Raw genomic sequence first — 144,179 nt, 5'->3', positions numbered from 1 at the left:
GATATGGTCCGATCACTTCTCATACACTCAGAATTACCCACATCCTTTTGGGGTTACGCATTAGAGACTGCGATCTATGTGCTGAATCGGGTTCCAACCAAATCGGTTCTGAACACTCCATATGAACGTTGGATTGGAAAGAAACCAAGTGTCAGACACTTGAAGATTTTCGGTTGTCCAGCACACGTTAAAAGAATGAGTGCAGACAAGTTGGAATCCAAGACCAGTCGTTGCCTATTTGTAGGCTACCCAAAAGGCTCTGTAGGTTATCTTTTCTATGACCCAAGTGAGCATAAAGTGTTCTACAGTCAAAATGCCCAGTTCTTGGAGACCGATTATATCCTGGACACCCATCGTCAAGAAATTGTTCTTGATGAGGAGAGCTCAGGAGCAGTGGGAGATGTCCCACAAGTTCCAGGTAGTGACCAACCTAGAAGATCCACTCGGGTATCCAGGCCACCAGTCCGTTATGGTTATGACCAGGATAGTTACCTGGTGGAAACCTTGACTAGTGAGGAGGATTCTGTGACTTACGTGGAAGCTATGTTGGACATAGATTCCCAAAAGTGGGTGGAGGCCATGAGAGTAGAGATGGACTCAATGGAGACCAATGGAGTCTAGACTCTAATAGATCCACCCTTCGAGGTAAAAGCAATTGGTTGCAAATGGATTTACAAGAGGAAGAAGGGTCCCGATGGTAGGGTTGAGACCTTCAAAGCTCATCTGGTGGCGAAAGGGTACACTCAGAAAGAGGGCATCGATTATGAGGAAACCTTTTCGCCTGTGGCCATGCTTAAATCCATTAGGAACCTGCTAGCTGTAGCAGCATACCATGATTATGAGATTTGGCAAATGGATGTCAATACTGCATTCCTGAATGGAGATATTACTGAAGATATCTATATGTTGCAGCCGCAAGGCTTCATAGCTGCGGGTCAGGAAAATACGGTATGTAAACTTAATAGATCCATTTATTGACTTAAGCAAGCTTCTAGAAGTTGGAACATTCATTTTGACTCTGCCGTCAAATCGTTTGACTTCGAGCAGAATCCGCATGAACCCTGTGTTTATAGGAAGTACAGTGGAGATAAGGTTACCTTCTTGGTTCTGTATGTAGATGACATTCTACTCATTGGGAATGATGTAGGAATGTTGACTACGGTAAAATTATGGCTTTCACAACAATTCTCCATGAAAGATCTTGGAGAGGCCTCCTATATACTGGGTCTTCGACTCTATAGAGATAGATCGAAGCGGATAATAGGATTATCCCAATCTGCCTACATTGACAAAATAGTCAAAAGATACAGCATGGAAAACTCCAAGAAATGAAATGTTCCTTTCAGGCACGAAGTCACTCTCTCCAAGAAGATGTCTCCCGAGACTTTTGAGGAGATTGATGGCATGAAGGACATTCCCTATGCCTCTGCCGTAGGGAGCATCATGTATGCCATGCTGTGCACTCGTCCTGACATTGTTCAGGCAGTGAGTGTAGTAAGCAGATTTCTGGCCAACCCAGGGCAGGGGCATTGGACTGCTGTGAAAAACATACTTAAGTACCTTCGAAGGACAAAAGAGTTTTGTCTAGTACTCGGTGGTAGTTCACTATAGATCCAAGGGTATACAAATGCCGATTTCCAGTCGGATCCAGATGATAGAAAGTCTACATCTGGGTATGTTTTCACAATAGGATCGTGTGCTGTTTGTTACAAAAGCAGCAAACAGGGGTCCACTGCAGACTCCACGACGGAGGCCGAGTACATTTTCGCAAGTGTGGCTGCCAAGGAAGCCGTGTGGATGAAGAAGTTCATTCACGAGTTGGGAGTAGTTCCATCCAGCACATCTCCCATCCCATTGTTGTGTGACAACAATGGAGCTATTGCTCAGGCTAAGGAGCCACGAGCCCACTCGAAGTCGAAACACATCGAGAGTTGTACCATGTACTGAGGGAGATTGTTGGTAGAGGGGATGTCCTGATTCAGAAGGTAGCATCAGCGGAAAATTTAGCAGACCCATTGACAAAGCCACTATCATAGAAAGTGTTTGAGAAACACGTGGAAAGCATGGGACTCCGGATAGTACCTGATTGGACCTAAGTGCAAGTGGGAGCTGTTAGACAGTTTTGTATGCCCTTAACTTCAATCAAATTGATGTACTTTATGAGTTTATTGTAAATGAATAAAAGTGCATATTTGATTCATGTTCCCTTGGTATGTTTCTGTGTAATACCCTTAAACTGGACACTTAATGAAACTCGTGTTAGTTTAGAATGTTCATAGCCAGTGGGGAGACCTTTGCTGACAAGGCTGACTCTGTGGTGCCACCAAGTCGGTTTGGGTGGCTTGTCTCAGCTACCGGGGTGAGACCCTAGGCACATACAATGTGGGATTAATTGAATATTTGAATTGGACCAGATTTCCAGTATTGCCCTAGACCTTGGAGATTGATGGGCAAAACTAGAAAGTTACACCCGACCCCTAGACTCGATTATGATACTGCACTAGGTGTCGGATTGGGCTATCTTTGATATACCAATCAGTGAGATCCTTAGTGGGGGTCAAAACCTGGGTATGTTGGGACAGTCTCAGAATTCATCTGAGTGGGTGATCATAGTGACAGGATCAGCCCCTTTGTTGGACAAAGGTAATGATCGGGGATGCACTCTCACTGATGGAAACCAAGACCGCCGGCAGCCGATTTCAATTGTTGAGATTTGTTTTGCAAAATATATTTTATATGAGATATAAAAAGTATATATATTATGGTTTTGAAATGTTTGCAAAAGGTTTGAATTCCCGGGATCCATACTTGAGAGAGTGCAACACTGTTCCTTGCAGCCGAGGGAGAGGTCTTCTTTTGTCGGGTAGTGTATGATCATTATGGGCTGAGAGGTTAAGTGTAAGGCCATTAAGGATAATACCTGATGGGCTAATCTTGCATCTGCCCACAGTCCCTGGGTGTTACAAGGTGGCTTGGCCTGGGGACCACTTAGGGTAAGTGTTGGGCCCATAGAGCCCATCTGATGGGTTACAGGGGGTGCACTATCCATAACACTGTATTCGGCCAGGCCTTGTAACAAAGGCTGGGCTGAACCCATGTGGCTGATGTGTAGATCAATGTTTGGGTCCCACGCCATACAAGGAAGCCCAACTCGGCAGCAGTTTTGAAGGTTTAATGAATACATAACCCTAAATGGGCCTTAAGCCCATTTTGAACTGGGCTAATTTGATTAATCTTTAAGGGGCAAATTCTGAGATAAAATCAACTGATAGGATTGGGCCCACACCCTATCCACTCAGAGAGTCCAAGATCTAAATGAGATTTAGATTTGGAAACTTCCTAATTAGATTAGGAACTGGCTGATCCAATCTACAGATAAGATAAGGTTTATCCCTTATCTTAAAGGGACTTCTAATCCAGATATGATTTGGGTTAGCAGCTCCTAATGGGATTAGGAGCTGATCCCTTTAAGTCTATAAAAGGAAGAGGGGGCGGCAGCCTTTAAATACACAATCACCAGCAACAGTCTTGTCTTCAGAGCTGAGATCATAGAGGAGAGAATTCTGCACCTTGCAAATTCTCTCTAGCCGCCTCCTTCCTGCAACCGCCGCCTATAGCAGTTCGATCTCCATTGCTTGGGATAAATCAAGATCAGATCTTGATTCCAATCTTTTGGAGAAAAGATTGGTAGGAGTTGTATTCACTAGCCGCCCAGGTGATTCTTGGGAAGAATCAAGTTCTTAGGAAGGACACTGCTGATTCTGCTCCACCCTGCATTGCGCCATCTTCAGTGGGAGCAGATTTTGGTTTCTACCTTGGGCGTGAACACCTCCGTTGAGGGATATTATTTCTCTGTATCAGGAATTATCTCTCTCTCCTCCTTTTGGTTCAGATCAGGTTCAGTTCATGGTTCAAGAATGATCATTGAAAATATGATTTTCTAAATAGGGAATTCGATTCCGAGTTGAAGGGAAAGAAAAATTTTTGAAATTTGCCCCCCCTTTATTCTGCAATCTTGGGCGTCCATATGATGGTTTCCTATCCCTACAGAAAATACGCATCAAGGTACATATAAAAAACTCCAAGGAACAAGTTTGTAATATAAGAGCATGCAGGCTCCAAAGAACATCTATCAAACTTCTATAGGTTGCTTTTCTTTTTAGCTAGCATTAAGTTTCTGTGTTTTGTAGACTGCTGATTGTTCTTCTTGCCGATTGGCTTTGTCTTAGGTTGCTGTTATAGTTTCAGTAGTGTCAAGTTTTCATGAATTGATAGATTACTTTTCTGACTGCTATCGTGTATATTAGATTTCAGATCTATCCACATTAGTTTTCAGCCGGCTGATTGTTCTTTTTCTTGAGGTTTTCTTTTTAGGTAGCATTCAGATTTCTTTGTTCTTAGGATTCAGATTTGTATAGAGTAACCTCCATTACTGATATCATTAGTTTCTTTCCTATTGTTGTTCTAGTCTTGGTTGCTGTTCTAGCCTTGGTAGTGTAACTGATTTTTTTTTTTTTTTGTTCTGTTTAGTTGACAAAAATCTTATACCTTCATTACTGATATTCAGATCTGTGTACAATGATCTTCTTTGCTGACATCAGAATTTTTCTTACTTCTTGTTGATTGTCTCTATCTTAGGTTGCTGTTCTAGTTTCAGTAGTGTAGCTGATTTTTAGTTTTGTATATTTTATAAAAATCATATAGTTCAGATCAGTGTGCATTGACCTTCATTGCTGAAATAAAAAATCAGAAATCTTTAGGCTGTTGTTCTTGTTTCGGCAGTGTGCAGTCTTCTTGATTTGATAGGGTACTTCTCTGATTTCAATCTAGTATATTAGATTTCAGATCTGTCTATATTAGCTTTCAGCTTACTGATTATTCTTTTTCTTGAGGTTTTTCTTTTAAGGTAGATTGTTGTTCCCCTTGTTTTGTAGATTGCTGCTATATTAGTGTTTAACAATCTCTATTTCTTAGGATTACTGATTGTTTGTTGGATTGCTTTCTTAGATTAGTGTACTTTAGTTTCTTTAGTACTTTGACAGAGGAGATGGCAGCAACCAACTATCAATGGAATTCCGAAAGAGCACAAGTTATGAGGCAGCAAGGTCTTCACAATGTGGACACATATACAACTATATCTGCACAAATAGGTGCAATCAACAAGAAAATAAATGAGATGCAGATGGCAGCCATGCATGTGCAATCCATGACTTGTGATTGGTGTGGAGTAGGCCATATCATCACTGCATGCCAAGTTGGTAATCAGTTTATGCAGCCTCCAGAATAGGTAGACTTTGTTGGCCACTTTCCAAGGTAGCAATACAGTCAGTACCCTTGTGCCTTTAACCCCGAATGGGGAGGATACGCGAATTAGTCATGGCCAAATCAGCATGTTCCGAAGCCCTTCCCTCAAAACTTCTATCAGCCGAAAAAGAAATCTAATCTAGAGGAGCTGATGACCAAGTTCATAGCTAGTGCTGAAACAAGATTTCAGATCCAAGAAGCAGCAATAAAGAATTTAGAGAAGCAAGTCGGGCAGTTGGCACAAATGATTTCAGCAAGAATATCGGGCACTCTACCAGGTAATATTGAATTGAATCCAAGAGGTGGTGAGGAGCTGCCAGAGGTGGAGAAGAAGGCAAGGGCTGAAAACAAGGTTAACATGTTGGCCGACACCTTTGAGCATGGCATACAAGAGGGAGGAGCTGCAAGGGAGGAGAATGAAGAGATGCAAGGCATGGCAGCATACCTGAATGCCAATCCACATTTTCAAGGGAAAGAGTGTCTCAAGTTGGATGGTTTGGATACCCCGCCAATACCAATAAGCAATCCTTCAACCCAAGAGCCACCCTCCCTTGAGTTGAAGCAACCCCCTCCACATCTAGAGTATGCTTTCTTAGAGGCTCCATCGGCACTACCAATAATCATATAAGCAGATTTGAGCCCTTTGCAAAGAGAAAAACTATTGAGGGTGTCTCGGGAACACATGACAGCTTTAGCTCGGAAGGTGTCATTGATGATGAGGTCGGTGGATGTTTTTAGGCCAGTGGTCAGCACCTCACTAGAAGGTCGAGCTTTAGACCAAAAACAAGCGCTTGTTGGGAGGTAACCCAATTCAGATTTTTAGTCATAAACTTTCTTGTTTTTGTTTTCTGCTTTTCTTATTCATATCAGTTGAGTTTAGTTAGTATTTATGTAGGATGTTAATTAAACAAGTTTCTGATCTCTCTCTCTAGTTTTATGTGATTCTTAGCAGCTAGAGGATTCCCATCACAAGAGCTATTGCAGGATTCAGAAGGAACTTCAGGGAAGTCCTCTAACCCCCTCTCATTGATTGATAATGCTCTTCATGCAATTACCTTCATTGCTGGATTTATTGTTGCTCCCTAACACTAGGAACATTGAGGACAATGTTCATCATAAGTGTGGGGGAGTTAGGCTAGAGCTATGCATCTCAATCAACCCAACACTTATATACATGCATTGACAGGCCAAAAAAACTAAAAATCCCCTTAAGATCATTGTTGTTTATTAGGTGAATTCAAAGAGGGAATACAATGAATTGAGAGAGACCATTGTATGTGTTTGCATTTAATTTTGTGAATGATCCAACTTAGCACAATGCATGAAGTTAAGGGAGCTGAATATAACTTTCCTCGTGACCAGCCCTAACTATCTTCATGTGTATGAGGCACTTGATTGAACTATTAATGGCCATTCGAGCTAGTTCACATCTGAACGGTTAATGCATGAGGTTTAACAACTGCAAAAGAAAAAGGACAAAGTCCAATTGACTCCGCTATTCCGAGCTGAATAGTAAAACTAGCAACTTGGAATATGAGTATTGTTATCTACCTCAAGCCTGTGACTAGTGTGAGATGGAGCATAAAATGCACTTACACCAAAAGAAAAAAAAAAGAGTGTGAGATGGAGCATAAAATGCACTTACACCAAAAGAGAAAAAAAGAGTGTGAGATGGAGCATAAAATGCACTCAACCAAAAGAAAAAAAGAAAAAGAAGAAAGAAGAAAATACCCCGTGCGAGATGGAGCATAAAATGCACTCACACCAAAAGATTGGGGAAAGAAAAGAAAAGAAATTCAGTAACGGCTGAGGTTCAAAAGGACAAAATGCGGTTGAACACTCAATGAGGTGTAGTTACAGATTTGAGATCTAGCTCAAAGTGATGGTTAATTTTGGCAGTCAATGAGCTGATCCACATACTGAATGGGAGTGAAAATTGGAATTTGAAGAATCTCATATTCTCCCCTTCCTTGGCTCTTATGTATGTGATAAGAATGGTAGTTCTGAGGAATGGAGCAGAATACTTACACAAGTTTCTCGACCACTCAATGCATTCTCCTCCCAAAAAATTCATCCGGTAAATGGTGAAAATAAGAGGGGATGATCAGTTTATGGCTGATGTCTTTGTTTGAGGACAAGCAAAAGCTTAAGTGTAGGGGTATTTGATGTGTGCACAATTTACACATAATTTATGAGGTTTTATACATGGTTTTTATGCTGGTTTGTGTGAATTTTTACCCCAATTTAGATTAATTTCAGAAAATCATCAAGCAAAAAGCCAAGAAAAAAGAGCTAAATTGGAGGTAATTCAGCCTAGCTAGAACAAAAGCCTAGCTGAGGGGTCATTCGGCCCATGAAGCCCATGCTACACTCTTTGGGAGAGCCCAAAGAAAGAGCCCAGCTGCAGCCTTCCAAAGGAGCCTATTCAGCCAAGCAAGGAGGAGGCCCATTTGTAGCTCAAAAGCAGCCCAAATTGCAACCCAAGAGAAGCTAGGGGCAGCAACTTCTAGAAAGTTCAAGAGAAGCTAGAGGTAGCAAATTCTAGAAGGTTCAAGAGAAGCTAAGGGTGGTAGCTTCTAGAATTCTTGGAGAGTTGAAGAAAAAATTATTTAATGAGGTTTCTTGGAGGAAAAAAAGGTTCAAACACCTTGAGACTTTAGCTCTTTGTGGAGAAAAATCTTGAGTTTGAATTCTTGGAGGGAGAAGAGAGAGATAGGCACAAGAGAGGAGAAGAAAGGAAATTCAAGAAACTTCAAGAGAAGAAGAAGCTGAATTCAAAAGGAGAAGAAGCCATTGGAGATCTAGGTTGTTTCTTCCTTTATTTCTGCACATTTGGTAATCGAATTCAGCTAGGAATTATGTGTAATTTCTCCATTAATTTTTCTTTCTTACTGTAATTGAAGCATGATTTATGTAATTATTTTTTGAGGTTCATTCAAATAGATTAGATGCAATTTTGATGTTTTTTTTATTAGAGATTTAATTGTAGAACTACTAGCCGAATTGATTTTGATCTTTGTAATGTTTGAATTGCTTGAGAAAGAATTCAAGCACTCTTAATTCTGTTTGGCTGAACTGTTCTTCATTCTTGGAAGTTCTAGAGTGCTTGAGAAAGACTCTAGAATTTCGGATCTGCTAATCAAGAACTGAATTGAGTGTGAGTTTAGAGATAAGTTGCACAATTCGGTTGGTGTTGATTGAGCTGAAATGATGCCCTCGAATTGCTAGATCTTAAATCATGCATGAGAATTAGATCCTTGATAGAGATATAAGGACCATCACTCATGCATAGATTGAACATGCGCTTGAGAGAGGCTGTTCATTGCCTTGGGGTTTCACCAAACCAAGGCTGAATCCAATTCTAATCGAATGGCCTAGAGAACTGATTGTTGAATCATTTTTGTGCTTAATTAGCTTGTCTTCTCAACTTGCATGCAAGGTGTTTGATCCAATTTCTTAGAGATAGGTTGTTAGATAGGATTTCAATTTTGAAGTAGACATACAATTCGACTAATCAGATAAGAGTAGGCTGATATACTACTAGTAGTTGCTACATAAGTCTTCATGGAAAACGATACTCTTTTCATCACTTTATTACTTGCGCGGCTAGTGCAATTGCTAGTGTAGCAAATACACATCAAGGTACATAAAAAAAAACTCCAAGAAACAAGTTTGTAATATAAGAGCATGCAGGCTCTAAAGAACATCTAACAAGAGTGCGCAGGCTCCAAAGAACATCTAACATGAGCACGTAGGCTCCCGAAAACATCAATTGAAGAAGAACATCTAACAAGAACTCGAACTACCTTGGCCGACTAATTCATCATCACCACCCTACAACTTGTCATCAAGATCATATGCCTCCTTTGCCTCTTCTTTTCCATCCTCCCCCTCTTCCTCATCATGAGTCCAAGGCTCCTTGACGACCTGCACTGCTAGCTCATTCCACACATCTTTAATAGATGGACTGCCAAAGTCAAGTTCAGGGTGTAGGGTTTTGAGGTAGTAGTAACAAAGTTTGAAACCTCTCTTCATAGTGGGAACAATGTTAACAACTTGGTGGGTGTCGAATCCAACCAAAGATAAATAGTCTTGCTCCAATTAAATAATTTGTAGGTGGTGATGAGCAAGGTCGTCTCCACAAGGATTGGGTGGATTTATTTCCAAGTAATCGAAGTAGGGGGGTCGTGCAGATAAGGACAATAAGATGAAATAAGGAAAATAATAGGAAATAACAGAAAGAAAGAGATCAAATCGATGGTATATAGCTTCCGGTTGAAGGGACAAGTTCAACTTTGATTCTTATCATTGATCCTTGATGAAAAGATAGATTCATATGTTTATGAATAAATTGGTTATAGTCATTAACAAGCTCTAACAGCCAGCCTCTACTCATATTATTCGACAACCAAAACAAGCTCTTTGATTGCTTCTCTTATTAATAGACAGTCTCAAATAAGCTCTTAGGATTTAATCTATTAATAGCATTAAGAGGGGAGATACCCATTTCTGGTCAGCGATCTCACAAGCTCAGACCGTTTAAACCAGATCATACATTTTCCTAACATGGATCGAAAACTTTTTTGCAATCAATTTCTGTTAGTTGCCACCATGATTGAACCTACCAATCATATACGAAACTAGAGGTTCAATCGGCCATAGATTATTTTCTTTGAATGAGCAAGGGGCCCTTCTTGCTTAATCAATAAAAATAATCCTCATAGTTAATTGTAGAAAACATATGAATACCCATAAATAATGAACTGAAATAAAAATCAATTAGATCTCATAATGTTTAACGAATCAAAGCTTCCCTAACCCTTCAACCAGAAAAAACTTACAGACACTCCATGATGAAATCGCAGCTTCCAGATGAGAAGGGGTTGAACTCTACTTCTTCCTCCTTGGTTGCTAATGTCTCTCTCTCAAGGCTTAAGATTTTCTTGGAGGATTTGATGCCCTGGGTGCTAGTCCGCCCCCCCTTTATATTGATTTGGGGAGAGGGCTGTTCTCCAATTCCCTTTAGGAGATTATCCTCAAAACTAGAAAGTCGTAGTCTAATCTGAACTTATCCTATCCTAATTCAATCTCTTATCTTTCTAGGATTACAATTTGAAAATTTAAATATGATAAAACTCTCTTTCTTGAGATTACATTCAACTTCTATTCTAATGGTACTCTTGGTTCTTGAATTCGAGCTGGGCTTCTTTAACAATTCGGGCTGCTTCAAGGCTCTTTTGCGAAATGGGCCTTGCTGTGAAATTGCTCCGACTTTGGGCCCAAATTCATCTTTGATGCGGACCAATTCTGTCAAAACCCAAAACATAAAAGTTATGGGTCTTTTCCTTATCTTTCCAGTTCGTTGTCCAAATTGGAGTCCGGAATTGAGAGTTATGCTCAGATCACTACTCAGTGCCGAAACTATGCAAAATCATCCGATTAGCCTTGTTTTCTTCCAATAACTTTCTTGCTTGCCCTAAATCAAAATACAAGAGTAATGAGTCTAATTAGGTACCAATTAAGTCTAAAATACTGAACATTGAGGGATAAAGATATGACAAATTTTATTCTCATCACAACCTACTCCTGGGCGTATTTAGGCGATTGAGAGAAACACTCGAAAGTGGCAATCTTGGCCCAATGGATGTCTTCAGTATACTTAGTCTGCCATTCCTCCAACTGGCGATCTAGAGTGGCGATTGTCCCCTTGGCTTCCTCCAATTCACGTTGCATCTTAGCACTTAACTGGATAAAACGCTGGCGATCTTCCTCAGTGTCGAGCTGAATTCCCTGCATCTAAGTCTGCAAGGCTTCCATATTTGCCTGCATTTCACGCTTCTCTCTCTGAGCTGAGGTGACTCGATCCAGCAGCACCTGACCCATAATGCTCGCCTTCCAGAGAAGAAAAGAATAGTGAGTACAAAGACAATAGGACAAGAGAACTAAAGCATCAGAAAGCAAAAAAGACGAACCTGGAGGATGCACTGAGTCATCTTGGTGCGGACCTTAGAAGGGTCCATACCACTATAGTACTACACATCCTCAAGAAGGAGCATACCTCTCCCGATTTGAAGAGCTACCAAGGGACCGGTAAGGCGATCGAGTATAGAGACATTGACATTAGGAACAAATGAGGGGAATGTCTGAGGTGTAGGGACCGGTGGGACGCTCCTCTTGGCTGACTTGGAATGAGGAGGCGGCTAGATCCATGGGAACCTGTTCAGCGTTCATGGGGTTGCCATCTCCATCGGGATTGATGATGCCCAGATCAAAGGTCGCTGACCTCACCTCGACATTGGCCGAGGTAGCCTCCATTGACGAGTGATCAACCCTCGCCATATCTGAATAAGACGAGAAACGTTATCCGAGACAAAATTAAAATCTACAGCAAAATGCAAAGGACATGTTGGCTGACCTACCTATGTGGCTCAGGCTGGCCCAGATAAGCATATACTTGACTAAGAAGTTATCTACTTGAAATTGTTGATGCACAAGGCATTAAAATTCAAGTTGCAGATCCTCATCGAACTTGACATTGACCATCCAGAAATCCCTTTGCCATACGATATCCATGTTCCAACTGGCCCTATAAGAAAGGAAGAAGTATCTATTCTTCCGATCTTTGATCTTAGAGGGAAAGTCGAGCAGCAGCTTGTAACCGCGGCAGAAGGGCATGTAAAAACAATAAGGCACACGGGGTACCTTCTTCATAGTACACAACTCAGAGAAAATGTCTATATCTAAAGGGAAATTTAGGTGATGACACCGGGAGATCAAGCCTACAAGTGCCCGAACTGCGTTGGGGTGGAGCTAACCTAGAGAAACACTATAAAACGAGAGCATCATGGGAATAAAAGAGTGCAAGGGAAAACAGAGGCCAGAAACCAATGCCTCAAAGACATAGACATTGTCTTGGCCATGACTCTAGGGAAAATGATCTAGTTTGGGATGAATACAGTCGAACTTGCTAGGTGTCTTGTATGCTCACCGCTCAACTCAGAATGATTAAACGGGGTTTCTACCTCTTGGGTGTCCACCTCCTCCACCTCTGGCTGAGACGTTGAGGTCTTGGCCTGAGAGCCCTCCTGATCTTGTGACGAGCCTTCCTCTCTTACTCGTTGAAAATTCAAAGACCTACCCTCTGAAGGATCCAAAGACATTGCCACAAGAGAAATGGACTCACCAGTTGTTGGGGGACAGAAAGTTGACATCGGCGACAAACAAGCTTTGACAGGCGAATGAATGGCAATACTTCAACAGAACTCTCTTCCAACTGGTTACCCTCTCCCTTAGTGAAAGCTTAAGAACAGTGCGAGTGGGACCCTGGTGGGTAGACTATTTGAATTTTCAATTTTGTGTGCCCATCTAGCATGCCCCTTTCAAAATTTTGAAATTCAAATTTTGCCACTGTCCTACCTATCCTCGAGCCGGATAAAGTGGGTAAGCCGAGCAACTTACGAGCCAGCCGGACAAATTGCCACATTGAGAGCTACTCCATTAACCGAGCTGATGTCAACTCAGGAGTGGAGGGCAATTGATGAGGGGTAATTTGGTCCTTCAAATTACATCATGACACATGGCTTCCAAGTGGCACCTTGGCTCTGAGTAAGTAGATCACCTCGGCAGGTCAGCTAGTAGCACCTTGCCAGGGCCAACCTCAAGTACCTTGGCCTGGGTGACCTAAAGGTCTTCGAGCAAGGAGCGACCTATCTTAGGAACCGGTTGAGCCAAGAAGGTACTATTGCCAGACTGAGTTCTCTGGAATATTAATGAGTTGACTGTTAGGTCAGAATACTCACATCACGCACATTAGAATCAACTGGATGGACCTTAGCTCTCCATGAATCTTCTAAGCTTCTCAAAGAACTCTTCGCTGATTTAAGCATCGGAGTGCCCATTCCGGATAAAAATAACCCGGGCACTCTAACTCTCTCTCTTGCAGAACTACATATCTCAACCAGGCATAACTCGGCCAAACTTAGCTCGGCCATTGACAAAGGAAACTTCCAATTCGACGTCCAAATCACCTACCAAATGAGAGCTGCCAGACCTCGCACCATTATGTTCCTCTTGTTTGTTGTCAAGTTTGCAATCGAGAAAACCATACTGTTCTCATATGTTGCAGGTGTTTTGTCTGTCACAATGAACAATCAATCCTTTACTTCTTCTGCATATCATGCTAGTAGTGATGTAGGTCTAGACCCCAACTGGTATCCTAAAACTGGGGCCACGACCCATCCAAAATGGTTCAGGTTTGGGTATTACCCACATTGGTTCTTTTACTATTAGTTTTGGTTCTTCTACATTTTCTCTAAATAACATTTTGAGAGTTCCTGTTATAGCTAAAAATCTACTCTCTGTTTCTCAGTTTCACCACTCGAGTTCCTATTGCAACATTACATAATGTTTCACCATTTGAGAAGTTGTTCGGTATTGATCCTAAATATACTATTTTACTCACTTTTGGATGTGTGTTTTCCTCATTTATGGCCCTACAACCATCGCAATTGGATTTTTATATCACAGAAGGACATATATATAAATATATATCCCATGATGTGGTTTTTTATTAAAAATTATTTCTTCTTCTCGTTCGAGAGATAGTTCCACCTCTTAAGACTTCACGTTGCCATTACCTGTTCAACAAGACTGACTGTTACTAAGGTCATTGGGCCCCGTTTGCACTCCACTTGTATTGGTGTGCTCAGTTCAAATATGCAACTGTCTCCTACCTTTCACATGCTTTGTCACCTAACTTGGACACCACATCACTAGCATTAGAGCCCACTTTAGGTGGGCTTGGCACTATAGCTATAATACCCAATGAGTTTAGCTAGCTCTAAATCTTCTCCCTTCCCCCTCCTTGGCAATGTGAACTTTTAGACATTTATCCACATGGGTCTGCTGTATTCTCATTCAGCCTCTTCAACATCTAATGTACAACCAATGACCACTAGATCAAAAGATGGCTCTCACAAACCGAAGGCCTATTTGTCTAATAAGTATCCATTACCAAGCACATATCTTACAATTTTGAATGAATTAAAGGAACCCACATGTGACTTGGTCCCTTGTACCTCATCAGCCTAGTATATATAGATGTGGTGGGATGCCATTTGGATTTATAAGATCAAGGAAAAGGTTGATGACACAACCAAACGGTTAAAAGTGCGACTAGTTTCTCGTGGCTTTACGTAGCAACCCGACATTGATTATGACGATACATTTAGTCCTGTCATCAAGCATTCCACCATCAGGTGTGTTATCTCCTTGGCAGTTCATTGCTTATGATGATATATTCATTTACTTGATGTCCATAACATCCTTTTACATGGTTGGCTTGGTGAGGAAGTTTTCATTGGAACAACCATAAGGATTTATTGATCCTAATAATTACCTATTGCATGTTTGAAAACTATAATGGATTCAAACAATCCCTACGGGCTTGGTACATGCGGACGGTTGCATATATCTTCACAAACTTAGTTTTGTGTCGTCTAACTTGGACAATTCTGTCTTATACTTCATGAGGATCAGTTGCTTCTACTTGTTTTGATTTAATTTGATAATATTTTGGTCACAGACAATAAATCCAATGCAATTAACAAGTTACTTGTAGATCTAGCTTCTAAATTCGATATGCGTGATTTGGGGTCTCTTCATTAATTTTTAGGCTTAGAAGCCCATCAATCACCTGATGGTATTTATTTAAGTTAATGAAAATATATTATTAACATGTAATAGAGTTGGTTGTCGAAGGGTATTTTGGTCTTTTTTGCTTTATTTTAATTGATTAGTGTTATGCCCCTTTATGTCTCTCTTTAAGTGATATGACCCATACTTAATTAGGGTTATATCTGTCTAGAAACATATAAATACAACCTGGTCGATTCGAGAGATTGATTGAATTCTCTCTAGATTGAACCAAGGGTTTTTCTCCTAATGCTTCCTTTCTCTTCTTTTTTCTTTCATGTTTCTTGTGTTCCCTTTTTCTCTCATTATTGGAGTGAAACCAGTGTAGAACCAATAACCTGGTATCAAAGCATTGATTGTTAGTCCAAATATCAACTCAAAATTTTTCATCACCTCTTACCCTACTGTTTTGAAGAGAGCTCATCGATTCTTTAGAGAATCAAAAAGATACCAGAAAGGAATGATTGTTTCTCTGCTTGGGAGGTTTCCAGGCCTCTGGTTAGTGCTAAAATGGGTGTTTCAGGTGGTTTCTAGAAACCCTCTAATCAATGAGTCGAAGAGGGACTACTAACGAATCTAAGTTTTTCACTTGGATGGACTTGGCATTAAACATCGCCAAGTACTCTCACATTCTCATCCTCCCACTGTTGCAATTACACGAGTTTATGGAGCAAAGCGGCAACATGGGGTAGCATTGCCAACTAGCCACTTAAGGGTGGAGACGTATGCCTTGGACATCAGCATGTTCGAAGCTCCAAATGACAACATAAAGGCCTTAAACCCTTTAAGGTGGTATACAAGGTCACCAATGCTAGGGGTGTCGATGGACCGGTTTTTGGTTGCTCTGTTTGGATTGGATGGACCAATAAGACATATTGAATTTGGACAGACTGGATGGACCAATATGATACATTGGATTGGACCTGGTCCATCCATAATGAATTTATATTGGATTGAGCCAATATCTGGTCCATTGATAGAAGATAAGAACATAGTTGTCAATGGACCAGGTTTGAGTTGAAACCAATCTAAATTAATAGGAATTTGAATAGATTGAACAGCCTCTGGACCAGTCCAAAATGGTCTAAAATATTCATTGGACTGGATTGGACCAGGTCCATTTGTAATGGACTCACATTGGACTGGACCGGATTGGACCAAATCCAGTCCAATTGACACCCCTAACCAATACTTTTCAAATGGTGATGGCTTGAAACCACATGGGGGTAACTTGTCCATGATCTCTTGGGTAAAAGTAGGCTCTTTACTGATCAAGCTCTTCTAATTGGTGCTTGGTGATCTATGTGGCTTCTCTCAAGCTTGTCCTAGTGTTCATGCATATCCCAAATTTAACTACCAAGGTCACCTCCCCACTTGCTCAATTTTGGGGATGGATTGCTCTTGTCCCTAACTAAGCCGGACTATACATGAGAATAGTTTATGCTGGTTTGGTGGGCCTAGGTGCTCTTTGACAAGGATGTAAACTCCTGAGTGTTGGGGGTTCTAGGGATAAGCATTCTAGCTAGGCTCAGCTTCGAGGAGCATTCTTGGAGTGCCGAGGTGATGGCTATTGCTCATCCAGGTTTTGCCCTTGGATCAGGGGTTCACCTTTTCATTCCTTGCGGTCTTGGGAAGGAGGGTTTGTTGGTTCCAAGGGCATGCATATTGGCTGTAGGAAGAGATTGGAGTGCTAGGCCCTATATGGTGCCAACACTCGGAATGCGGCGACGAGGTCCTCAACCTATATGACATGATTGATCGACAGAAATACTCCAATACTCCAATGGAGAGAGTCATATCACTCATGTGTGGCTGGCTAATGGCGGGGCTCGCAAAATGGTGACATATGCCCTGAGTAAGAACCTGTTGGTGGTTGTCTAAGCAATCAAAATGGCTAGTGTCCTTTGAAGGCATTGTCATCGGAATTGGTAAAGTAGTGCTGAAACCGAGCTAGAGAGTTCAGAAAGTTGGAGAGCAAGAGATATAGATAATAGGAGAGTTAGAAAGTGAGAGAGTGTCAAGAAGAAGAAAGCCCCTTGGGTGGCATGCCCTTAAATACAACTTGGGGAGTGCTGTTGTGCGAATCACTTGAAGCCACATCATCCATGTAAGAGGCAAAATGAGGGGTGTGAGATGTTGGGCTCCGTCTCAGCCAAGCTCACCACGTGTCAACCCTTCACATCACCATTCTCCATATCAGCCAAGGTCAGGGCTCGTGGTGGTCTTCAACTCGGCTTGCTACAAAATTTGTTTTGTTTTGTTTTTTTTTTATTTAAAAAAATCACCATTTTAAATCTTTGATGCTTCCAAAAATATGTATTATTATTTCGGAAAAGTGAGGACAGGTCTGATGCAAATTTATGAATTCTACTGCAGAATTATAAGCATTCAAAATGTCAAATACCCCCACTCTATGCATCAATGTTCACGTAAATTGACATTAATTCCGAGCTGATACCTACCCCAACTATACTTTAGATTTAAAAATTCTAATCCTGGACTGAACCGTCATTCTCTCTTGTTTTTTTTTTTCTTTTCTTTTTAAACAAAGCCAACTTATTTTTACTTGTCAAAATGAAAACACAATTCAAAAACATATATATGCTTTTGTTTTTTTCGTTTTTTCTGTTAACGTGTGACAATTTTAAAAATAAATGAAAACAAAAACGTTCCCCCAAAAATTGGAACGTTCACCTCATGTTGGTTGGTCCATATTTTAATTTAAAAATAGTGATGCTCGAACTAATCTTCTTCTATGCTTCTATATTTGACCTAATATTGAAACCCTTTTCCATTCTCGCTTTCATATTTGGTTTCTCTAATTGGTCCCCTTGTGGATCTGCTGCTAAGTCACCCAAGAGGCCACCATATGGCTATAGAAATTAAAGCTTCTATCGTTAGGAATATTTTAATCAGCATTAATATTCTGCGTATGGATCTTTCACCAAAGTTCCATTTGTGTGCAGTGCAACTAGTGTAAAGTATAGGAGTGAATCTTGGGATTGCCAGACTGTTATATGCTAATAGTAGTTTATGAGTTTGATTTCTTTTATATAATATTATAAGAAGTTTGATCACTTTTGATATAGAAATTTTGCATACAGAGAGTATCAATACTTTGAACCAAGTGTGGTGATGAACTTACAATTTATCTATAATTTTTGAGGACTTAGCATGGATTTTTATGCCGGTTTTATTAATTTTTGCCTTAATTTAGCTTAATGCTAAGAATAAGTTCAGGGATAATTAATCCAAGAAAAGGAAAGAAAAAGGCAAGAAAAGAAGGTTCAAAAAGACCAATTTCAGTCCAGCCCGGTCGTGGAAGCAAGAGAGAGCACTTCGGCCCAAGAAGAGCAAGTGAATTTCTTGAGAAAACCCAAGAAAAGAAAGCCTAGCTATGAGTAGAATTCGGCCCAGCAAGGAAGGCCCATTCTCAGCCCAAAAGAGCAGCTCAATGTATAGCTATCATGTGCTAAGAGAGAGCCTAAGTGCAGCCTAAATAGCAGCCCTTAGGAGGCTTTCAAGAGAGCTCTAGAAAGTTTAAGAAAGGGGTGTAATACACCCCATTCTAGAGGCTTCAAGAAGGGGCAAGAGCCCCCTTGAAAAACTATATAAGGAGGCCTCTAGGAGGGGGGAGAGGTGTTCAATTGCTTGAGAGGAAGGCTCTCCCACTCTTAGAGGTTCGGCCACCTTGAGAGAAGAGAAGAGAAGAAGACTAGGCGCAAGGAAGAAGAAGAAGAAGGGCTGAAGGAAGTTCAAGACAAGCAAGCTAGAAGAGAAGGTGAGTTCGAATTGAGGGTTTGTGATTCAAAGATCTTTTGTAATAAATCAATTGTAGTTTCATTCTCTTTTGATTCGAATTCAGTTTCTTTGTTATATTTTCTTTCTTCTTTCTCATTTTTTCCATTCTTCCTTGATGTATTTCAGCTTGTAAAATTTCAGTTCAGCAATCTAATTCTTTTTGATTCATTCAAATGGTCATGAATTGTACTTGAAGTTTCTTGAATAAGGGTGTTATTGTAGATTAATTCGGCCAACTAACCTTCAAAACTCAGATCTGAATTCTCAGATTTGAGATTGCAAGATCTGAATTGCTTGAAAGAGAATTCAGATCTGCAATTTTCAGATTGGCCGAATTAATCTACAGCTTGGAATTCCTAGAGTGCTTGAGAGAGACTCTAGGAATTCAGATCTACTATTCAAGAACTGAATTGAGTGCAAGGTTAGAGATAACTTGCACAATTCAGTTGGTGATCAATTCAGATTTGAATTGATGCCTTAGAAGTGTTTGAAGAAATGCATGCATAGGGATTAGATTCTTGCTAGAGATAGAAGAACCGTCACTCATGCATAGGATGAACATGCGCTTGAGAGAGGCTGTTCATGACCTTGGGGTTTCACCAAACCAAGGATCAATCATGATTTATTCGAATGATCCAAATTGATAGATTGCTGAATTCTGAGATTGACATTTACTGCTTACTCTTCTAACTTGATTTGAAGGCAATTGGGCCAATCATTTAGATAGATTTTAATTTAGGATTTTTTAGCTTTCATTAAAGTTTTGATTTATTTGTTGATCAGATAAGAAGTGCTCAATTTAGTATTGGTAATTGTTTCCTAAATCCTCGTGGGAACGATACTTCACTCACTACTTTATTACTTGAACGGCTAGTGCACTTGCTAGTGTCACAATGAGCTACACATCATGTGGAAATGGGCTAAGTGTGAATCTTGGTTTATTTTTGTTTCAAATTTGATTTTTTGTAGTTTTATGAATACAATAGGAAGTAAATTGATGTGGTCCTTATTTTATATGAAAAAGAAGGGATGGTGGCAAAGTGGTGCAAATTTTGCATCAGTTTTTTAGATGTAAATTTGGCATTGCCAATTAATGCAAATAAGATAAAAAAATGCAATTTTTTTATAACATAGAAGTGCAAATTATATAATTACAAACAAATGGACACAAAGCTGAACCATATTCAAAATTTGTACCCACTTCATATTATATATATTGTATGTATGTATGTATGTATGTATATATAGTAAGACGATCCACGTCACCATGCCTCTCCTTGCTCCAAACCCCGTTACTAATTTCCTGTTTTTCTTTGAATTTTTTATTTTTTAATTCCACATAATTACCCATTAAACCAATAACAAAATAACATAGGCTTAACTATTTCTAACAACCATAAAGAAAGAGGGATTTGTTTTTCCAACGTTTAGCCAAGTGGCACCACTTTCCCTCACTTTCTCCTAAATTGTCTTTAATTCCTATTTATCCTCTCCCTCACTTTTTATCAACTTCTATCTAAAGAAAGTGTCAATTAAAAAATTTCAGAATTATTTAAATATTATAAAAAAATTATATACTAACACTAAAATATTTATTCAAAACACAAAAATAAATTATAATCGATTTAATAATATTCAAATTATTAATAATTCTACATTTTTACAAAATATATCATGAAATTATGTAATAACAATATAAATTACAATCTTACGAATTATTCAATTTACATTTTATTCAAATAATAAAAATTTAACATTAAAAAAATAAAAACATTATTTAAATATTTCAATAACTAAATACCTTAAACAACAAAACATTAAAAATAGATAAATAATTATATAACAAAATATTTAATATTACGTAATAACTTTAAAATAAATAAAATTCAAATAATGAAAAATTTTAAAAATTTTATATATTATTTAAATATTTAAATTATGAAATATTTAACATGACTAAATTTACAATAGTTAAACTAACGAAATCATGTAATAAATTTAAACTTTTCTTAAAAGTTGAAAAATAATTATAGTAGATTTCATAATATTCATATTAATAATAATTTAATATTTTACAAAGTTAATAACAAGTTATGTACTAATAATACTAATTATAATTTTATAGATTATTAAATTCAATAAATAATTAATACTTTAAAATTTTAAATAACAATATTATTTAAATAACTAAATAATATTATAAATTACTAATTTCACTTATATCAATTAGTAATAATTTTATGATAATATTATATATTAATTATATATTTATATGTAATAAAATTAATATATTAAATAACAATATTATTTAAATAACTAAATAATATTATAAATTACTAATTTCACTTATATCAATTAGTAATAATTTTATGATAATATTATATATTAATTATATATTTATATGTAATAAAATTAATACTTATTGTATTTTCATTAACTATTTATTGGATTTTTTGATAAATATATTTTCAATAATTATTGGAGATTAAACAACTGTTATTTAAATTTTGAAATTTAATTTATTGAATTTTGTTATAAATTTATTTTTAGTAATTATATATATTTATAATTTATTAATTAATATTTGTTAGAGATTAAACTATCATTTGAGATTATACTGTTTATTGACTAACTTAATATGTTTTCACTGTTTAGTGTATTTTTGTAATTATTATATTTTCATTATAAATTTATTTTCAATAGTTGTGTATTTTTTCTATACATTTCCAATCATTATTGGAGAAACTATTAATTTATCTAAAATTAAGAGTGTTCAAGGATTGGTTCAGTTCGATTGTAGGTTATTTTGCCTACTAAATCAACTTGGTCAAGTCGGGAGTTTATGACCCAAAACTGACTAACCATTAGTGAAAACCCATCAACTCGAGTTGTACCAGTTTGGGTCTATTTTTGGTTTGAATTTAAATTTAATAATTGCAATGGTATTATTAAAAAATAAATTAAAAAATAATTAAAGCCAACTGAAAATACTATAAAATTGACCAACTTGGGTAGAGTTCTATCAAATTGGTTATTAAAAGTTAAAATATAAAACAATTATATACTCTTACGTATTTTTGTTGTTTAGCTTTTGCTTTTGGTCCCCGCTAGGATATATATCTAAAATACAATAGTCTATAAGTTTTCTCCTTTTCTTGAATTTTTTTATTTTTTATTCCAAGTAATTTTTGAAACAATCTCCTCCCCCATAAAAAAAATTACTTAACTTCTCTATCTCTCTCCCACTCTCTCTCTCTCCCCCACATGTTCCCAATAGCCTAAATAATAACATTTCCTAAAAATTCTCCTAAACTACCTCCCCCACTATCCCCCACTTTCTCCTAAATTATCTATATTCCTATTTATTTCCTAAATTATCTCTAATTTCTATTTATTGTCTCCCCCACTTTTCATCTATATTTATATAAAGAAAGTTTTAATTAAAAACTTTAAAATTGATTTAAATATTCTATTGAAATTATATAATAACTTTAACATATCTATTAAAAACACAAAAAATAATTATAATAGATTTAATAATATTCATATTATTAATAATTTTATATTTTTAGTAATTCATCACGAAATTATGTACTAACAATATAAATTATGATTTTCCAGATTATTCAATTTAAATGTTATTCAAATAATAATAATTTAATATTTAAAAATAAAATATTATATAAATATTTCAATAACTAAATATCTTAAATAACAAAAATTTTAATATTATGTAATAACTTTAAAATAATAAAATTCAAATAACAAAAAATTTAAATATTTTGTATATTATTTAAATATTTAAATAACTATATATTTTAACTAATGGAATATTTAACATAACTAGATTTTAAATAGTTAAAATAATGAAATTATGTAATAAATTTAAAAATTTGTAAAACTAGAAAAATAATTATAAAATAATATTCAAAATAATAATTTAATGTTTTATAAAAATAATTACGAAATTATGTAATAATGGTATAACTTATTATTTTATGGTCTATTAAATTCAACAAATATTTAATATTTTAAAATTTAAATAATAATATTATTTAAATAAATAAATAATATTGTAAATAACTAATTTCACTTATATCAAATTAATATTGTAAATAATATTGTAAATAATAATTTTAAAATTTTAAACTATATTTATTATATATTTATATATACTAAAATTAATATTTATTGTATTTTAAGTAATTATTTCTTGTTTTTTGTGATAAATATATTTTCAATATTTATTGGAGATTAAACTACTGTTATTTAACTTTTTAAGTTGAATTTATTGTACTTATTGTATTCTTGTTGTAATTTATAGATTAATATTTATTTGAGATTAAACTATTATTTGAGATTACACTATTTATTCACTAATTTAATATATTTTTTAGTAGTTATTGTATTTTTGTAATTATTGTATTTTCATTATCAATATATTTTCAATAATTGTGTAATTTCGCTATAAATTTTCAGAAACTATTGGAGATTAAATTCACTATAAATTTAGTTGAAAATAAGAGCGTTCATGGTTTGGTTCGGCTCAATTGTAGGTTGTTTGGCCAATCAAATCGACTTTGCCAGGTTGGGGAGTTGGTCACCTGAAGCCAATTGACTATTAGTGAAAACTAGCCAATTCAGGTTGTATCAGTTTGGGTTGATTAGTTGATTCAAAAGATTTAAACTTAAAAACTTAAATTTAAATTTAAAAATTATAGTCGCTTTATTAAAAAAACTAAATATATTGTATAAAAAGTGAAACTAATCCAACGTGGTCAGGTTGGGAAATTATTGAATGAAAGCCAACTAGAAATACTAGAAAACTGGCCAACTCGGGTCAAGTTGGTCGGGTTGGTCAGTTTCATCAATTTGATGAACAACCCTAGCTAAAATTAATTTTTGTTATTCTTGTATTGTAAAAAATTTATTAAAAGTAGTATATAAAATATAAGGGGAAATCTATGATACAAGAAAGATATGTTTTAGGAAGAGTTTTGACCAATCAAAATCCACCCATGAATTTTGATAAAAAATTTAAAATATCATATCTATATCTTTCCCATATCATAGTCGAACCCAAAATATAAATAATTATTAATTATTGAAAATTTAAAATTATAAAAATAATTGTATACTCTTATGTATTTCTATTGTTTAGCTTTCACTTAACAAATCTTGTGCATCACATGGGTCCCCACTAATTTGCATTGTAAAACGAGCCTAATGAATTAAACAATCTGTACGATGACAATAGGGACTAAGAAATGTAGGCCATCTAAAGAGAAGTTTGGATTGCTAAATGGTTCTCCCAAGCACATCAAACCCGAAGGATTTTCTATCTGATAGAGATAGATGATCACTAAGATTTCATCATATCCTTGTTTAATGGCAAAATATCAAATTAAATTTAAATTTGCCTGGACAAGCATATTACTTTCCGGGGCCATTCAGTTATAATGTATCCAAACTAAATATTTAGTTATAAAGTAGATTATTTTATCATATTGTATTAAGATTTTGAATTTTTGACTTCATAAAATCCTCTAACAACATTTACGACATTTACGAAAGGCATTTTTCTAAATATTTGTCAACTATCACCCGTTCTTTCTCCTAAGAATTCAAATTATCAATTCATGCAATGAGGCATGATAAAAGACTATATATAGAGCTGCCAAAGGATCTAATCGGGCTCGGGGGAAACAATTATTAATTGGTTATTAATGTAGCATGAATTGGTCTCTCTTTGCTGGAAGAAAACTCAGATGTCGGTTTGTTACGTGGCCTGGTCGAACTACAAGACAAGTAGATCAGTGGTTTTGAGATACTTTATCCGGTGTGGGCATTTCGATGCTTAAGTTAGCGTAGGAGGTTTTTGAGAGAGCCGATAGCTTAGAATGCTAATAGGAGAGCTAAATCGCGTGTACCTTTTTGAGGCTGGAGGTGATGCCCTTATATAGGCGATCTTTCATGGGTCTTATGAAACGTGTCCGAGATCACCGGCCCGTGTACCCTAGAGTCCATTCAGCACCCGAAGGTGGGCTTCGTGTAAGCTGATAAGGCTTATCCAAGTTTGTCCGATTCGAGCGAGAAAGCGATAAGATCTGTTGGCATGCAACGTGATCCCAAAGAGATTAGAGATAGCTGGCACACTTCTAGAAAAAGACTACGTGGCACCTCGGCAGGTTAGTGTGTGTGACGAGCTGCTCGGGCCTTGATGTTAGCTAAGTGACTTGAGGTGTCCAAGGTGACTTGGACTGTTGAGGTGTCTGAGGATGTTGAGATGTCACGAAGTCAATGGGTCACTCCACATGTCATCATATTGCAGGTCGGGCCAAATTATCCCTCATCTATTGCCCCCCACTCTCGAGCTTGAAGCAATCAACTTGGGGTGGAAGTTTCCAACGAGCTGGATGAATTTGGCCTGGTCTCTGGTTCAGTCGAGGTCCAACCAATGAGTCAAACATGAATGATCCAACTGGCTCGACCTTAAGGGGCGAGGCCGCGTCTCGGGTACACACAGACACCATGCAAACTATAAATTCCGTGGATGTCAAAAACGTGCTCAATGAAATTCAGCCTCGGAATGCAAATAGTTGCACCCCTGGGAGCCATCGTATCTTGTTCGATCTAGACCATCCGTGGTCGATTAAGGCAGTTATAAATAGGGACCTTAGAGACCCATTCATTTGATCCCATTTCAAGCTCTCATGCATTTGGAGGTCGTAGAGTGTGTTGTCGTCAGTGTCTCCGGTGTCATTAGGTCAGCCTTTCTCTCTTCTTGATAATTCGTCTTCCTTGCTCGTTTCATTTCTCTTTGCTTTTCCTTCCAATATGTTAGGTAGAAAGTCTAGTGGGGAAAGGGTTCAAACCAGTCAGGTTGGGGAGGGCACCAAGGTCCAGGACTGATCTAGATCCCATAAAAGGGCCTCATCATCTCATTAGGCTCATAGGCCTACATTGTCGGACCACTTTGGTCCCACCTAGCTGACTGTTGACGATGTCTACAGTCTGGTAGCTCGGTACAGAATTCCAAACCCCTTTGGTTATTCCCATCCATTTGTAGCGTTTCCTTGGGAGAATGAGGAGGGCAAGGTCATATTTTTTGAAGAGGTCCTGAAGGCCGGTCACCACTTCCCGCTTCACCCCTTCATTCTCGAGGTCCTAAACTTTTATGATATCACCCTTAGTCAATTGCATCCGAACTCTTTTCGTACCCTAGTCAGTACAATTTCGCTTTTCTTCCACCTCGACATTTCCGTTGACATTAAGACCTTCACCACCCTCTGCCAAATCAAACAAAACCCTGCCAACACCTCGGGCAAGTATAGCTACTACTTGTCTTATTGGCCTGGATACAAACTTCTTAATGGGTTTCCCGCTAAAGTCTCAACTTGGAAAAGAAAATATTTCTTTTGTTAGATAGTGCATGCCCTTAGCTCCAATCATATTGATGTACATTATGACATTTATTGTAAATGAATAAAGTAAATATTTGATTCATGTTCTTGTGGTGTGGTTTTGTGTAATACCCTTAAATTGGACACTTATGAGAGTCATGTTAGTTTAGAATGTTCACAGCCATTGGATAATTCTAGGGAGATTTATCCTACTAAGGCAGACACTGGTGTGTTGCCAAATGTTGAGGTGGCCTGTCTCAGCCGCCAAGGTGAGACTCGAGGCACATGCAGTGTAGGTTTACTTGAAACCCTAAACCGGACCAGATTTTCAGTATTAACCTGGACCTTGGAGATTGATGTGCAAAACTGGAAAGTTACACCTAACCCCTAAAATCGATTATGATACTACACTAGGTGTCGGATTGGGCTGTCTTTGATGTACCAATCAGTGAGATGCTTAGCGGAGGTCAAAACCTGGGTATGTTGGGACAGTGTGAGAATTCATCCGAGCGGGTGATCATAGTGACAGGATCAGCCCCTTTTTCGGACAAAGGTAATGATCGGGGATGCACTCTCACTGATGGAAACCAAGATTGCCGGCAGCTGATTTTAATCCTTGAAATTTGTTTTGCAAAATATATTTTATATGAGATATAAAAGTATATATATTATGGTTTTGAAATGATTTGCAAAAGGTTTTAATTCCTAAGATCCATACTTGAGAGAGTGCAACACTGTTCCTTGCAGCCGAGGGAGAGGTTCTCTCTTGTCGGGCAGTGTATGATCATTATGGGCTGAGAGGTTAAGTGTAAAACCATTAAGGATAATACCTGATGGGATAATTTTGCATCTGCCCACAGTCCCTGGGTGTTACAAGGTGGCTTGGCCCAGGGACCACTTAGGGTAAGTGTTGGGCCCATACAGCCCATCTGATGGGTTTCAGGGGGTGCACTGTCCATAACAGTGTATTCGGCCAGACCTTGTAACAAAGGCTGGGCTGAACCCATGTGGCTGATGTGTAGATCAATGTTTGGGTCCCACGCCATACAAGGAAGCCCAACTGGGCAGCAGTTTGGAAGGCTAAATGAATACATAACCCTAAATGGGCCTTAAGTCCATTTCGAACTGGGCTAATTTGATTAGTCTTTAAGGGGCGAATTCTAAGATAAGATCAGCTGATAGGATTGGGCCCACACCCTATCCACTCAGAGAGTTCAAGATCTAAATGAGATTTAGATCTGAAAACTTCCTAATTAGATTAGGAGATGGCTGATCTGATCTACAGATAAGATAAGGATTATCCCTTATCTTAAAGGGACTTCTAATCCAGATATGATCTGGGTTAGCAACTCCTAATGGGATTAGGAGCTGATCCCTTTAAGTCTATAAAAGGAAGAGGGGGGGGGGCAGCCTTTAGACACACACAATAGATAACCAACAGTCTTGTCTTCAGAGCTGAGATCACAGAAGAGAGAATTCTGCACCCTGCAAATACTCTGTAGCCGCCTCCTTCTTGTAGCCGCCGCCTACAACAGTTCGATCTCCATTGCTAGGGAGAAATCAAGATTGGATCTTGTTTCCAGTCTTTTGGAGAAAATATTGGTGGGAGCTGTCTTCACAAGCCGTCCAGGTGATTCTTGAGAAGGATCAAGTTCTTTTGGAAGAACACTACTGATTCTACTCCACCCTTCACTGCGCTATCTTCAATGGGAGTAGATTTTGGATCCTACCTTGGGTGTGAACACCTCCATTGAGAGATATTGTTTCTCTGGATCAGGTATTATCTCTCCCTACTCCTTTTGGTTCAGATCTGGTTCAATTTATGGTTCAAGAATGATCCTTGAAAATAAGGTTTTCTAAATAGGGAATTCGATTCCCAGTTGAATGGAAAGAAAAAAAATTTGAAATTCGCCCCCTTTATTCCACAATCTTTGGGTGTCCATATGATGGATTTCCTATCCCTTCAGTAGTATCAGAGCCAGGTTCAAATCTTGAACCATTCTGTTTCAGATCTGAACCTGCGCAAATAGGGAGAAGGCATTCTACCCAATTTGTGCAGATATGGGTTTTGGGAAATTTGTTCCCAAAATAGATGGGCAAATAATCTGAAATTAATTTTAAATAAATTTGATTATTATTTAGAATAGTTCTTTATAATTTTCTTGATTTATGGGTTGTTCGTACAAGTGGAGATCGAATTCTTGGTTTGCGTAGGGAGAACTACAAGAGCTGAAGAACCGATTAGAAAGGATGAGCCTATAGCTATGCTTGTTGAAGCTAGCAAGATGGGCAAGAGAAAGAGGAAGGCAAAGAAGCCTCAGAAGAAAGCCACTAAGGGCAAGAAATAGAAGAAAGACAAAGCATTGGATGCCTGTCACTTCTGCAAAAAGACCGGCCACTGGAAAAGGAAATGTCCTGCCTACCTGGAATCCAAGAAAGGTAATTTCAAAACTTGTGTTATAGAAACCAATTTATTGGTAGCTTCTGCATCCTGGTGTATTGACTCCAGGGCTTCAACTCATGCGTGTAACTCACTGCAGGGGTTCAAGGTAAGCATAAGGCTGAGTGAAGTAGAAGTCACTCTCTACTTGGGGACTACTGCAACTGTTGCAGCCACGACAATAGGAACCTTGGAGTTAATTTTTAGAGAAGGAAAAGTTGTACTGAAAAATTGTCTTTATGTACAAAACTTAAGAAGAAATTTGATTTTTGTTTCAAAACTGTGTGTAGATGGCTATTCTGTCTTCTTTAGTAATACGATTACTATTAAAATAAATAACAGATTCATCGCATACGGGGAACTGGAGAATGATCTCTATGTTCTACATCCTTCTCTAGAAACTAACATAACCGAAACTATGTCGGATGAAATCCCCAAGAAGAGAGCCCGTGATACAGTTAATCCCACGTGTCTGTGGCATTACCAACTTGGCCACATCGGTGTTGACCGAATCACAAGGTTGGTAAAGGATGGTCCTTTGGATTTCTAACTGTAGAAGATCTTCCCACCTGTGAGCCTTGCCTACAAGACAATATGACGAAATGACCATTTAACGTTAAGCCTGAAAGATGTATAGGCACACTTGATCTTATACAAACTGATGTATGTGGTCCCCTGAGTGTTAGGACACGGAATCAACACGTGTATTTCATCACCTTCACATATGATTTCTCACGATATGGTTACGTGTACCTAAGGAGACACAAGTCTGAATCCTTTGAAAAGTTCAAAGAGTTTAGACAAGAAGTCAAGAAACAGTTGGGGAGAGAAATTAAAGCCCTTCGATCTGATCGAGGTGGCGAGTATATCTCTGACGAATTCAGGGACTACTTAAAGGACTATGGGATAGTATCACAATTAGCTCCTCCTGCGACACCACAACTTAACGGTGTTTCAGAGAGGAGGAATAGGACCTTATTGGATATGGTCTGGTCACTTCTGATACACTCAGAGTTACCCACATCCTTATGGGGTTACGCATTAGAGACTGCGATTTACGTGCTGAATCGGGTTCCAACCAAATCAGTTCCGAACACTCTTTATGAACTTTGGACCGGAAAGAAATCAAGTGTCAGACACTTGAAGATTTGGGGTTGTCCAGCACACATTAAAAGAACGAGTGCAGACAAGTTGGAATCTAAGACCAGCCGTTGCCTATTTGTAGGATACCCAAAAGGCTTTGTAGGTTACCTTTTCTATGACCCAAGTGAGCAGAAAGTGTTCTGCAGTCGAAATGCCCAATTCTTGGAGACCAATTACATCCCAGACACCCATCATCAAGAAATTGTTCCTGATGAGGAGAGCTCAGGAGCAGTGGGAGATGTCCCACAAGTTCCAGGTAGTGACCAACCTAGAATATCCACTCGGTATCCAGGCCACCAGTCCGTTATGGTTATGACCAGGATAGTTACCTGGTGGAAGCCTTGACTAGTGAGGAGGATCCCGTGACTTACGCGGATGCTATGTTGGACATAGATTCCCAGAAGTGGGTGGAGGCCATGAGAGCAGAGATGGACTCAATGGAGACCAATGGAGTCTGGACTCTAGTAGATCCGCCCTCCGAGGTAAAAGCAATCGGTTGCAAATGGATTTACAGGAGGAAGAAGGGCCCCGATGGTAGGGTTGAGACATTCAAAGCTCGTTTGGTGGCAAAAGGGTACATTCAGAAAGAGGGCATCGATTATGAGGAAACCTTTTCGCGTGTGGCCATGCTTAAAACTATTAGGATCCTGCTAGCTGTTGCAGCATACCATGATTACAAGATTTGGCAAATGGATGTCAAAACTCCATGAAAGATCTTGGAGAAGCCTCCTATATACTGGGTCTTCGACTCTATAAAGAAAAATCGAAGCGAATAATAGGATTATCCCAATCTGCCTACATTGACACAACAGTCATAAGATATAGCATGGAAAACTCCAAGAAAGGAAATGTTCCTTTCAGGCACGGAGTCACTCTCTCCAAGAAGATGTCTCCCAAGACTTCTGAGGAGATTGATGGCATGAAAGATGTTCCCTATGCCTCTGTCATAGGGAGCATCATGTATGCCATGCTGTGCACTCATCCTGACATTGCTCAGACAGTGAGTGTAGTAAACAGATTTCAGACCAACCTAGGGCAGGAGCACTAGACTGCTGTGAAAAACATACTTTACCTTCGAAGGACAAAAGAGTTTTGTCTAGTATTCGATGGTAGCTCACTACAGATCCAAGGGTATACAGATGCCGATTTCCAACTCCGACTAGTACCTGATTGGACCTAAGTGCAAGTGGGAGTTGTTAGACAGTTTTGTATGCCCTTAGCTTCAATCAAAATGATGTACTTTATGAGTTTATTGTAAATGAATAAAAGTGCAAATTTGATTCATGTTCCCTTGGTATGTTTCTATGTAATACCCTTAAACTGGACACTTAATGAGACTCGTGTTAGTTTATAATGTTCATAGCCAGTGGGTCGGTCTAGGGAGACCTATCCTGACGAGGCTGACACTGTGGTGCTACCAAGTTGGTTGGAGTGGCTTGTCTCTGCTGCCGGGGTGAGACCCTAGGCACATACAGTGTGGGATTAATTGAATCTTTGAACTGGACCAGATTTCCAGTATTGCCCGAGACCTTGGAGATTGATGGGCAAAACTGGAAAGTTACACCCGACCCCTAGACTCGATTATGATACTACACTAGGTGTCGGATTGGGCTGTCTTTGATGTACCAATCAGTGAGATCCTTAGCGGGGGTCAAAACCTGGGTATGTTGGGACAGTCTCAGAATTCATCTGAGTGGGTGATCATAGTGACAGGATCAGCCCCTTTGTCGGACAAAGGTAATTATCAGAGGTGCATTCTCACTGATGGAAACCAAGACTGTCGGCAGCTGATTTCAATCGTTGAAATTTGTTTTGCAAAATATATTTTGTATGAGATATAAAAGTATATATATTATGGTTTTGAAATGATTTGCAAAAGGTTTTAATATCCGGGATCCTTACTTGAGAGAGTGCAACACTGTTCCTTGCAGCCAAGGGAGAGGGCCTCTCTTGTCGGGCAGTGTATGACCATTATGGGCTAAGAGGTTAATTGTAAGACAATTGAGAATAATACTTGATGGGCTAATCTTGCATCTGCCCACAGTCCCTGGGTGTTGCAAGGTGGCTTAGCCCAGGCACCACTTAGGTTAAGTGTTGGGCCCATAGAGCCCATCTAATGGGTTTCAGGGGGTGCACTGTCCATAGCAGTGTATTCGGGCAGGCCTTGTAACAAAGGCAGGGCTGAACCCATGTGGTTGATGTGTAGATCAATGTTTGGGTCCCACGCCATACAAGGAATCCCAGCTGGGCAGCAGTTTGGAAGGCTAAATGAATAAATAACCCTAAATGGGCCTTAAGCCCATTTCGAACTGGGCTAATTTGATTAGTCTTTAAGGGGCGAATTCTGAGATAAGATCAGTTGATAGGATTGGGCCCACACCCTATCTACTCGGAGAGTCCAAGATCTAAATGAGATTTATATCTGGAAATTCCTAATTAGATTAGGAGATGGCTGATCTAATCTGCAGATAAGATAAGGATTATCCCTTATCTTAAAGGGACTTCTAATCCAGATATGATTTGGGTTAGCAACTCCTAATGGATTTAGGAGCTGATCCCTTTAAGTCTATAAAAGGAAGAGGGGGCAGCAGCCTTTAGACACACACAACAGAAAACCAACAGTCTTGTTTTCAGAGCTGAGATCACAGAAGAGAGAATTCTGCACCCTGCAAATACTCTATAGCCGACTCCTTCTTGCAGTCGCCGCCTACAACAGTTCGATCTCCATTGCTTGAGAGAAATCAAGATTGGATCTTGTTTCCAGTCTTTTGGAGAAAAGATTGGTATGAATTGTATTCACAAGCCGTCGAGGTGATTCTTGAGAAGGATTCAGTTCTTTTGGAAGAACACTACTGATTCTGTTCCACCCTTCACTACGCCATCTTTAGTGGGAGCAGATTTTGGATCCTACCTTGGGCGTGAACAGCTCCATTGAGAGATATTGTTTCTCTGTATCAGGTATTATCTCTCCCAATTCCTTTTGGTTCAGATTTGGTTCAGTTTATGGTTCAAGAATGATCATTGAAAATAAGATTTTCTAAATAGGGAATTCGATTCCCAGTTGAAGGGAAAGAAAAAAAATTTGAAATTCGCTCCCTTTTTTCCGCAATCTTTGGGCGTCCATATGATGGATTTCCTATCCCTTCAGGTTCATCCATCCATATGATGGATCTCTCATCCCTTCAGTGGTATCAGAGCCATGGTTCAAGTCTTGAACCGAATTAACTAGATCTGAACCTGCGCAAATGGGCAGAAGCCGTTCTACCCAATTTCTGCAAATTAGGGTTTTTTTCTGGAAAATTGTTTCTCAGATAGAGGGCGAATGATTTGAAATTAAATTTTATAAATCTGAATTTTATTTAGAATTTTTCTTTATAATTTTCTTGATTTATGGGTTGTTCGTACAAGTGGAGATCGAAATCTTTTTCTGGCTCGTGACAACCTGTGATATGTAGTTTCTTAATTTATTTATTACATTTGGTCTGTAAAATATATTTTTTTATTTTTTAGATTGAATGTATAAGATTTGATCTGATGTAATATTAATAAAAATTTTAGGGTTTCTATTTTATTATTCTTGGATCAAAGATGACGGCGCAAGAAGGAGATTTCACAGATGGGAATATCGCTATCTGCGATTTGCAGTTTGTGAAACTACATACTGTGATCTAACCTCTGTTTTGTAGGATGTGATGTGGGAACAACCCTCTTTGAGTGATTCTTGCTTTTCTTTGATCATTATTTAATTTCAGATCATTTTCTTGGATTAAATCTTTAATTAAAGATCAAACCCTAGACCCATTTGAACCAGATTGGTCAAAACTGGTTGGACCGAATCTAGGGTTCGATCAAGGCTGATGTCAGCCCTAATATCCCACTGATGGGCCTAAGGATTGATAATTAATTAAGAGTTTAATTTGGCCCAACCTGTAAGGCCCAATTTTAAATTGTTAGAACTGCTAAAAGCCCACTTTTGGAGGAAAAGCTATATGGGACGAACTGCTTAACCCTAATTCGGCCCATATACCTAGATAATGTGATGTATGGATGTGAGATATCCTTGCATGTGATGTATGGATGTGTGATGTGCAACATTCATGGGCCATAAGTACTTGGCCCATGCAGATACAATTGTGGCTCTTGCGCACACCATGGCTGAATGCACATCATTTCCATGGTGTCCCTAAAGATCATTGGATGATCTTCCTCAGTGGTGGGCCCCACAGCTCCTGAAGAGGATACGTGTGGAACCCTAGTTGATTAGGTCCCACCAAAATCTGGCTTTATGAAAGTCAGTGGGAGCCACTCTGGTTTGACCTAAACTGAACTAGGGCATAATTCTTGTTCCCTCCAGCAATATGAGTGCATGTGATAGGAAGGTTCATATGATGAACTCTCTAAAGGCCTTCCATCATTAGCAATGAAGATGGGTCCTTTAGTAATGAGGAAATGTATCAGAAAATGGGCTATCCATTTTCTGTTGGATTTGTCTGAGTGTTTCATAAGATGATAGGGGCGTCATAGACCGATGTGGGAGGGGCTTCACTAGAAAATGGAAACTTTCTCACGGTACCTTGGCATTCACGAATATGATGGATAAGCACTCACTGGACAGAAATGTTTAACCTAAAATGGCTATGAACCTTGTCTGACAGAGGCCAAAGGGAAAGTTCATATGATGAGTGGATATGATCCTTTACAGAAAGGTGGTGGGCTTTTGCAGCTGAAACAGTTGGCTCCTTGCACCCTATGTGGTTTCCCACATTTCCAGAGGCAAGTCGTCGTCTCCGTCACTAAGATAGGAGGGAAATCTCAGAGATGAACAAATAGGAAATGAACATATATTAAAAGACATATCTATGTAATGAACATGAATCAAATTAGGTTGTGGACTGATATTTGCTCTTTTATCAGAAAATGACAAACAGACAATTTGCAAAGCTTCTTGACAACAACAAGCTTAAGGGCCCAAACTATGCCAACTGGTATCGTAACCTCATATTGGTCTTGACCTCTGAGAAGTTGGATAAGGTGGCCAAGAATCCTGCCCTGGATCATCCGAGAGATAGGGCTTCTAAGGCTTGGAGAAGGGAATACCAAGAATGGGAGGAGAAAAACTCCCTTGCCCGCTGCTATATCATTGCCTCGTTGGACAATCCAATATAGAGGCAGTTCGATCAGATCAAACTTGCCAAAGACATATTGGACAGTCTCAAGACAATGTACGAAGAGCAGAACCATTCTACTCAACAGAAGGTCATGAAGCAGTTCATGACCGCGCAGATGTCCAAGGGCCAACAAGTTCACGACCATTGTCTTCGGATGATGGGTTATATTAATGACCTGGAGGCTCTTGGATCTGGGCTGAATCTGGTAACCCAGATAGACGTCATTCTCAACTCTTTGCCTCTGTCCTTCAATCCATTCATCATGAATAAGCTGAATGTCAACTTGCAGGAACTCAGCAATATGTTATAGAGGGCCGAAGAATTGATTAAGAAGGATGAACCCATTGCCATGCTTGTTGAAGTAGGAAAATCAAGCAAGAAGAGGAGGGCAAAAAGAAATCCCCAGAAGAAGGCCACCAAACCCAAATTCATCGCATACGAGGAACTGGAGAACGGTCTCTATGTTCTACATCCTTCTCTAGAAACTAACATAGCCGAAACTACGTCGGTTGATATCCCCAAGAAAAGAGCCCATGATACAGTTAATCCCACATGCTTGTGGCATTACCGACTTGACCATATCAGTATTGATCGTATCACAAGGTTGGTAAAGGATGGTCCTTTGGATTTTCTAACTGTAGAAGATCTTCCCACTTGTGAGCATTGTTTTCAGGGTAAGATGATTGTTCTTACCCTGAGTGTTAGGACTCGTAAACAGCACGTGTATTTCAATACATTTACTGATGATTGTTCTTGGTATGATTACATGTACCTAATGAGACATAAGTCTGAATCCTTTGAAAATTTCAAAGAGTTCAGACAAGAGGTCGAGAAACAGTTAGGGAGAGAAATTAAGGCCCTTCGATCAGATCGAGGAGGCGAATATCTCTCTGACGAATTCAAGGACTACTTGAAGGTCAACGGGATAGTATCACAGTTAGCTCCTCCTGCTATACCACAACTTAACAATGTTTCAGAGAGGAGGAATAGGACCTTATTTGATATGGTCTGGTCACTTCTCATACACTCAGAGTCATCCACATACTTTTTGGGTTACGCATTAGAGACTGCGATATACGTGCCGAATCGGGTTCCAACCAAATTGGTTCCGAGTACTCCATACGAACTTTGGATCGGAAAGAAACCAAGTGTCAAACACTTGAAGATTTGGGGTTGTCCTACGCACGTTAAAAGAACGAGTGCGGACAAGTAGGAATCCAAGACCAGTCGTTGCCTATTCATAGACTACCAAAAGGCTCTATGAGTTACCTATTCTATGACCCAAGTGAACAGAAGGTATTTTGCAGCCGAAATGCATCGTTTTTTGAGAATGATTATATCCTGGGCACCAATCGTCTAGAGATAGTTCTTGATGAGGAAAGCTCAGGACCAGTGGGAGGTGTCCCACAAGTTCTAGGTATTGACCAACCTAGAAGATCTACTCGGGTATCCAGGCCACCAGTTCGTTTTGGCTATGAACAGGATAGTTACTTGGTGGAAGCCTTGACTAGTGAGGAGGATCCCGTGACTTATGCGGAAGCTATGTTAGACATAGATTCCTTGAAGTGGGTAGATGCCATGAGAGTCAAAATGGACTCAATGGAGACTAATGAAGGCTGGACTATAGTAGATCTGCCCCCCGGGGTAAAAGCAATTGGTTGCAAATGGATCTATAAGAGGAAGAAGGGCCCCAATGGTAAGGTTGAAACCTACAAGGTTCGTCTGGTGGCGAAAGGGTATACTCAGAAAGAGGGCATCAATTATGAGGAAACCATTTCACCCGTGGCCATGCTTAAATCCATTCGGATCCTGCTAGCTATAGCATCATACCATGACTATGAGATTTGAAAAATGGATGTCAAAACTGCGTTCCTGAATGGAGATCTTACTAAAGATATGAATATGCAGCAACCGTAAGGTTTCATAGCTGCGAGTCAGAAACATATGGTATGCAAATTAAATAGATCCATATATGGACTTAAGCAAGATTCTATGAGTTGGAACATCTGGTTTGACTCTACTGTCAAAAAGTTTGACTTTGAGCAAAATCCGGATGAGCCCTGTGTTTACATGAAGTCCAGTGGGAATAAGGTTACGTTCTTGGTTTTGTATGTAGACAAAATTCTAGTCATTGGGAATGATGTAGAAATGTTGACTACCGTGAAAGTATGGCTTTCACAACAATTATCCATGAAAGATCTTGGAGAAGCCTCCTATATACTGGGTTTTCGACTCTATAGAGATAGATCGAAGCGGATAATAGGATTACCCCAATCTGCTTACATTGACAAAATAGTCAAGAGATACAACATGAACTCCAAGAAAGGAAATGTTCCTTTTAGGCACGGAGTCACTCTCTCCAAGAAGATGTCTCCCAAGACTTCTGAGGAGATTGAAGGCATGAAGGACGTTCCCTATGCCTCAGCCGTAGGGAGCATCATGTATGCCATGCTGTGCACTCGTCCTGACATTGCTCAGGTAGTGAGTGTGGTAAGTAGATTTCAGGCCAACCCAGGGTAGGAGCACTGGACTTTTGTGAAAAATATACTAAGTACCTTCAAAGGACAAAAGAGTTTTGTTTGGTATTCGATGTTAGCTCACTACAAATCTAGGGGTATACCGATGCCGATTTCCAATCGGATCCGGATGATAGAAAGTCTACATCTGGGTATATCTTCATGATAGAATCATGTGTTGTTTCTTGAAAGTCAGCAAACAAGGGTACTTAGTAGCGAAAATAACAATCCACAACCCAAGCCGAACACATTGCCGTAAGTGAGGCTGCCTAATGAATGAAGGTGTTCATTCTTGGATTTGGAATTCAGCACATCACCTATTCCACTGTTGTGTGAATGTGGCAGACCCATTGACTAAGCCACTGACACAGAAAATGTTTATGAAACACATGGAAAGTTTGGGACTCCGATTTGTACCAAATTGGACCTAAGTGCATGTGGGAACTGTTAGATAGTGTATGCCCTAAGCTCCAATCAGATTGATGTACATTATGACATTTATTGTAAATGAATAAAGTACATATTTGATTCATGTTCTTGTGGTGTGTTTCTGTATAATACCCTTAAACTGGACATTTATAAGACTCATGTTAGTTTAGAATGTTCACAGCCATTGGATAAGTATGGGGAGATTTATCCTGCCAAGGCTAACACTGGTGTGCTGCCAAATGTTGGGGTGGCCTGTCTCAGCCACCAGGGTGAGACCCAAGGCACATGCAGTGTAGGTTTATTTGAAACTCTGAATGGGACCAGATTTCCAGTATTGCCCTGGACCTTGGAGATTGATGGGCAAAACTGGAAAGTTACACTTGACCCCTAAACTCGATTATGATACTGCACTAGGTGTCAGATTGGGCTGTCTTTGATTTGCCAATCAGTGAGATCCTTAGTGGGGGTGAAAACCTGTGTATGTTGGGACAATCTGAGAATTCATCTGAGTGGGTGATCATAGTGACAGAATCAGCCCCTTTGTCGGATAAATGTAATGATCGGGGATGCACTCTCTCTGATGGAAACCATGACTGTTGGCAGCCGATTTCAATCGTTGAAATTCATTTTGCAAAATATATTTTATATACGGATATAAATATATATATGTTATGGTTTCAAAATGTTTGCAAAAGGTTTTAATTCCTGGGGTCCATGTGAGTAGAGAGTGCAACATTGTTCCTTGCAGCCGAGGGAGAGGTCCTCTCTTGTCGGGCAGTGTTTGATCATTATGGGCTGAGAGGTTAAGTGTAAGACCATTGAGGGTATAAAAGGAGATAATTTGCAGATAAGATAAGGGTTTATCCTTCTCACTTATAGGGAATTCAGATCCAGATAAAATTTGGATCAGCAACTCCTAATGGGATTATGAGCTAATCCCTTTAAGGTTATAAAAGGAGGAGGGGGCGGCAGCCTCTAACACATTCTCACCTACAGAGAAAAGATTATAGAAGAGAGAAAACAACATCTAGTAAGACTGCACTGATTTCTCCTTGCCACCGCCGCCATTGCGAGTGCATCTCCACGACCGTAGGAGTGATCAAGAATGGTTCTTGATATCAATCCATTGTGAAAAGGCTGATTGGAAGTCATGCTCATGTGCCATTCAGCTGATTCTTGTGAAGGATCTGGTTCTTTAAAAAAACACTATTGATTCTGCTCCATCCTACACTGTGCCATCTTCAGTGGGAGCAGTCTTTGGTTCATTCATTCGGTATGAACACCTCCATTGGGAGATATTGTTTCTCCGTATCAAGTATATCCCCCTCCTGCTTCTGGTTTCAGATCTAGTTTGGTTTATGGTTCAAGATTGAACTTTGAAAATGCAGATTTTCTAAAACAGAGAATGTGATTTCCAGATGAGGGGAGAGGAAATTTTTGAAATTTTGGCCAATCTACCTACAGGGTTTGGCCATCCATATGATGGATCTCTCATCCCTTCATCTTTGTCACCCTAGATGCTAGGTGGCCTTTCTTGACACACTAGAGAAAAGGAATCAAAGTTGTCAGGGAAGAGTTGAGTGAGAAAATGCAAGCTAGGATGCAAGACCTGGTAGAATGTGATCTAAAGTTGGACGATTTTTTAGCCGAGGAGAAGCTAATTCAAGCTAGGATGAGTCCTCTACGTAGGTTGTCATCTTGGGTTTGGGTATTCAATTTCTTTGCTTCATGTTGACTTGTCTAACTCTTGGGCTACTTGTGTAGGGGACATGTCGGGCATCATGACTTCAGGGTTCCTCATGGACATGAGGAAGAAGAAGAAGAGGAGGGTGTCTCACAGGGACACACCTCAGGTGTCCATTTCCGTGCCAGTTGCACCGTTCGCATCCGAAGAGGTTCCAGTTATCAACCTGGTCAAGGAGGACTAGGCGGAGAGGCCATCGTAGTAGCCCGAGGTGGCCCAACCATCTGAGGCTTGTCCTTTGCAACCCGGGGCTAGTTCTGCAGAGGAGGCAAACTTTCATGGACTTTCGGACCACCCTCATCAAGAGCAAGGAGGCCATCTTTCCCGAGGAGGAGGGAACCATGTCCGAGATGCGGTCTAATGAGCTCGGTGCCAAAGCCATGGGTTGCCTTATGTTGGTAAACTTCTAAATTCTTTAATGCGTTGCTCTCGTACTACTTCTTTACACTTAGCTTATTTCTTCTTCTTTGTAAGCAAACTCTGTAGTCCATTCTCTTGTCAAGCAATACGAGCAGCATCTGATTAGAGATGAAAATGTCGAGGCAGCATCACAAGAATATCAGTCCCGAGTGGAGTGAGTTGTCAGTTTCATTGAGAAGTTGAAGAAAAATCTGACAATTGAGCATAACCACATCGGGAAACTAGAGCTCCGGTGCCCGAGGCTTGAGAAGGATCTTTGAGAAAAGGAGGCTCGCTTTGCTAAACACGAGGTACAACTTCTTGGTGAGATCCAGGCCACCAAGATTCAAGATGTAGAGGAGTTCAAGGTCTCATTGGGCTGGTTACAAGAGAAACAAGAGTTCTGCACTTCTACCTTTTGCCAGAGCTTCAAACTTTGTTGAATGCTGGCGAAGTCGGTATACTCAAGCTCGACCCCACGCCTATCAAGTCTCCATCTACACTAAGGAAATTGTCCGACCAAGTCGATCTGGAGATGAATTCTGAGGAGGAGGAAGATGAGGCCGATGAGGGTGCTGAGGAGGAAGCCGCTGAGGAGGATGCTACCGCTACTATTAGAGATGGGGAGAGCCCCGGGATGTCTGAAACTTTGCCTCTTTTCTTGGACCTCCTTGTATATATATGTACTGTGTCGAGCCTTCAATCTCGGTCTAAAGAACTTTTCCTTCTTTTTTGATGATAACAATGTAATTTTTGTCGAGCTTCAATGAATGGAAGTTTATTTTCTACATACCTCGTATTCATCTCTTCTTAATACTTTGTTAAAACTTGAAACTTCAAAAAATAATCTAAGTATAGGTTTATCTCGAGGTGCCTAGATCCTGAAGTGGCTAGACATAGTATGGGATTAACCCGAGGTATCTATGTGCCGAGGCGACTAGGCATAGTATGGAATATAACCCGAACCGCCTATGTGCCTACTGCACATAATATGAGATGTTTTTGAATTGCATATATGCCGAATCGCAAGGGTAGAGCCAGGGGGACCTAGGGGAGCCATGGCCCCCCCATGGGCCCATCCATACTTATTCCCCCCTCCTCCATTCCACTTTAGATTTTGCCCCCCCCCCCCATCCCCCCCCCCAAAAAAAAAATTCTGGCTCCACATCTGCCGAAGTGACTAGGCTTTATCGAAATGCCAAGGTCATTACCGGGTTGGCATAGGGGGGCTTTAGGCTTAAGGTGACTTGGCATCCCCTTTGAAGTGTAATTTGGCTGATTTGTGCTCTACGCGGGGTGGCTCGACCAGGTCGCCGAAGCGGGTGGTCTTCCATACATAGTGAGAATTTTGATCATCTGATTAATGCCATGGAAATTTGACTCCCGATCTCATAGGTAGTACTTACTTGAGTTCTCCACATTCCAAGCACGGGGTACTTGCCTCCCTTCCAACGTCTTTAGCTTGTACGTCCCTTCGGCGATCACCCGCCGTACTCTGTAGGGACATTCCCAGTTTGAACCCAGCTTACCTACATAGGGCTCGGGTACCATAACCTTTTGAAGTACAAGGTTGCCAACTTAGAGGTGCCGTCTCTTGACTCAGGCTGTAGTACCGAGCTACTCATTGTTGGTAGGCCGTAGTCCAGATATAGAACAGGTCACGCACTTCTTCCACTAAGTCGAGGTTGGTTCGCAAGGCATACACCTCTAGCCGCAAGGTCGGTACTTCGATCTCGGCAGGGACCTCCGTATCATACATCAAGTTGAATGGGGTCTCTCCGGTCGCTGTTTTGATTGTAGTTTGATAGGCCCAAAGGACATTGGGAAGCTTTTTTACCCACAAACCCTTAGCTTGGGAGAACTGAGCTTTGTGTCCATAGAGGATCACCCTATTCGTTACCTCAGCTTTTTTACCCACAAACCCTTAGCTTAATATCCTTGAACTGCTTCCCGTTATCGGATATCAACACCTTCGGGAGTCCAAATTTGCACATTATGTTCCTCTAGAAAAATTTTTGTGCATTCCGCATTGTGGTTGTCACTAGTGGCTCAGCCTCCACCCACTTCGTAAAGTAGTCAACTCCATGACCAAGAACCTTCTTTGCCTGATTGCTGGTGGGAAAGGACTGAGGATGTCTATCCCCCACTAGGCGAAAGACCATGGGCTGGTGGGGTATGTTGGCATGCCTCTGGCAGTTGTTACATTTTCAGACGAGCTCGAGTGCATTCGCCTTCATTGTAGGTTAGTAGTAACCTTGCCTTAGCTCTTTTTGGGCGAATGCCCTACCTCCCCGGTGTCCTCCACAGAGACCTCCGTAGATCTCATGTAGCACCTATCTCGCCTTTGAAGGTCGCAAGCAACACAAGTAGGGGAGAGTAAATGATCTCCTATACAGTTGCTCACTAATAATGATGTAGTAAGCTGACTGGAGCTCCACCCTCTAAGCAGGATTGCAATCCGCTGGTACGGTCTTATGGAGCAGATAATCAATGAGTGGATCCATCTAGCTCGGTTCTACTACTAACACGAGAGTGATCTCTTCTGCCACTTTCTTGATGCTAGGTCTTAACAGGTCTTCAACGTAGACTGTCCTCCTTGTGACGTCGGTTATGCTAGACAGCTTCAAAAGTGCATCGGCCTCTGCATTCTCTATCCTTGGTATTTGCTAGATATACCAGGAGTGGAAGTCAGGCAGGAACTCTCTCGCTTTGGCCAAGTAGGCCGACATGGCGGGCTCCCAACTCTAGTATTGCCAACTCACCTAGTTTACAACCAACTGAAAGTCACTGCATGCCATGACATGCTTAGTGTCGACCTCCTTCGCTAAAGTCAGCCCAACAATCAACACCTTGTACTCTACTTCGTTATTCGACACCTCAAATCCGAACCAAAGAGCATACTCCAACTTCACCTCACTTGGCCCATAAAGTATCAGCCCACCTCCGCTTCCACGCTAGTTAGATGAGCCATCAACATGGAGGATCCAGGGCTCTTCATCCTAGGATGGGATGGGCGCCGCATTGGTTGATTCCTTTGACATATTAACAGGCTCAGCCACCCTAGGGTTCGACGCATTAAACATACACTCGGCCACAAAACTTTCCATGACCTGCACCTTGACTATTGGGCATGGCTCGAACTGGATGTCATACTCGCTCAACTCGATTGCCCACTTCGTTGACCTTCCTAAGACTGCAGGCTTTTGAAGAACATGCCTCAGAGGTCGATCAGTCAGGACTACAATGGTATGGGCTTGGAAGTATGGATGTACTTTCCGAGTTGCCAAGACTAAGGCGAAGGCCAACTTCTCTATATTGGGGTACCTGGTCTTAGCTGCATGCAACACCTTACTTATATAATAGACGGGTCATTGCACCCTATCTACTTCTCTTATTAGTACGGAGCTCACTACCTCGTCACTCGCAGAGAGGTAAAGTTTCATCTCGTCTCAGGGTTTAGGTCTGATTAACATAGGTGGTGAACTTAGGCACCTTTTAAGCTCATCGAACTCGAGTTGGCACTCCTTAGTCCACTTGAAGTCTTTGTTCTTTTTAATTGCCTTAAAAAATGGTAAACACCGCCCAACCGACTTAGACATAAATTGGTTCATGGCAGCAATCTGGCCTATTAATATTTGCACCTCTTTGGTTAACTTAGGTGGTCTCATGTCTAGGATTGCTTGGATTTTGTCTAGGTTGGTTCGATGCCACATCAGTGCACTGTGTAGCCAAGGAATTTGCCCGACGTGACCCCGAAGACACACTTGTTTGGGTTGAGTTTCATGTTAAATTTCCTTAAAACTTGAAAAACAACATTTAAATTATCCATAAGAGATTTTGAAAACTGGGTCTTCACGACCATGTCATCAACATAACATTCAATTTTATTGTCAATTATTGGAGCAAAAATGTTGTTTACAAGCCGCAGGAAAGTTGCTCTAGCATTTTTCAATCCAAAGGGCATAACTTTATAGTAGTATAGCCCTAGCTCGGTTATAAAAGTCATTTTCTCCTGGTCATCTAAGTCCATTTGGATTCGGTTGTAGCCAGAGTATGAGTCCTTGATGCTTAGCAACTCGTGCCCCGAGGTTACGTCTACAAGGCGGTCTATTTTGTGGAGCGAGAAACTATCCTTTGGGCAGTTTCTATTGAGGTTAGTGTAGTCAATGCACATGCGCCACTTGCCACTGACCTTTTTCACGAGCACTGGGTTGGTCACCCAGCTCAGGTATTGGACCTTTCAAACGAAGTCTACTACTAGGAGCTTCTCGATCTCCTCATCTACTCCCCTCCACCTTTCTGGGGTGAGGTTCCTTTTCCTTTGTCTGATTAGCCTAACTAAGAGGTCCACATTAAGTTTGTGAGTAATCACAGATGGATCTATGCCAGGCATCTCTACTGCCGACCATGAAAAGAATCTAAATTCTTAAGTAAAAAGCTTACTAGTTGTGACCGAAATGGTTTTGCTTGGTGAGATCTGATTTAGAATGTCTTCTTGGGCTCAGTATCGGACCCGGGACCAGGACGATGTCCTCCATGGGTCGAGCTTGCTCATCTCTGTTCTTGGGGGGTGCCTCTAGCTCGATGTCATCTGCCAGCTTCCTTTTGCCCATTAGTGCCATGACATATCACTTCCATGACTAGTTGCCCCGTACAACCCCCACTCTATATCTAGTTGGGAACTTCATCGAGAGGTAGTAGGTTGACACTATCGCGTAGAGTGCATGCAAAATGGGCCACCTTAAAATTGCGTTGTAGGGGGATAGGGTGGCAACCACCAAGAAGGTGTGCTCGAACTGGACTGTGTTGGGCTCTAATCCTGCTGCAACTGATACCTTGATCTGGCCTAGGGGCTTCACCACATCTCTGTTGAAGCCGATAAGTGGAACATTTGCTAGTTGCAAATCTTTCTGCTGCAGCTGCATCTTCTCGAAGGCCTCCACAAAAAGGTTGTTAGCCGAGCTCATTCGATGAGATACTGGATCCCACAAGCATCATCTTTGGTGAAGTAGATGACCTCCTCCACACGAGGGCACTTTGGTGGGTTCTTGTCCTCATGCTATAGCTCTCGAATTGAATTCTTCCCCATTGCCATGCTACAACCTGCCACTATTGATCCATTGGTGATCATGTTGATCACCCCGAGAATCGACCTCTCTGATGGTGGTGGATCCCGAGGTGGCTGAACACGATTTTGATGCCTGCTCGACTCTAGTGCTTCCCTGAGCTGGCCGCCAAGTTGACTTCTTTTGTGAATTGCTTTAGGTAGCTGTGACGGATCAACTCCTAGATCTCGTTCTTCAAATTTCTGCAACTCTCGGTGTTGTGGCCAATGTCATGGTGAAGGTGACAATATTTGTTAAGGTTACGGTTGGCGAGGTTGCCTCTCATCCTAGGCGGTCATATCACATACTCGGCCGTCTTGATTTGCATCAGAATCTCACCCCTTTTTGCATTTAGGGCGGTGTAGTTACGACTTTGGACTGGTGGAGTTCTGGATTGTCAGCCTAATCTGGAACTCCAATGTGGGGACCTGCTCCTTTGTGGCGATATGTTTCGCCTACTATAGGGGGACTAGCTTCTCTTTGGCGACTTAATCTTTCACCGCTACTTACTCCTCCCCACCTCTTCTTCTACTCGCTTCCTCTTCCTAGGAAAATTTAACCGGGATCCCAGTGCCTCCTCCGCCTTAGTAAACTTGTTAGCTTGGGTGAGGAACTCCTCCATATAGGTTGGAGGGTTTAACTTGACCTCCTAGCGCAAATTGGGGTGGCAGATGCCATTCACCATTACAGTGAGTTGCAATGCCGGGTCGAGATTAGGAATTTGGAGATGCTCTAGGTTAAACCTCTTTATGTAATCGTGAAGTGTCTCTTTCAGCTGCTGGATGATGTTTAACAAGCAAGTCGCAACTACTGAGGTTGTTGTTGTTGTGGCTACTGCATCATGATTGTGAACCTCTCCTCCCATGTTTGCATTTGTAAATTCATGTCGCGGATGTACTACACCAGCTAGTGAAACTGGTGAACATCGATCCCCATGGGAACCATAGAGGGCTCTACTAGAGGGAGAGGCACGTTCACTTGTGGCAGTAGGAAGGCCGGGTTTGACAATGCTAGGATGCTAGGTAGAGCTAGGGGCACTATAAATTGCCCAATGGTCATAGATGGGACTTCAGGGTTTACCGCAGGCCTGGTTGTTGCTTGAGTAAGCCATTGATCAATAAAAGTGAGAAAGCTAGGTGATGAGAACGAACTAGGCTTTTTGTTGCATTCCCACAGAGGACGCCAACTTATGTAGCATGATCTGGTCGCTCCCTGCTGGAAGGCAGCTCAGACGTCGGTTTGTTACATGGCCAGGTTGAACTGCAAGACAAGTAGATCAGAGGTCTTGGGGTACTTTACCTGGTGTGGGCACTCCAATGCTTAAGTTAGTGTAGGAGGTTTCTGAGTGTTGATAGCTTAGAATGGTAGTAAGAGAGCTAAATTGTGCATACCTTCTGAGGTTGGAGGAGATGCCCTTATATAGGCGAGTTGTCGTGGGCCTCACGAAATGTTTCCGAGATCACTGGCCCATGTAACTCGGAGCCCATTCTGCACCCAAAGGTGGGCTCCATGTAAGCTGATAAGGCTTATCCAAGTCCGTCCAATTCGAGTGGGACATGATCCGGAAGAGATCAGAGACAGCTGTCTCACTTCTAGAAAAAGGCTACGTGGCACCTCGATAAGTCAGTGTGTGTGATGAGCTGCTTGGGCCTCGGTCCTACCTAAGTGACCCGAGGTGACTTGGACTGCTAAGGTATCCGAGGATGCTGAGATGTCACGAGGTCAACGGGTCACTCCATGTGTCATCATATTACAAGTCAGGCCAAATTATCCCTCATCAGTTATACAAGATTAGACCCAAAGCAGAACTAATTATTAATAATTGGGATAATTGGGTCTGATCCAATTAACCCAATTATACTTGACATCTATAGTTATCTATGAAAATAATAATTTAAACTTCGTTTTTGGTAATACATTCTTAACAAAAATAAGTAAAATAGTAAACTATCTAAGGGTTTGATTATGATACCGGGAAGACACGATACTAGAAAAGCTTAAAGTGAATCAATCGGTTCACAAAAGAGGTGATCATTTAGGTGGTATTCATCAAAAATTCACGGGGGTGCTTTGATTGGTCAAAGCTAAGCTTTCATTAACATGCCTTTCTAGTGTCATAGATTTTTTCAAATGTTTATATGTTGAACTAAAATTATCTTATATACTATGAAATCTATCATTTAAAAAATAAATTATAACAAAAATTACAACAAAAGACCAAAAAACTTCTATATATTGCTAGGGGTGCAATTTGGGTGGGCTTGAGTTGAAGATTTGTTAGAATTTAAATGGGCCGGCCAGAATGCCCGGGCTGGAAGGTTGACATAATCCATGTGTAAAGGTTGCCCCAAACAAATAACTACTGCATGGATGTATACCCTTGCTAGGACCAAATGGTATTGGGGGAAGTTCTTATCCATGTTATTTTATCTGGCAGGTAAATAAGAAAATGACTGTATTAGTCATAAAAAGCTATTATTAAAGGGGTAATTTTGTTCCATTCAATGTTGATAATTTTTTTTGAGGTGAGAAAGTTATTTATTCACCTAGAAGATGGGTATCACTTACAGTATCAAGAAAAATAAATTTCCCATAAACCCCACATAAATCTAAAAAAACATAAATATTTTGGTCAATAGTAACTAAAATCCCATTGACCAATTTTTCCCTATCAAAATCCAAAAAAGGGTCGAGCCCTAAGCTGAATGAAATTTTTTCTATTTATAATTGGATCAAATATCTCCCTATACTTAGAAATTATAATATTATATCTATCGGTGAAGTTGATTTGAATATTATGCTTATATTAAATTTTCATAGGATAAAGTTTAAAATAAGTGATTTTAAATTAATTTTGTTCATAAAATATAATATCAAATTAATTTGTATAATCTTAGACGGCCTGCAAAACCAATGAGAAAGGATCAAAGCTAATAAATTCTATCCTACCTATATCACCACATAATTTAAGAACAGAAAAGAAAATGTCTCATAACTTGGGAACAAATAAGTACTTTTTATGATCAACATTCATTTATCAACCATGGACAAGTGTTCACTAAAATCCCTCTTCCATAACATGGAAATCCACCCTCTTCACCATTAAACCATCATTTCCTCCACCACCATGTGCACCACCAAATCAATTTGTTGACTTTACATCAAAGAATCTAAACCAAAGAAACATGAACTTAGTTCTTCTAAGGAATTAACAAAATAAAGATCACCAGAAGAACTAATTAACGAGAGGACATATAAACATCATAAGAGAAAAGCAATAAAAAAATGTCGAGTTTCTCAATGGTCAAAATAGCATGAAAACCTGTATATATATTCCTCATACTTTACAGAATTTTGTCATCAATTCTCTTCGTCGGCGATCTGTTGCATTGAATGAGTCTGCATATCTTGTAGAGTCGGTCATTGATGTGTCTTAATCGTCGTCCCATTTCTGTATGGTTTCCATGTGAAAATTAATGTCGCCTTCATCATCATCATCATCATCATCATCAGGGGAAGAAGAGGGCTTCCACTGCTCTACAAGAGGACACAGAACATTAACTGCATGTCCCATATCTGGCCTCTGAAATGGCTCACGAGCTGTGCAATGACCTGCAAGGTCTGCCACCTTGCAGATGCTAGCAAAGGTCTCATCATCAGGATCAAGGGTGGAATCAATAGCACTTCTGATGTCCTTGTTGATCAGGATTCTACGGAACCAGGAGACCAGATGACAGCTCTCTGCTGGCATGGTTTCATCTAACGCTTTTCTCCCAGTGATTATTTCCATTAAGACCACACCAAATGCATAAACATCAACTTTTGTGGTCACCCGTCCGGTAGCTGCAAGAAAACAAAAACAAAGAGAACAAGAGTTCAACACGTATAGAACTAACTCCCTGTATTCATTTGTATATACTGTTGAGGATTTAGAAACTTAATTGGGAGAAGAAGTTTTGACACAATCATAACACCTTAGAAAAATTTCCACCCCCCAGAAAATTTGGAAGCCAGTGTTTTATTTAGAACTAGCTTGCTTCATAAAATTCACTAAGAGCAAAGAGAATGCCGAAAATTAAAAGAATATTTTAGATCATATAAATATGTCTTTTGATATCACTGGCCTAATTAAGATGATAGCTTTCCAAAGAGCACGTAAATAAGTCTTTCGATCGATAACAAAGCAAAACCAAACCTTAGATACTAATTCGAATCAAAATGATGCAACAAACTTGTACTGTTTTCAGATGACAGCTCTATGAAGACAAAACCGAAAGTGCAAACATGGACAAGGTATTGAAAATTCTCATCTACTGAGGTTGGTTTTTATAGATGGAGAAAAGACTCATCACTGGGTTATACATCATGCCCAAGACTAGATATTTCTTTTCCAAGAAAGAAGGTGATCAACAATCTATGCTATGGACTGATGAATAGAATTTGATGCCTTACCAGCATACTCAGGTGCAAGATATCCAAATGTTCCAGCCAACCTTGTCTCGATAGAAAAATTCCCATCAGGGGCATTCTTTACCAAACCAAAATCAGCAACCTTAGCCCTCATGTCATCCCCAAGAAGAATGTTTGTAGGTTTCAAATCCCTGTGAATGAAACTTTGCTGTGCCAAGGTGTGTAGATACTCCACACCCCTGGCCATATCTAATGCTATTGCGACCCTCTGTTTCCATGTCAGAGGAGGGTATCCTCTCGTTTTCCATTCAAACAAATGTTCCCCCAATGTCCCCTGAGGCATATACTCGTAGACCAAAAGCCTCTCATTGCCATTGATACAGTGACCCAAAAGCGCGACCAAACTCCTGTGCCTAAGCTTTGAAAGAACTGCAATTTCTGATTGAAACTCATTCATCCCCTTTGTACCCATTAATGATGATTCCATCCTCTTAACAGCAACCTGCGTTCCATCCTTCATTTCGCCTTTGTAAACAATCCCAAATCCTCCTCTACCCAATTCTTTTTCCTCACTGAAATTGTTAGTAATCTGTCTAAGGACCTCGATTGGAATAACGACACTCCCACCTTCAAAGAACCGGATATCACTGGAGGCATCTTCATTACTGTAATGTTCGCTTCCACCTCCAAATCCACTCGTAGCAAACATCCCACTTTTCCCTTCCTCGTTCGCATTTGCATGACTGCTTTCGACCGGCTCAATTTTCTGTGATCTTTTATTGACGTAATATTTGTAATAGACAAAAAACGCAATAGCTAAGAAAACCAAACTAACAATAACTATACCAGCAATTAGACCAGGCGAAGTACCCCTATGGGCTCCAAGCAAAGGATTCCCCGACATTTTCAGCAAAACACCTGCCGGAAAAACTGGGATCTTTCCGGTGAGATTGTTGTTGGTGACATCAAGAGTCTGAAGCTTAGGCAAAGTTGTCAATGATTCCGGAATTGGGCCCGTGAGATTATTGTCGTTCAGGAACAACATCCTCAATGAAGTAAGGTTGCTAATGGCAGGCGAAATCGTCCCCGATAATTGCTGCTTCCCCAGGCTGATCACAGTAACATTTTTCTGTGAATCGCAAGTAATAAAGGCCCAACCATGACAGGCGTTATTACCAACCCAAGCTTCCGCCAAGCTCATGGGGTAGCCGAAGCCGCCGGCCATAGCGAGCAATACCGTTACCTGAGGATCACAAGGACCGGGCGTTTTGCTACAGAAACGATTGCCCGAGCCAAGAATAACCTCCACATTGGACTTGAACTGGGGCAATGGACCCTGAAACATATTGCTCGATAATGACACGTGAAGCAAGCTGGGCAACGACATCAATGTCTCGGGCACGACTCCAGTGAACCGATTGTCACGGAGCTGAAGATCGAAGAGTGCCGTGCACTTGGAAAGATCTGGGATCGGACCCGTGAACTTGTTTGTTTGGAGCCACACCTGGGAGATCTGCGTCATTGTTCCGAGAACCTCAATAGTCCCAGCTAACCCAGATGCCTGATGGTCCAGCCACAGGTTCTGGATCTTAGTACCGCCTAAAGAAGGAGGCAGAGGACCCGTCAGGCTATTGTAAGATAGCCTGAGAGACAGCAAATTCGGAAACGAGCCAAAAATGTCTGGTATCATACCCATTATGTTGGCCCTGCTCGCGTAAAACGTGACCAAGGTCGTGGATTGCGCCAGATCAACAGGTATAGACCATGGTGCGAGATCAGTGTTGTTGCTGATGCTCAGCAACTGCAAACTCGTGAGCCCCGTGAGAAATGTGTCCGGAACGGAGGTGAATTTATTAGAATTAAGATTAATTTCTATGAGATTTGTGAGGTTGGCTAGAGAAGGCAAATCACCGGAGATTGCGTTGTTTTGGAGATAGAGGAGTCTGAGTTGGGTGAGTTGATTAAGATCTGGAGGGAGAGAACCGCCGAGAGATTTCTTGGGAAGGTTGATGCCGGTGACTCGATTGGTGTTGTCGCAGGTAATGCCAGTCCATATGCAGGGGTCGTTGCCTGACCAGTCTGGAGGGTGCCCAGAAAGCGAGGCGGCCAGCTTTCCCATGATCGCAGCATCGTCGGAGATGGCTATAGAAACGAGATTGAAGACGGAGAAGAGAAAAAAGAGAAGATGCGAAATGAATTTCCTCCGTCCTCTCATTTGGGAGAGTTGGGAGAGAGAAAGAATGAGACAGGACGGTGAGAAAGGAGAAAAGAAGGTGGTCGTTGGGTGTCTTGGCTTGATTTGGGTTTGGGGATGTCGTAAGGGGATGCGATGGGGACGGACGAGGTTTCTTGCTCCAGAAACGCGAGGTTCCGGCTGCTACCAAAATGGAGTTTACGTCTTCCTTTCCATATTTTCCATGCAATCAGATGAGACGCTTATAGGTAGGTTATCAGTTATCAGTTATCAAGATTCAAGGGGATGACCGTTTTTTATTTTGCTTTGCTGAAACCCCCTAAGTTTGCTAAATTTTCTGATCACATAGTTGCAAGTAGACGTTTTCTAATCCAAAATACCCATATATTTATTTATTAGAGTATCATTTTTACATAAAAAATAAATATAAATGTTATGAGCAATAAAAAAAGAATTTAAAATTGTAACAGGACAAATTTAGAAAAATAAATTAATTTTAGAAAAAAGATCGAAAGTATTTAATTGGACTATATAGGAAAATTTTTCAAAAATAAACATTTCGGTCTGAAGCTACTGTATGCATACATTGGACATTTTCATCCAACGGGGGGCTTTACTTCTAACTGTGTTTGAAAGTTCAAGAGAAACGATTGCAATTTGCAATTACCAACTTTTCATCAATAATCAAAATTTTATGGGAGATTTTAGTAATTTGTTCTTTTTTTAAAGGAGAATAACCAATCTTATGTATATAAAATATTTTTCATTGAAAAATAAGGTTCGATTGTCCGGTTCAAATGAACGGCCTGTTCTAATAACAAAATTATAAGCACAAAATTATGGAATCGTTCTGACCACTGGTTTTTTGGTCGATGGTTCGATCATCCGATTCTAACGGGCGGTCAGTTCTAACAACAAAAATTATAGGCAAAAAATTAAGTGTGTGGGGTCCATTAAGCAGTATCATACGTGTCATGTCATTTGGGAGTATGACTCATATGACCCAAAAACGGAACCGTTATGGCCACCAGTTTTTGGGCCGACAGTTCGCCCGTCCATTTCGAACTGATGGTGCGTTCTGATAACAAAAAATTATAAGCAAAAAATTATGGAACCACTCTGGCCATTGTTTTTTGGGTCAACGTTTCGACCATCCAGTTTGAACGGACAACCGTTCTGACAACAAAAATTACATGCGAAAAATTGAATATGTGAGGTCCATTAAGCAGTATCATACATGTTATGTCATTCGAGCGTGTGACTCATACGACCCAAAAACGGAACCGTTCTGGCCACCGATTTTCAGGTCGATGGTTCGATCGTCCGGTTTGAACGGATGACCTATTTTGACAATGAAAAATTAAAAAAAATAAAAAAATGACCAAAAACCATTGAACGGGTCAACAAGTTGATTATTGGACCACTCAGGTCAATGGGTCATTGACCAATTCAACGGTTTTTGGCCAGGGACTGAGATTGGGGTAAAACGGAACTGATTACTTGGACGGTTTCCAATTAAAAAAATAAAAAAAACAGACGGTCTGTTCTGACAACAAAAATTACAAGAAAAAAATTGAGTGTGTGAGGTTCATTAAACAGTATCATACGTGTTATGTCATTCGAGCATGTGACTCATACAACCCGAAAACGGAACCATTCTGGCCACTGTTTTTTGGGTTGACGGTTTGACCATCCAATTCGTATGGATGACCCGTTTTGACAACAAAAATTAAAAAATAAAAGAACGACCAAAACTATTGAACGGGTCAATGATTTGACCACCTAGGTCAATGGGTCATTGACCGATTCAACGGTTTTTGGCCAAGGACTGGGATTGGGGTAAAATGGTGCCGATTGCCTAGAGGGTTCCCAGGTCAAAATGTTCATTCGTCTGGGTCAATGACTATTCAAAAACCATGGTTTTATGCTTTTTGGATTTTCACTATTCAAAGGTTTCTTCTACTGTGGCCTTTATTCGAGTGTGTGCGTTATGTTCCTTTTTTCTCATTTTTCTGCTTTTATTTTATTTTATTTATTTTTATTTTTTTGTGTTTGGTCTTCTTCTTCAAGATCCTCCAAAACGGTCTAGGGTTTACCACCATTTTATTTATTCCCCTTTGTTTTTTCTTTGGGTTTTCTTGTGGAATGTTTTTTTTTTTAATTTTCTTACAAGACGATATGCTTTGTATCTTTCTTTGATTGCATGTATGTTTAGCTTCGTCTCAAAGCAGAACTTTGGACTCGATTTTCTAAATTTTTTTTCCTTGGTTTTTCCAGTTTGGTGGATTTACCACCAATTTTTTCTATATTTAAGGTAACTTTGGAATTGTTTTTCAAGGTTTTAGAATCCCTTACAATGTCCACCCTTCCTATGACTATGACTATAAAGTCATTTTGCTTAATTATTGACATCTAGAGAAAACAACTTGAAAACAGAACCATTATGGCCACCAGTTTCTAAGTCGATGATTCAACCGTCCGGTTCGAATGGATGGCCCACTCTGACAACAAAAGTTAAAAAATAAAAAAATAATTAAAAATAAAAATGGCCAAAAACTGTTGAATGGGTCGATGGTTCGACTCCCCGGGTTAACAGGTCATTGACTGATTCAATGATTTTTGGCCAAGGACCGGGTTTGGGGTAAAACGGAACTGGTTGCCTGGATGGTTCCCAAGCCGAACGGTCCTACTGTTTGGGTCAAGTAGGAGTTCTCGATGTGAAACAAAGGACAAATATGAAGTAGAACTCATAACTATCACCGTATGATCGTGTTTTTTTATATTAGATGCTTTACTAAACCAATATTTAAAAAATAAGCACATGATTATTTATTTTAAGTCTTTATATGAATTTTAAAATTTGAGTAGAAATCATTATATTTTTTAATATACCAAATAACAATATTACAATTCTACTCTAGCCCTACGAAGATGGCCCCTCCGCTAGTTAATGATTAATGAAAAAGCTCGAGTTATCAAGAGAACTAATAAATTGAAAAGGGCATTTCAAGTGTTGAAGATTGTTGGGACGGAGCCATGGAGGTCGGTCCTGTCTGTTTGGGAGTTGTATTAGGCGAGACTGCATTTGGCATTTTTTATTTTAGGGATTAATCTCATTTTTACAGTTAAAAATTCAATTTTTTATAGAACATTTTAACTGCAAAAAAAAAAAGTCTTTAAAAATAAAGAATGACAAATGCAGCCTTATACCCGTTGATGTTAATTGGATTTTGGTGTTTACATTTGGATCCCACCTGTTTGGAATGGAAAGATTGTGAGGACCACATGAATGTGGATTTGGCCCCGTTGAGAACTTGGCAATGACTAAAGGACAAAGATGAAGCTGCAACTTGGGCCATGCATGGTACTAATGCTAAGTTTGGAAGGAGTACAAATGCAAATATGTATTGTGTAAAACCTTATATTTTGTATTATTTTGTACGTATTTGTATTTTATATATTTATATTTGTACTCTATTCAAACTGAGCCTAAGAAAAAAATTTTGGGCTTATGGGTTGGAGTAAAATTTGAGATCACATCAGCTCCCCACAACGTCCCACAACACATCCTTGCCGTGTATTTGGAACATTTTCTGATGATGGTATCATCATTTCTGATATATAATCAGGAGATGTTTTCAATTCATAAAATTTCGGCCATAATTCATTGTAGGATTGAGTTACATAGATTTTGGTTCTGCTCAACATGAAATCCTGTATATTTGTATCAAGAACCAAGTCTTCCTAATTTGGTGAAGTAGGGATTTGTTGCCTATATTATCTACCTTTCATTTGCCACCTCAAATAAAGTTTGAATGATTCAAACCATAATTTTGCACTTTCATCTAATGATAGATCAATTAAGTAAACAGATTGCAAATTAAAGATGTTTTAGTAAGGTGGTGTTTGATAAATCTGAAAATTCATATCTAAAAAGTTAAAAAGATATTAAATGTGTCTGAAATCTGAAAGGAGGCATAAATGCTTTTCTACTTTTTAGAGGGTTTGAATCCATAAGTTTGTTTGTCTTGGATCAACCCTTTACTATCTGAAATTTACTGATTTTACTATTTTACCCCTAAAACATATTATTTTGAAATGTTGAATTCAATTTACATTATCTCATAAAAATTAATTTTCAACTTCAAAATAATATTGAAATAATACAAATAAAAAATTTTAAATTAATGATTACTAATTAATAAATGAAACAATTAAAATTAAAAAATAATTAATGAATATAAAAATATTAAAATAATTAGTAATTTACACAAATAAACATTAAAATAATTAAAAAAAAATAAAATAATTAAAAATTACTAGTTAATAGGATTAATTAATAATTAATAAATAACACAAATAAATTTAATAAAAAATTTTATTATTTAATAAGAACCCATGGAAATAAGACTTGTAAGGTGGCTGATCAGTTCGGGTGAAGAGAAAGGCAAGAACACCAAGTGTACCACCCACCAAAACACCTGCAACATATGCAACGTTTCTGCTTTGAGAATCCACATTATCTTGAGTATTCCACAGAAATGCAAGAAGCATGGGAGCCAATGAGGCATTGGAGACTGCATACACTTTGGACCATCGTTGCTCCTCAACTATTGGAATTGTCTAACTCTAATAGAGATAATATTTTAGAACAAGAAATGAGTGAACGGTCATCAATATCAGTTACCTCATCAGTCCATCCCCACGAACGCCTTGAGCTATCTAACCCATTAATCCTCAATGTCTGATTTGAATAAATTGCCACATTTGAAGCCCACATCCACAAGGTGTGGTGGATCACTCTCAGATTCTATGTCCAGTAGTGAGCTGTAAATAGATTCATCTTCCTCACTTCCTATGGAAAAGATACTCCCTCTGACTGGAAGCAATGGCGCCACAGTGTCCAGCTTTAACCTACGGGCATGTTTCCTCAAGATCTCACTTGCAGCAACAGAAAAAGCATAAACAATATAGACCGAGACGAAGGCAGCTGCTCCACCAACACTCACTATACCAATTATCAAAATTAGTAAAATTGACGCAAGGGTGAGGAGGAAAAAACAAATATCTCTAATAAAGCATCTCCTATCAATTTGAACCCTCTTCTCTGCAACACAAAATGAGACAGTCCCAACAACAAAAGTAACAAAAACAGCTCCACCCACAACACTATTGAGACCCACCTCACCTGCATCCGTGTCCACAAAAGCGGCAATGCTAGCAAACACATCAGGAGCTCCATTTCCAAGAGGGATTAGAGAAACACCAGCAACCGTTGAAGGAACAATAAAAGTAGTTAGCTGCAGTATTATCCAACATATATGTAAGAAAATGGGGTCATTGTAACTTTGGAGGAGAAATTCTGAGGCGCGTCTGAAGATACTGTCTTTAGAACATTATTTGCCCCACTCAGTTTCACTGAGTTTGCTGTTGGATTACAGATAAATCCGTTCCCAGTATACAACAGGGCATTGGGCGAGAATCTACAACCAACAAAGTTCAAGAATCTCCGAAGAAACCTTCTGTGAGATTGTAGCAAACCGGACAGAGAGAGAGAGAGAAAGTGGATTTTGAAAATATGTATTTTTGAAGTCTAATTCATGCTCCTTAAATAGTTTATGAAGAGGTATGAAGAAAAGGTAGGTATTGGTTCAGAGAAGGCACCTTGAACAGTCACAATTTCAAACATTGAATTGTGCCTCTTGATCACGCCCGATCGAATCGTGACCGTTGATCTAATCAACGGTGATCAAACGGTCAGCATCGCACCAAAACCAAAGCCACCCTTCACGAGCCACGCAAAGTGCGAGCAAAGTGCGCCTCATTGTGCCGCACACACGTGCGCATACACATTGCGCGGTATTAAACCTCCATACTCTCATCTACTATTTTTAAGGAGTGTAAATCAGCTCCTATTAAAATACTGAAAACAAAGCTTATAATTTTCCAATGTGGGATAAGTTCAGAATTGGGTTTTGTAAGAGAAAAGCTAATTTTTCAATCAAGTGTGCAGGTGCAATTTCTCATGTATTTGACCAATCAAATCCATTGGATTTAATCTCTTATGAGATTAAAATCCAACAATATAGAATAAAGAAAGAAGCCATGTGCCCAAGACGACATACCCCAAGATCCTAAAGTTTTGACAATCGTAGTAGAAGAACACAATGTAATTAAAGAATCCATCTGATGTGCACTACGATCGAGACTGCGTACACTTTGGACCATCATTGGACTTCACAAGGGAGAGAGAGAGCCACCGCTGCAACTTACAGTAGCGGTGGTGGTGGTGGGAGGACAGGGGAGGGGAGAGAGAGAGCGAGAGCGAGAGAAGACAGGGGAGAGAGAGCTGTTGCAACTTGCAGCAACGGTGGTGGGAATAAAGGGAGAAAAGAGAGAGAGAGAGAGAAAACAAGGGGAGAGAGAGGGAGCCACCGCCGACAGGGTGAAGAGAGAGAGAGAGAGAGAGAGAGAGAGAGAGAGAGAGAATACAAGGAGAGAGAAAGAGCCGCCGCTGTAATTTGCATTTTCAACGAGAGAATACCGGAAGACACAAAATGATTATTTTAGTTTAATAATGTTTATTTTATAATTATAACCTCAAAAGAGAATGAATAAAAAAGTATTTTATAGTAGGAAGTAGAAAATTGTTAGGTGATTGGGCGAGACGAGCTTCAAAGAGCGCCTTGTCGCCTAGGCGTCGCCTTGACAACTATGTCGATACCCTAAAAGATATATTTATATTAAAAGGTAAAAGGACAAACTGCTCTTCATATACAAAAGAGGGAGAGAGAGTACAAATAATAGTTATACAACAAAGAAAAGTAAATGTACAAAAATAGCCCTACGGCTAGATTTCACAATCTCCACACACCTTTGAGTCATAGTTTTCAAGGCGCCAAGGTGAGGCTAGGTGACGGGGGGTGCCTAGTCGCCTAGGCGGGCGCCTAGCCATTGCTTAGGCAATTGATTTTTTTTTCTAAGTAAAAAGCATATTCCTAGGGTAGTTCCCTAGGTTCTATAACCATTTTTCCTTAATAGTTATACATAATTTTCATAAGAAAAGAGAGAGGTCAGATGTTTTGGTTTTTTGGGTTTGGGGTTATTAAGGGTAGCCTACGTCATTTCCAAATATTATAAGGATATTTTAGACTATGCATCGGCTTTGAAACGGGTTTGAACGCGTTAAGAGCAGGCCCAAGATCTATTATTTTCAGATCTGAAAATAAGATTGAGACTAATTTTAAGATGTAAAACCAAATAAAGGGTGAGGTCTGAAAAGTAGCATTTTCAAATTCAGACCTCTAAAAAATGCAATCAAATGACACAGAAAGCACAAACTTAAGTTTTAATAGATTCATAAAATTAGAGAGGATGTTTTAGTAAATGATCCTTATTAAAAACATGCACAAAAAGCCAAAAAGGCAGGGAGTATTTTTATTATGTACTAAATTGTTCGGCCGCTGCCCGCTGGGATCTTGGTTGAAAGGGAATAGGTAAACTCAATCAACCTTGTTACAATTGGGACACAACATGTGGACAAAAACCCTAATTGTAATAAAAAGGTCATTGTCGATGCTCCTAGCTCTCGGAAGGGGTAGTCCGTGTATGGTCCAACAACTGTTAATTGTTTGGGTTTGTCCATTAGATTTAAACCAATCGAATAGATTGTGACTGGTTCTTGTTTTTCAGAACCATTTATTGATTACAGTTAATAATATATGAGTCTCCTTTTTTGTATTTTTCATATATTATGCTTAAAAGCATAAATTTTATGAATAGTATAAAAAATAATTTTCATTAGGGTAAATTGCAGATTAATACCCTCTATTTTGGGTCTAGTCTCACTTTAGTACTTGAATTTCAAATCGTGACAATCTAGTACCTGAATTCTCAAAATGTTTGAGTTTTGTCCCTATTGTTATTAGTCCGTCAGTTATCTGTGTCACCTAATGACATGAATTTTTTAAAATTTTAAATATACCCTTCAAACTAAGACTGTGTTCATCATCTTCCTCAAAAATTAAGATTGAACCAAATCAATGGTGAACAAGCAGAGGAACATTTGGATTTGTGCATTTAGATGGTTGATAAAGAAAATTGGATGACACTTGAAGGGCATTTGTGTCTTTTCATATACCACTTAACGATGGTTAACGATTTTAGACTAAACTGGGACATGTTGGGAGTTAAGGTATTGGATTGAGACATTTTGAAATTCGGGTCGAAAGTGAGACTAGACCCAAGTACAGGCTGGGTACTAATTTGCAATCAACCCTTTTGGTTAAGAATACTTGTTTTATCAACATATAAACAATTTACTATTATATTTTTATTTTTATTAAGATTATATTATCAAAATGAAGTTCTAAATTGTGATTATCATAAATAATTATAGTGACCCATCATAGTGGCCATGATCCAGATTGTTTGGTCCTAATCCAACCACCCAAATAGAGCTCATTATGTGGGTGGTAAGACTTGAACACCTTCCTAGAATAGTTCCATAATTTGGGGGATTTAACAAGTTTAAATTTAAAATTTGAAAAGAGCCCATTTATTTGAAAATATGGAGATATTAATTGAGAGAAAATCAAGGGAATTAAATCTTAACTCTTTAGGTAAGTTCTTTGATAGGGAGAGCCTTGCCTAAAAGAATTAATATGAGAGAGGACCCTTCTCCCCTGGTGGTGAGAAGCATTTTCTCTACTACCTAACCTCAACCTAACCTCCAACTCATAAGAATGTTTCCTATCAGCACTATTTTTTAGAGAAGGGATACATGAGAAAATCATTGTAAATCAAGGGGATAGACCAAGTCCTTGTAGTCACCAAGTATCTTGGTGGTAGAAGATATTGCATTCTAGCACAAACACCCACTACAAGAAAATCGGTCTAAACCGGCTGTCACAAGACTACCGGCTTAGGCCTTAAGACTGCCGGCTTAGGTCAAGACTGCCGGCTTAGACAAAAAAGACCGCCACCCTTGTTGGCCGGTCCAAAACAGTTCAATTAACTCTAAAGTGATGGTACGTCCGAACCGCCGGCTTAGCATTAATAAAGGTGGTGATTTTGACTGCCGCCTTAGGTTTATCAATTCGTTGTTTCCTTTTTAGGTGGTGGTTTGAACCGCCAACTTAGATTATATTTGACCGCTGTCTTAGGTCAATCAAAACTCTACCTACCTTCTTAGGTGGCGGTCTGAACCGCCGGTTTAGGTTCTATTTGACTGCCGCCTAAGCCGGTGGTTTCATGACTGCCGGCTTTGTTATTTTTTTATTTTTTATACTAGCTTAATTCCATGACAAATTTCATTTTAATACCTGCTTAATACAAATCTCAAGACAATTGATACATAAAAAACAATTTAAATAAAAAATGCAATTAAAACAAAATCTATTAATTAATTATTTATTATTATAATGTCCATTTAAATATAATATCCAATTGATGTATAAAAGTACAAGCAATTAAAAAAAATCCAATTTTCAAGATAATGTAACATGTCTTCCAATGCAAATCCATTTTACATAATGGTTGAACCTGCAAATCATACCATATAATTTGTTAGGGATGGATTATGTTTATTAGTAAAAAATTGGTCATTGCTCAAAATACAAGATCAAGTAAAATGAAGTGAAAATCGTTAAAAAAATATTGTTTTCTCACTTTGTAAGGGTTGACTTTGGCCAACTTGGGTGTTTGACACTTGAGCTGCAAAAGAATGTCAGTTTAAATTATTAAAGAACTCCAAGCTAAATAAAATCTTAATATAAAGATCTAATAAAAACACAAACGAAAAAAATAATAACTAAATCACATATGACCATATAAATATCTCGAAGCTATATAATTCAATTAAAATGAGAAACTGAATATACACCAGTGGCAACATAGGAAAATACCATATAAATAGAATGACCCTATTAGGAATCCATGGACTTCTCTTGTGGTAGGAGATGGGTAAAATCAAAGGCATTGGGCTGGATCCACATAGACCAGTAAAGACCCAGGTGCCGGCCCATTCTGAGATAAAGCCCAAAAAATGTAGGGTTTCTTAATCCATTTTCTTACAGTTCAGCCTGCACCTAGTCTCTTCATGGTCTCCTTAGCTTGTCAATGAATACAGTTCATCCACCATTAGTGGATGGACTAATTAATTCAGGTATGTCCTTAGGTATTTGTTCCCGATTACCCAGACAATAGAAATTCAGGTAGTCTTGAGGATGTGAATTCTCAAGCTACATGGATTTTAGTTCCTCGGCAACAAGTTCATACATCATTTGCATTGTCCGACCCTGTAAAAGGAAAAAGAAGCAAAAGTCAAAACTACTTTCAAATCAAGTTTTATACTCATGTTTGATTTCTATACAAGTTCCTGATAAATTCTTCATGTAAAAATATATTAAAGACACACACACCCAACAATAGGTAGTATGAAGATCTCAGTTAATACATAACCTTTCAACAAAAAAAAAAAAAAGTGAAAATCTCAAGCTGACAAGTGAAATGCAGGTTTGGTTCTTGAGCAGCTACTTTGTGCCACAAAAGCCAAATATTAGGCTCATATCCATTTCACCCCTCCCAAGACCCTAGATAGTTAGGATCGAATTTGGGTAATGGTACTTTTTAATGTGAAAACTTCATTAAACCAAAAATAAGACGGGAAAGTATAATTATCAATGGCTGATGGAAAATACCCCAAGAAGACTAGTGTTAACTGTAGTATCCTAACATAACTCAGACCTATCTATACCATTCCTTGCTAGATTTTTTGGTAAAGAATTGGCCAATCTTGATGACATGCCACACAAGGAGGATGATATTCATTGTTATTTATGAGTTATTTAAACTTCAACCGAAAATAAAAAAGAGACCTTTGATCAAGTCCATCGCTCTACTCGTGGCTTAAAGAATTTGTCTTGGTTTTGGTATTGTTATTACATTACCTATGTAGTAAGATCAAGATTAAGCAATTTGAAGGTCAAGTCAGTGAATTAGGGCCAATTTAAGGACAATTCAAGATTTTGTATTTTTTTTTGTTATGTTGAGTTTTCTCAATTAGAATTTTATTATTTTTATTGTTTTAGTAGGTATTGGTTTTAGAAACAAACTTGTAATGTATCAAAATATAAACGTTAGAAGGTTGTTTAGGAGTTCTAATAGATCCTAAGACATTCCAGCTATAGGTAGTGCTGGAAAGTACTTCAGAGCCATTAGATTAAGGATAATCCTACATGAGGTCCACAATGTTGCTAAAAGGATTTATTCAAGAACTCCATTGTGAATGATATTTGGTCATCAACCTTAAACACATGGTTTAATTTTGTAAACAAGTAAAGTTGTGGATTGAATCATTTAATAGTTGACAAATCACATTACCTGCCAATAGAGAATTTCTTGCTCGGATGCATCAGCAGGGCCACCCTCAGGCCACATTGGCATTACATTATACACCGCAAATCTCTCCTCAACTCTTATTTTGCTAGCAATTTTTAGTGCCAACTCCATTGGTATTATTATCAGCACCTGATAAGACCAAGAACACTAAAACTTGAGAAATTTAAAATGACAACTCCATGGGTGATTTCTGTTGGTCATTCAAAAGTTAAGATTTTATGGGCAGGCATCTTATTTTGAACTCTTGTATTCAGTTCTAGCCCTTGGATTGGAACCTCACCAAACAAATCAAGGGAAACAAAACCTCAGATTGCAACAAAAGTTGTAGTACCTGGACCTGGATCTACAGAAGGAACTGGGGTTGGCCTGGACTGCTGATGACAGAATTCAACCTACCTCCACCACTTGTGATAGACTTTCAACTCCTGACACCTCTGACAACCCTCTCTATTACATCCCTCATCACTCAATGAAGTGGGTAAAGGAACTTCAGATGAGTTAACCCCACTCTCACAAACCCCATTCTCACTACTCTCCCCCTAATGAGGAACCCTAGGGTAATAGGGTACCCCCTCTAAGAAAGTAACATCCATCATGACAAATCTCCTCCCGGAAGTAGGTTCATAGCATTAATAACCCTTTTGAGTTTGTGCATAACCGAGAAAAATGCATTTAGAGGTCTTAGGGTCAAATTTAGAACAATGAGACACCTAGTGTAGTATCATAATCGAGTTTAGGGGTCAGGTGTAACTTTCCAGTTTTGCCCATCAATCTCCAAGGTCTAGGGCAATACTGGAAATCTGGTCCAGTTCAAAGATTCAATTAATCCTACACTGTATGTGCCTAGGGTCTCACCCTAGCAGCTAAGACGGGCCACCCCAACCGACTTGGTGGCACCACAGTGTCAGCCTTGTCAGGATAGGTCTCCCTAGACCGACCCACTCGCTATGAACATTCTAAACTAACACGAGTCTCATTAAGTGTCTAGTTTAAGGGTATTACACAGAAACATACCAAGGGAACATGAATCAAATATGCACTTTTATTCATTTACAATAAACTCATAAAGTACATCATCTTGATTGAAGCTAAGGGAATACAAAACTGTCTAACATCTTTCACATCTCCCAATAGGTAGCTAAGTTTTCCTCTACCCCCAATAGCCATCATGGCCGATTTGGCCAATTCTAAGTAGTTGGATCCATCAAATCTTGCAGTTGTAATCTGAAATGCAGTCCCAATCATATTACCAGAATTGCTAGTCCCAAAAACACCTTCTCCCTGATTCTTGAACTCCGTTATTGGTTATGAATTATCAATCAAAAGCTTTTAAAGATACTATAATAGAAAACAACACTTAAACAACTGATAATAGCCAGCCTAGGTCTTCCACAAACAAGGGGAAAATAGAATTCTGTATGAACTCATTTCAAATATGATCTAAAACCAATCGACAGTTCTAGTTGTAAGCAGTCCAATTCTTGATAAAGGTTCTCACCCCTAAAAATAGGTTTGGAAGCTTAAACAAGTCTAGAACTCACTTAGAAAACAATCTAGAATGCTGAAACAGATTTAGGAATTACCCAAAAGGTGATAAAGATCAGGTTTGATCGTAGGGTTAAGGAAAACTTGGAGAAATCTTTGTGAGAACACCTCCATTGGGAGTGAACACCTCCATTGGGCATGAATACCTCCATTGGGAGATACTGTTTCTCCATATCAGGTATATCCCTCTCCTTCATTTGGTTTCAGATCTGGTTTGATTTATGGTTCAAGATTGATCATTGAAAATGCAGATTTTCTAAAATAGGGAATGTGATTCCCAGATGAGGGGAGAGGAAATTTTTAAAATTTCGCCCAACCTTCCTACAGGGTTCGACCATCCATATGATGGATCTCTAAAGGGCGAATGGTCTGAAATTAAATTTTATAAATCTGAATTTTATTTAGAATTGTTCTTTATAATTTTCTTAACTTATGGGAGTCGTACAGCTGGAGATCGAGATCTTGATTGGCGCAAAAAATAGTGATTTGCAGTTTCTTGATTTATTTATTACATTTGGTTTGTAAAATAATTTTTTTTTAAACTAAATGTATAGGATTTGATTTGATGTAATATTAATAGAAATTTTAGGGTTTTTGTTTTATTATTTTTTAGATCGAAGATGGCAGCGCAGAAAGGAGATTTCACAAATGGGGATATCGCAATCTGCGATTTGCAGTTTATGAAACTACATTCTGTTATCTAACCTCTGCTTTGTAGGATGTGATGTGCGAACAACCCTCTTTTACTAATTTTTCCTTTTCTTTGATCAGTATTTAATTTCAGATCATTTTCTTGGATTAAATCGTTAATTAAAGATCAAACCCTACACCCATTCGAACCAGATTGTCCAAACTGGTTGGACCGAATCTATGGTTCGATGGAGGCTGATTGTCAGCCCTAATTTCCCACTAATGGGCCTAAGGATTGATAATTAATTAAGAACTTAATTTGGCCCAACTTGTAAGGCCCTGCTTTAAATTGTTAAAACTACTAAAAGCCCACTTTTGCAAGAAAGCTATATGGGCTGAACTACTTAACCCTAATTCGGCCTATATACCTAGATAATGTTAATTCTTAATGTTATGGATTAAAATGGGCTTTAATTATGGGCTTTACAGATATTTAATTGATTGGATCAATTTATCCCTGCATTTGATGTATGGATGTGTGATGTGCAAAGTTCATGGGCCATAAGTACTTGACCCATGCAGATTCAATAGTGGCTCTTGCGCACACCATGGTTGAATGTACATCATTGCCATGGTGTCCCTAAAGATCATTGGATGATCTTCCTCGTGGTGGGCTCCACACCTTCTAAAGAGGATATTGCGAAACCCTAGCCGATTAGGGCCCACCAAAATCTGGTTGTATGAAATTCAGTGGGAGCCACTCTGGTTTGACATAAATTAAGCTAGGGCATAATTCTTGTTCCCTCCAATAATATGAGTGCATGTGAATGGGAGATTCATCTGATGAACTCTCTAAAGGTCTTCCATCATTAGCATGAAGATGGGTCTTTCAGTAATGAGGAAACGCACCAGAAAATGGGCTATCCATTTGCTATTGGATTTGTCTGAGTGTTTCATAAGATGATAGGGGCGGGGCGTCATAGACCGATGTGGGAGGAGCTTCACTAGAAAATGGAAACTCTCTCATAGTACCTTGGCGTTCACGAATATGATGGGTGAGCACTCACTGGATAGAAATATTTAACCTAAAATGGCTATGAATCTTGTTTGATAGAGGCCAAAGGGAAAGCTCATATGATGAGTGGATATGATCCTTCATAGAAAGGTGGTGGGGTTTGGCAGCTGAAACAGTTGGCTCCATGCACCCAATGTGGTTTCCCACATTTACAGAGACAAGTCGCTGTCTCCGTCACTGAGATAGGAAGGAAATCTCATAGGTGAACAAATGGGAATGGAACATAGATTAAAAGCCATATCTATGTAATGAACATGAATCAAATTAGGTTATGGATTGATGTTTTCTCTTTTATCAGAAAATGGCAAACGGACAATTTGCAAAGCTTCTTGATGACAACAAGCTTAAGGGCCCAAACTATGCCGACTGGTATCGTAACCTCACGCTGGTCTTAACCTCTGAGAAGTTGGATAAGGTGGCCAAGAATCCTGCCCCAGATCGTCCGAGAGTTAGGGCTTCTGAAACCTGAAGAAGAGAATACCAAGAATGGGAGGAGAAAAACTCCCTTGCCCGCTGCTATATCATTGCCTCATTGGATAATCCAATACAGAGGCAGTTCGATCAGATCAAACTTGCCAAGGACATATTGGATAGTCTCAAGACAATGTATGAAGAGCATAACCGTTCTACTTGACAAAAGGTCTTGAAGCAATTCATGACCGCACAGATGTCCAAGGGCCAACATGTTCACGACCATTGTCTTTGGATGATGAGCTACATTAACGAACTGGAGGCTCTTGGATCTAGGCTGGATCTGGTAATCCAGAGTGATGCTATTCTCAACTCTTTTCCTCCATCGTTCAATCCATTCATCATGAATCACAACATGAACAAGCTGAATATCAGCTTGCAGGAACTCAACAATATGTTGCAGAGGGCCAAAGAATTGATTAAGAAGGATGACCGCATTGCCATGCTTGTTGAAGCAGGCAAATCGGGAAAGAAGAGAAGGGCAAGGAGAAAGCCCCAAAAGAAGGCCACCAAGCCCAAGAAGCAATGGAAAGACAAGGCATCAAATGCCTGTCATTATTGCAAGCAGACCGGCCACTGGAAGAGGGATTGTCCTCAATACCTGGAATCCAATAAAAGTAATCTCAAATCATGTGTTATAGAAACCAATTTGTTGGTTGCTTCTGCGCCCTGGTGTATTGACTCTGGGGCTTCAACTCATGCGTGTAACTCACTACAGGGGTTCAAGGTAAGTAGAAGACTGAGTGAAGGAGAAGTAACACTTCACTTGGGGACTTTTGCAAGTGTTGTAGCTGCGGCCATAGAAACCATAGATTTGATTTTTAGAAAAGGGACAATTGTACTCAAAGATTGTCTTTTTGTACAGAATTTAAAAAGAAATTTGATTTCTGTCTCAAAACTATATGCTGATGGTTATTCTGTCTTCTTTAGTTATACGATTACTATTAAAAGAAACAACAGATTCACTGCATATGGGGAACTAGAGAATGGTCTCAATGTTCTACATCCTTCTCTAGAAACTAACATTGCCGAAATTACGCCGGCTGATATCCCCAAGAAAAGAATCCATGATAAGCTTGAAAGATATACAGGCATGCTTGACCTTAATCATAGTGATTGTATGTGGTCCCCTGAGTGTTAGGACTCGTAAACAACATGTGTATTTCATTACATTTACCGGTGACTATTCTCTGTATGGTTACGTATACCTAATGAGACATAAGTCCGAATCCTTTGAAAAGCTCAAAGAGTTTAGACAAGAAGTCGAAAAACAGTTAGGGAGACAAATCAATGCCCTTTGATTAGATTGAGGAGGTGAATATCTCTTTGACGAAACTACAGAAAGGTCAATGGGATTATGTCACAGTTGGCTCCTCCTGCTACACCACAGCTTAACAGTGTTTCAGAGAGGAGGAATAGGACCTTATTGGATATGGTCTGGTCACTTCTCGTACACTCAGAGTTACCCACGTCCTTTTGGGGTTACGCATTAAATTGGTTCTGAATACTCCATATGAACTTTGGACCGGAAAGAAACCAAGTGTCAGACACTTGAAGATTTGCGGTTATCCTGCGCATGTTAAAAGAATGAGTGCAGACAAGTTGGAATCCAAGACTAGCCGTTGCCTATTCATAGGCTACCCAAAAGGCTCTATGGGTTACCTATTCTATGACTCAAGTGAACATAAGGTGTTCTATAGCCGAAATGCACAATTCTTGGAGAATGATTATATCTTGGACACACACCATCAGGAAATAGTTGTTGATGAGGAGAGCTCAGGGTCAATGGAAGGTGTCCCACAAGTTCCAGATATTGACCAACCTAAAAGATCTACCCGTGTGTCTAGGCCACCAGTCCCTTTTGGCTATGACCAGGATAGTTACCTGGTGGAAGCCTTGACTAGTGAGGAGGATCCCGTGACTTATGCAGAAGCTATGTTGGACATAGATTCTCTGAAGTGGATGGATGCCATGAGAGCTAAGATGGACTCAATGGAGACCAATGGAGTCTGGACACTAGTGCATTCGCACCCCGGGGTAAAAACAATTGGTTGCAAATGGATCTATAAGAGGAAGAAGGGCCCCGATGGTAAGGTTGAGACCTACAAAGCTCGTCTTGTGGTGAAAGGGTACATTCAAAAAGAGGGTATTGATTATGAGGAAACCTTTTCACCCCCTGGCCATGCTTAAATCCATTCAGATCCTGCTAGCTGTAGCAGCATACCATGACTACGAGATTTGGCCAATGGATGTCAAAACTACATTCCTGAATGGAGATCTTACTGAAGATATCTACATGTAGCAACCGCAAGGTTTCATAGCTGTGGGTCAGGAACACATGGTATGTAAGCCAAATAGATTCATATATGGACTTAAGTAAGCTTCTAGGAGTTGGAACATCCGGTTTGGCTCTACCGTCGAAAAGTTTGACTTTGAGCAGAACTCGGATGAGCCCTGTGTTTACAAGAAGTCCAGTGGGGATAAGGTTACGTTTCTGGTTCTATATGTAGACAACATTCTACTCATTGGGAATGATGAAGGAATGTTGACTACGGTGAAAGTATGGCTTTCACAGCAATTCTTCATGAAAGATCTTGGAGAAGCATCCTATATACTGGGTCTTCAACTCTATAGAGATAGATTGAAGCGGATAATAGGATTATCCCAATTTGCCTACATTGACAAAATTGTCAAGAGATACAGCATGGAGAACTCCAAGGAGGGAAATGTTCCTTTCAGACACGGAGTCACTCTCTCCAAGAAGATGTCTTCCAAGACTTCTAAGGAGATTGAGGGCATGAAGAATGTTTCTTGTGCTTCAGTTGTAGGGAGCATCATGTATGCCATGCTGTATGCTATGAAAAATATACTTAAGTACCTTCGAAGGACAAAAGAGTTTTGTCTGATATTCGATGGTAGCTCATTGTAGATCCAGGGGTATACTGATGCCGATTTCTAGTCGGATCTAGATGATAAAAAGTCCACATCTGGGTATGTTTTCATGATAGGATCGTGTGCTGTTTGCTGGCTGGAAAAGCAACAAATAGGGGTCCATGACAGACTCCACAACCGAAGCCGAATACATTGTCGTAAGTGAAGTTGACAAAGAAACCGTGTGGATGAAAAAGTTTGTTCACGAATTGGGAGTAGTTCCGTCTAGCACATCATCCATCGCGTTGTTGTGTGACAACAATGGAGCGATTGCTTAGGCTAAGGAGCCACGAGCTCACTCGAAGTCGATGCACATCAAGAGAAAGTACCATGTACTGTGAAAGATTGTTGGTAGAGGGGATGTCTTGATTCAGAGGGTAGCATCAGCGGAGAATGTAGCAGACCCATTGACTAGCCACTGACACAGAAAATGTTTAAGAAACACGTAGAAAGTATGAGACTCTGACTTATACCAGATTGGACCTAAGTGCAAGTGAGAGTTGTTAGATGGTTGTATGCCCTTAGCTCCAATCAGTTTGATGTACTTATGACATTTATTGTAAATGAATGAAGTGCATGTTTGATTCATGTTTTAGTGGTGTGTTTCTGTGTAATACCCTTAAACTAGACACTTAATGAGACTCGTGTTAGTTTTGAATGTTCACAACCGTTGGATAACTCTGGGGAGATTTATCCTACTAAGGCTGACACTAGTGTGCTACCAAGTGTTGGGGTGGCCTGTCTCAGCTACTAGGGTGAGACCCAAAGCACATGTAGTATAGGATTATTTGAAACCTTGAATCAGACCAGATTTCCAGTATTGCCCTGGACCTTGGAGATTGGTGGGCAAAACTAGAAAGTTACATCTAACCCCTAGACTCGATTATGATACTACACAAGGTGTTAGATTGGGCTGTCTTTGATATGCCAATTATTGAGATCCTTAGAGGGGGTCAAAACCTGGGTATGTTGGGACAGTCCGAGAATTCATCTAAGTGGGTGATCATAGTGACAGGATTAACCCCTTTGTCGGACAAAGGTAATGATCGGGGATGCAATCTCTTCGATGGAAACCAAGACTGCTGGCAGCCGATTTCAATCATTGAGATTTGTTTTGCAAAATATATTTTATATGCGGATATAAAAGTATATATATGTTACGGTTTCGAAATGATTGCAAAGATTTTAATTCCCAGGATACATATGAAAAGAGAGTGCAACATTGTTCCTTGCAGCCGAGGGAGAGGTCTCTCTTGTTGGGTAGTGTATAGTGATTATGGGCTGAGAGGTTAAGTGTAAGACCATTGAGGGTAATACCTAATGGGCTAATCTTGCATCTATCCACAGTCCCTGGGTGTTACAAGGTGGCTTGGCCCAGGGACCACTTAGTGTAAGTGATGGACCCAAAGAGTCCATGTGATGGGCCCAAGGGGTTCACTGGGCTTTCTAGTGAATTCGGCTAGGCCTTGTAACAAGGGCTGGGCCAAACCCTTGTGGTTGATGTGTAGATCAATGCTTGGGTCCCACACCATACAAGGAAGCCCAACTGTGGAGCAGTTTGGAAGGCTAAGTGAGCACATACTCTTATTGAGCCTAAAGCCCATTTCGAATTGGGCTGATTTGATCAGTTCAATAAGGGGGACGAATATGAGATTAGATTAGCAAATAGGATATGTGCTTACCCTATCCACTTAGAGAGTCCAAATCTGAATACAGATTCAGATCTAGAAACCTCCTGATAAGATCAGGAGAGTGTTGATCTAATTTACAGATAAGATAAGGGTCTATCATTATCTCTTAAAGGGAATTCAGATCCAACTATGATTTGGATCAGCAACTCCTAATGGGATTAGGAGTTGATCCCTTTAAGATATAAAAGGGGAAGGGGGCGACAACTTTAGAAGATCATCACATTCACATCAGAGAGAGAACATAGCACCTAGTGAGACGAGCTAATTTCTCCTTGCTGCCTCCTTCCTACCACCGCCATTACTACTAGTTCGATCTCCTCTTTCTAGTAGGAATGATCAAGATTGGATCTTTATATCAACCTTTGGAGAAAGGCTGATCTAAAGGTATGCCCACTGATGAAGGAAGATTTGGCCCGACCTCACAGTTATGCGACACGTGGCGAAGGCAATAGCTCGGCACAAAAGCAAGCCTAAGGCGCGAGCACCAAGGGGAGAAACCAGCGGTCCGAACTCCCTACTAGGGGCCTGAACTCACCCTTGGCCCCAAACCAGAAAGAATCCAAACAGGCCTACATGCAACAGTTCGGGACATACTTCGCCGAACTGGCCTGCCTTGTGATGAGACCAAAACAAACCCGAATTTTATCCCCTAATATTCACTCTTTTACATTTATTTAGCACTTAAATGGACTCATTACTCTTGTATTTCGATTCAGGGCAATAAAGAAGGCAATTGGAAGAAAATAGGGCAAATCGGGTGATTTTGCACAGTTTCGGCGACAGTCAGTAATCTGGGCCTAACTCTCAATTCCAGACACCGAATTTGACAATTCAAGAAGCATTAGAAGATGAAAGGAAGGCCCACAACTTTTATGTTTTTGGTTTTGACAGATTTGGCCTGCATCGAGTACGAAAACGAGCCCAAACTCGGAGTAAGTTCGCAGCTAAGCCCATTTCACAACTTAAGCCCAACTCGCAAAAGTACCTTGAAGCAGCCCAACTCGAATTCAAGAGTTAAGAGTCCAAATTTCGAATGTAATCTCTAAGGAGAGAGTTTTATCAGATCTAAAATCTTGAATGTAATCCTAGAGAGATAAAAAGATTGAGATTAGAGCATTAAATAAGAGATAGGATAGGATTAGTTCAAGATAAGATCAAAACTCCCTAAGGATAAGATGATCTCCTAGAAGGAGTTGGAAAACAGCCCTCTCCTTTGGCTATATAAAGAGGGGGGTGAACCAGCTCTAGAAGTCACTCAATCATCCAGCAATCAAGCATCAAGCAACTCAAGAAGATCAGTTCGGCCATGGAGAAGCAAAGCATGGAGATTGCGCAAATCATGAGCAGCTAAGCTTCTTTTTTTCTGGTTCAAGGGGGAGGTTCGATTGTGCCATTGTGAGGTTCTATAGTTACTTTATTTTCTTTCTTTTTAATTCAAGTATTCATTGGTCTTGTGCACATTTTTATTGGATGTTAATGTTAATTAGTCTGACAAACTGAATTAATGTTGATTTTCCTACTGCTATCCATGATTTTGGTGATCCGTAATTGTCACGAATAATGGTACAAGTAGCAATTAGGTTGATATCTTTTTGGGTCAATTGTTCGTGACAGCCTTTGACCAATATTTTAACATGGTTCAACCTAAAAGAATCGATGGAACAAAATTCAGTAATTGCAGCTATCTCAATTATTGTTATTTTGGTTTAACTGTTTTCACAAATCTTAATGTTATCATTGTTTAACATGGAACGCTATCGTACCCAGTTGAGTGGTGATAAGTGTTGATCGAATGCTGGGTTTGGTCAACTGAATTAGGAAAACACAAGGTTTATTATGGCTATCCTAGTAAATCTAAGGTTAAATGCTTGAATTGCAAGAATGCTGAATTGTACCTAGGATCGATGGCCAATCGATTCAACTCGAACCCTTGAACCAGAATTCGGTAAGACTGATTTTCTCTTATTTGTTTAGTTTGTTATTCTTTTAATTTTAGTTATTTAATTTTCCCACACAATTACTTTATCCATTCGGCGAAGAAATTACTGATTTGCTCCCTGTGGGATTCGACCTAGAACCACTTTTACTGCAAATATTTTAACTCTTGAATTCGAGTTGGGCTGCTTCAAGGTACTTCTACGAGTTGGGCTTAAGTTGTGAAATATTTGCTAGTAAAAGTGGTTCTAGGTCGAATCCCACAGGGAGCAAATCAGTAATCACTTAGTCGAATGGGTAAAGTAATTGTGTGGGAAAATTAAATAACTAAAATTAAAAGAATAACAAACTAAACAAACAAGAGAAAATCAGTCTTACCGAATTCTGGTTCAAGGGTTCAGGTTGAATCGATTGGCCATCGATCCTAGGTACAATTCAGCATTCTTGCAATTCAAGCATTTAACTTTAGATTTATTAGGATAGCCATAATAAACCTTGTGTTTTCCTAATTCAGTTGACCAAACCCAGCATTCGATCAACACTTATCACCACTCAACTGGGTACGATAGCGTTCCATATTAAACAATGATAGCATTAAGATTTGTGAAAACAGTTAAACCAAAATAACAATAATTGAGATAGCTGCAATTACTGAATTTTGTTCCATCGATTCTTTTAGGTTGAACAATGTTAAAACATTGGTCAAAGGCTGTCACGAACAATTGACCCAAAAAGATATCAACCTAATTGCTACTTGTACCATTATTCGTGACAATTACGGATCATCGAAATCATGGATAGCAGTAGGAAAATCAACATTAATTCAGTTTGTCAGACTAATTAACATTAACATCCAATAAAAATATGCACAAGAATCAATGAATACTTGAATTAAAAAGCAAGAAAATAAATTAACTACAGAACCTCACAATGACACAATCGAACCTCTCCCCTTGAACCAGAAAAAAGAAGCTTAGCTGCTCATGATCTGTGCAATCTCCATGCTTTGCTTCTCCATGGCCGAACTGATCTTCTTGAGTTGCTTGATGCTTGATTGCTGAATGATTGAGTGATTTCTAGAGCTGGTTCACCCCCCTCTTTATATAGCCAAAGGAGAGGGCTGTTTTCCAACTCCTTCTAGGAGATCATCTTATCCTTAGGGAGTTTTGATCTTATCTTGAACTAATCCTATCCTATCTCTTATCTAATGCTCTAATCTCAATCTTTTTATCTCTCTAGGATTACATTCAAGATTTTAGATCTGATAAAACTCTCTCCTTGGAGATTACATTCGAAATTCGGACTCTTAACTCTTGAATTCGAGTTGGGCTGCTTCAAGGTACTTCTGCGAGTTGGGCTTAAGTTGTGAAATGAGCCTGGTTGCGAACTTGCTCCAACATTGGGCTCATTTTCATACTCGATGCGGGCCGAATCTGTCAAAACCCAAAACATAAAAGTTGTGGGTCTTCCTTTCGTCTTTCTAATGCTTTTTGAATTATCCAATTCGGTGTCCGGAATTGAGAGTTAGGCCCACATTACTGACTGTCGCCGAAACTATGCAAAATCACCCGATTTGTCCTGTTTTCTTCCAATTGCCTTCTTTATTGCCCTAAATCGAAATACAAGAGTAATGAGTCCATTTAAGTGCTAAATAAATATAAAGGAATGAATATTAGGGGATAAAATTAGGGTTCGTTTTGGTCTCATCAAATCCCCCCACACTTAAACTTTGCCCGTCCTCGGGCAAGGCAAAAACTCAAGTAACACAAGAGAGAATAACTATTGATTTTCAATTTTTCTTTTTCTCTACATGAGGCCTGGTTCATTTCATGCTTTAGTTCAGACTTGGTAACCTTTCCCTTTTCATCTCTTTCTCCCCTTTTTCTTGTCCAAGAGTGATGGCAAATCACCATTCCTCATGGTCCCAAGTTAAATCGATAGTCAAAGAGACAAGCCTTTCAGGGCTGAAACTCCTTGGACTGCACGGGTGCTCATTGCTTTTAACAAACCAATTCAGCCAGATGCAATTACTTTCCTTTGAATCAAAACAAGGTGTGCTTATTGCCATAAGCTTGCTATGTATCACATCTTCACCACTTAGTGTGAATTCCTAGGATCTGAAGGTGAGAATGGGGTTGGGGTTCTAGGGTGAGTGCATTTTATGCTCCATCTCACCCTTGCCTTCTTTACAAGATGTGAGTGCATTTTATGCTCCATCTCACACTTGCTTTCATTTCTAAATGTGAGTGCATTTTATGCTCCGTCTCACACTTGTTTTTTGTTTCTAGATGTGAGTGCATTTTATGCTCCATCTCACATTAGTCACGATTTTAGTTTCAAACTCCCTTTCTCTTTTTTTTTTTTTTTCACAAGAATCACATGGTTTCACTGCCTGATCCATGAATTCATTGATCATGGTCTCTATATGCCTAACACAGCAAGTTCTAGAATAATCAACCCATGTTTGACAGATAATTATGTGAAAATCAATCAAACCCTTATGCATCTCGCCTATTGATCGATTAAAATCATGAGGTACCATATGCAGCCAAGAAAGATTCAGTTAGTCATACTTGCATCCTATCTTATCTATTCAGCCTAAGCACATGATTCCTAATAAGTTGAAATCGTTCAAGGATAAGTTCCCAGGGAGCAGAAATTTCAAGAAGATAAGGTATCCCAAATTTCCATCAGATTTCTGTAATCCCCCCACACTTAAGTTATACATTGTCCCCAATGTATGTGATTATGCATAAAGTAGAAGGATTTGGGGGTACTTCCCTATTTGTCTTGTTGGGTTCCTGCTAAACACAAAAATCAAAACCAAACAAAATAACAAAGTTAACTAAACACAATGGGTTGCCTCCCACAAGCGCAATTGTTTAACGTCGTTCTGCTCGACGTCCTCCTTTGCTACTTTAGCTCTCGTGGTTTCAGCTTTCGGTGTGCTCCCCTTCCATCCATCATGGGCGGGTTCAAATCTGGAATAGGGGCCTTTGTATCCAATTGTGCACTCGATTCTAGCTCCTCATTCATATCTTTTTCAAAAAATTCCTGCACAGTTGGACCAATAGTGTCAACCGAATGGTCTTCATTTGGGTACTTCATAGCTTCAAAAATATTAAATTTAATAGTCTCTCCGTCACATCGACGAAGAGGGTACCCTCATCCACATCTATTTTGGTCTTGGCCGTTTTCATGAATGGCCTGCCTAATAGAAGTGGGGCTGAACTTTCGATCGTGTCCTCCTCCATCTTCAGAATGTAAAAATCAGCTGGGAAAATTAAATCGTTAACCTGCACCATTACATTCTCAACAATCCCTTCTGGGAAGGCGTTAGAACGATCAGCTAATTGGATAACAGCTTTAGTTTCCCTTAAAGGACCTAATCTCAAAGCATAGTAAATCGAGTATGGCATGACATTGATAGATGCACCTAAGTCTAGCATGGCATGCTCGATTTGCTTATTGCCAATCGCACAAGGTAGGGTGAACATACCTGGATCAGCATGTTTTTCTGGTAAGGTCCTCTTGATCATGGCTGAAACGTTCTCTCTAACTCTTGAGTCCTGCACCTTGTCTTCTTCCTGCCCTTTATCCACCTTCCTTGGTGATGTAGGTTCTAGTTGTAGTTCCTTCCCGCTTCTTAGCACCACTGCACTTACACTCTCCTTGGGGTTGACTACCATTTGTGATGGTAGTTTCCCGGAGCTCTGCACCTCCAACTTGCTAACGGCAGTGGCAAGTTGACTGATTTGGTTCCCCAAATTCTGAATGCTGGCTCTTGTTTCCTGTTGAAATTGCTGAGTATTAGTAGCTAGAGCCTTAACTATATCTTCTAATGACATACCTGAATTCGAGGGTTGGCTTTGCGCTGTGATGGATGTTGAAAACTGGGGCTGTCGACTGAAAAAATGGGGCTGGTATTGCTGCTGTCCTCCTTGGTTCCCGTAGCTTAGGTTTGGGTGATCTCTCCACCCTGGATTGTAATAATTGGAGTAGGAATCATACTTTCGTTGGGGCTGGCCCGGGAATCCTCCTACGGCATTGACTTGCTGCATCGAACCATCTTGCAATGATGGACACATGTCCATAGGATGGCCAGGAATCGAATAGATACCACACACCCTGGCAGTTTGTACTTGTCCTGCAGCGAGTTGTCTTACCAAAGCAGTTAGTTCAGAAATCTGATTTTCTAAATTTACATGGCTTACCTCATTAACCCATCTAATGGTACCGTCTGTCCTAGCACCAAACTGTTGTGAATTTTCGGCCATGTTGGAGATTAACTCCCTGGCCGCTTCGGGTGTCTTGTTCACCAAGGCTCCTCCACTGGCTGCATCGACCATACTTCTATCCATGGGCTGAAACCCTTCATAGAAGTATTGGATTAACAATTGTTCAGGAATTTGGTGGTGGGGACAACTAGCAACAAGTTGCTTAAACCTTTCCCAATATTCATATAATGTCTCACCACCAAACTGCCGAACTCCACATATTTCTTTTCTTATATTCGCAGCTCGGGATGCAGGAAAATATTTATCTAAAAATATCCTATTCATTTCATCCCATGTGCATACAGAACCGGGAGGGAGAATATAAAACCAATCCTTTGCTTTATCTCTTAAAGTAAATGGAAAGGCTATGAGTTTTACCTGGTCCTCGGTCATACCATGGGGTTTCATGCTTGAACAGATGACATGAAATTCCTTTAGATGTTTGTGAGGGTCCTCACCTGGGAAACCATGAAATAGAGGTAATAATTGAATCAAACCAGATTTGAGTTCAAAGGCTACCTCAAGAGTGGGGTACGTGATGCATAAAGGTTGTTGGTTCATAATTGGTGCAGCCAACTCCCTTAATGTCTTCTCTCTATCAGCCATTCTTTCTACTTCTTCGAAGATGGGAAGATCACAATTTGAATTCACCTTCTTTGGTGAACGATCCTTCCTTTGCTTCGCCGCCTTTCTTAAACGACGAGTGGTCCTCTCAATTTCAGGGTTGTACTCGAGTTCACCTCGTTGAGAAGCACGAGTCATAAAATAAAAAAAGGTTAACAAGAGGAAGGTAATAGCTAAGAAATTAAAGTTGCTCCCCGGCAACGGTGCCAAAATTTTGACGGGTTTGTCGAAGCCCTCAAAATTATTACTAGTCCCACAATAAAATATTTGCAGTAAAAGTGGTTCTAGGTCGAATCCCACAGGGAGCAAATCAGTAATCTCTTAGCCGAATGGGTAAAGTAATTGTGTGGGAAAATTAAATAACTAAAATTAAAAGAATAACAAACTAAACAAACAAGAGAAAATCAGTCTTACCGAATTCTGGTTCAAGGGTTTAGGTTGAATCGATTGGCCATTGATCCTAGGTACAATTCAACATTCTTGCAATTCAAGCATTTAACTTTAGATTTATTAGGATAGCCATAATAAACCTTGTGTTTTCCTAATTCAGTTGACCAAACCCAGCATTCGATCAACACTTATCACCACTCAACTGGGTACGATAGCGTTCCATGTTAAACAATGATAGCATTAAGATTTGTGAAAACAGTTAAACCAAAATAACAATAATTGAGATAGCTGCAATTACTGAATTTTGTTCCATCGATTCTTTTAGGTTGAACCATGTTAAAACATTGGTCAAAGGCTGTCACGAACAATTGACCCAAAAAGATATCAACCTAATTGCTACTTGTACCATTATTCGTGACAATTACGGATCACCGAAATCATGGATAGCAGTAGGAAAATCAACATTAATTCAGTTTGTTAGACTAATTAACATTAACATCCAATAAAAATATGCACAAGAATCAATGAATACTTGAATTAAAAAGCAAGAAAATAAATTAACTACAGAACCTCACAATGACACAATCGAACCTCTCCCCTTGAACCAGAAAAAAGAAGCTTAGCTGCTCATGATCTGCGCAATCTCCATGCTTTGCTTCTCCATGGCCGAACTGATCTTCTTGAGTTGCTTGATGCTTGATTGCTGAATGATTGAGTGATTTCTAGATCTGGTTTGCCCCCCTCTTTATATAGCCAAAGGAGAGGGCTGTTTTCCAACTCCTTCTAGGAGATCATCTTATCCTTAGGGAGTTTTGATCTTATCTTGAACTAATCCTATCCTATCTCTTATCTAATGCTCTAATCTCAATCTTTTTATCTCTCTAGGATTACATTCAAGATTTTAGATCTGATAAAACTCTCTCCTTGGAGATTACATTCGAAATTCGGACTCTTAACTCTTGAATTCGAGTTGGGCTGCTTCAAGGTACTTCTGCGAGTTGGGCTTAAGTTGTGAAATGAGCCTGGTTACGAACTTGCTCCAACATTGGACTCATTTTCATACTCGATGCGGGCCGAATCTGTCAAAACCCAAAACATAAAAGTTGTGGGTCTTCCTTTCGTCTTTCTAATGCTTTTTGAATTATCCAATTCAGTGTCCGGAATTGAGAGTTAGGCCCAGATTACTGACTGTCGCCGAAACTGTGCAAAATCACCCGATTTGTCCTGTTTTCTTCCAATTGCCTTCTTTATTGCCCTAAATCGAAATACAAGAGTAATGAGTCCATTTAAGTGCTAAAGAAATGTAAAAGAATGAATATTAGGGGATAAAATTAGGGTTCATTTTGGTCTCATCACCTACCGTGTAACAGTTCGGAATACACCTCGCCGAACTGACCTGCCCTATACATACCTCCGAACTCAAGACTTCGCCTCACTCACCACTCCGCCACATCGCCCTCAGGGCACCAAAACCAAATAAACCGTACTATGCCTGACACCAAGGAAACCCGTATCCAAGGGTGGTGCACCTGACTGATTTGGGATCTGACGCTTGACGGCCGCACTCCAAACGACCACCTGCCACCGCCTCCTGACACCGCCATCTCTAGTTAGAGAGACGGTTCCGGCAAAAGGCAGTGACGACAACGCCTGCATTGATAGATGCAAGGGTAATCATACCCAACCTGATGAGGGCCTCGGAGCAAGTGCGCAAAGTGATTATAAAAGGCCCCCTAGCCCCATCAAACAAGGTATGTGAACTTTGCACCATCTGGTCTATACTTTGCCTTTGAGAGATTACTAACTTGAGCTTCAGAGTTATCTCGCCGGGTTCCTCCCGGAGTTCCCTCATCTTTTCCATTTCAGGCTCCCCGTCGCTCCAGCTCAAAGGTGAATTTGTTGACAGCTAAGACCGGCCGGATCGCGCTCCATCAATTGGCGCCATCTATGGGAACGCTTCTGAAAGCCTCCCTCTAAATCTCTTTTACCTACCCTTCTTTCAAAAACTCCAACAGCCACTCCAACACCAAAATGGCCTCCTCCAATAGTGCCGGACATGGAACAGAAACAGCCACTATCGGAGAGCAACTCCATGTTCCAGCGGTATGCATTGGGCAGTTCACCATCCCCCTTTCAGTGGATGGGATCCCCAGTTTGAATGTGCCACAAATAGTGGCGCCTCTAAACACTCCTTCGTTGAACATCCCTCTTCCACTCCCCATTGAAACGAACTTCGCAGAACCAACTGCTGTCCCACTGGCAGCCCGACAAAACCAATAGATGATCTAATGCAATGCATGCAGGCAATGCAGGCCCAAATGCAGCAATTTCAGCAGCACCAACTCCAACAACACCAGGTGTTGCACCACCTCTCCCAACACCATTATCAACAACAGTTCCCTCAGCTACCCTTGAACCAGCCACTGCTTCCCCCTCGGCACCCTGTTTCAAAGCCGGTCAAGGCCTCCCATCAAGGTGGATGACCTCACCAAGGAGAGGCTTCCCGACCACAGAACCCCCCTAATAGTCAGGCCTCATCCCCGGGCCGAAAGCAAAGAAAGATCACCCCCACGTCGCAGCTCGCGGGTGGGTCAAGAACCTCGCCAACAATGTCACCTCAGCGCTCTAAACCCGAGTTCCCACTCACGGAGAACCGGTTCAGCACCCTAGCAGTAGGCCAACATTCCAGGCCCATCGAGCTCGGCAACACGGAGGCCAGCAACGCCAGCACCAGGCCCACTCAAAGATGGCGCCGGCGAAGTCGCCGAACTGCTACCCGTGTGCTACTCGAGCTCAGAAGCAAGGAAGAAATGAGCTCGGGAAAGGTAAAAACCATCCCCATTCTCTCAGTTCCTTCCCCCCTTTCAACAGAACTACTGGCAGTCCCCTTGCCTAGAGATTTCAAACTCCCATATCTGGACAAGTATGATGAGTCCTTTGACCCCAACGACCACGTCGATGCATTCCAGTCGCAAATGCACCTCACTAGGGCCAGCGAGTCATGCATGTGTGTGGCCTTCACCACCACCTTTAGAGGGGTGGTCCACACCTGGTACCGGAACCTAGCTTCCGAGTCAATAACAAGCTGGGCCCAGTTCATGCAGATCTTCACTACGCACTTTGTTACCAGCAAGAGGTGCCACAGAACCGAGGAAAGCATCTTCGGGGTAATCCAAAGAGAGGGAGAACCGATCCGGAGCTACATCAAACGGTTCAATGAAGCATGCTTGCAGATTCCTCAGTTAGACCCTGCGGTACAGCTCACCGCGGCCAAAAGAGGGGTGACACACAAAGAATTCAAATGGCACATGGTGGCTAGCCAGCCCGTAACCGTAGCCGACTTCCTCAAGCTCACGAACAAGTTTATAAGAACTGAGGAAGAGATCAACCAGAGAGCCAAAGGCGGGGTTGAAAAAAGAAAAAGAGAAGGCGAGCCCTCCAACCCCGGCGACAGAAGAAGCCAGAACCGAGAGGCAAGCTGAAAGAATGGTAGGATCCATCTAATGAACGCCATAAAGGTTGCGGAATGGGTGGGCGAATTTCAAAAATTTCCTACCTTCTCTCAACTGGGAATCATATTCCCTAAATTTAGAATACAATATTCAAGGATCCTACTTGAACCATAATCAAACCAGATCTGTACCAAAAGATAAATGGGAGGAATATACCTGATCCGGAGAAGCAGTATCTCCCAAAGTTGGTGTTTACGCCCAAAGAATGCTCCAAGATCCGTTCCTGCTGAAGATGACACAGCTGTGAATGGAACAGAACCAGCAGGGTGCGTCCTACACACTGGATCCTTCACAAGAATCCTCTGGAAGTACTAAACACTGAATCCTTTTCAGTCTTTCTTGCAAGACTGATGTCAAGAACAGATTTCTTGACTTTCTTCTCTACAAAGATCTAATCTTGCAATGGCAAATGGCGGCGGCAGGAGGAGATTTCCAAAACAAAAAGGCTGAACTGTTTTTCTGTTTTTCTGGAGAGTATGAATCAGATCAGATCTCAATTCGCAGGAGGTATCCTATACCTCTTCAAGGTGGTTCGAAATCTCCTCCTTTCTTCTTGATTAAGAAACCTCCTTTTTAGGAGTTATCCCAATCCAAATCAGTATTTGGATAGGGGATAATCTTAATCCTTTCTGCAGATAGAGTTAGCTTACTCCTGATCTTATCAGGAGGTTACCAGATTCAAATCTAATTTGAATTTGGTCTCTTAGAGTGGATAAGGCTAAAAGGCCCAATCCTTTTACTAACTTTAATCTCAAATTCGCCCCATGGATGGGTGATCATATTAGCCCACCTCGAAATGGGCTTTTGGCCCATTAAGTGTTCAGTGTCTAATTACTTTCCAATCTGCTACCCAGTTGGGCTTCTTTGTATGGCGTGGGACCCAAGCATTGATCTACACACCAGCCACATGGGTTCGGCCCAGCCTTTAATACAAGGCCCAGCCGAATTCACTAAAAAACTCAATGAACCCCTTGAGTCCATCATATGGACCCTATGGGCCCAACACTTACATTAAGTGGTCCCTGGGCCAAGCCATCTTATAAAAACCTAGGGACTGTGGGCTGGTGCAAGATTAGCCCATCAGGTATTATCCTCAATGGTCTTACACTTAACCTCTCAGCCCTTAATGATCAAGCACTGCCCGACAAGAGAGAACCTCTCCCTCGGCTGCAAGGAACAGTGCCGCACTCTCCTCTCTCATGGATCCCGGGAATTAAAACCATTTGCAAACAATTCGAAACCGAACATATATATATATATAAATATATTAATTTTGCAAAACAAAATTCCAACGATTGAACTCAACTGCCGGCAGTTTGGTTTCCATCAGAGAGAGTGCATTCCCGATCATTACCCTTTGTCCGACAAAGTGGCTGATTCTGTCACTATGATCACCCACTCAGATGAATTCTCAAACTGCCCCAACATACCCAAGTTTTGATCCCCGCTAAGGATCTCACTGATTGGCATATCAAAGGCAGCCTGATCCAACACCTAGTGAAATGTCATAATCGAGTCTAGGGGTCAGGTGTAACTTTCCAGTTTTGCCCATCTATCTCCAAGGTCCAGGGCAATACTGGAAATCTGGTCCGGTTCAAGGATTCAAGTAATCCCATACTGCATGTGCCTCGGGTCTTACCCTGATGGCTGAGACAGGCCATCCCAACACTTGGTGGCACACCAGTATCAGCCTTGGCAGGATAAATCTCCCCAGACTTATCCAACGGCTGTGAACATTTAAAAACTAACATGAGTCTCTATAAATGTCCAGTTTTAGGGTTTCACACAGAATTAAACCAAACAACATGAATCAAACATGCACTTTATTTATTTCCACTAAATAACAAAAGTACATCAAATCAGATTGAAGCTAAGGGCATACAAAACTGTCTAACAAGCCAAGTCAGCCGTCCCGAGCTCCCTTAGTAGTTTGGACGGATTACACGCCGTTGAACACAAGGCAGACCGAGATCCTGATGATGATCAAGGACGCCCCTTACATAAAGTGGCCACCTCGCTTGAAGAGCAACCCCAACGAGAGGAACAAAAATTTATATTGTAGTTTTCATAAAGATCACGGTCATAGCACCGAGCAATCTAATAATCTCCGTGATGAGATAGAGGGACTTATCTGTCGCGGGTACTTGAGAAATTTTGTACATTACGACAATAGTAATAAAGTAGGTCGGCAAGGGGAACACGGTAAAGATGTCCCCGATCTGAGCAGTAGACCGACCAAAGCCTTGCAGCGGCCTTCCCAAGAAGAGAGGCCAGTCCGGGGAACCATCCACGTGATAGTGGGCGGTTCGATGGTGGCAGGATGCACTTTGGCAGCAGCACGTACGTCAGTTCGCAAGGCCGCCCGAGAGGAGTAGAACCCTTCCAAGAGGCCAAAGATAGAAGAACCGATCTTTTTTACACAAGACGATGCGCGAGGTGTTCACTACCCCCACGATGACGCGCTCGTCATAAAGCTAAGGATCAGCGACTTCGAAGTCCGACGCGTACTGGTGGACTCAAGCAGTTCAGCGGACATCCTATTCAAATCGGCGTTCGGCCATTTACAGTTGCAGAAAAGCGAGTTGAAACCCACGCACACTCCTCTGGTGGGCTTCAGTAGAGAAGAAGTCAGGCCCCTGGGGAAGATAATAGTACCTGTGGAAGTCGGCACATGGCCGTGCGCAGTAAGACTCAACCACGATTTTCTGGTGGTCGCGACCCCCTCCCCATTAAACGCCATAATAGGGCGACCAATTACACATATTCTGCGTGCAGTGGTCTCCACCTATTATTTGGCAATGAAGTTCCCAACGGACTTCGGTGTGGGGGTAGCGTGGGGCGACCAACTTGATTCCCGTAAATGCTATGTTGCCGCCCTAAAGGGAAAAACCAAGGCAGTCGACGACCTCGAACTGGAGGGGCCTGCGGAGCAGGGTGAGGAATGAGCTTCCCCCACTGAGGAAACAGCCGCAGTCCCGACCTCGGCTACAGATCTAGCACGAACACTACAGATCGGTGCTTCCGTCAAGGAGCCTTTGCGAACTAAACTGGTGAGTTTCTTACTCCAAAATTTAGATATTTTTGCATGGTCCATGGCAGACATGCCCTGTATTGACCTCGGCCTTATAACTCACAAGCTTAACACTGACCCTGTAGTCAGACCCATTAGACAGAAGAAATGCAACTTAGCCCCGAAGCGCTGGAGGGCGGTCGACGAAGAAGCCGAAAAGCTCCTCGCAGCGGAGTTCATAAGGGAAGTTCATTACCCGAGCTGGGTAGCCAACGCAGTGCTAGTGGAAAAAGCTAACAGCAAGTGGCGCATGTGCGTCGACTACACCGACCTGAACCGAGCTTGCCCAAAAGACTGCTTCCCCCTTACTCGAATTGACCACCTAGTGGACGCGACCTTGGGACATGAGCTGCTAAGCTTCCTAGACGCCTACTCAGGCTACAACCAAATCAAGATGGACCAGTCCGACAAAGAAAAAGCCAGCTTCATTACCGAGTTTGGCCTGTCCTGTTACAAGGTCATACCCTTCGGGCTAAAGAATGCCAGGGTGACCTTCCAAAGACTTGTAAATAAGCTTTTCGGCCTTTAATTGGCACGAAAATCGAATGTTATGTAGATGACATGGTTGTCAAAACACAGTTCTCCCAGGAATTAATAAAAGACTTGGATTATGTTTTCCAAATTCTGCATCAGTGTAAAATGAGACTAAACCCAAACAAGTGTGTCTTCGGTGTCACATCGGGTAAGTTTCTAGGGTACATTGTCAACCGACGCGGTATTGAGGCCAACCCAGACAAAATAAGGGCCATCCTTGATATGAGACCACCTCGGAAAGTAAAAGAAGTTCAAAGGCTAAACGGCCACATAGCCACTCTGAGCCGCTTCATGTCCAAGTCGGCAGACCGTTGCTTGCCTTTCTTTAAGGCAATCAAAGGTCAAAGGGTTCGAATGGACCCAAGATTGCTAGCTCGTGTTCGATGACCTAAAGACCTACCTCGCCATAGTACCAACCTTAGCCAGACCCGAGGAGGGCGAGGTCTTAGAACTGTACCTCCCAACAAGCAACGAGATGGTCAATTCGGTACTAGTAAAGGAAGTAGATCGGGTCCAGCGGCCCGTCTATTATGTTAGTAAAATTCTATAGGGAGCATAAACGAGGTACCCGCAGATAGAAAAAGTAGCCTACGCACTGGTGATATCAGCTCGGAAACTCCACCCGTACTTCCAAACCCACCGTCGTCGTCTTAACCGACAAACCCCTAAGACAAGTCTTGCTGAAGCCCGAGGTCTCCGGTAGGCTGACGAAGTGGGCCATCGAACTCAGTGAATAAGATCTCTAGTACAAACCACGGACGGCAATTAAAGCCCAAGCTTTGGCAAATTTTATCGCCGAGTGCACTTTCAGCCTCGAAGCCCCACAACAGGTTGAGCCCGAGGTCCCTAGTTCGGGCGAACCCGGAGCTCCCAAGCCAATAGAGTCTGAACCCCGTGAAGTAGTAGCCAGTGTGGCATCTCTCCTGGTCAGGCGAAACGCGAATTGGGATGAGGAGCCCTGGATCCTTCACGTAGATGGTTCCTCGAACCAGCAAGGCAGCGGGGCTGGAATAGTCCTATGCAGCCCGGGCGGCACAAAATTGGAATACACACTACGCTTTGAGTTCGCGGCATCCAACAACGAGGCAGAGTATGAAGCACTGATAGCCAAGTTGAACCTAGCACAAAGGTAAGAGCAAAGCACTTAGTCATCTGCAGCGATTCCCAGCTCGTGGTCAACCAAGTTACGGGCAAGTACGAAGCGTGCGAGCTCTCCATGATTGCGTACATGATCGCGAGCTCTGTCCCGGTTAGCCAGCACAAGCTACAACAACATGAGAACCGTGTACATAGAGGACTTACCTCGGCCTAGTGTTCTCGGTGGGGCAGAGGAGGTCGCTCCCGTCCTCGAAGCAGAGCCAAGCTGGATCGACCCACTCGCTAGCTTCTTTCTAGATGGAACCCTCCCTATAGAACGCAATGTGGCCAAGAGGGTGCAGCTCTAAGTAGCCAAATACGTCATAATAGATGAACGGTTGTATCGATGGTCCTACACGCTACCCTACTTGCGTTGCCTGCGACCTACCGAAGCCAAGTTCGTACTCCGCGACACTCATGAAGGTCTATGCGGCGGACACCTGGGGGGCAGAGCACTCACCCAAAAAGCACTTCGACAAGGATACTACTGGCCAACGATGAAGGCAGAAGCAGTCGAGCTCATCAGAAAATGTGACAAGTGTTAGAAGCACGCCAATATCCACCATCAGCCTACTTCCGACCTCAAATACCTCGCCAGCCCATGGCCCTTTGCACAATGGGGCATCGACCTCCTGGGGCCATTCCCGCCAGCAATAGGTGGGAGAAAATTCCTAGTTGTGGTAGTGGATTACTTCACGAAGTGGATAGAAGCCGAACCTCTGGCAACAGTTACGGCCCGAAACATACAGAACTTCTTTTGGAAGAACATAGTATGTCATTTTGGGTTACCTCGGGTACTAATCTCTGACAACGGCAAGCATTTCGAGGATATCAAGTTCTAAGAGTGGTGCCAAAACATGGGGATTCGGCAAAACTTCACATCAGTCGCGCACCTGCAGGCAAATGGTCAGACGAAAGTTATGAATAGAGCCATCCTGCACAGACTGAAAGTACGTCTAGATCGAGCTAAGGGATTGTGGGCTGAAGAGATACCAAGCATTTTATGGGCTCACCGAACTATAGAAAAAGCCACCACGGGAGAAACCCCCTTCAACCTCACCTATGGCACTGAAGTAGTGATCCTGGCGAAAATTGAAGTACCAACATTGCGACTAGAAACATACGATGATCGGACAAACGAAGATGAGTTACGTACCAACCTTGACCTACTGGACGAGGTAAGGGACCTCGCGCACATCCGGACAGTGGCCTACCAGCAGCAGGTAGCTCGCTACTACAATGCCAGAGTAAAGCAGCGAAGCTTCCGGGTCGACGACCTGGTCCTTCGTAAGATTATGGTGCCCAAACCCGGCGTGGGCAAACTCGGACCATACTAGGAAGGACCCTATAAAGTAAAGAGAGCGCTCGGGGGGGCATACAAGTTCGAAACCTTAGAAGGCAAACAAGTACCTCGAGCATGGAACATTGTTAACTTAAGGCAATACTACTTATAAACCGCCAAGCGAAGTGGATGAAATCGATACAAGAGCCTAGGGCATATTAGCAGCTCGACAAAAATCAGTTCGCTACAAGAGCCTTGGGGCCGAAATAGGTCGCGTAAGTACAATAACCCGGACAATAAACAGTGGCATATTACTAGTTCGACAAAGAATCAGTTCAGGAAAAAGAACAGTTAGGCAAAAAGATTGTCTATTCCGTTGCAAGAAATAGGAGAGTACATTGGCCATCAGAAGGCACTTATGAAAAAAAAAAATCTTTACATGCCCAAAGCTACTTCTTCGCCATCAGAAGGCATTTCAACAACACCCGAAGGCCCTACCTCTCCTTTAGAATCCGGCTCGCCATCGGCAGCATTGGCCATCTCCTGAGTTATATGCTTAGTGGATATGGCATTAACATCGAGGTCGGGGTACATGTTCCGGATCATCCACTGGCTCAGCTTGAATCTCCTTCTGTAAGAATCCACCATCAGGTCATCAAAACGCGGAGAGGAAATATAGTCTTCAATGGCCTTCTTCTTGGCGTCTTCAATACCTTGGGAAAAAATCTGCGTTTTCTCCCTGATGTCCTCCTGAAGATATTCGACTTGATGCTGCAGGTCCAACCTCAAGTCCGCCATGTGCTTGACGACTACCCCCATGGCCTCGGCATCCCACTGAGACATCGCCTGCCTGGCCATGGCGACGCGAGCAGCCTCTTCGGCAGCATAAGCGGCCGCCTTAGCAGCTCGGGTATTCGCCTCGGCGGCACGGAAAGCCTCTTCGGCAGCATGGGCGGCTGCCTCAGTAGCTCGTGCCTGTCGTGAGCTCCTTTCCACCTAGGCTGCTAAGGCATTAATTGAAGAATTCACCTACCAAAAGAAACAAGTAAGCGACAACAACAAGGATAAAAAGTGAAGAAGGCAGGAGAAATTTGACTTACCACCATAGCATGTGTTACGGCACGGCAGGCAACCTGATTCAAAGGAAGATTGGTCCACACCGCAATCTCCTCGGGGAAAGTAGCCTCCCTACTCTTCTGAAGAGCGTATGAGCGGACCCAGAGTGAGTAGGAGCACTGGAGTATGCAGGAGCACCCGTGTGAGTGGTCTCAGCGTAAGGCACCCCGACCGCTTCATGCATCGGTGGAGTCACCTCGGGCTCCCTGGGCAGATCCTCCGGCGTGTGGCCTAGAACTTGAGGCTCATCATCCGGGGGCAGCAGTATGAGTTCGCTTGGTGACCCGCTTCCTCCTCTTCATGCCTTGGAACAGGCGCCCCCCATGAGTCCTCTTTGTGTCCATCACACCTGCAAAAAAGAGTTCGACATCAGAAAAAACAAAGGAACAAAGCAAACAAGAAATCTCTAAGCTAGAATCCTACCCGAACTCAGGACGGCCGCAATAAGCTTGGCCTCCGTTAAGTACTGATGGCACTTTAAACCTTGTCATGCCCATTGCCGGAGACCCTTCACTGTCTCTTTGTCGAGAGTGACACCAGAATCAGGAGCGGCCTCACCCCACCCGGTCTAAAAGGGCCATCCTTGTGCACTTCGCACACCGAAGTAGTCCCGCTTCCATGCCGGGACCTTATTGGGAAGTTCATGCAGAAGCTTATAGCCAGGGTGAGGAGACAGGTAATACGCCCATCTTCCCCCAAGAAGAGAGCCCGCTTGTTTCTTAAGCATTAAGATTGATGTGTGGCTCATTGTGACACTAGCAAGTGCACTAGCCGTTCAAGTAATAAAGTAGTGAGTGAAGTATCATTCCCACGAGGATTTAGGAAACAATTACCAATACTAAATTGAGCACTTCTTATCTGATCAACAAATAAATCAAAACTTTAATGAAAGCTAAAAAATCCTAAATTAAAATCTATCTAAATCATTGGCCCAATTGCCTTCAAATCAGGTTAGAAGAGTAAGCAGTAAATGTCAATCTCAGAATTCAGCAATCTATCAAATTGGATCAGTCGAATAAATCATGATTGAGCCTTGGTTTGGTGAAACCCCAAGGTCATGAACAGCCTCTCTCAAGCACATGTTCATCCTATGCATGAGTGACGGTTCTTCTATCTCTAGCAAGAATCTAATCCCCATGCATGCATTTCTTCAAACACTTCTAAGGCATCAATTCAAATCTGAATTGATCACCAACTGAATTGTGCAAGTTATCTCTAACCTTGCACTCAATTCAATTCTTGAATAGTAGATCTGAATTCCTAGAGTCTCTCTCAAGCACTCTAGGAATTCCAAGCTGTAGATTAATTCGGCCAATCTGAAAATTGCAGATCTGAATTATCTTTTAAGCAATTCAGATCTTGCAATCTCAGATCTGAGAATTCAGATCTGAGTTTTGAAGGTTAGTTGGCCGAATTAATCTACAATAACACCCTTATTCAAGAAACTTCAAGTACAATTCATGACCATTTGAATGAATCAAAAAGAATTAGATTGCTGAACTGAAATTTTACAAGCTGAAATACATCAAGGAAGAATGGAAAAAAAGGAGAAAGAATAAAGAAAATATAACAAAGAAACTGAATTCGAATCAAAAGAGAATGAAACTACAATTGATTTATTACAAAAGATCTTTGAATCACAAACCCTCAATTCGAACTCACCTTCTCTTCTAGCTTGCTTGTCTTGAACTTCCTTCAGCCCTTCTTCTTCTTCTTCATTGCGCCTAGCCTTCTTCTCTTCTCTTCTCTCAAGGTGGCCGAACCTCTAAGAGTGGGAGAGCCTTCCTCTCAAGCAATTGAACACCTCTCCCCCCTCCTAGAGACCTCCTTATATAGTTTTTCAAGGGGGCTCTTGCCCCTTCTTGAAGCCTCTAGAATGGGGTGTATCACACCCCTTTCTTGAACTTTCTAGAGCTCTCTTGAAAGCCTCCTAAGGGCTGCTATTTGGGCTGCACTTAGGTTCTCTCTTAGCACATGATAGCTATACATTGAGCTGCTCTTTTGGGCTGAGAATGGGCCTTCCTTGCTGGGCCGAATTCTACTCATAGCTAGGCTTTCTTTTCTTGGATTTTCTCAAGAAATTCACTTGCTCTTCTTGGGCCGAAGTGCTCTCTCTTGCTTCCACGACCAGGCTGGACTGAAATTGGTCTTTTTGAACCTTCTTTTCTTGCATTTTTCCTTCCTTTTCTTGGATTAATTATCCCTGAACTTATTCTTAGCATTAAGCTAAATTAAGGCAAAAATTAATAAAACCGGTATAAAAATCCATGCTAAAGTCCTCAAAAATTATAGATAAATTGTAAGTTCATCAAATACCCCCACACTTAAGCTTTTGCTTGTCCTCAAGCAAGGACATCAGCCATAAACTGAACATTCCCCCCCTTCTGTTCTTACCATTTACCTGGTGAACTTTTTAAGATAGAAATGCATTGAGTAGTCGGGGAACTTTTGTCAGTGCTCAACTCTTATTCTTGTAAATTACTATTTAAGATATGTATAAGATCCAAGGAAAGGAGAATATGAATTTCATCATAGTCTAGCCTTCACTCCTAATTCATATATAAATCAGCTCCTTAATTGTCAAGGTTAATAATCAAATTTCACTAAGTTTCACATCTGTAACTAAATCTTAATGAGAGTTCAACTTTAGAGTGCCCCTTTGAACCTCAGCTATCACCACAATTTCTTATTTCTAGGGGTGAGTGCATCTTATGCTCCATCTCACCCTTTTCTTCTATATATATTTTTTTCGGTGTGAGTGCATTTTATGCTCCATCTCACACACTTTTCTCTCTCTTTTTCTCTCTTTTTTTTTTTCTTTTTTTTTTTGGTGTGAGTGCATCTTATGCTCCATCTCACACTGGTCACTTGCTTGAGGTAGGTAAATAGGACTCATGTTCTAAGCTGCTAGTTTTACTATTCAGCTCAGAATAGCGGAGTCAATTTGGGCTTTTGTCCTTCTTTGCAATTATTGAACTTCAAGAATCAGCACTTCAGATGTGCACTAGCTCTCTTGACCATTAACCATGAAATCAAGGGCTTCCATACACATGAAGATAGTTAGGGCTAGTCATGCTAAAAAGCATATTCAGCTCCCCTTTTTTTTCTCATGCATATATCAAATTGGGTCATTCACAAGAATAAAAACTTAACAAGTACATCAGTCTCCCTCAACTCATTGAATTCCTTCTTTAAAAAAAAATCATCAAATAAATAGTAATGAACTTGCGGGGTTCCAGTCTTTTTTGGTTATGTCATTGCCTGCATATGTGTGTTGGGGTGCATGGTTTCAGCCCCCATACCCTAGCCTCGGGCTCACTCCCCCACACTTAAGATGAACATTGTCCTCAATGTTCGTAGTGTTAGGCAGTAACAATAAAACTAGCAAGAGCATCATCAAGTAATAGGAGGTATTTAGAGGACTTCCCTGAAGATCATTCTTAAATTCTGCAATATGTTGTCGGTGGAAAACTTCTTCTGCTAGAAATCACTTGCAAACTAGAAGAGGAGATCAGTATCTTTATTCAATTAAATTCTAAGAAAAACTAACTAAACTTAAATGCTATGAAAAATAAAAACAAAAAGAAAGTAAGACAGTTTATGACTAAGTATCTGAATTAGGAATTCTCCCAACAGCCTCTTGTTCCCTTGGATTTACCATGGTGTTACTAGGTAAGGTACCTGGAGCCCTTTCTGAAATCATCTGTGCCAGCTGCCCAACCTGAGTTTCCAAGTTCCTTATTGATGTTACGTTATTCTGAAATCTATTTTCCGCACTAGCTATGAACTTGGTCATCAGCTCCTCCAAGTTAGATTTTGGTTCCGGCTGATAGAAGTTTTGGTGGAAAGGCTTAGGTGCATGCTGATTCAGGTGGCCTCTCCATCCGGGGTTATGGGCATGATGGTACTGATTTCCTGGCTGTCTTGTAAAGTTGCCAACAAAGTCTACTTGTTCTATGGACTGAAAAGACTGACTGCCAACTTGGAATTCAGTGCTATCATGGCCTCCCCCACACTTATCATACTGTACATGCATAGCTGCCATCTGCATCTCATCAAATTTTTTGCTAAGTGCTCCTATTTGTGCAGAGAGAGCTGTGTATGTATCCACATTATGAAGGCCATACTGCTTTCTAACTAGTGTCCTTTCTGAATGCCATTGGTAGTTATTGGCTGCCATCTCCTCGATGAGTGCATGGGCAACCTCGGGAGTCTTATTGTTTATGGAGCCCCCAGCTGCTGCATCTAAGATGGTCTTGTTTGAATCGGTCAGACCATTATAAAATGTTTGCACCTGCAGCCAAATCGGAAGGCCATGGTGAGGAACCCTCCTTAGTAGCTCCTTGTAACGTTCCCAGGACTCATAGAGAGATTCCCCCTCTTGCTGGAAAAAAGTAGTGATGTCATTCCTCATTTTAGCAGTTTTAGAAGGGGGAAAATATTTAGAGAGAAAACGGCTGGCCATTTCGTCCCATGTGGCTATAGATCCTGCCGGTAATGAGTTCAACCAAGCTTTGGCTTTATTCTTCAAAGAAAATGGGAATAACCTCAGCCGGATGGCATCATCACTTACCCCATTGTGTTTGAAGGTGTCACAGATTTCCAAGAAGTTAGCAATATGGGCATTCGGATCCTCATGGGCCATACCACAAAACTGAACTGTATTTTGTATCATTTGGATTATGGCCAGTTTAATTTCGAAGTTATTGGCAGCAATAGTTGGCCTGATAATGCTGGAGACAGTCCCGGTGAGGGTGGGCTTGGCATAATCCATCATAGTTCTTTGTTCAGCCATTTCTTGTGCTTCTTGTCTGACTTGCCTAGCAGCTCTCAAACGGACACGGAGAGTCCGTTCAATCTCCGGGTCGTAAAGGATCTCTTCCAGTTCAGGTCTGCTTGTCATAAACGGACACGGAGAGTCCGTTCAACCCCGCAGCGAGTTGCTCTCGATAAATCACGATCTCATCAGGACCGTGTTCCCAAGGAAAGCTACCCGAAGGAATGAAATATGTATACCCCCCAGGCAGATTGTAAGGCATAAGTATAGATTGGAGCCCCTCGGGCGTCATGGTCGAGGGGCCAAACCTGTCTAGCATCTGACCTCGGCGAGAGGTAGATGCCAAACTGCCCGAAGCGGCTCGGCCTACGGGTTCATAGTCATCCTCAAGTTCCACCTCAAGATCACTAAGGCAGTCAGGGGATACGGCTCAATTTGTAGAACCTACATCAGTCCTATTTGAAGAGTCGTCTGAGCTATCAAAGCTAGACATCGAGGAAAAGAGGTGGATTCAGGAAGGTACTCACCGGAAGAGTTTTGAAGGCTCCGGAGACGGGAACAAGCCAAAAACCTTGAAGGCTAAGTAACCAGCCTAGACGCGAGCTAAAAAAATTGGATGCGAGCTGAAAAGTTGGACGCGAGCTCAAGAGGCAAACCACAGAAGTGACAAATCGATTGGGGTCCCCCAATATTTATAGCTACAGTAACCAAGAACCGACAGTGCAAATCAAAGACAATCCGACGACCCGCATTTGCGCTGACCGCACGTCCCCTGAGATCAAGACGTGATTGGCGCACGTCTTTCTGAAAAGAGCGAAACGTCAGCGCACATCTTTTTGAAACCAATGTCGCGCCGATGCACATCTTTCTGAAACTGACAACGCACCGCACGTCTCCCTGCAACTGACAAAACCGCCAACTCACGTCCCTTCGGAACGGCAGTGGCACGCTTTTTTCAAAATTGAATGACCCGCTGTCACGTCCCAGCGGCGAAAATTTTTGAAATTTAAAATAAACGCACGCTGCCATGTCCGTCAACATTTATGAGCAGTAGGCATGTCTCCCGCCCATTCGGACACTCTAGAAAATCGAAGAACCCTGGAAAAAGCACCTCGCACAGTCAAGATTCGAAGAACTGGACAAATCCACCTACCACCTCGCAAAACTCCCCACACCAGGGCGAGACCCTTGGCGCGAGGAGTGGGGGGAAATTGATGAAGGAAGATTTGGCCCGACCTCACAGTTATGCGACATGTGGCAAAGGCAATAGCTCGGCACAAAAGCAAGCCTAAGGCGCGAGCACCAAGGGGAGAAACCAGCGGTCTGAACTCCCTACTAGGGGCCCAAACTCACCCTCGGCCCCAAACCAGAAAGAATCTGAACTGGCCTACATGCAACAGTTCGGGACATACTTCGCCGAACTGGCCTGCCTTGTAATAGTTCGGGATATACTTCGCCGAACTGGCCTACCTTGTAACAGCTCGAGACATACTTTGCCGAATTGGCCTACCTTGTAACAGTTCGGGACATACTTCGCCGAATTGGCCTGCCTTGTAACAGCTCGGGATACACCTCGCCGAACTGGCCTGCCGTGTAATAGTTCGGGATACACCTCGCCGAACTGACCTGCCCTATACATACCTCTGAACTCAAGACTTCGCCTCGCTCACCACTCCACCACATCGCCCTCAGGGCACCAAAACCAAATAAACCGTACTATGCCTGACACCAAGGAAGTCCATATCCAAGGCAGCGCACCTGACTGATTTGGTACCTGACGCTTGACGGCTGCACTCCAAACGACCACTTGCCACCACCTCCTGACACCGCCATCTCCAGTTAGAGAGATGGTTCCGGCAAAAGGCAGTGACGGTTCTGTCCCAGCAGAAAGGACGACGCCCGAATTGACAGATGCAAGGGTAATCATACCTGACCTGACGAGGGCCTCGGAGTGAGTGCGCGAAGTGATTATAAAAGGCGCCCTACCCCCAACAAACAAGGTATGTGAACTTTGCGCCATCTGGTCTATACTTTGCCTTTGAGAGATTACTAACTTGAGCTTCGGAGTTATCTCACCGGGTTCCCCCCGGAGTTTCCTCATCTTTTCCATTTCAGGCTCCCCGTCGCTCCAGCTCAGAGGCGAATTCGTTGACAGCTAAGACCGGTCGGATCGTGCTCCATCACTCACAGCCTCCAGTGAATTCTTGTGAAGGGTTCGGTTCTTTTAGAAGAACACTGATTATTCTGCTCCATCCTACATTGCGCCATCTTTAGTGGGTGCAGTTTTTTGTTCCTTCCTTGGGCGTGAACACCTCCATTGGGAGATACTGTTTCTCCGTATCAAGTATATCCCTCTCCTGCTTCTCGTTTCAGATCTGGTTGGATTTATGATTCAAGATTGATCCTTGAAAATGTAGATTTTCTAAAACTAGGAATGTGATTCCCAGATGAGGGGAGAGAAAATTTTTGAAATTTTGCCCAACCTTCCTATAGGGTTCAGCCATTCATATGATGGATCTCTAATCCCTTCATCTGATTCTTCCTGATTACCAAAACACTCTCCAAGCCTCTACAAGCCTTTGGACAGCTACTAAATCCTTATAGTAACCTCCAAGAATCAGCCAATGAACAGTTCTTTCTAGGCTTCCAGCCCTAGGCAATTCTCATGTGGTTAGCTGGATTAGACACACATGAGGAACCCTAGATTGGCTTTGATACCAAGTAGTCAATCAAGACTACAATCAGTCTTGAATCCGAAAGTAAAAGAAAGATTTCAGATGGAGAAAAGAAGAAGAAAAGAGGGAGAAAGCAAAAGCACACGAAAGGTTTTAGAAAAGGAGAGTGAGGGTTGAATAGAATCAATCTGCCGACCCACTCTTAATATTTATATGTCTACTAATTGTAAAAAGGCTGAATTGCCCTTAATGCTTACATGGCAAATAAACTAATAATAAAGCTGAAATAACAAGCTGTAACAACAAAACTGAAATAACTACCAAATAACACTGACATAACTAACAAAGAATACATGCTGTGCTGCCATACAAACACAGTGGAGACCATAGCCGTGGGGTCCACATCAGTGTTCTCTACAAAAGCAACCTTAAAATGAAAATACAAAATCCAAAAAAACTAGAAATATCTTTAAGAAAGGAATCCTTTTTGATGCCCAAGCCCATGCAAGCATGTCCAACAACATTCTCTCTCAAAGAACCAGGTTTGCTTGAGTGGACTTGCTTGTTGCTCATGCTAAAAGAATCATAAGATTATATCTAGAGCATAAACCTTTAGTCCTTTTGATTGGATTGCAGTACAATATTTGTTGAACCAATCAAGCTATAGAATTTAACAAGAAAATAAACAAAGACTGTTAGCATGGATTGGGGCATGAGATGCACCATTACAATATAAATTCAGTGGAAGAGAATATCTCCTGTAAGTGATGATACTTCAAAGTATTTGAACTGTGTAATCCATATAGAAGTAATTTCTACGAACCTGCATTTCTGTAAGATGGCCATCCATATGATGATCCAAGAAAATATTGATTTTCAATATATATAAAGCGTTGGGCAGATCTGATTGCTTGGACATATCTTGTTTGAATGCTCTTATCTATCACCAAGTTTTTCTCACAGATAAGCTTTTGCAATAGAATGTTACAAATTACACTTCATACAAATTTTCTTTTCACAATGAAAATTGAATAAAGAACAGGTTTCAATGTAAAATCTTATTCAATTACTTTGAAAACCCACCATAACACTATTCAATATATAAATTGTGTTCAAAAGGAAAATAATGGTTTAATGGATATAACTGGTCATGAACTAATTGAACATCTTTGGTAGGAAACCCTTTTACTGATCCAGAGTCAATAGATCGAAAAACCTGCCAAAGAAGAGAAAGTCAACCGAGGCTCATTAATGCAAACCAATGAAATTAAATAAAGTAGTGTCACTATAGCAAGGAATTTGTACCATCCAAATCCAACCTGAACATGCCAGTTTTCAGCATCACCTTCCTTAGAAACCCACAAGATAGGATCATCATTTGCAATATATGGGGATGGGATAAGTATCCCTGAAATTCTTTCCAATTTTATCAATGCATCATCATGCCAATGAGAAACCCTTTTGAAACATTTTCCAAATTCTGTCCATTTTGTTGCTTTCCTCCAGCGCTGCTCAAAGTTTTTAAGCACATCATATGCAGCAGGGCCTTCAATTTTGCAGTGCAAACCATGCCATGGTTGCCTTGGACCCTTAGTTTCTACCTATTATTGAGACAGCCAAAAGACAAATGATCCAGCTGACAAAAACTATTGGAATGAGATTATCATCAAATAATAAACTGCATAAACCAAGAAGTTCAAGACCAACTGTCCGCATACACTACAATTGTAAATATAAAGTTCTAGATGGTGAATTGCACTTTCATTTGCAGGCATGATGTTATATTATTGATAAGATTATACACACAATTCAAATATTTTTTTTTCTAGAGACACTATTAACAGGCGACTGGAGGTGTGAAGCATAGTTCAAAACGCAAGAAGTGTAAACCTCCAGAGCACAAGGAGGTCTAAGCCTCCTTAAGAGGAGGAAGAGTTCTTGTTTTTCTTCTTTCCTTTTGATGAAAACTGACTTCAATTAATATAGAGGAAGCATAACTTGTGGTCACCCCTACCCCTAAATAGGTTGGATGTCATATTTTCACTAAGGAATTATAAGTTAAAGTTTTTTGTGTTCACAATGTATATAATATCAGTCAATTTAATTCATTTTGTTATAATATATAATATTCAATCATTTTAGCTTATTTTATTTATACTATTCAATATCTTATTGCAATCTGAATCCAGTTAAAATCTGATATAAATCTAACAAGTGAGGTTCAACTAAATCTTAATATAAATGAATCAAATTTGGATCTACGTATCTCCTATTTGATCTGGTCCATTTGCAACACCGGTTAAATGAAAGTCCAAAAATAGGAAAAATGAATTGATCTACTCACAGGAAATGTTGGGTTATGATAATCATCCCGAAACACTGTGTCAAGATCATGAAGCAGCCGATGCTCAGGCGTGTCATAGCGACCAACACAAAGATCAAGACCTCCTATAGAAGTAGTTATATTTCGGTTATTTCCAGATGCCTGTGTATCCAGCAGAACACATTTCTGATGATCTGTAAAAAGGTTCCCAACAACCTGGATGAAGACATTACAGAGTAATTTCAGCAAAAACAAACAAATATTATTAAGAAGAAAAGATCATAATGTGGATATAAAATAAACAAAAGTCTCACTAATCATTTAACTTGTAAATACATTACAAGACGATATAAACTATTTAAACACGGATGCTGAAACAACCCCACAAGGATTTGAGCTCCACATAGAAGACTACAAGCTATGGCCACTAAAGCTCACATACAAGATAAACATCTAGACACCAAGAGATGAGAAAATAATCTCATGTCATTTGGTACAAAAGTAAGAGAAGTTAATATCAGATAAAACCAGAAATACAGATGAGCAAAAATAACATATAAGGGCAACATCCAGGGAGAAGTTGCCAATTTGATGTAGTTGAATGATAAACGTTTGCTTTGATTCAGGAAATAGAAAAAAAATATTGACAAGGAATAAGCAGGTAAAAGAATAATAAATATTATATTAATATAATCCATGTATACTGAGTGCCTAGCCAAGAGTAATCCTAATTCATAAGCTCAGATAAAAATAGTTACCACTCAACTAATTAAAGGGGTTTCTGAATTCCGTGTTGTGTTACATTCATGTTTACACAAAAAGAAATTGTATGAGAAGTAACTGGAGAAAAAAACCAACAACTTAAAAAATAATTCCTTTTTTCAAACATGAAAGTGCCTACTAACTACTAGGTATAATCTTTTTTCCCTCTTCTTTTCATTTGTTTAGAGGGTCAAGGTGGCTATTTAGATTTAGGATTGAATCATGCCTTCAGTATTCTATTGATTGACTGCTGGAAATTGATACATTGTCCATCAAGAAAAATAACTTTCAAACTACAATTTGCAACATAATTAGATTAAATTTGACAAACAATGACAAGACATAATTAGGATTGAGTCATGCCTTCAATATTCTACTGGTTGACTGCTGGCAATTGATACATTGTCCACCAAGAAAAATAACTTTCAAACTACAATTTGCAACATAATTAGATTAAATTTGACAAAAAAAAATGACAAGACATTATATCTATTACATTACAGCTTCACTGCACATGTATATCAGAAGATGACAGGCAACAACGAAGTTTGTGATGACTCCAGAATGTAGAGATAACCCATGGAGACAGAGATGGAGATCAAACCCAAGAAAAGATCTATTAAAAGGTATTTAGTTAAAGAAAATAAATATTCCTCCTCATAATTCACTCTTTATCCATATTCACACTATGCCAATTCATCAAACTTCATGCCAAAGAAAAGTTTGTGATGGCTTTGCTTCTTGAATTCAAGTACTACGAAAGGAAAAGACCATTACAGGTTAAAACGCATGGCAAAATACGTAAAGAGAGAGAGAGAGAGAGAGAGATCTAATACCGGTTAACTATAGATATGTGTTGGTTTGTGTTGCTACAGTCCGTGGAATAACACCACCTGGTGTTGGTTCAAGCTTCTGTAGGATAGAGGAAGGGAGAAAGTGCCGATTCTATTTCTAGTTTTTACAGAGAGAGAGAGAAAGGGACGACTAAGAGAGAGTGATTGAGAGAAGGATAGAGACGATTGAGCGAGAGAGAGAGAGAGAGAGAGAGAGAGATGATTGAGAGACAAAAGCAAAACCTTTCCGTTTGATGTGGGGTTTATCAAATGGGGAGATCATCCAATGATCTTATGGACACCATGACAATGATGTGCATTCAGCCATGGTGTGCGAAAGAGCCACTATTGAATTAATCATTGGCCAAGTACTTAAGGGCCATGTACGTAGCACATCACACATCCATACATCACATGCATGAAACAAAATGATCCAATCAATTAAAATATCTGAAAAACCCTTAATTAATTAGATTAAATCAGTATCAGCCCAACAAAGCCCATAATGTTATCATATAACATTATCTAGGTACACGAGCTGTATTGCTAAAGGCAGTTTGGCCCATGTAACTAAATTAGGGCCGATTCAGTTTTCTCATATTAAAAGTGGGTTTTACAGAGGTGGGCCGAATTAAAACTTGAAGTGAGCCATCAACCCTCTGGCCTAAATCGAATTTGTGTCAGAAAAACCAATCCCATCAAACCAACAATTCAGTCCACCAAATCTGGTATAAATCCGCCCAAGTTTTAGTGTCCAGTTCAAGATTTAATTCAAGAATAATGTGAAAGGATGAGAGATCCATCGTATGGATGCCCGAATCTTGCGGAATAGAATGGGCAAATTTCAAAAATTTCTCTCCTACCTACTGGGAATCGTATTCCCTATTTTAGAAAAATCACATTTTTCAATGATCAATCTTGAACTAAGAAATGGACCAGATCTGAACAAAAATAGTAGGAGAGCAATATACCTGATACGAAGAAACAATATCTCCCAATGGAGGTGTTCACGCCCAAGGAAGGAACCAAAGACTGCTCCCACCGAAGATGGCGTAGTGTAGGATGGAGCAGAATCAGCAAAGTTCTTCAAAAGAACCAAATCCTTCGCAAGAATCAGCTGGGCGGCACATGAGCACGACTTCCAATCAACCCTTTCACAAAGGACTGATATCAAGACCCAATCTTGATCACTCCCACTGAGAATAGGAGATTGAACTGGTAGATATGGTGGCGGTAGGAAGGAGGTGGCAAGAAAGAATTTTCACAGAGGTGCTAAATTCTTTCATTTGTGATTTCAGCTCTGAAGACAATGTGAATTGTTTCTAAGGCTGCCATCCCTTCCCCCTTTTATAACCTTAAAGGGATCAACTCCTAATCCCATTAGGAGTTGCTAATCCAAATCATATTTTGATTAGAATTCCCTTTAAGTGATAAGGGTAAAACCTTATCTTATCTGCAGATTAGATCAACCTTCTTCTAATCTTATTAGGAGGTTTCCATATTTGAATCACATTCAGATCTAGACTCCCTGAGTGGATAGGGTTAAGACCCAATCCTATCTGCTAATCTATTCTCAGAATTCACCCTTTATTTAACTCATCAAATCAGCCCAGCTCGAAATGAGCTTTAGGCCCAATAAGGATATGTGCCCACTTATCCTTCCAAACTGTTGCCCAGTTGGGCTTCCTTGTATGGCATGGGACCCAAACATTGATCTACACATCAGCCACATGGTTTCATCCCAGCCTTTGTTATAAGGCCTGGCCGAATACACTGTTGTGGATAGTGCACCCCCTGAAGCCCATCACATGGGCTACCCTAAGTGGTCTTTGGGCCAAGCCACCTTGTAACACCTAGGGATTGTGGGAAGATGCAAAATTAGTCCATCAGGTATAATCCACAAAGGCCTTACACTTAACCTCTTAGCCCATAATGATCAAACACTACCCGACAAGAGAGGACCTCTCCCTCGGCTACAAGGAACAGTGTTGCACTCTCTACTCACATGGATCCAGGGAATTAAAACATAAGTGTCAAGTTTCAGGGTATTACACAGAAACACACCACAAGAACATGAATCAAATATGTGAAAGGATAGGAAATCCATCACATGGACGCCCAAGATTGCAGAATAAAGGGGGCAAATTTCAAAAATTTTTCTCTCTGTTCAACTGGGAAACGAATTCCCTATTTAGAAAATCATATTTTCAATGATCATTCTTGAACCACAAACTGAACCAGGTCTGAACCAAAAGGAGGAGAGAGAGATAATACCTGATACATAGAAATAGTATCTCTCAATGGAGGTGTTCAGGCCCAAGGTAGAAACCAAAATCTGCTCCCACTGAAGATGGCGTAGTGCAAGGTGGAGCAGAATCAGCATTGTCCTTCCTAAGAACTTGATTCTTCCCAAGAATCACCTGGACGGCTTGTGAATACAACTCCTACCAATCTTTTCTCCAAAAGATTGGAATCAAGATCCAATCTTGATTTCTCCCAAACAATGTAGATCGAATTGCTATAGGCGGCGGCTGCAAGAAGGAGGCAGCTAGAAAGAATTTGCAGGGTGCAGAATTCTCTCCTCTATGATCTCAGCTCTGAAGACAAGACTTGAGTCTGTTGGATGTTATTGAATGTGTAAAAGCTGCTGCCCCCTGTTCCTTTTATAGACTTAAAGGGATTAGCTTCTAATCCCATTAGGAGTTGCTAACCCAAATCATATCTGGATTAGAAGTCCCTTTAAGATAAGGGATAATCCTTATCTTATCTGTAGATTAGATCAACCAGCTCCTAATCTAATTAGGAAGTTTCCAAATCTAAATCTCATTTAGATCTTGGACTCTCCAAGTGGATAGAGTGTAGGCCCAATCCTATCAGCTAATCTTATCTCAGAATTCGCCCCTTCCAAACTGCTGCCCAGTTGGGCTTCCTTGTATGGCGTGGGACCCAAACATTGATCTACACATCAGCCACATGGGTTCAGCCCAGCCTCTGTTACAAGGCCTGGCCGAATACACTGTTATGGACAGTGCACCCCCTGAAACCCATCAGAAGGGCTCTATGGGCCCAACACTTACCCTAAGTGGTCCCTGGACCAAGCCACGTTGTAACACCCAGGGACTGTGGGCAGTTGCAAGATTAGCCCATTAGGTATTATCCTCAATGGCCTTACACTTAACCTCTCAGCCCATAATGATCATACACTGCCCGACAAGAGATGACCTCTCCCTCGGCTGCAAGGAACCGTGTCGCACTCTCTCAAGTATGGATCCTGGGAATTAAAACCTTTTGCAAATCATTTTGAAACCATAATATATATACTTTTATATCTCATATAAAATATATTTTGCAAAACAAATCTCAACGATTGAAATCACCTGCCGGCAGTCTTGGTTTCCAACAGTGAGAGTGCATCCCCGATCATTACCTTTGTCCGACAAAGGGGCTGATCCTGTCACTATGATCACCCACTCAGATGAATTCTCAGACTGTCCCAACATACCCAGGTTTTGACCCCCGCTAAGGATCTCATTGATTGGTACATCAAAAACAGCCCAATTTGACACCTAGTGCAGTATCATAATCGAGTCTAGGGGTCGGGTGTAACTTTCCAGTTTTGCCCATCAATCTCCAAGGTCTAGGGCAATAATGGAAATCTGGTCCAGTTCAAAGATTCAATTAATCCCACACTATGTGTGCATAGGGTCTCACCCTGGTAGCTGAGACAAGCCACCCCAACCGACTTGGTGGCACCATAGTGTCGGCCTTGTTAGGATAGGTCTCCCCAGACCGACCCACTGGCTGTGAACATTCTTAACTAACACAAGTCTCATTATGTGTCCAGTTTAAGGGTATTACACAGAAACATACCAAGGGAACATGAACCAAATATGCACTTTTATTCATTTACAATAAACTCATAAAGTACATCATTTTGATTGAAGCTAAGGGCATACAAAACTGTCTAACAACTCCCACTTGCACTTAGGTCCAATCAGGTACTAGCCGGAGTCCCATTCTATTCACATGTTTCTCAAACACTTTCTATGATAGTGGCTTTGTCAATGGGTCTGCTACATTTTCCGCTGACGCTACCTTCTGAATCAAGACGTCCCCTCTACCAACAATCTCCCTTAGTACATGGTACTTCCTCTCGATGTGCTTCGACTTCGAGTGGGCTCGTGGCTCCTTAGCCTGAGCAATAGTTCCATTGTTGTCACACAACAATGGGATGGGTGATGTGCTAGATGGAACTACTCCCAACTCGTGAATGAACTTCATCCACACGGCTTCCTTGGCAGCCTCACTTGCGGCAATGTACTCGGCCTTGGTAGTGGAGTCTGCACTGGACCCCTGTTTGCTGTTTTTCCAGCAAACAACACACGATCCTATCATGAAAACATATCTAGATATAGACTTTCTATCATCTGGATCTGACTAAAAATCGGCATCTGTAGACCCTTGGATCTGTAGTGAGCTACCATCGAATACTAGACAAAACTCTTTTGTCCTTCGAAGGTACTTAAGTATGTTTTTCATAGTAGTCCAATGCTCCTGCCCTGGGTTGGCCTGAAATCTGCTTACTATACTCACTGCATGAGCAATGTCAGGGCGAGTGCACAGCATGACATACATGATGCTCCCTATGGCAGAGGCATAGGGAACGTCCTTCATGCCATCAATCTCCTCAGAAGTCTTGGGAGACATCTTCTTGGAGAAGGTGACTCCGTGCCTGAAAAAACATTTCCTTTCTTGGAGTTTTTCATGCTGTATCTTTTGAATATTTTGTTAGTTTAGGCAGATTGGGATAATCCTATTATCTGCTTTGATCTATCTCTATAGAGTCAAAGACCTAGTATATAGGAGGCCTCTCCAAGATCTATCATGGAGAATTGTTGTGAAAGCCATACTTTCACGGTAGTCAACATTCCTACATCATTCCCAATGAGTAGAATGTCATCTACATACAGAACCAAGAAGGTAACCTTATCTCCACTATACTTCCTGTAAACATAGGGTTCATTCGGATTCTGCTCGAAGTCAAACAATTTGACGGCAGAGTCAAAACGGATGTTCCAACTTCTAGAAGCTTGCTTAAGTCCATAAATGGATCTATTAGGTTTACATACCATGTTTTCCTGACCCGCAGCTATGAAGCCTTGCGGCTGCTGCATATAAATATCTTCAATAAGATCTCCATTTAGGAATGCAGTTATGACATCCATTTGCCAAATCTCATAATCATGGTACGCTGCTACAGCTAGCAGGATCCTAATGGATTTAAGCATGGCCACCAGACGAGCTTTGTAGGTCTCAACCCTGCCATCGGGGCCCTTCTTCCTCTTATAGATCCATTTGCAACCAATTGCTTTTACCCCGGGGGTGGATCTACTAGAGTTCAGACTCTATTGGTCTCCATTGAGTCCATCTCACCTCTCATGGCATCTACCCACTTAAGGGAGTCTATGTCCAACATAGCTTCCGCGTAAGTCACGGGATCCTCCTCACTAGTCAAGGTTTCCACCAGGTAACTATCCTGGTCATAACCCTAACGGACTGGTGGCCTGGATACCCGAGTGGATCTTCTAGGTTGGTCACTACCTGGAACTTGTGGGACATCTCCCACTGCTCCTGAGGTCTCCTCATCAAGAACAATTTCCTAACGATGGGTGTCCAGGATATAATCGGTCTCCAAGAACTGGGCATTTCGACTGCAGAACACTTTCTGCTCACTTGGGTCATAGAAAAGGTAACCTACAGAGCCTTTTGGGTAGCCTACAAATAGGCAACGACTAGTGTAGCAGGAAGTGCTAATTGTGATACTATCCCATTGTCCTTTAAGTAGTCCCTGAACTCGTTAGAGAGATACTCGCCACCTCGATCGGAATGAAGGGCTTTAATTTCTCTCCCCAACTGTTTCTCAACCTCTTGTGTAAACTCTTTGAACTTTTCAAAGGATTCAGACTTGTGTCTCATTAGGTACACGTAACCATATCGTGAGAAATCATCTATGAATGTGATGAAATACACATGTTGATTCCGTGTCCTAACACTCAGGGGACCACATACATCGGTATGTATTAGGTCAAGTGTGTCTGTACATCTTTCAAGCTTACCGTTAAATGGCCGTTTCATCATCTTGCCTTGCAGGCAAGGCTCACAGGTGGGAAGATCTTCTACAATTAGAAAATCCAAAGGACCATCCTTTACCAACCTTGTGATTTGGTCAACACCGATGTGGCCAAGTCGGTAATGCCACAGACACGTTGGATTATTTGTATCACGGGCTCTCTTCTTGGGGATTTCAGTCGACGTAGTTTCGATTTTGTTAATTTCTAGAGAAGGATGTAGAACATAGAGACTGTTCTCCAGTTCCCCGTATGCGATGAATCTGTTATTTCTTTTAATAGTAATCGTATTACTAAAGAAGACAAAATAACCATCTGCACACAGTTTTGAAACAGAAATAAAATTTCTTCTTAAGTACGATTTTTCCTTCTCTAAAAATTAACTCCACGGTTCCTATTTCCGCGGTTGCAACAGTTGTAGTAGTCCCCAAGTAGAGAGTGACTTCTCCTTCACTCAACCTTCTGCTTACCTTGAACCCCTGCAGCGAGTTACACGCATGAGTTGAAGCCCCGGAGTCAATACACCAGGACGCAGAAGCTACCAATAAGTTGGTTTCTATAACACAAGTTTCGAAATTACCTTTCTTGGATTCCAAGTAGGCAGGACAATTTTGTTACCAGTGGCCGGTCTTCTTGCAGAAGTGACATGCATCCGATGCTTCGTCTTTATTCTGCCTTTTTCCCTTGGTGGCTTTTTTCTGAGGCTTCTTTGCCTTCCTCTTTCTCTTGCCCATTTTGCTAGCTTCAACAAGCATAGCTACAGGCTCATCCTTTTTAATTAGTTCTTCAGCTCTTTGCAACATATTGCTAAGCTCTTGCAAGCTGACATTCAGCTTGTTCATGTTATAGTTCATGATGAACGGATTAAAGGAAGGAGGCAAAGAATTAAGGATAGCATCTATCTGGGTTGCAAGGTCCAGCCCGTATACAAGAGCCTCCACTTCGTTGATGTAACCCATCATCCGAAGTCAATGGTCATGAGATTGTTGGCCCTTGGACATTTGAGTGGTCATGAACTGCTTCAAGAACTTTTGCGGAGTAGAACGATTCTGCTCTTCATACATTGTCCTAAGGCTGTCCAATATGTCCTTGGCAAGTTCGATATGATCGAACTGCCTTTGTATTGGGTTGTCCAAGGAGGCGATGATGTAACACCAGGCTAGGGAGTTTTTCTCCTCCCATTCCAGAAAGTCTCTCCTTCGGGCCTTAGAAGCCCTGTCTCCCGGACGCTCTGGGGCAGGATTCTTTGCCACTTTGTCCAGCTTTTCTGAAGCTAGGACTAGCATAAGGTTCCTGTACCAGTCGGCGTAGTTTGGGCCCTTAAGCTTGTTGTCATCAAGAAGCTTTGCAAAAGATCCGTTTGCCATTTTTTTGATAAAAGAGCAAACATTAGTCCACAACCTAATTTGATTCATGTTCATTTCATAGATATTGTTTTTAATCTACGATCCATTTCCATTTATTCATCTCTGAGATTTCCCTCCTTTTTTCAGTGATGGAGACTACGGGTTGTCTCTAGAAATGTGGGAAATCACATAGGGTGCATGGAGCCAACTGTTTTTGCTGCATAATCCCACCACCTTTTTGTGAAGGATCATATCCACTCATCATATGAGTTTTCCCTTTGGCCTCTATCAGACAAGGTTCAAAGCTGTTTTCAGGTAAACCTTTCTGTCCAGTGAGTGCTTACCCACCATATTCGTGAATGCCAAGGTACCGTGAGAGAGTTCCCATTTTCTGGTGAAGCCCCTCCCACATAGGTCTATGACGCCCCTATCATCTTATGAAACACTCAAACAAGCCCAATAGCAAATGGATAGCCCATTTTTTGGTGCGTTTCCTCATTACTGAAGGACCCATCCTCATGCTAATGATGGAAGGCCTTTAGAGAGTTCATCATATGAATCTCCCTATCACTTGCACTCATATTAGCTGGAGGGAACAAACAATTACGCCCTAGTTTGATTTAGGTCAAACCAAAGTGGCTCCCACTGACTTTCATAAAGCCAGATTTTGGTGGGCCTTAAATCGGCTAGGGTTCCGCACATAACCTCTCGATGAGGTGTGGGGCCCACCACTGAGGGAATTCATCCAATGACCAAAAGGGACACCATGGCAATGATGTGCATTCAGCCATGGTGTGCGCAAGAGCCACTGTCGAATGAGCATGGGCCAAGCACTTATGGCCCATGTACGCAGCACATCACACATCCATACATCTCATGCAGGGATAAATTGATCCAATCAATTAATTATCTGTAAGGCCCGTTGGAAGCCCGTTAAAATTCTATAATATTAACCATTAATATTATCTTGGTATACGGGCTGAATTAGGGTTACCCAGTTCGGCCCATATATCTTTATCCTTTAAAATGGGCTTTTGTAGTTTGAACTATTTAAAACTGGGCCTTAATAGGTTGGGCCGAATTAACGATTTAATTAAATATCAATCCGTAGGCCCATTAGTGGGAAAATTAGGGCTGACTTTCAGCCTTGATTAAACCCTAGAATTGGTCCAAACAGTTTGAACCAATCATGGTTCGAATGGGTCTAGGGTTTGATTTTTAATTAAATCCTTAATTCAAGAAAATAATCTCAAATTAAATAACTGATAAAAGAAAAAAACAAAAAATAGTTAATCAGGGCTGTTCGCACACTCCATCCTGCAAAACAGAGGTTAGATCACAGATTGCAGTTTCTCAAACTGTAAATCGCAGATAGCGAATCTCCCATCTACGAAATCTCCTTCTCTACGTCGCCATCTTCGATCCTGAATAAAAAATAAATAGAAATCCTATTTCTATTAATTATTATATTAGATTGAATGCCTATACTTTGAGTCTAAAAATAAAAAAAAATATTTACAGACCAAAAGTAATAAATAAATTCAATAAACTGCAAATCTTGCAGTTCTCCCTACGCAAACCAAGATTTCGATCTCCTCTTGTACGAATAGCCCATAAATCAAGAAAATTATAAAGAACTATTCTAAATAATAATCAGATTTATTTAAAATTAATTTCAGATTATTTGCCCATCTATTTTGGGAACAAATATCCCAAAACCCATATCTACGCAAATTGGGTAGAACACCTTCTCCCTATTTGCACAGGTTCAGATCTGAAACAGAATGGTTCAAGATTTGAACCATGGCTCTGATACCACTGAAGGGATAGAAAATCCATCACATGGACGCCCAAGATTGTGGATTAAAGGGGGGCGAATTTCAAAAATTTTTCTCTCCCTTCAATTGGGAAACGAATTCCCAATTTCGAAAATCATATTTTCAAGGATCATTCTTGAACCACAAACTGAACCAGATCTGAACCAAAAGGAGGAGAGAGAGATAATACCTAATACAGAGGAATAGTATCTCTCAATGGAAGTGTTCACGCCCAAGGTAGAAACCAAAATCTGCTCCCACTGAAGATGGCGTAGTGCAAGGTGGAGCAGAATCAGTAGTGTCTTTCCTAAGAACTTGATTCTTCCCAAGAATCACCTGGACGGCTTGTGAATACAATTCCTACCAATCTTTTCTCCAAAAGATTGGAATCAAGATCCAATCTTGATTTCTCCCAAACAATGGAGATTGAACTACTATAGGCAGCGGCTGCAGGAAGGAGGCGGCTAGAAAGAATTTGCAGGGTGCAGAATTCTCTCCTCTGTGATCTCAGCTCTGAAGAGAAGAGTTGAGTCTGTTGGATGTTGTTGGATGTCAAAAGGCTGCCGCCCCCTGTTCCTTTTATAGACTTAAAGGGATCAGCTCCTAATCCCATTAGGAGTTGCTAACCCAAATCATATCTGGATTAGAAGTCCTTTTAAAGATAAGGGATAATCTTTATCTTTTCTGTAGATTAGATCAGCCAGCTCCTTAGGAAGTTTCCAAATTAGCTCAGTTCGAAATGGGCATAAGGCCCACTTAGGATTATGTATTCATCAAACCTTCCAAACTGCTGCCCAGTTGGGCTTCTTTGTATGGCGTGGGACCCAAACATTGATCTACACATCAGCCACATGGGTTCAGCCCAGCCTCTGTTACAAGGCCTGGCCGAATACACTGTTATGGATAGTGCACCCCCTGAAACCCATCAGATGGGCTCTATGGGCCCAACACTTACCCTAAGTGGTCCCTGGGCCAAGCCACGTTGTAACACCCAGTGACTATGGATAGATGCAAGATTAGCCCATCAGGTATTATCCTCAATGGCCTTACACTTAACCTCTCAGCCCATAATGATCATACACTGCCCGACAAGAGAGGACCTCTCCCTCAGCTGCAAGGAACAGTGTTGCACTCTCTCAAGTATGGATCCCTGGAATTAAATCCTTTTGCAAATCATTTTGAAACCATAATATATATAATTTTATATCTCATATAAAATATATTTTGTAAAACAAATCTCAACCATTGAAATCGGTTGCCGGCAGTCTTGGTTTCCATCAATGAGAGTGCATCCCCGATCATTACCTTTGTCCGACAAAGGGGCTGATCCTGTCACTATGATCACCCACTCAAATGAATTCTCAGACTGTCCCAACATACCCAGGTTTTGACCCCCGCTAAGGATCTCACTGATTGGTACATCAAAGACAGCCTAATCCGACACCTAGTGCAGTATCATAATCGAGTCTAGGGGTCGGGTGTAACTTTTCATTTTTGCCCATCAATCTCCAAAGTCCATGGCAATACTGGAAATCTGGTCCAGTTCAAAGATTCAATTAATCCCACACTGTGTGTGCATAGGGTCTCACCCTGATAGCTGAGACAAGCCACCCCAACCGACTTGGTGGCACCACAATGTCAGCCTTGTCAGGACAGGTCTCCCCAGACCGACCCATTGGCTGTGAACATTCTAAACTAACACGAGTCTCATTAAGTGTCCAGTTTAAGGGTATTACACAGAAACATACCAAGGGAACATGAATCAAATATGCACTTTAATTCATTTACAATAAACTCATAAAGTACATCATTTTGATTGAAGCTAAGGGCATACAAAACTGTCTAATTCTTGAATTAGGACTCTTTAAGTAATAAGAATAATCCCTTATCTTATTTGTAGTTCAAGATTAGCTCATTTTGAATTAATTTAGGAGTTCCCTGATCCAAATCTTTATTTGGATCTGGACTCTTTAAGTGGATGAGAGTTATCTTTTTATCCTTATCTGCCGATCCAAACCTAGATTCGCCCATATTTAATTAGCCCAGCTCGAAATGGGCTTTTTGAAGGGATGAGAGATCCATCCCATGGACGCCTAAAGATTGCGGAATAAGGGGTGAATTTCAAAAAAAAATTTCTCTCCCTTCCCTATTTAGAAAATCATATTTTCAAATATCATTCTTGAACCTTATACTGAACCAAAAGGAATAGGAGAGAATTATACCTGATACGGAGAAGTAATATCTCCCAACGGAGTTGTTCACGCCTAAGAAAGGATCCAAAGACTGCTCCCACTGAAGATGGCACAGTGCAGGATGGAGCAGAATCAGCAATGTTCTCCCCCAAGAACTCTGTCCTTTGCAAGAATCAGTAGAATGGTACATGAGCACAGCTTCCTTTCAATCCTTTCTCAAAGAACTGATGTCAAGATCCAATCTTGACATCTCCCACAACTGGAGATCGAACTGGAAAACAGGGTGGCAAGAACAGGGAGGCGGCAAGAGAGTATTCGCAGGATGCAGAATTCTCTATTCTTGATTTCAGCACTAAAAAGGATATGATGTATGTCTCCTAAAGGCTGCCACCCCCTCATTCTTTTTGTTAACTTAAAAGATCAGCTCCTAACCCCATTAGGATCTGCTTATCCAAATCATATTTGGATCAGCCTTCTCTTCTAGTGATAAGGATAAACCCTTATCTTATCTGCAGATTAGATTAGCTTTCTCCTAATCCCATTAGGAGGTTTCTAGATCTGAATCACATTCAGATCTGGACTCTCTGAGTGGATAGGATTAAGACCCTATCCTATCTGCTAATCCATCTCACAATTCGCCCCTTTAATTAACTCAATAAATAACCCAGTTAGAAATGGGCTTTAGGCCCATTAAGCTTATGTGCTCACTTAACCTTCCTAACTGCGGCCCAGTTGGGCTTCCTTGTATGGCGTGGGACCCAAACATTGATCTACACATCAGCCACATGGGTTCGGCCCAGCCTGTGTTACAAGGCCTGGTCGAATACACTGTTAAAGATAGTGTACCCCCTGAAACCCATCGAATGGGCTCTATGGGCCCAACACTTACCCTAAGTGGTCCCTGGGCCAAGCCACCTTGTAACACGCAGGGACTGTGGGCAGATGCAAGATTAGCCCATCAGGTATTATCCTCAATGGTCTTACACTTAACCTCTCAGCCCTTAATGATCATACACTGCCCAACAAGAGAGGACCTCTCCCTCAGTTGCAAGAAACAGTGTTGCACTCTCTACTTGATATTGATCCCGGGAATTAAAACCTTTTTGCAAACATTTTAGAAACCATAATATATATACTTTTATATCTCATATAAAATATACTTTGCAAAACAAATCTCAACGGTTGAAATCGGCTACCGGCAGTCTTGGTTTCCAATAGTGAGAGTGCATCCCCGATCATTACCTTTGTCCGACAAAGGGGTTGATCCTTATCACTAGAAGAGAAGGCTGATCCAAATATGATTTGGGTAAGCAACTCCTAATGGGATTAGGAGACATACATCATATCCTCTTTAGTGCTGAAATCAAGAAGAGAGAATTCTGCACCCTACGAATACTCTCTTGCTGCCTCCTTGTTCTTGCCGCCCTGTTTTCCAGTTGTGGGAGAAGTCAAGATTGGATCATGACATCAGTTCTTTGAGAAAGGATTGAAAGGAAGCTGTGCTCACGTACCATTCTACTGATTCTTACGAAGGACAGAGTTCTTGGGGAAGAACACTACTGATTCTACTCCATCCTGCACTGTGCCATGTTCAGTGGGAGCAGTCTTTGGATCCTTCCTTGGGCATGAACACCTTTCGTTGGGAGATATTACTTCTCCGTATCAGGTATAATTCTCTCCTATTCCTTTTGGTTCAGATCTGGTTCAGTTTAAGGTTCAAAAATGATCATTGAAAATATGATTTTCTAAATAGGGAATGTGATTCACAGTTGAAGGGAGAGAAAAATTTTTGAAATTTGCCCCTTATTCCGCAATGTTTGTGGGTCCATGGGATGGATCTCTCATCCCTTCAGTGGTATCAGAGCCATAGTTCAAATCTTGAACCATTCTATTTCAGATCTGAACCTGCGCAATTAGGGAGAAGGCGTTCTACCCAATTTGTGCAGATATGGTTTTTGGGAAATTTGTTCCCAAAACAGATGGGCAAATAATCTGAAATTAATTTTAAATAAATCTGATTATTATTTAGAATTGATCTTTATAATTTTATTGATTTATGGGTTGTTCGTACAAGAGGAGATCGAATTCTTGGTTTGCGCAGGGAACCTGCGAATTTGCAGTTCTTTAATTATTTTGGGTCTGTAAATATTTTTTTTATTTTCTAGACTCAATGTATTGGTATTCAATCTGATGTAATTATTAATAGAAATAGGATTTCTATTTATTTTTATTTTGGATCGAAGTTGGCAGCGTAGAAAAGGAGATTTCGCAGATGGGAGAAACGCTATCTGCGATGTGATCTAACCTCTGTTTTGCAGGAAGGATTGTGCGAATAGCCCTGATTGACTGATTCTTGTTTTTTTTCTTTTATCAGTATTTAATTTCAGATTATTTTCTTGAATTAAGGATTTATTAAAAATCAAACCCTAGACCCATTCGAACCGAGATTGGTTCAAACTGTTTGGACCAATTCTAGGGTTTAATCAAGGCTGAAAGTCAGCCCTAATTTCCCACTAATGGGCCTAAGGATTGATATTTAATTAAATGGTTAATTCAACCCAGCTGTAAAGGCCCAGTTTTAAATAGTTCAAACTGCAAAAGCCCATTTGAAAAGATAAAGCTATATGGGCCAAACTGGGTAACCCTAATTCAGCCCATATACCTAGATAATATTAATGGTTAATATTATGGAATTTTAACGAGCTTCCAACTGGCCTTACAGATAATTAATTGATTGGATCAATTTATCCCTGCATGAGATGTATGGATGTGTGATGTGCTGCGTACATGCGCCATAAGTACTTGGCCCATGCTCATTCGACAGTGGCTCTTGCGCACACCATGGCTGAATGCACATCATTGCCATGGTGTCCCTTTTGGTCATTGGATGACTTCCCTCAGTAGTGGGCCCCACACCTCATCAAGAGGTTACGTGCGGAACCCTAGCCGATTTAAGGCCCACCGAAATCTGGCTTTATGAAAGTCAGTGGTAGCCACTTTGGTTTGACCTAAATCAAACTAGGGCGTAATTTTGTTCCCTCCAGCTAATATGAGTGCATGTGATAGGGAGATTCATATGATGAACTCTCTAAAGGCCTTCCATCATTAGCATGAGGATGGGTCCTTCAGTAATGAGGAAACGCACCAGAAAATGGGCTATCCATTTGCTGTTGGGCTTGTCTGAGTGTTTCATAAGATGATAGGGGCGTCATAGACCGATATGCGAGGGGCTTCACCAGAAAATGGGAACTCTCTCACGGTACCTTGGTGTTCACGAATATGATGGGTAAGCACTCACTGGACAGAAAGGTTTACCTGAAAACAGCTCTGAACCTTGTCTGACAAAGGCCAAAGGGAAAACTCATATAATGAGTGGATATGATCCTTCACAGAAAGGTGGTGGGGTTATGCAGCTGAAACAGTTGGCTCCATGCACCCTATGTGATTTCCCTCATTTCCAGAGACAACCCATAGTCTCCGTCACTAAGAAAGGAGGGAAATCTCAGAGATCAATAAATGGAAATTGATCGTAGATTAAAATCCATATCTATGAAATGAACATGAATCAAATTAGGTTGTGGACTGATGTTTGCTCTTTTATCAGAAAATGGCAAACGGATCTTTTGCAAAACTGCTTGATGACAACAAGTTGAAGGGCCCAAACTATGCTAACTGATACAGGAACCTTATGCTGGTCCTAGCTTCTGAAAAGTTGGACAAAGTGGCAAAGAATCCTGCCCCGGAGCATCCGGGTGATAGGGCTTCTGAGGCCAGAAGGAGAGACTATCAAGAATGGGAGGAGAAAACTCCCTTGCCTGGTGTTACGTCATTGCCTCCTTGGACAACCCGATATAAAGGCAGTTCGATCAGATCGAACTTGCCAAAGACATATTGGACAGTCTCAGGACAATGTATGAAGAGCAGAATCGTTCTAAGGAGAAATTTGATTTCTGTCTCAAAACTGTGTGCAAATGGTTATTCTGTCTTCTTTAGTAATATGATTACTATTAAAAGAAACAACAGATTCATCGCATATGGGGAACTGGAGTACGATCTCTATGTTCTACATCCTTCTCTAGAAAGGAACATAACCGAAACTACGTCAGCTGAAATCCCCAAGAAGAGAGCCCGTGATACAGTTAATCCCAAGGTTGGTAAAGGATGGTCCTTTGGATTTTCTAACTGTAGAAGATCTTTCCACTTGTGAGCCTTGCCTACAAGGCAAGATGACGAAACGACCATTTAACGGTAAGCCTAAAAGATGTACAAGCACACTTGACCTAATACATACTGATGTATGTGGTCCCCTGAGTGTTAGGACACGAAATCAACACGTGTATTTCATCACCTTCACATATGATTTTTCACGATACGGTTACGTGTACCTAATGAGACACAAGTCTGAATCATTTGAAAAGTTCAAAGAGTTTAGACAAGAGATCGAGAAATAGTTAGGAAGAGAAATTAAGGCCCTTCGATCAGATCGAGGTGGCGAGTACCTCTCTGATGAATTCAGGGACTACTTAAAGGACAATGGGATAGTATCGCAATTAGCTCCTCCTGCTACACCACAACTTAACGGTGTTTCAGAGAGGAGGAATAGGACCTTATTGGATATGGTCCGGTCGCTTCTCTTACACTTAGAGTTACCCACATCATTTTGTAGTTACACATTAGAAACTACGATTTATGTGCTGAATCGGGTTCCAACCAAATCGGTTCCGAATACTCCATATGAACTTTGGACCGGAAAGAAACCAAGTGTCAGACACTTGAAGATTTAGGGTTGTCCAGCACACATTAAAAGAACGAGTGCAGACAAGTTGGAATCCAAGACCAGCCATTGCCTATTTGTAGGCTACCCAAAAGGCTCTGTAGGTGACCTATTCTATGACCCAAGTGAGCAGAAAGTGTTCTGTAGTCGTAATGCGCAATTCTTGGAAACTGACTATATCCTGGACACCCATCGTCAGGAAGTTGTTCTTGATGAGGAGAGCTCAGGAGCAGTGGGAGATGTCCCACGAGTTCCAGGTAGTGACCAACCTAGAAGATCCACTCGGGTATCGAGGCCACCAGTCCGTTATGGCTATGACCAGGATAGTTACCTGGTGGAAACCTTGACTAGTGAGGAGGATCCCGTGACTTACACGGAAGCTATGTTGGACATAGATTCCCAGAAGTGGGTGGAGGCCATGAGAGCAGAGATAGTGTGCTGTTTGCTGGAGGATCCCGTGACTTACACGGTAGCTCACTACAGATCCAAGGGTATACAGATGCCGATTTCCAGTCAGACCCAGATGATAGAAAGTCTACATCTGGATATGTTTTCACGATAGGATCGTGTGCTGTTTGCTGGAAAAGCAGCAAACAGGGGTCCACTACAGACTCCACGACCGAGGCCGAGTACATTGTCGCAAGTTAGGCTGCCAAAGAAGCCGTGTGGATGAAGAAGTTCATTCATGAGTTGGGAGTAGTTCCGTCTGCCAAATCACTCATCCCATTGTTGTGTGACAACAATGGAGCCATTGATCAGGCTAAGGAGCCATGAGCCCACTCGAAGTCGAAGCACATCGAGAGGAAGTACCACGTACTGCGGGAGATTGTTGGTAGAGGGGACGTCCTGATTGAGAAGGTAGCGTTAGCGGAAAATGTAGCAGACCCATTGACAAAGCCATTATCACAAAAAGTGTTTGAGAAACACGTGGAAAGCATGGGACTCCGGCTAGTACCTGATTGGACCTAAGTGCAAGTGGGAGCTGTTAGACAGTTTTGTATGACCCTAGCTTCAATCAAAATTGATGTACTTTATGAGTTTATTGTAAATGAATAAAAGTGCATATTTTGATTCATGTTCCCTTGGTATGTTTTTGTGTAATACCCTTAAGCTGGACACTTAATGAGACTTGTGTTAGTTTAGAATGTTCACAGCCAGTGGGTCGGTCTGGGGAGACCTATCCTGACAAGGCTGACACTATGGTGCCACCATGTCAGTTGGGGTGGCTTGTCTCAGCTACCGGGGTGAGACCCTAGGCACATACAATGTGGGATTAATTGAATCTTTGAACTGGACCAGATTTCCAGTATTGCCCTGGACCTTGGAGATTGATGGGCAAAACTGGAAAGTTACACCCGACCCCTAGACTCGATTATGATACTGCACTAGGTGTCGGATCGGGCTGTTTTTGATGTACCAATCAGTGAGATCCTTAGCGGGGGTCAAAACCTGGGTATGTTGGGACAATCTGAGAATTCATCTGAGTGGGTGATCATAGTGACAGGATCAGCGCCTTTGTCGGACAAAGGTAATGATCGGGGATGCACTCTCACTGTTGGAAACCAAGACTACCGGTAGCCGATTTCAACCGTTGAGATTTGTTTTGCAAAGTATATTTTATATGAGATATAAGAGTATATATATTATGGTTTATAAAATGTTTGCAAAAAGGTTTTAATTCCCGGGATCATAATCAAGTAGAGAGTGCAACACTGTTTCTTGCAGCCGAGGGAGAGGTCCTCTCTTGTCGGGCAGTGTATGATCATTAAGGGCTGAGAGGTTAAGTGTAAGACCATTGAGGATAATACCTGATGGGCTAATCTTGCATCTGCCAAAAGTCCCTGGGTGTTACAAGGTGGCTTGGCCCAAGGACCACTTAGGATAGGTGTTGGGCCCATAGAGCCCATTCGATGGGTTTCAGGGGGTGCACTGTCTTTAACAGTGTATTCAACCAGGAACTGTAACAAAGGTTGGGCCGAACCCATGTGGCTGATGTGTAGATCAATGCTTAGGTCCCACGCCATACAAGGAAGCCCAACTGGGCCGCAGTTAGGAAGGTTAAGTGAGCACATAAGCTTAATGGGCCTAAAGCCCATTTCAAACTGGGTTATTTATTGAGTTAATTAAAGGGGCGAATTGTGAGATGGATTAGCAGATAGGATAGGGTCTTAATCCTATCCACTCAGAGAGTCCAGATCTGAATGTGATTCAGATCTAGAAACCTCCTAATGGGATTAGGAGAAAGCTAATCTAATCTGCAGATAAGATAAGAGTTTATCCTTATCACTAGAAGGGAAGGTCGATCCCTATATGATTTGGATAAGCAGCTCCTAATGGGATTAGGAGCTGATCTTTTAAGTTAACAAAAAGAAGGAAGGGGGCGACAGCCTTTAGGAGACATACATCAGATTCTCTTTAGTGCTGAAATCAAGAAGAGAGAATTCTGCACCCTGCGAATACTCTCTTGCCGCCTCCCTGTTCTTGCCGCCCTGTTCTCCAGTTCGATCTCCAATTGTGGGAGAAGTCAAGTTTGGATCTTGACATCAGTTCTTTGAGAAAGGATTGAAAGGAAGCTGTGCTCACGTACCATTCTACTGATTCTTGCAAAGGACAGAGTTCTTGGGGAAGAACACTGCTGATTCTGCTCCATCCTACACTGCGCCATCTTCAGTGGGAGCAGTCTTTGGATCCTTCCTTGGGCGTGAACACCTTCGTTGGGAGATATTACTTCTCTGTATCATGTATAATTCTCTCCTATCCCTTTTGGTTCAGATCTGGTTCAGTTTAAGGTTAAAAAATGATAATTGAAAATATGATTTTCTAAATAGGGAATGTGATTCCCGGTTGAAGGGAGAGAAAAATTTTTGAAATTTGCCCATTATTCCACAATCTTTGGGCATCCATGGGATGGATCTCTCATCCCTTCACTATGAACATTCTAAACTAACACGAGTCTCATTAAGTGTCCAGTTTAAGGGTATTACACGAAAACATACCAAGGGAACATGAATCAAATATGCACTTTTATTCATTTACAATAAACTCATAAAGTACATCAATTTTGATTGAAGCTAAGGGCATACAAAACTGTCTAACAGCTCCCACTTGCACTTAGGTCCAATCAGGTACTAGCCGGAGTCCCATGCTTTCCACGTGTTTCTCAAACACTTTCTTTGATAGTGGCTTTGTCAATGGGCCTGCTACATTTTCCGTTGACGCTACCTTTTGAATCAGGACGTCCCCTCTACCAACAATCTCCCGCAGTACGTGGTACTTTCTCTCGATGTGCTTCGACTTCGAGTGGGCTCGTGGATCCTTAGCCTCAACAATGGCTCTATTGTTGTATCACAACAATGGGATGGGTGATTTGTTGGATGGAACTACTCCCAACTCATGAATGAACTTCTTCATCCACACGGCTTCTTTGGCAGCCTCACTTTCTAGCAAACAGCACACGATCCTATCGTGAAAACATATCCAGATGTAGACTTTCTATCATCTGGGTCTGACTGGAAATCGGCATCTGTATACCCTTGGATCTGTAGTGAGCTACCGTCGAATACTAGACAAAACTCTTTTGTCCTTCGAAGGTAGTTAAGTATGTTTTTCACAGCAGTCCAATGCTCCTGCCCTGGGTTGGCCTGAAATCTGCTTACTACACTCACTACCTGAGCTATGTCAGGATGAGTGCCCAGCATGGCATACATGATGCTCCCTACGGCTGAGGCATAAGGAACATCTTTCATGCCATCAATCTCCTCAGAAGCCTTTTGGAGACATCTTCTTGGAGAGAGTGACTCTATGCCTAAAAGGAATATTTCCTTTCTTGGAGTTTTCCATGCTGTATCTGTTGACTCTTTTGTCAATATAAGCAGATTGGGATAATCCTATTCACCATAGTTAACATACCTACATCATTCCCAATGAGTAGAATGTCATCTACATACAGAACCAAGAAGGTAACCTTATCTCCACTGTACTTCCTGTAGACACAGGGTTCATCCGAATTCTGCTCGAAGTCAAACAATTTGACGGCAGAGTCAAAATGGATGTTCCAACTTCTAGAAGCTTGCTTAAGTCCATAAATTGATCTATTAAGTTTACATACCAAGTTTTCCTGACCTGCGACAATGAAGCCTTGCGGCTGCAGCATATAGATATCTTCAGTAAGATCTCCATTCAGGATTGCAGTTATGACATCCATTTGCCAAATCTCATAATCATGGTATGCTGCTACAGCTAGCAAGATCCTAATGGATTTAAGCATGGCCACAGGCAAAAAGGTTTCCTCATAATCGGTGCCCTCTTTTTGAGTGTACCCTTTCGCCACCAGACGAGCCTTGAAGGTCTCAACCTTACCATCGGGGCCCTTCTTCCTCTTGTAAATCCATTCGCAACCGATTGCTTTTACCCCGGAGGGCGGATCTACTAGAGTCTAGACTCCATTGGTCTCCATTGAGTCTATCTCTGCTCTCATGGCCTCCACCAACTTTTGGGAATCTATGTCCAACATACCTTCCGTGTAAGTCATGGGATCCTCCTCACTAGTCAAGGTTTCCACCAGGTAACTATCCTAGTCATAACCATAACGGACTGGTGGCCTGGATACCGGAGTGGATCTTCTAGGTTGGTCACAACCTGGAACATGTGGGACATCTCCCACTGCTCCTAAGCTCTCCTCATCAAGAACAACTTCCTGACGATGGGTGTCCAGGATATAGTCGGTTTCCAAGAATTGCGCATTACGACTGCAGAACACTTTCTACTCAGTTGGGTCATAGAATAGGTACCTACAGAGCCTTTTGTGTAGCCTACAAATAGGCAACGGCTGGTCTTGGATTCCAACTTGTCTGCACTCGTTCTTTTAACGTGTGCTGGACAACCCCAAATCTTCAAGTGTTTGACACTTGGTTTCTTTCTGGTCCAATGTTCATATGGAGTATTCAGAACCGATTTGGTTGGAACCCGATTCAGCACATAAATCGCAGTCTCTAAGGTGTAACCCCAAAAGAATGTGGGTAACTCTGAGTGTATGAGAAGCGACCAGACCATATCCAATAAGGTCCTATTCCTCCTCTCCGAAACACCGTTAAGTTGTGGTCTAACAGGAGGAGCTAATTGCGATACTATCCCATTGTCCTTTAAGTAGTCCCTGAATTCGTTAGAGAGATACTCGCCACCTCGATCTGATTGAAGGGCCTTAATTTCTCCCTAACTGTTTCTCGACCTCTTGTCTAAACTCTTTGAACTTTTCAAAGGATTCAGACTTGTGTCTCATTAGGTACACGTAACCGTATCGTGAAAAATCATCTGTGAAGGTGATGAAATACACGTGTTGATTTTGTGTCCTAACACTCAGGGGACCACATACATTAGTCTGTATTAGGTCAAGTGTGCCTGTACATTTTTCAGGTTTACCGTTAAATGGCCGTTTTGTCATCTTGCCTTGTAGGCAAGACACACAAGTGGGAAGATCTTTTACAGTTAGAAAATCCAAAGGACCATGTACGCATCCGATGTGGCCGGTCTTCTTGCAGAAGTGACAGGCATCCGATGCTTTGTCTTTCTTCTACTTCTTGCTCTTAGTGGCTTTCTTCTGAGGCTTCTTTGCCTTCCTCTTTCTCTTGCCTGTCTTGCCAGCTTCAACAAGCATGGCTACAGGCTCCTCCTTTCTAATCAGTTCTTTAGATCTTTGCAACATATTGCTGAGCTCTTGTAAGCTGACATTCAGCTTGTTCATGTTATAGTTCATGATGAACAGATTAAAGGAAGGAGGCAAAGAGTTAAGGATAGCATCTATCTGGGTTGCAAGGTCCAGCCCGGATCCAAGAGCCTCCAGTTCATTGATGTATCCCATCATCCGAAGACAATGGTCGTGAACTTATTGACCCTTGGACATTTGTGCGGTCATGAACTATTTCAAGACCTTTTGTCGAGTAGAACGATTCTGCTCTTCATACATTGTCCTGAGACTGTCCAATATGTCTTTGGCAAGTTCGATCTGATCGAACTACCTCTGTATCGGGTTGTCCAAGGAGGCAATGATGTAACACCGGGCGAGGGAGTTTTTTTCCTCCCATTCTTGATAATCTCTCCTTCGGGGCTCAGATGCCCTATCACCCGGACGCTCCGGGGCAGGATTCTTTGCCACTTTGTCCAACTTTTCAGAAGCTAGGACAAGCATAAGGTTCCTGTACCAGTCAGCATAGTTTGGGCCCTTCAACTTGTTGTCATCAAGCAGTTTTGCAAATGTTCCGTTTGCCATTTTCTGATAAAAGAGCAAACATCAGTCCACAACCTAATTTGATTCATGTTCATTTCATAGATATGGATTTTAATCTACGATCCATTTCCATTTATTCGTCTCTGAGATTTCCCTCCTTTCTCAGTGACAGAGACTATAGGTTGTCTCTGGAAATTTGGGAAATCACATAGGGTGCATGGAGCCAACTGTTTCAGCTGCATAACCCCACCACCTTTCTGTGAAGGATCATATCCACTCATCATATGAGTTTTCGCTTTGGCCTCTATCAGACAAGGTTCAGAGCCATTTTCAGGTAAACCTTTCTGTCCAGTGAGTGCTTACCCATTATATTCATGAACGCCAAGGTACCGTGAGAGAGTTCCCATTTTCTGGTGAAACCCCTCCCACATCGGTCTATGACGCCCCTATCATCTTATGAAACACTAAGACAAGCCCAACAGCAAATGGATAGCCCATTTTCTGGTGCGTTTCCTCATTACTGAAGGACCCATCCTCATGCTAATGATGGAAGGCCTTTAGAGAGTTCATCATATGAATCTCCCTATCACATGCACTCATATTAGCTGGAGGGAACAAAAATTATGCCCTAGTTTGATTTCGGTCAAACCAAAGTGGCTCCCACTGACTTTCATAAAGTCATATTTTGGTGTGCCTTAAATCGGCTAGGGTTCCGCACGTAATCTCTTGATGAGGTGTGGAGCCCACCACTGAGGGAAGTCATCCAATGACCAAAAGGGACACCATGGCAATGATGTGCATTCAGCCATGGTGTGCGCAAGAGCCACTGTCGAATGAGCATGGGCCAAGTACTTATGGCCCATGTACGCAGCACATCACACATCCATACATCTCATGTAGGGATAAATTGATCCAATCAATTAATTTTCTGTATGGCCCGTTGGAAGCCCGTTAAAATTCCATAACATTAACCATTAATATTATCTAGGTGTATGGGCTGAATTAGGGTTACCCAGTTCGGCCCATATAGCTTTATCCTTTAAAATGGGCTTCTGTAGTTTGAACAATTTAAAACTAGGCCTTTACAAGCTTGGCCGAATTAACCATTTAATTAAATATCAATCCTTAGGCCCATTAGTGGGCAATTAGGGCTGACTTTCAGCCTTGATTAAACCCTAGAATTGGTCCAAACAGTTTGAACCAATCTCGGTTCGAATGTGTCTAGGGTTTGATTTTTAATTAAATCTTTAATTCAAGAAAATAATCTGAAATTAAATACTGATAAAAGAAAAAAAAACAAGAATCAATCAATCAGGGCTGTTCGCACAATCCATCCTGCAAAACAGAGGTTAGATCACAGAATGCAGTTTCACAAACTACAAATCGCAGATAGCGTTTCCCCCATCTGCGAAATCTCCTTCTCTACGAAATCTCCTTTTCTGCGCCGCCATCTTCGATCCAAAATAAAAACAAATAGAAATCCTATTTATATTAATAATTACATCAGATCCAATGCCTATACATTGAGTCTAGAAAAAAAAAAATAATATTTACAGACCCAAAAATAATTCAAGAACTGCAAAATCGTAGGTTCCCTGCGCAAACCAAGAATTCGATCTCCTCTTGTACGAACAACCCATAAATCAAGAAAATTATAAAAATCAGATTTATTTAAAATTAATTTCGGATTATTTGCTCATCTGTTTTGGGAACAAATTTCCCAAAAACCAAATATGCGCAAATTGGGTAGAACGCCTTCTCCCTAATTGCGCAGGTTCAGATCTGAAACAGAATGGTTCAAGATTTGAACCATGGCTCTGATACCACTGAAGGGATGAGAGATCCATCCCATGGATGCCCAAAGATTGCGGGATAAGGGGCGAATTTCAAAAAAAATTTCTCTCCCTTCAACTGGGAATCACATTCCCTATTTAGAAAATCATATTTTCAAGGATCATTCTTGAACCTTAAACTGAACCAGATCTGAACCAAAAGGAATAGAAGAGAATTATACCTGATACGGAGAAGTAATATCTCCCAACGAAGGTTTTCACGCCCAAGGAAGGATCCAAAGACTGCTCCCACTGAACATGCCGCAGTGAAGGATGGAGCAGAATCAGCAGTGTTCTTCCCCAAGAACTCTGTCCTTCTCAAGAATCAGTAGAATGGTACGTGAGCACAGCTTCCTTTCAATCCTTTCTCAAAGAACTGATGTCATGATCCAATCTTGACTTCTCCCACAACTGGAGATCGAACTAGAAAACAGGGCGGCAAGAACAAGGAGGCGGCAAGAGAGTATTCGTAGGGTGCAGAATTCTCTCTTCTTGATTTCAGCGCTAAAAAGGATCTGATGTATGTCTCCTAAAGGCTGCCGCCCCCTCCTTCTTTTTGTTAACTTAAAAGATCAGCTCCTAATCCCATTAGGAGCTGCTTATCCAAATCATATTTGGATCAGCCTTCTCTTCTATTGATAAGGATAAACCCTTATCTTATCTGCAGATTAATTAGCTTTCTCCTAATCCCATTAGGAGGTTTCTAGATCTGAATCACATTCAGATCTGAACTCTCTGAGTGGATAGGATTAAGACCCTATCCTATCTGCTAATCCATCTCACAATTCGCCCCTTTAATTAACTAAATAAATAGTCCAGTTCGAAATGGGCTTTAGGCCCATTAAGTTTATGTGCTCACTTAACCTTCCTAACTGCTGCCCAGTTGGGCTTCCTTGTATGGCGTAGGACCCAAGCATTAATCTACACATCAGCCACATGGGTTCGGCCCAGCCTTTGTTATAAGGCTTGGTCGAATACACTGTTAAAGACAGTGCACCCCCTGAAATCCATCGAATGGGCTCTATGGGCCCAACACTTACCCTAAGTGGTCACTGGGCCAAGCCATCTTGTAACACCCAGGGACTGTGGGCAGATGCAAGATTAGCCCATCAGGTATTATCCTCAATGGTCTTACACTTAACATCTCAGCCCTTAATGATCATACACTGCCCGACAAGAGAGGACCTCTCCCTCGGCTGCAAGGAACAGTGTTGCACTCTCTACTTATATGGATCCCGGGAATTAAAACTTTTTTGCAAACATTTTAGAAACCATAATATATATACTTTTATATCTCATATAAAATATACTTTGCAAAACAAAACTCAACGGTTGAAATCGGCTGCCGACAGTCTTGGTTTCCAATAGTGAGAGTGCACCCACGATCATTACCTTTGTCCGACAAAGGCGCCGATCCTGTCACTATGATCACCCACTCAGATGAATTCTCGGATTGTCCCAACATACCCAGGTTTTGACCCCCGCTAAGGATCTCACTAATTGGTACATCAAAGACAGCCCGATCTGACACCTAGTGCAGTATCACAATCGAGTCTAGAGGTCGGGTGTAACTTTCCAGTTTTGCCCATCAATCTCCAAGGTCCAGGGCAATACTGAAAATCTGGTCTAGTTCAAAGATTCAATTAATCCCACACTGTATGTGCCTAGGGTCTCACCCCGATAGCTGAGACAAGCCACCCCAACCGACTTGGTGGCATCACAGTGTCAGCCTTGTCAGGATAGGTCTCCCCAGACCAACCCACTGGCTGTGAACATTCTAAACTAACACGATTCTCATTAAGTGTCCAGTTTAAGGGTATTACACAGAAACATACCAAGGGAACATGAATCAAATATGCACTTTTATTCATTTACAATAAACTCATAAAGTACATCAATTTTGATTGAAGCTAAGGGCATACAAAACTGTCTAACACTTCTAAGCTCACTTCCCTTCAATGCTGGCTAACTTGGCTCTCTTTGTATGGCGTGGGACCCTAACATTGATTTACACATCAACCACTTGGGTTCTGCCTAGCCTTTGTTACAAGGCCTGACCAAATTCACTACTGAATACAGTGAACCCTTGAGTCCATCACTATGGGCTCTTAATGGGCCCAACATTTACACTAAATGGTCCTTGGGCCCAACCATCTTATGATGGCCCAAGGACTGTGGGCAAATGCAAGATTAGCCCATCAGGTATAACCCTCAATGGCCTTACACTTAACTTCTCAGCCCTTAATGATCAAACACTACCCAACAAGAGAGGACCTCTCCCTCGGCTGCAAGGTACGGAGCTGCAGTCTCTGCTCACATGGATATTAGGAATTAAAACCTTTTGCAAACATTTTGAGACCATAATATATATATATATATATATAAGTATATCTCTATATAAATATATTTTACAAAACCAAATTTCAAACACATTTAAAATCCACTACTGGCAGTTTAGGTTGCCATCAGAGAGAGTGCATTTTCCCGATCATTCACTTTGTCCGACAAAGGGGCTGATCCTGTCATTATGATCACCCATTCAAATAAATTCTCAAACTATCCCACCATACCCAGGTTTTGACCCCTCTAAGGATCTCACTGATTGGAATATCAAATATAGTCCAATCCGACACTTAGTGCAGTATCATAATCGAGTCTAGAGGTCTGGTGTAACATTCTATTTTTGTCCATCTATCTCCAAGGTCCAGGGCAATACTAGAATTGCTACACTGCATGTATCTCAGGTCTCACCTTGGCAACTGAGACAAGCCACCCCAACCAACTTGGCAGTACATTAGTGTCAGCCTTGGCAAGATAAATCTCCCCAGATCTAAACTAACACAAGTCTATGTGTCCTGTTTAAGGGTGTTACACAGAAACACACCATAATAACATGAACCAAATATGTTCTTTATTCATTTACAATAAATGTCATAATGTACATCATGCTGATTGGAGCTAAGGGCATACACTATCTAACAGCTCCCACTTGCACTTAGGTCCAATCGAGTATAAGCCAGAGTCTCATATTTTCCACGTGTTTCTCAAACACTTTTTGTATTAGTGGCTTAGTCAATGGGTTTTCTACATTTTCCGTTGATGTTGCCTTCTGAATCAGAATTTCCCCTCTTCCAACTATCTCCCGTAGTACATGGTACATTCTCTCGATGTGATTTGACTTCGAATGGGCTTGTGGGACATCTCTCACTACCCCTGGGCTCTCTTCATCAAGAACAAATTCCTGACGATGATTGTTCAGGATGAAATCTTCCTCCAAGAAATGAGTATTTCGACTACAGAACACCTTCTGCTCTCTTGGGTCATAGAATAAATACCCTATGGAGCCTTTGGGTAACCTACAAGTAGGCAACAACTGATCGTAGATTCCAATTTGTCAGCACTTGTTCTTTTAACATGTATTGGACAACCCCAAATCTTCAAGTGTCTTACACTTGGTTTCTTACTGGTCCAAAGCTCCCAATGAGTCTTTGGAACAAATTTGGTTGACACCCGATTCAACATGTATATCGTAGTCTCTAATGTGTAACCCCAAAAGGATGTGGGTAATTCCAATTGTACGAGAAGTGATTGGACCATATCAAATAAAGTTTGGTTCCTCCTCTCTGACACACCATTTAACTGTGGTGTAAAAGGAGGAGCTAGTTGTGATACTATCCCATTTTCCTTTAAGTAGTCTCTGAATTTCTTAGAGAAATATTCGCCTTTTCGATCTGATCGAAGGGCCTTAATTGTGTCTCCCTACCTATTTTTCAACCTCTTGCCTGAATTGTTTGAACTTTTCAAAGGATTCAAACTTGTGTCTCACTAGGTATGTGTAACCATCCGAGAGTGATCATCGGTAATTGTTATAAAATAAATGTGCTGGTTACATGTCCTAACATTCATGGGACCACATACATCAGTATGTATAAGGTCAAGCGTGCCTGTTGATCATTCAGGCTTACCGTTAAATGGTCGTTTTGTCATCTTACCCTAAAGGCAAGGTTCATAGGTTGGAAAATCTTCTACAGTTAGAAATTTAAAGGACCATCCTTTACCAACCTAGTGATACGATCTATGTTAATGTGGCCAAGTTGGTAGTGCCACAGGCACGAGGGATTAACTATATCACGGGTTCTTTTCTTGGGGTTATTATCTGTCGTAGTTTCAATTATATTTGTTTTCAGAGAATGATGGAGAACATAGAGGCCATTCTTAAGTTCTCCATATACGAGGAATATTCCTTTTGATAGAAATCTCATTACTAAAAAGAACAGAATAACCATCCACACACAATTTTGAAATAGAAATCAAATTTCTTCTCAAATTGGGTACATAAAGACAATCTTTTAATATAATTATTCCTTATTTGAAATACAATTCTACAGTTCATATGGTTGTAGTTACAACACTTGTAGAAATCCCCAAGTAAAGAATCACTTCCCCATCACTCAGTCTTCTACATGTCCTGAACCCCTACAATGTATTACATGCATGAGTAGAAGCCTTGGAATCAATACACCAGGAAGTAGAAGTTACCAACATATCGGTCTCTATGACAAAGGATTCAAAATTACCTTGTTTCTTGGTCTCTAGGTACTGAGGATAGTTCCTCTTCTAGTGGTCGGTCTGCTTACAAAAGTGATAGGCATCTGATGCCTTATCCTTCTTCTGCTTTTTAGGCTTGCTAATTTTCTTCTGAGGTTTCATCTTTACCTTCCTCTTCCTCTTGCCTGATTTGCCACTTTCAATAAGCATGGCTATGGGTTCATCCTTCTTTATCAATTCTTCGGCCCTCTGCAACATATTGTTGAGTTACTAAAGCCTAACATTTAGCTTGTTCATATTGTAATTCATTATGAACTGGTTGAAAGAATGTGGCAAAGAGTTCAAGATGGCATCAACTTTGGTGACATGATCTAGCCTAAATCCAAGAGCCTCTAGTTCATTGATGTATCCCATCATCTTTAGACAATGGTCATGAACTAGCTAGTTCTTGGAAATTTGTGTAGTCCTAAACTGCTTTAGGACCTTCTGATGAGTAGAATGATTTTTCTCTTCATACATTGTCCTTAAACTATCCAAGATATCCTTAGACACTTCGATCTGATCAAACTGTCATTGTATCTAATTGTCTAAGGAGGCTATAATGTAGCATCAGGCAAGAGAGTTTTTCTCTTCTCATTCTTAAAATTCCCTCGTGCAGGCCTCAAAAGCCCTATCATCCAAATGATCCGAAGCAGGGTTCTCAGTAACTTTGTCCAATTTCTCGAACATTAGAACCATTATAAAGTTACAAAACCAATCAGCGTAATCTGGTCCCTTAAGCTTATTATCGTCCAACAGTTTGGCGAATTGTTCATTTGTCATTTCTGATAAAAGTTAAAGCAAATATTAGTCCACAACCTAATTTGATTCATGTTATCTACATAGATATAACTTTTAATCTATGTTCCATTTCCATTTATTCATCTCTGAGATTTCCCCCTATCCTAGTGACAGAGACTATGAAATGTCCCTGGAAATGTGGGAAACCACGTAGAGTGCATGGAGCCAACTGTTTCAACTGCATAACTCACCACTTTCTATGAAGGATCACATTCACTCATCTCATGAGCTTTCCCTTTGGCCTTTGTTAGACAATGTTCATTGCCATTTTAGGTTAAACCTTTCTATCCAGTGAGTGTTTACCCATCATATTCGTGAACGCCAAGGTACTGTGAGAGATTCTTCCATTTTAGGATAGACCCCTCCCACATCGGTCTATGATGCCCCTATCATCTTATGAAACAATCCAACAGATCCAACAACAAATGGATAGCCCAATTTTATGGTGCATTTTCTCATTATTGAAGGAACCATCTTTATGCTAATCATGGAAGGTCTTTGGAGAGTTTCTCATATGAACCTCCCTATCACATGCACTCATATTTCAGTGGAAGGAACAAAATATTACTCCTTAATTTCATTTTGGTCAAACCAAAGTGGCTCCCACTAACTTTCTCAAAGCTAGATTTAAATGGGCCCTAAATGACTAGGGTTCCGCACGATTCCTTTTGGGGAGGAAGTTGATGTGGGGCCCATCAAATGGGGAGATCATCTAATGATCTTATGGACACCATGGCAATGATGTGCATTTAGCCATGGTGTGCGAAAGAGCCACCATCAAATTAATCATGGGCCAAGTACTTATGGCCCATGTATGTAGCACATCATACATTCATACATCACATGCATGAAACAAAATGATCGAATCAACTAAAATATCTAAAAAATCCTTAACTAATTAGATTAAATCAATAGAGGCCATAATGTTATCATATAACATTATCTAGATACACGGGCTATACTGCAAAAGGCAGTTCATCCCATGTAGCGAAATTAGGGTTGATTCAGTTTTATCATATTAAAAGTGGGTTTTACAGAGGTGGGTCGAATTAAAACTTGAAATGGACCATCAACCCTCTAGCCTAAATCGAATTTGGGTCAGAAAAACCAACCCCATCGAACCAACAATTCAGTCCTACCAATTTGGACCAAATCTGGTATAAATCAACCCAAGTGTTGGTGTCCAGTTCAAGATTTAATTCAAAATAATAATCTGAAAAATAAATTAATTCAAGATAATCAAATTATCATGAAACTGAAATTAGAGGGCTGCACTGTGATTTTCTTGGATATCTTGGAAACTTGCAAAGAACAATTAATCGTAGATTGAGAATTGATATCTGCAAAATCACAGATCGTAGAACTTCTTTCTGCGAAATCTTCTTCTCCTTTGTTGCGCACTCCAACAATCTCTAGATGGAAATAAAATAGAAAAACCTAATTTTTCTATTATTACATCACATAAATTCCTATACAATTTGTCTAACAAATAAAAAAAAATTATTTACAAACCAAATTGAATAGAAAAGAAATAGCAGGGTGTGCCAATCATGGCACCAAAATGATTCAATCTCCATCACATGTGCAGCCCAAGAATTCAAGAAACAATCACAAAACAATTCTATAAATATAAAAGAATAATAAAGATTTATTTTTCAGATCATCTGCCCAAAAACTAGAAACCAATTTCCAAAAATAAAAATGCTAACTGTGCAAATCGGGTAGAACGCCTTCTAATTTGGTTCAAGACTTGAACCTGGCTCTAATACCATTGAAAGGGATGAGAGATCCATCATATGGATTGCTGAACCTTGCAGGAAGGTTGGGCGAAATTTCAAAAATTTCTTTAATCCCATCCGAAAATCCTATTCCCGATTTAGAAAACTGTATTTTCAAGGTTCGTTCTCATAACCAAACTGGACCAAATCTGAAACCAAGAATAGGGAGGGATATAACTGATACGGAGCCCATGCAAGAATGCTCCTCCCAACATAGGTGTTCACGCCCAAAGAGTGTACCAAATCCTCCCTCCACTAAAGATGCACAACTTAGGATGAGGCAGGATTAGTAGGTAGTTCTTCACCAAGAACTTGTGATTCTTCAACAAGAATCAAATGGGGTAGTGAGCACAACTTCAAAATTGTTTCTTCTAGCAAGAAATAATATCAAGATCAAATCTTGATCAGATCCAAGAATTGGAGATCAAACATGGTAGGGCAACAAGAGCCAAAAGAAAAAGAACTGAAGGCAAGATTAATCTAACTGAGTTGTCTTCTCTTTGTGTTGTGTGTCTTTTCCAAGTCCGCCCTGCTCTCTATTTATAACCATAAAGAGACAACCTCCTAATTTGATTAGGAGTCTCCCGGTCCAAATCTTTATTTGGATTTGGACTCTTTAAATGATAAGGATAATCCCTTATCTTATCTGCAGTTCAAGATCAGATCATTCCTAATCAAATTAGAAGTTCCCTGATCCAAATTTTTATTTGGATCTGGACTCTTTAAGCGGATAAGATTTATCCTCTTATCCTTATCTGCTGATCCAAAACCAGATCTGCTCCTATTTAATTAACCCAGTTCGAAATGGGCTTTTAAGCTCACTTCCCTTTAATGTTGGTTAGCTTGGCTCTCTTTGTATAGTGTGGGACCCTAACATTGATCTACACATCAACCACATGGGTTCAACCTAGCCTCTGTTACAAGGCTTGGCCGAATTCACTGCTGAATATAGTGAACCCCTGAGTACATCACTATGGGTTCTTAATGGACCCAACATTTACACTAAATGGTCATTGTGTCCAGCCATCTTATGAAGGATCTCATTGATTGCCACATCAAAGACACCCCAATCCGAAACCTAGTGCAGTATCATAATCGATTCCAGGGGTCAGGTGTAACATTCCAGTTTTGCCCATCTATCTCCAAGGTCCAGGGCAATACTGGAATTTTGATCTAATTCAGGGTTTCAAGAAAACCCACACTGCATGTACCTAGGTCTCACCCTGGTAGCTGAGACAAGCCACCCCAACCAACTTAGTGGTACATCAATGTCAGCCTTGGCAAGATAAATCTCCCCAAATCTATCCAATGACTGTGAAGATTCTAAACTAACACAAGTCTCATATGTGTCCCATTTAAGGGTATTACACAGAAATACACCATAATAACATGAATCAAATATGTACTTTATTCATTTACAATAAATATCATAATGTACACCATGTTGATTGGAGCTAAGGGCATACACTATCTAACAAATGGATTATTCAAAAATCATGTTAGGCCACTACAATTGATAATTTTGGAAGATTAACCCCATCAACAAATTGCTTTTGAATTGGTTGTGCTACAACAAACCTACTTGCTGAGTGAGTCTAGCCAAAGTAGTCCATTGATATTTCTCGGATGCCAGAATTAAATGTTAGCGTTAAATCAGATTTGCTTGGTCCTAAAGGCGTGCAATTAAGATTTAATGACATCCTAAATGTGAATCATTTGAAGAAACTTAATTCCCTAATGCCCAAAGGTATGGGATAGACACCTCAAGTATTGCACAATTAGTTGATTTGACAATTGGGTTGAATGCCCAAAGGAAAAACTTAATTGCATTTACGAAAAAATCCTAATATTCTAAATTTAATTCAAAATTGTAGCAAATCTTGATTCCTTCAACATTACTTCAATTCCAATGTTGGATAGTGATAATTATGTAGAATGGAGTGAAATTCTCCACGTAATTATAGGATGCAAAGACTTAGCTATACGAGAAAAGAAGAAATACGTATTTAATGATGATGCAACTCAAAAAAAAAAAGAGCACTTAGATGCTTGGGAAAGATCCAACCGAATCTGCAAATCTAATATAAAAGCCCGCATACACAAAAGGATAGGAAGTGTGATTCCTGAGAAGGATATCGTGGCTGAATATCTTGCATGAAATGAAGAACACTTTGTCGCCTCAGAAAAGGTGGTCTCATAGACATTATTGAACAAATTAGTTAACATGAGATTAACTAATTCAAAATTTGTTAGACTATATTCTAGAAATGAAGGATATAAGTGACAAGTTCAATAGCCTTGGTGTGACTTTTATAGATCCTTTTCTTAGTCACCTTTATTCTTACCTCCTTGCTAGCTGAGTATGGGCCCCTCAAAGTGTCATATAATACTTAGAGAACCCTGGAGCTTTAATAGGCTCTTGACTATGTGCATACAAGAGGAGGAGAGACTTAAACATGAGAAGCTGGAAACTGTCAATCTTTTTTAATTGTTATGAAAGGTGAGAAGAAGAGGAAAGGTCATGCATAGAAGAGCAAGGGACGAAAATACTAAAGGAAAGTCAAAGAGCGAACCCACTTGCTTCTTCAACAAGAAAAAGGGTCATTTTAAAAGTGACTGTACAAGGTTTAATAGCTGGCTGGAAAAAGAGGGGTGTGAAGGGGAAAGAATTAGGTACTAACCTTTCCTTGGTATGTGAAAAGCAGACCCAGGATGCAACAAAGATAATCTAGTCTGATAGTGGAGGAGGGTATTATGGGAACATATTGACTTAGGACAAAGTCCAAGACCCTTTGCATTGTTCTTAAGATAACAAGGTATTTCCACACAGTACACCATGCTTAGGTTACCAGACCAGAATGGTGTAGCTAAAAGAACAAACAAAACCCTTATAGACATGGTCAGTAGTATGATGAGTGACTCTGTCTTGCCCATAAGTTTATGTGGAGAAGCCCTGAAAACCGTGGTGTACGTATTAAACAGAGTACTTATCAAGGCAGCACCAAAAACTCCATTTGAGTTATGGGTTGGAATGAAACCCAGTTAAAATCATGTACATACTAGGGGTTGTAGAGGTGAAGTAAGGGTATATAACCTGTAGTTAGGGAAACTGGATCCTAGGACCATCAGCAAACATTTGGTAGGGTACGTTGAAAGATCCAAAGGGTTCAGGTTCTATTGTCCAAATAATTCCCCAAGAATTATAAAAGCAAGAAATGCGAAGTTCTTAGAAGATTTCTTGGAGAATGGGAGTGAGAATCCCATAAGCGTTGACTTTAGGGAAGTCCATAATATTGACAAACATCTCAATGTTGTTCTACCTACAGATTTTGCTGTGGTACAAGAAGAACAAGCATTAGTAGAACAGACAACTGAGGTAGAAGCAATTGTTGCTCATCCAAAAAAACCTATGGAATAAATACCAACTCCCATAGAGAGCACAAAAGCACCCAGACTCCCTAGGAGATCTACTAAAATAAGAAAAACCACCCATATTCCAACTATGTATACCTTTAGGAGACTGAGTTTGATATGTGTCCTTTTATAAACCCACTCACGTTCAGAGAAGCCATGGATTGTCACAATTCTGCACTCTGGCTTGTGGCCATGAAGAGTAAAATTGACTCTATGGTTACTAATGATGTCTGGGCCTTAATGCTACTATTGGTAGGTTCTTAGACAATTCCATGCAAATGGATATTCAAGACTAAAAGGGTGCCTACTAGTGAAGTTGAGAGGCACATAACCAGGCCCGTGGCCAAAGGGTATAATACAAAGAAGGGAGTTGATTAGAATGAGACATTTTCTCCTGTGTTTAAGAAAGATTCAATTCAGAATAATCATGGCCTTCATAGCTCATTATGACATTGAGCTACATCACATGGATATGAAAGTAGCTTTCCTGAATGGTGACTTAGGAGAGGAAATGTACATGGAGCAACCTAAAGGGTTTGTAGTTGAGGGTAGGTAACACATGGTTTGCAAACTGAGAAAGGCCATCTATGTGCTAAAACAGGCCTCCCCCTAGTGGTAATTCAAATTTCATAGCATTATTACATCTTTTGGATACAAAGAAAATGTTGTGCATCAATGTATATACCTCAAGGTCAGTGGGAATAGTTTCATTATGCTAGTGTTATATGTTGACGATATATTGTTAGCTAGTAGAGATATGGGCCTATTGTACCAAACCAAAGAATTTCTAAAACAAAAATTCAACATGAAGGACATGGAAGAGGCTTCATATGTTCAATGAATTGAAAACCAAAGGTATAGAATGGTTTGGAATGGAAAATTGTGTGTCAAGTGCAGTTCCCATTCATAAAGGAGATAAACTTAGCAGCCAAAGCTATTCACAAACTAAATATGAGAAAGAGGACATGAACAGAGTTTATTATGCATCAATTATGGGTAGTTTGATGTATGAACATGTCTACACAAGACTTGACATTGCATTTATAGTGGGAGAACTTGGTAGATTTCAAAGTAACCTAGGTAGGGAACATAGGAGAGCTACAAATAAAGTGCTTAGATATCTGTAGGGAACTAAACAATACATTCTCATATATAAAAGAGGAGACGAATTGAATTTGTATGGTATAGTGATTCAGATTATGTCGGTTGCTCAGTTACTAGAATGTCCACATCGGGATATGTATTCCTACTAGCTGGAGGAGCAGCAAATAGAAACTAAGAGCTTCCTCCACAATGGAAGCAGAGTTTATTGGGTGCCATGATGTTATAATACATGTAGTGTGGTTAAAAAACTTTATTGTCAGTTTGGGTGCTCTTGTATTTGATTATGTAGACAGATCGATACAACTTTACTATGATAATCCAACAACTGTGTTTTTTCTTTAAAAACAACAAGAACAATATCCAAATTAAGTACATAGATTGAAAATACTTGGTAATGAGGGATAAAATACAAGAACGCAAGGTAGACATCCAACATGTTAAAACTAACAAGATATTGGTAGACCCTATGACTAAGGGCTTGTCCCCTATCATTTATCAAAACCATGTGAAAAACATGGGTTGTTACTTCATTGGATAATGGCAACTTGGGTATTATTTATCAAAACCATGTTAAAAACATGGGTATTGTTAGCAAAACACAATTATCTTAACTACGGGGCGGGGATAGGGACGGGTTGCCCTACCTCAAACCCGCCCTGTTGCCACTCCTAGCCATCTCTCTCTCTCTCTCCTTATAAATTACAAGAATGCCACTTTCTCTCCAATTGAAGGAGACCTCAGCTTGACATCTCGGCTGCTAGGGGACGAGTTTGAGCCGAGTCGAGCTCAAACTTCTGAGCTCAAGCTCAAGTCTCTAATTTGAATCAAGCTCGAGCTAGAAGACACCTCGACCACTGAGGAGACCTTGGCTTGGCACCTCAGTCACTGAGGGAGATCTCGGCTCAGCACCTCGACAACTGAGGGAGACCTCAACTCAGCACCTTGTCAACTAAGGGAGACCTTAGCTCGACACCTCACCTGCTCAGGAAACCCCAGCTTAACACTTCAACAGCTAAGGGAGACCTCGGTTTGGCACCTCGGCAATTGAGTGAGACCTTGGCTCGAAACCTCAGCTCGACACCTCGACTGCTTGAGAGACCTACAATCAAAGGTAGTCGATATCAAACTTCCTTACTTTTGACTCGAGCCGATCTCAAGTCTCTAATTCGAATTGAGCTCGAGCCTAATAGTTTATCAACGAGCTTGATAGTTTTGCCTTTTTTTTCATAGAAATTACAATAATGCTACTATCTATCTATTCTCTCTCTTTTGCTTTTTTTTTCTTTCAAATTACAAGAATGCCACTCTCTCCTTCCAACTATCTCCCTCCCTCTTGCTTTTTTTCTTTCAAATTACAAGAATGCCACTTTCTCTCCTACCAACTCTCTCTCTCTCTTTCTTACAAATTACAAGAATGTTATCTCTCTCTCTCTCTCTCTCCTGTCATCTCTTTCTGTCCTTATAAATTACAAGAATACGACTCTCTCCAACTGAGGGAGACCTCAGTTCGGCATCTCAACTGCTAGGGGACTTGCAATCATAGGTAGTCGAGTTTGAGCCGAGACAAGCTCGAACTTTTGAGCTCAAGCTCAAGCTAGATGACACTTTGACCATTGAGGGAGACCTCGGCCAGTGAGGGAGATCTTAGCTCAATACCTTGACAACTAAGGGAGACCTCATCTCGACACCTTGTCAACTAAAGGAGACTTTAGCTTGATACCTTGCCTGCTAAGGAAACCTCAACTCGACACTTCAGCACCTAAGGGAGACCTCGATTTGGCACCTTGGCAATTGAGGGGGTCCTCGGCTCATCACCTCGATTGCTTGAGAGACCTACAATCAAACGTAGTCGAGCTCGAACTTTTGAGCTTTTAACACAAGCCGAACTCGAGCTCGAGCTCAAGTCTCTAATTCAAATCGAGCTCAAGCCTAATAGTTTATGAGTGGGCCCCTGCAACACAAGGTCCCCTCCGCTAGTATGTACTTATGAGATAAAAGTATCAAAGATTGTTTTTATTTGGGTAAATATTCAATCCACAACCAATTAATAATAAAAAACAAAAAAATATAAATGCAAAAAATAAAAAAAAAACATAAAATTTATAGAAAATTTTGTATTACTATCATTATTATCATCTAAAATTTCCATATGCAAAACGCATACACCCTTACTAGTACCTTAAATGTGGGATTCAATGAAAGAGAATTTATTTTAACCATATCCCTTTGGTTGTTTATTATTATCATTTGCACTTTGCAAACGTCCTAGCTTAGTGGGTTATTATCGTTGGGTTTGTAGTCTTTTAATGGGCCCTTTAGGGCCCAATTATCAGTCCATATATTGCACTTCCTTCCATTCCTATCTTCCAGGCTAGACTTTCTTTTTTAGGTTTTCTCTTTGGTTGCATATGTTCCTCCAACACCAAATGGCTTTCTTTGAGGTCTTTTGGTTGCATAAAATCCTTGTCATTTAAGTATTTACTTTGGCTACCTCTACCAAAAAATTTTCCTCATTTTCTATTATTTTCCATCCGAGTTTCATTAGGTTTGTAGCATTAACATGTTCCATCTTATGGATGCCAAAACCCCCATTCGGTTTAGCCATTCAGACTTTACTCCATTTTTCCAAACAAAAGGGGTTTTCTCCTTTTTGTTACCCCATAAAATAATTTTTGAAGTTTATCTATTTCTCTTGCTATTTGTTTGGGAAATTGGAACATGCTCATTTGATATTGGGCCATATTAGCTACTACTGCCTTTAACATTGTTATTTTCCCTGCCATGGATAGAGTTTTAGCTCTTCATCCCTCCATTTTGATTTTGATTTTCTACACATTCTCCAGGAAAGTAGATCTGTCCACCCTCTTTTCAATAATTTGTGCTCCCAAATATTCTCCTTCCATTTTGTTCTTGTGAGTTTTGATGATTTCCCCAATACTTTTTCGAATTTACTAGGCACATTTCTAGAGAAGACTACAGAGGATTTTTGATAATTTGATTCTTGACCAGAAGCCCTTACGAACTTCTTTGAGGTTTCATTTACCCTTCATGCACGCCTCTAAGGATGCTTTATAGAAGATTAGACTATCATCGTATGGATTGTAAGATTGGTATGTTTGGGCCATTTCTGTTCATTTCGATGCCCAACTCAGATATACTAGTTCCCGTTTGTCTCAATTTTTTTTTTTTTTTTGTGAGGGGTTACACACAAAGAATAAATAAAGAGATAGGGTATCACCTTGTCTGATTCCTCTTGAGGGTTACCAATACTTGATAACTTACTGTTGTTATGCATTCCATTATCAGACTAACTCATTGGGGTTTAGGCCCATTTTCTCTAGGATTTCTTTTTATATATGGTCTCTCTATCCTATTATAGGCTTTTTTCATATCAAATTTATATATAATTAAGCCCGTTTTGCCTTTTTTCCCTTCATTGTATGGAATATTTCCTGCGCTATTAACATGTTGTCATTAATTTGCCTACCTAACATCAAAACTTAGTGATAGGGGGACACTACTTTATTCAGTAATGGTTTTATTCTATTGTCAATGTTTTTGTTATTATTTTATATATAACAGTACATAGACTAATTGGCTTAAAAGTGTTCAACTTTTTCTGGATAATTTTTTTTTTGGATTAAGCAAATGAAAGTATTATTAATTTGTTTGGTCATTTTGCTCGAGCGAGAGAATGCTTTGATTACTTGTTGAACACTCTTGCCAATTATGTCCTAGTTGTCTTTGAAGAATTTGACATTAAGCCCATCTGGGCTTGGGGCTCTGGAATCTAGCTGGCATTAAATTTAAAGCCTTCATAATTTCTTCTATTTGGACATCTCTTCCAAGTTGATCATTTTCCTCAATGGGTATTGAAGGTTGGATTCCCTCTAGGAAGACCTTTATGCTTTTTGTTGTCCCTTCCTTAAACCTTTCTATAAAATTTTTAGTTAATTCCCTCTTTATTTGGTCTGGACTTGATATCCATTCATTTTTGGAATTTTTATTTTTAAAATTTTGTTTCTATATTGTAGTTAAGTGAAAGAATTTTACATTTTTGTCCCCATTTTGCAACCAATTCAGTGTGTCAATTTGTGTCCCTATGAGGAGAGAAGTAACCTAGGAAAGGGTATGCATTTCACGTAGTTAGGATGTCAACAGGTCGGGTTTGGCATGGGTTTGCCTCAAACTTAATTCGACCCTACAGTGCCTCAACATGAACCCTCCTTAAAAATACATAATTTTTTAACCAGACCCGACCTGATGCATTGCATTTCAATTGTATTTTTTAATATGTTTTAAAAACCTAAAATCCATTAATTTAAGTTAGGAAATTGTTTTATAGAATCTAAGATTCGCTTTTTTCATTTATAAAAAGAAAAAAAAAAACCGAAACCAACATTTAAATAAATCTTAAACTTTAATACTATAGAATTAGAAGTCAAAAAGTTGTAAGAATACTTTGTATATACAGAATATTATGACCCATTGGGGCAGCTCATCAAAACCCGAATCCAATTCAAATTAAAGAATCAAAACCCTAACCATATCCTAAAACCAAATATATTAACCCTAACCTGAGCCTAGGGTCAGGTCAAGCTGGGTTTTCGATTTAACCCGACCCATTGGCATCCCATTGAACCTGTCCATGCATGTATGCAAAAGATGAAAATTACTTAAACGTCCTCTATGTTCTATGACAAAAATTACAATTGTATGAAAAATACAATTGAATTTTGACTCTCGGGAACAATAAATAAACAAACATACCCTTTACAATTTTACATTTTGCCTTGAGTCTCTTGACCGACGAAAATGCTGATGTGATGCTTTAAAGTCTTTAAAATCCTATTTCGCCTTATAAGTGGGCTTCATTGTTTAGTTGAACAATAAAGGCAAAATTAGAATTGAACTTAAACTTCCCTATTATTAGCATTAGTACCGATCCGTGCAAGGGAAGGTTTAAAGTTCAGAGTACAAGAAAGGTTTAAGTATTGCTAGAAAACTTTTATTTGAAGTAGGGTTTGGGAAGGCCTAAAGGATTTATTTTTCCAAAAAATTAAAATACCTGGCAATGGCCCATTGCAGTGACACGCAAGCTACTCCACCCTTAATTCACGAAACAGTATATCATTTGCGTCAATAGGTAACTAGTTTCTATGATTGGGTGTTGGGTAAAGTGGCATTGTATTAGAGGTGGATTCGGTACTCACAAAATTGTATTCACACCCATCTCACAACCTTTTTAGTTATGCACTTATTTATGGAGAGATGTTTCCACTACACACGGCTGAAAAGGGCTATGAGAACGATGTGAGCATAACTTTGAAAGTATTATGGTTTTAAAAAATGAACTTGAAATAGAATCGTTTTGGTCACTGGTTTCTAGATCGATGGTTTGATCATCTAGTTTGAATGAATGGTGCCGTTCTTTATGACAAAAAAAAAAAAAAAAAAAAAAGCCTAAACTGTTGAATGAGTTAACGGGTCAATAATTTGACTATCCAAGTCGATAGATCATTGACTGATTCAATGATTTTTGACTAAGGACCAGGTTTGAGATAAATGGAACCAATTACCCAAACAATTCCCAGGCCAAACAGTTCGAAAATCCAGATCAACGTTCAAAAACGATAGTAAGCACCAAATCTGATTTCATTGTATTATCCTTGTGTTTGGATTGATCAATACAAATGCATTTGTGGGAAATATATATGAATGCAATTTCTATTAGAAAAAGACATATTTAGGAACCACCAAATTCGATATTGAAGGCTATAGCTAGATAAAAAATAACAATTCGCATCAATCAATACAAAACGTTTTGACAATAATTCTAACTGTACCTCATTAATTGGTTTCAGCACCGTACCGAACCCATGTACTGTTAGATAATATTACTCATTTGCTGGCATATGCTAATTTTATACTTGCATGATCATCGACTTTCTCTGGTCACTCTTCCTGTAACCGCAAGGAAGGGTATTGCCCAGAATTTGGTAGCAGATAAACAAGAAAAAAAAAAATTGTGTAATGCCAACTCAACCATATGCAATACGAAAGATCCAAAAACACAAGAATGAAGTCATTATAGAAAATGAATTAAATAATGGTTGCCAACCAATTGCAATAGTTGATCTGGAACTGAAATCATTATATAGAAAATGAAAATGACATTTTTCAAGCAAAACAAAACAGAGCATCCGGACATAAATTAAATGATCTATAATAATGGTGCAGAAAAAAACAAAAATTCTATAAATGCACTCATAACCAAAGAAAGCAAAATAATTATAACAATATGAAAGTTATAGATGAAATGAATATATATAGAGAGAAAGAGAGTAAATCGTCGATCCATTTATTATGTAGATGGGGATATTTTTAGGTGTTGAGGTAAATCTATTAAGACCCAATTTGAATTTGAGAGGAAAACCTCTGTTAATCGGCAGATAGTAGAAAAGGGCTAGGGTGATAATTCTAGTGGAAAATATAGTGAAACTTCATATTGGAATCGATTGTGAATGTAGGCCCACATAAATCTTGTTTACTTTCTGTGATCTTTTTGCTTTTTTTGCTTTTGTGATTTTCTCTAGTGGGTGTAATTAAGAAATTGTTGATGATTATTCAAAAGCAATACTCAAATTTAAGCAGAACATTGCAAAAGAAAATCCCAACCCAGCTTTCCATTGGGTTGAAATACTCAAATTTAAGCAGATACATTCAACAAAATAAGATTCTAGAATAAGAAAATGAATATGTGATTAAAATCTTATTTAAATTTACTTCAGCGTTACAAATTAATTAAGAATATAATTTTACAAAAAAGAAAAAACCAAAATGCAAAAGAGTTATTAGGTGGTTGAATTAAAAATAAAAAAATAACAAACCTCATATTTCAATTTACAAGAACAACTTGTATGTCAACCTTTACACTCTTGACACAACACTGATACACCAAAAAGTAAAAAGCTCTCCTTTCATGCCATTGATGATGATTATGAAGAACCCAAAAGAGTGACCAACTGCATATGCGAACTAACCACTGTGAGAATTGAAATCACTGCCTGAAACTTCTTCATCACCCCCTTTAACTTGGTACCCATTAATGCAGTAGACTCAGTCCATTATATGGAAAAACATTAACTCCGGATTCACTTTGACCCAAAAAGTTCTCGTTGAAGCTTCCCACTACCTGTTGAAGAAGAACCCAATAGGAATAACAACGTTCCCACCTTGAAAGAATTGGATTTGTTTCCTATATATTTTGATGAAGGATTTCAACTTGTACCAATTTTCTGCTGTATGTCCTCGTGGTGTGGCGATCTTCAGCAACTAAAAACGCAATACATGGAAAACCAAAACAACAACTGTACCAGCAAATATTGCAGGTGAGAAGTACGGAGATTTTGGACTTCCACTAGGTGAATTAGCACTTGAAAGG

At 40.6% G+C, this 144,179-nt stretch overlaps 1 protein-coding gene, 1 non-coding gene and 3 pseudogenes across 3 annotated transcripts in view; 1 reads left to right on the top strand and 4 right to left on the bottom strand.

Moving 5' to 3' along the window:
* Positions 1-48,115: 48,115 nt before the first annotated feature.
* Positions 48,116-52,121, bottom strand: LOC148874536 (receptor-like kinase TMK4). The gene is made up of 2 exons (XM_088972789.1): positions 49,598-52,121; positions 48,116-48,988 (listed from the first exon to the last, which is right to left on the bottom strand). Exons 1-2 carry the CDS (start codon positions 51,768-51,770, stop codon positions 48,579-48,581), a joined length of 2,583 nt encoding a protein of 860 aa, XP_088828915.1. The 5' UTR covers positions 51,771-52,121; the 3' UTR covers positions 48,116-48,578.
* A 3,993-nt stretch (positions 52,122-56,114) lies between these two features.
* On the bottom strand, positions 56,115-58,634 carry LOC148874535 (cation/calcium exchanger 4 pseudogene; annotated as a pseudogene).
* A 3,245-nt stretch (positions 58,635-61,879) lies between these two features.
* LOC148874533 (phospholipase D delta-like) lies at positions 61,880-130,421 on the bottom strand (annotated as a pseudogene).
* On the top strand, positions 93,680-93,786 carry LOC148874534 (small nucleolar RNA R71). Its single transcript, XR_016106311.1, has one exon. It is a non-coding gene; the product is annotated as a small nucleolar RNA R71 (small nucleolar RNA).
* Positions 130,422-143,482: 13,061 nt separating the features above from the next.
* The window catches only part of LOC148874532 (receptor-like kinase TMK4 pseudogene), a 2,433-nt pseudogene continuing 1,736 nt past the window's right edge, over positions 143,483-144,179 (bottom strand). Inside the window, exon 1 of the transcript XR_016107939.1 lies at positions 143,483-144,179. This exon is cut by the window's right edge and continues 1,736 nt beyond it. The product of XR_016107939.1 is annotated as a receptor-like kinase TMK4 pseudogene (transcript).

Source organism: Nelumbo lutea, chromosome 1 (assembly GCF_056320005.1).
Source record: "Nelumbo lutea isolate HS-2025 chromosome 1, American lotus-T2T, whole genome shotgun sequence".
Classification (NCBI taxonomy): domain Eukaryota; kingdom Viridiplantae; phylum Streptophyta; class Magnoliopsida; order Proteales; family Nelumbonaceae; genus Nelumbo; species Nelumbo lutea.
Note: the sequence above shows the minus strand (reverse complement) of the source record. Positions and strands in the feature narration are given on the sequence as shown.

Excerpts from the sequence above, each read along its gene's own strand:
- LOC148874536 (XM_088972789.1), bottom strand. The coding sequence starts at position 51,770 with ATGAGAGGACGGAGGAAATTCATTTCGCATCTTCTCTTTTTTCTCTTC. Across the intron at positions 48,989-49,597 it reads TCTTGCACCTGAGTATGCTG|CTACCGGACGGGTGACCACA; the intron begins GTAAGGCATCAA and ends GTTTTCTTGCAG.